The sequence below is a fragment of the Oryza brachyantha genome, chromosome 4 (genome assembly GCF_000231095.2).
Source record: "Oryza brachyantha chromosome 4, ObraRS2, whole genome shotgun sequence".
NCBI lineage: Eukaryota > Viridiplantae > Streptophyta > Magnoliopsida > Poales > Poaceae > Oryza > Oryza brachyantha.
In genome coordinates, this window is record NC_023166.2 from 10,482,972 (window position 1) to 10,604,867 (window position 121,896).

The 121,896-nt window shown below is 39.2% G+C and overlaps 11 protein-coding genes and 1 long non-coding RNA gene across 14 annotated transcripts; 6 read left to right on the top strand and 6 right to left on the bottom strand.

Moving 5' to 3' along the window:
* Positions 1-28,778: 28,778 nt before the first annotated feature.
* On the bottom strand, positions 28,779-32,284 carry LOC102709918 (COP9 signalosome complex subunit 8). The gene is made up of 5 exons (XM_006652227.3): positions 32,069-32,284; positions 31,893-31,969; positions 31,606-31,787; positions 30,675-30,782; positions 28,779-29,500 (listed from the first exon to the last, which is right to left on the bottom strand). Exons 1-5 carry the CDS (start codon positions 32,150-32,152, stop codon positions 29,361-29,363), a joined length of 591 nt encoding a protein of 196 aa, XP_006652290.1. The 5' UTR covers positions 32,153-32,284; the 3' UTR covers positions 28,779-29,360.
* A 1,543-nt stretch (positions 32,285-33,827) lies between these two features.
* Positions 33,828-36,846, bottom strand: LOC102710198 (ribonuclease P protein subunit p25-like protein). Its single transcript, XM_006652228.3, has 7 exons — positions 36,636-36,846; positions 35,645-35,725; positions 35,464-35,552; positions 35,304-35,378; positions 34,853-34,974; positions 34,563-34,742; positions 33,828-34,246 (listed from the first exon to the last, which is right to left on the bottom strand). The coding sequence occupies exons 1-7, from the start codon at positions 36,756-36,758 to the stop codon at positions 34,158-34,160; spliced, it is 759 nt and encodes a 252-aa protein (XP_006652291.1). The 5' UTR covers positions 36,759-36,846; the 3' UTR covers positions 33,828-34,157.
* Positions 36,847-40,434: 3,588 nt separating this feature from the next.
* On the bottom strand, positions 40,435-41,437 carry LOC121054311 (ethylene-responsive transcription factor ERF115-like). The gene has a single exon (XM_040523765.1). The coding sequence runs from the start codon at positions 41,378-41,380 to the stop codon at positions 40,574-40,576; it is 807 nt and encodes a 268-aa protein (XP_040379699.1). The 5' UTR covers positions 41,381-41,437; the 3' UTR covers positions 40,435-40,573.
* Positions 41,438-44,228: 2,791 nt separating this feature from the next.
* Positions 44,229-48,672, top strand: LOC102710485 (histone-lysine N-methyltransferase ASHH1). The gene is made up of 10 exons (XM_006652229.3): positions 44,229-44,407; positions 44,502-44,566; positions 44,692-44,848; positions 45,296-45,382; positions 46,007-46,091; positions 46,175-46,268; positions 46,342-46,540; positions 46,837-46,871; positions 47,587-48,145; positions 48,238-48,672. Exons 1-10 carry the CDS (start codon positions 44,405-44,407, stop codon positions 48,502-48,504), a joined length of 1,551 nt encoding a protein of 516 aa, XP_006652292.1. The 5' UTR covers positions 44,229-44,404; the 3' UTR covers positions 48,505-48,672.
* A 990-nt stretch (positions 48,673-49,662) lies between these two features.
* On the top strand, positions 49,663-53,699 carry LOC102716314 (ubiquitin carboxyl-terminal hydrolase 27). The gene is made up of 11 exons (XM_006653334.3): positions 49,663-49,871; positions 50,020-50,397; positions 50,510-50,633; positions 51,201-51,301; positions 51,390-51,617; positions 51,964-52,032; positions 52,154-52,285; positions 52,421-52,555; positions 52,640-52,702; positions 52,789-53,034; positions 53,160-53,699. The coding sequence occupies exons 2-11, from the start codon at positions 50,155-50,157 to the stop codon at positions 53,436-53,438; spliced, it is 1,620 nt and encodes a 539-aa protein (XP_006653397.2). The 5' UTR covers positions 49,663-49,871; positions 50,020-50,154; the 3' UTR covers positions 53,439-53,699.
* Positions 53,700-60,974: 7,275 nt separating this feature from the next.
* Positions 60,975-63,096, top strand: LOC102716591 (transcription factor bHLH95-like). Its single transcript, XM_040523199.1, has 3 exons — positions 60,975-61,064; positions 61,983-62,465; positions 63,004-63,096. Exons 1-3 carry the CDS (start codon positions 60,975-60,977, stop codon positions 63,094-63,096), a joined length of 666 nt encoding a protein of 221 aa, XP_040379133.1.
* A 2,677-nt stretch (positions 63,097-65,773) lies between these two features.
* Positions 65,774-71,317, top strand: LOC102716866 (transcription factor bHLH95-like). Its single transcript, XM_040523200.1, has 3 exons — positions 65,774-66,199; positions 70,617-71,075; positions 71,222-71,317. Exons 1-3 carry the CDS (start codon positions 65,774-65,776, stop codon positions 71,315-71,317), a joined length of 981 nt encoding a protein of 326 aa, XP_040379134.1.
* Positions 71,318-71,416: 99 nt separating this feature from the next.
* LOC102717149 (cellulose synthase-like protein H2) lies at positions 71,417-78,337 on the bottom strand. The gene is made up of 8 exons (XM_006653337.3): positions 77,947-78,337; positions 76,970-77,300; positions 76,735-76,863; positions 76,524-76,643; positions 74,963-75,175; positions 74,093-74,392; positions 73,312-73,662; positions 71,417-72,273 (listed from the first exon to the last, which is right to left on the bottom strand). The coding sequence occupies exons 1-8, from the start codon at positions 78,243-78,245 to the stop codon at positions 71,683-71,685; spliced, it is 2,334 nt and encodes a 777-aa protein (XP_006653400.1). The 5' UTR covers positions 78,246-78,337; the 3' UTR covers positions 71,417-71,682.
* A 9,770-nt stretch (positions 78,338-88,107) lies between these two features.
* LOC102717428 (cellulose synthase-like protein H1) lies at positions 88,108-93,244 on the top strand. 2 transcript variants are annotated; one of them, XM_040523652.1, is made up of 9 exons: positions 88,108-88,517; positions 88,631-88,961; positions 89,436-89,564; positions 90,171-90,290; positions 90,400-90,612; positions 90,941-91,070; positions 91,198-91,382; positions 91,786-92,136; positions 92,466-93,244. In XM_040523652.1, exons 1-9 carry the CDS (start codon positions 88,249-88,251, stop codon positions 93,039-93,041), a joined length of 2,304 nt encoding a protein of 767 aa, XP_040379586.1. In that variant the 5' UTR covers positions 88,108-88,248; the 3' UTR covers positions 93,042-93,244. The 2 variants fall into 2 exon arrangements, with proteins under 2 accessions (XP_040379586.1, XP_040379587.1); XM_040523653.1 differs by lacking the exon at positions 91,198-91,382 and having other exon boundaries at positions 91,814-92,136.
* Positions 93,245-96,022: 2,778 nt separating this feature from the next.
* On the bottom strand, positions 96,023-97,884 carry LOC107304045. The gene is made up of 3 exons (XR_001550033.2): positions 97,262-97,884; positions 97,083-97,168; positions 96,023-96,438 (listed from the first exon to the last, which is right to left on the bottom strand). It is a non-coding gene; the product is annotated as an uncharacterized LOC107304045 (long non-coding RNA).
* Positions 97,885-101,306: 3,422 nt separating this feature from the next.
* Positions 101,307-102,142, top strand: LOC102708402. The gene is made up of 3 exons (XM_040523201.1): positions 101,307-101,327; positions 101,410-101,520; positions 101,674-102,142. Exons 1-3 carry the CDS (start codon positions 101,307-101,309, stop codon positions 101,911-101,913), a joined length of 372 nt encoding a protein of 123 aa, XP_040379135.1. The 3' UTR covers positions 101,914-102,142.
* Positions 102,143-102,903: 761 nt separating this feature from the next.
* Positions 102,904-113,616, bottom strand: LOC102717704. 2 transcript variants are annotated; one of them, XM_015836308.2, is made up of 4 exons: positions 113,477-113,616; positions 113,134-113,228; positions 103,683-106,834; positions 102,904-103,526 (listed from the first exon to the last, which is right to left on the bottom strand). In XM_015836308.2, the coding sequence occupies exons 2-4, from the start codon at positions 113,143-113,145 to the stop codon at positions 103,523-103,525; spliced, it is 3,168 nt and encodes a 1,055-aa protein (XP_015691794.2). In that variant the 5' UTR covers positions 113,146-113,228; positions 113,477-113,616; the 3' UTR covers positions 102,904-103,522. The 2 variants fall into 2 exon arrangements, with proteins under 2 accessions (XP_015691794.2, XP_040379342.1); XM_040523408.1 differs by having other exon boundaries at positions 113,134-113,232.
* Between the last annotated feature and the right edge of the window lie 8,280 nt (positions 113,617-121,896).

The window sequence follows — 121,896 nt, forward strand, 5'->3', positions numbered from 1 at the left end:
AATAACCCGATTTACACAGCCTCAAGTTACACCGGTAGAAAAAGGGCCAACTGGAAATATGTTGTTTCATATGATAAGTTTCTATGACATATTTCTAGCGTTCATAATTTGTTCTAAAATATACTAAAGTCTTCGCCTACTCTAGGGTCTCAAGACATATGGTGCGGCACTCCTGCTTGCATCAGGGATATAAATGCAAGTAGGAAGCAGTTATGCTTATGCCTATACCAAACGATCACATGAGGATTTGTGCCACAAGCGTAGATGCGCAGGCTGAAGTGTTCCCATGTTAAAGCTGGGAATACTTTTTTAAGATGATTAAATGTTTATTAAACTCAGCCAGTTAGACAAATTGATAGAATTGTACTGCAAACACTTCTAACCTTTGTACATAGCCAAACACACACTCACTCTTAGGTGGTGTTTAGATTGAGAAAATTTTTTGAAGAAGTGTCACGTCAAATGTTTGACCGTATGTCGGAAGGGGTTTTCGGACACAAATAAAAAAAAGAATTTCACGGCTAGCCTAGAAACCGCGAGATGAATCTTTTGAGCCTAGTTAATTCATCATTAGCACATGTTGCTTACTGTAGCACTTATGGCTAATCATAGGCTAATTAGGCTCAAAAGATTCGTCTCAAGATTTCTTCCATAACTATGCAATTAGTTTTTTGGTTATCTATGTTTAATGCTTTATTTAGGTGTCCAAAAATTCAATGTGATGTTTTTGGAAAAAAAATTTGGGAACTAAACAAGGCCTTACATTTATAAAAGAAAAGGAGTATAACAAAAATTTTGACAATCACTCCTAAGACTAGATGCTAGCTTGAAACATACATATAACTAGAGATAAATAGTTGGGAACTGGAGGCGTCTGGAAATCTTAGCTCTACTAGGCTGGATGATAGTTGTGAGTGCCATGTGACAAATTAGAAAACACAAGAGAAAAAGGTACAATGGGAATTCTCCCTTTCCCATTCATATATGTCTACGACACTATCTCGTTCTCACTATATAAGTCTTAGATCTCTCCTGCCCTTTTCTCCATCTTAGAATTAACACCATCATCTGCGTATTTATAAGGATAGACAGGGAAAACATTTTCCCACCTATCCCCATTTATCTGTGACCCAAGGTCACAACGGTCATCATGAGTAACATGATACAAAGTACTTTCTCCGTCCAACTTTATAGAACCCTTTGAAGCCTTTGGGATTCATTAAGATTGAGATATTTAAAGGACGTGATTGATGGAGATGGGTAAGGATGTGAAAAAATTAAATGGTTGATGTTTGTTATTGATTCAGATGAGATGGAGATGGATTTTATATAACTCGTGTGGACGATTTAGATCAACAGTAATATATGGGGTGGCTAACGAGGTACAATGGTTAGATGGAGACATTGGGTTATCTAAGTTCAGGCTCTCGGTATGCGAGATAATACCCTTCCACTACTTGGCAATTGTATTCGGTGGTGTATATGTGTGTACAGATTAACTAGGAAATACCTTATCTGAATATGATGTGCCTCTTGTGGGGTGCTCCTGTCCCCTTTATATAGAGAGGGACAAGGGTTACAGATAGAGACCTAATTTGACAAGATCTAGGTCTACCTAGTACAAATATGGTAGAGTTCAGTGATCTCGGCATGCAATCTCAGATGTAACAAAACTCTAACCTACCCAGTACTAGATAATGTTGCTTCCTTTTCCGGAACCTCTAACCTATACGTATATGTACATGATACGAATACCCCTAGCACGAATATCCTACAACTCGTATAATTTATTATATGTATAACTACATCAACTAATCTATATGTACCAAACTAATCTGGACACACCATGATCTAGCGGTTAAGATAATTTTTTTCTTGAATTAATGTGGTATTTTTCAGCCATAAGATCGAATGTGGCGCCTTTTTTAAAACTATCTTCATTTGCAATAGACAGATAGACAAATATCTTTAACTCTAGATGTTACTATACTTTTGGACAGATAGAGTATACCTGTCTAGTGCTAGACCATAAAAGGAAGTTCAATCGATACGAATATAATTGTTTCTTGTGCTAAAGCTGGGAATGTGCAACGTGAGATGAGAATGGTTTGTGTTGGCTCGGAATTGGAGGTGTCTGGAAGCGTTAGCACAACTGGATTGGATGACAATGGAAAGTGCACTATCACGCAATAGAGAGTAGATGGCTGAGAGTTTTCGACGGTGTTGCGCTGCACACACTTCTCAGAAGACATCCTACGGTCCATTTTGTTAGCATGAGGATCTTTACTGGCATGCTTGCTGCCCTCTACGCATTCATTATCGGTTGTTTGGCATGGTAGCTGGATCGATTAGCTTGTTCTGTCAATGAGAGAGTAATATAGCTTAGTTCATTCTCTTTTTGTTGCAAGTTACTCTCTCTCTCTGTTCTAAAATAATATAATTTTTTCTAGTTAATTTAATAATTATAAATTAAATGTTGACGAGATATAGTACTTTGTCGACTCTCAATAATCGAGAAATGGATAAGTGTCAAAGGTTGAGTGGGGGTGCAAATAAAATTGAAACATAAGTGACTGGTGAGATACGTAATATTGTGAATAATGTTATAAATTCTAAGATTTTAGAATGGAGGGAGTAATTTGTTGCACAAATCGAGTGTAACTCAATTAGTTTGACTGATATGGTTCCTAACTTCCTATTTAATCCACACGGTTTTAATGATTGATCCTGAGTAGTTGATTTATAATCGTCCTGGTATACTTTTTCTCCGTTATTGATTATGGATTATCACTATTTTTTTTCGAAACTTCTAACCAATACATTTCATACAAAAAGTCCTTATTTAAAATTTTCTCATCTAATCGTTTTAACACCAAGTCTTAACTATATATATATATATATATAAACGTAAAAGGAGTAGGTACATCTGTTAGTAGGATCTAATTTTCATATATATACATATATGTATATATGTATATATATATATATATGTATATATGTATATATATATATATATATTACTTAAATTAGTCATTTATACCTTCAAACAGCTATTACAAGACCAGACAACTCTGGAATTTAAAAAATCTCGTGTAAAGAAAAACACACGGCACGCTAGTCAACAAGTTTTCTTGAGAGACACCAACGTACGTAGTATATGATCGAGCTTGTATTGCATTTCCACGTCGATATATAGCCAGCTAGCCATTGTGCCGCATGGCTTAAGTGAAGAGACCAAACAGGCGTCATGTCATACAACAAAATGTGAGACAAAAGACAAGTCTAGTGCGTCGAGGAGGCATGTTCTCAAAACGGGCTATAGCCTATAGCATGTGTTGTCTGCTAAAAAAAAAATGACTGGGGCATCGACAATGTCACGGCCTCATCGGCCTGTACACTCTCGAAGGTGAGACGTTACCCACGCGGCTGCAAGAGTACATATAGTTGTCCATGTATCAAACGAAGTTGCTTCAACGAAAAAAACCTTTGTGAGGAACACAAGCACCAGTCACGTAAGGGAAAAGGAGTATAACGCCGTGGATTCCCCGAGCAACTAAGCAAGCCATGTTCGAGGGTTTCTGCCACACCCACCAGCTTTGCTACTGTTTAGATGGTAATGAGGTGGGAATGCCATAGAGAAAAACACGGTGAATCAGTTCCCTACGGAACCGCTACTTAGGTACCACTCCTAGGATCATGATATTGGTACCAGCGCGCGGTAACATGATGAATCAATTCGCAAGATTAAATACAATGTAGATATAATATACCTTCACGTTGCAACTAAAAAAAAAAACCATGGGCTGCAACTAGCGGTGGTAACGGGCCCAACCATTTTGCCTAAAAAATTTAAGGGCCAGATTCAAAACGGGTTAAAAAGAAAATTATATAGAGTTTTGAACTAAAAAATTTTTAAGAACTAAATAGGATTGTGAAAGAACCCACTGGCCTTGGCCCATTCCCACCCCTAGCTGCAACCTTTAATCAGAGAAAACAACAACGGGACTCAATGAAGCTAGGACACCAACTCCATGGGCACAGTTTGGGTCTAAGGACGAAACTCCAACCTTAGATCTTGCACCTAAACTTAAACACAAGGAGGGAAAACAAATAAGTGGATTGGTGAGTACTTGCAAGCTACTGGAAATATGTATCTGCAAGCTCCAAAGAAAAGCTCGGGTTAATTTTTGAAAACCATTTATTTTCAAACCATTTTTGCAAAACACTAAGTGAACATTTTAAAATAATTCTCTCATTGGAAAAAAGCATCTCACCTCAATCCATCTACGAGTTGCTTTTCAACAACTCAAGTAGATAAAACTAGGTTTACATAATTGTAAACAACATTTTCTTAATTAATTTCTCCTCACTTTACAAAAACATAAACCCACACTTTTTCTCAAAAATAAAATGTTAACCAACTCTCATGGTTAACTAACCATGTATGTTGTGGGTCTGACCATCTCAGTTTGCCAACCCAACACCCCGCCATCATGGCCACACAACTGGCCATCATGGTCCACTTGGTGTTGTATGACACCCTCACTTAGGCTGTGTTCGGTGTGGAGGTTGTTTAATAGAACGGAAAACACGGTAATAGAGTAGCACATGATTAATTAATTATTAATTATAAAAATAGAAAATTGATTAATATGAATTTTTAAAGCAACTTTCACATATATATATATATATTGCAAAAAATACACCGTTTAACACTTTAGGATGCGTGAGCGTGAAAAATGAGGGAATTTGGGTTATAATCTGTGGGGAACGAATGGGCCTTAGACATGTTCCCAACTACGAAGGTTTGTTGTCCATTACGAAGAAGGACTATGGTAACAAAAACCATTTTTTTATAAAAATATATTTTTAAAACAAAAGCAACGCTAAGGAGAACACCTCACATCCACCCTTAACCGTGAGCACGGTTGTTTGAACAGTTCAACTAAACTTTGTAGAGGTTGCACGCTTTATCCACACATCGTGAACATCTCACTTTATCGAGCACATGTGCGCCAGTACATGGTGGAGAAAGGAGCATCCACTATAAGGTCTTTCCATAATCAAACCATAGGCATCTTCGGTCACACAGTTGGGCCAATCTTAAAACTAAGTATCAGGTAAGTATCATGCTCTCGTTTACTCAGGCCATGCCATATAGCGCCAGCAGTATCTCATGGCCTAGGCCAGACTCCCATTTTAGGAGAATGTGTTGGTCTTCCTATCCTGACGTGTCTTAACTGTCAACCTGCTAGACACCCATGTTTTAGCTATTTATCTGGCCAGGGGCATCCCATCCTACCTGTGTAACGGTGAACGAGGCTTGCTATGGTGGTACTGATGTTTGCTCTATTCTTGGACTAATCCGATGGATTCTTCCATGAGGAATCTTTCGTGTCCATCAGAGCAGAGGGATAACATAGAGCTAGCCATCGGAGAGAATAAGCCATATCTAGACATGTGTATATTTGGGATCTTTTAATGTTTCAACTAATGTATTTTAATGTTTCATTAGTTAGTTCAAAATGTTACAACAGATTTTTGATGATGTTTTATTTTTCTTTACTTCAAATTTATTCAAATGTGCTGATGTTTCAACAGCTCAAAATCATTGTTTCATTTATTGTAGAAAAATATTTCAAGAGTCATTCGATTGACATTTACCATCTCAATAGTTCAAACATTTTTCTTTCAGTGCTGACATATTTTTGTGTATTGGGTGAAACAGCATACGATTTTTTGGCAAAAATCGGGTGCCCGATTCATAGTCACGTCTGAGCTGGACAACATGCACAAAAGGACTAATACATTTGTCTTTTGTGCACATTAGTGACTTGGCAAATTCTGAGCGTAATATTGCACGTACAATAAAGTTTTTTTTTCTTTTTACTATAAATATGGTGAACCATGCTCTTGTCTATCTTTTAAGGGTTTTCTTGGAAAGGAAACTCCAACCAAATAATTGATCTTAGTGCTACGAGTTTAGGGTATTGGGGACCTACCCATATCAAAGAGGAGTGACTCAAAGTCCCCGTTGCCGATAGCCCAAGATCCAACCTTACACATGTTAAGACATATGGGTTTGGGAGGTCTTAGGAACTTACCTATGCCATAATTTCTTTGATATCGTAGAGCAACCAACCAGTCGTGCTCAGTGTCCTTTTATCTTTCTCCGTGTTTTCCTTGTATCTCTCTTGTGACAAAACTTTATATGGTACCATTCACATGCAATATCACAAGATTAATTGTTACTCCAAATACCTAGGGATGTTTAAGTGAGATGTGTTGTACCGTCAGTTGGGATACCAGAGAGCTAAGGTTAATCGCGAGCTTCTTTATCATGGCATGGAGAGTTGAAGTTACTAACTTCACTCATGCTTCATTAGCTCATAATGCATTTTCCTTAATATAAGAAACTTTGTAGCTAATACTATTAGTATTCTAGAATTAAACATGACAAAAAAAGTTTACCATCCAAAGGAGATGAATTGTAGCCGAGTAAAAAAATAAAGCTATGTGAAACAGAAATTCATGTGAAATGAAGTCAGGAGTACTTCGCAGTTTATTATCATGGTTTTAAAAAGTAAATCAAACTAAGACAAAAACCCAAACAAAACTAGTCCAAAAGTATGATTACCACCCTTCTCGTGCAAAGATGATATGTATTTCATTAAATTTGGATAAATCCTCCATCTTTCTGTTTATGCTTATACTTCTACATATAAGCCAAAATTAATTTTAAAACTTATATTTGTAGTTGTTTTGGAGTTTTTCATAGCAGTTTATTTTTAGCCTTTGTTTTTAGGTTGCTAAGAACACAAATAAAAGTTTTATCCATCAATTATTTTTTAAAACATTAAAAGTCATTTCACTTATGTTTATAAAAGCAAAAAGATGAGGCTATTTTGTTTCCAAACAACTCCAGTATAGTCTTGCAAAATATACTCTTGATATAATAATTTTGTTCTCCGCAAAGGTGTGTAGCTTACTGTTATTAGTGTCGGTCAAAGTGGTAATAAATGACCACAATAACCACTTACAACACCCTACCATCCAGATTTGATGTTTTTCAGTGCTGTTAGTGTTGGCCACGGTGGTCCTAAGCCACAACTATAACCACTTACACTTTTGTGCACCCCTCATGTAAGAGGTTTAACCCAGTTTTGTAAACAATCGCTTAGTCTTGTTACATAGGCTTAATCCTATAGAAAATTACACTTTAGAACTATGGATTGATGATTTGTAATGTGAATTTCTAAACAATGTTTTTTCTTTAATTTATTAAAAATTGTGTGGGACTCCCATGTAGTATTAGCATCAAAAAGAGGGCTAACCCAATGTATTATGGTTGAAAATCAAAGGCTTGCTGGCCCTAGTGCACCTAGGTGCCAAACCGCTAATACAAGCAATTATATGCCATCCAGGCCTAACTCCACAATGCAAACTGCACATTATAAATGGACTAGGGTGTTACATATATCTAGTAGCCATTAAGCTAAAATTGGACAAATATAGTAGCCCTGATGTTGGTCCAAACAGATCTATTCCTTCCTACACCAAATCTAAAATAAATTTAAATCCTAGTAGACCGAAGATAATAATGTAAAATCAAATGTTGGAAGTCCAAAGATCAATCGACCCAATTTAACTATTCGAGCCAAAGGCCTTAGTGATCAATGTAAGTCCATACTTAGAGTGTAGCGTGACATGTAGAACATAGTTTTATATGGGTCCCATCATCATCATGATGACCTTTCCAACTAGCCATCCAACTCATGAAAAGGGGTGAGGAGCTCTACACATGGGGTGGATCCATTTGTGTTTGTTTGTGTTGTCCGGGCATATCAAACTCCCTCGTAGGTTAGAACATGCTCAAATCTACCTCTCATTGAAGGAATTGTACGCATGCATACAATTTGGACATGATCGAAGGATGCACAAAGTGATGTATCTAGCATCTAGGCACGGAAGGCATCGGGAATTTGATACCCTTATTCAGCAAGCGAGTTACATCTACTATACCATCAATTTTCTTATCAAATTCACAACCAAGATGTTTTTGTTGTGCTTGTTTCATTGTGTCAACCACCATATATACGTGGTGGTCGAAGGTTGATCATGCACAACATCTTCCAATTCCCAGACGACTTCAGTTCTCCTTAATTGGCATAAATATATTTTGGAGCTGAAAGCATTGACAATCAAGTTGAGGATTTGTTTATTTGACCCAGTAGAATAAATGCATGGGCTTGTCCTACTTAAGAACACAAAGTTTTTTAGTTTAATGGACATAGCGTAGTCAATCTAGGGTTTCAGAGGCTCAAAATTTGATTAAGACTTAGGATTTGGGTCCATCAAGACACAAGTGTTGTCTGAATAATATAAATTGTTTTACTTGTATCAAAATTACATTTTTATATCAGTGAAACTGATCAAATCTTTTAAGCTCAAAAGAATAAGAGGCATTGTACAACAGTCTCTACTAACGGTAGAATCAATTTAGGCTAATCTTTTTTTATAATCCAATGGATTGTAGAGAAAAGTCCACATTTGCTTCACCAACTATGTTTTCGGTTCGTTTTTCGTCCCTCATTCAGTTTTGGTATCTCAGCTTTTGAAACCGTTTATTTTTGGTCTCTGTGTATAAACCTAGGTGGTATCTCCCTCTGTTTCCAGTTATAAGAAGTATTAGTTTTCTCTAAATCCATCTATGAACCAATGTATTTACTTTTATTGTAAGATTTTTCAATCTTAGGAATTGATCTATGTATATCGTTTAAGCATGTGTCTAGATTTATTAATATATATATATATATGAATCTAAACAAGGCCATAAAATTGTACATTCTGAAACGGACAGAGTATATATTATAAGCAAAATGTACGGAACCAAAATGTATGTATTTCTAGAATTTGAATCTTATATCAAAATATAAGTATTTCTTATACTATTCATAATACTACTTGTCCCTTGATTATTTTTCCTTTCAAGATTCTTCCTAATCAATGTAGGGAAAGTCAAAACATCCCAATAGAAACAGATCTAATGGAATCATAAAATTGTTTAAAGCACCAATGGAAAATTTAAGAGATTGGACATCTGTATAAAAATCAACATTGAGAAGTCTGCATAATATACTTAGGAGCTTTTCATCCTGAAGTTTATTCGAAATGCGTGCACTGCGAGTTATATTTTCATACATTAATGTTCAGAATTTCATATTGCACAATGCAAAGTGGATTTAAGGAAAAGGAGAAGTTCAGCATGACACACACTTGTTGATGCATAGAAATTTTATTTATAGTTGTTCAAAGGCATGACACAATATTAGCTTAGCCTTTTTAAGGCAGACATGAGGCCCATGAGTCGTCATGGTTATGTATATTACAGTAAGATAAGAAAGCCGAGAGCTCATCTATGGGTGCAGATCGTGCAACAGTACTGGCTATAAAATGGTCACTCGGACTGTTCCTGCTATTGCTCTGCCATTGTAGAACGACCCATAGGGCTAGGAGGTTTCAGGAATTTGCTTCTGCGTCATGCGCATGCAATTTGACTTCAGATATGATCATCACATGATCCTGAAGCCCACTGCGTTTTATTAATGCATTAAGCACTTGCCATTGTAGAAAATTCTGCCACATGGTTTGTGATTGCAAGCGATACGTGGTTATATATACAGCCACAATGAGTGATCTCAGCTTGAAGAGAACTCAACCTTACATAGCTGTAGAGAGTTGACTAGCAGCTGCAAAGTGGTTAGTGGAATATACACGATCAAAGTTTTATTATCGTGGCATGAATTGAGCCTGTGTACTTGGGAGGTTTCAATAGTTTATACATCCAAGCTAGATGAATGAAAATGACCTGTGGGCCTAATCAGCGTGTGTTTTAGAATTTGAAAATACAACGTCACTAGTGTAGATCTGGACTTTTGTGCCGGTTTTTAAGGGTTATTTGTGCATGTGCAAGTACCTAGATTCACTTTTATTTGTGTCGGGTATTGAATCCCCAGCACAAATGGCCCAATGGGTTTACGTGCTTCTATGGTAGTGCATAGCTGAGAACCGTTGGAAGAACCTAATTTCAAGTAAAAAACTTTGTGGTAGTTCGAGGGTTGAGCTCTTATATATACCAACTCTATGAATTATAGGCATAAGTTTTCTCTGCCACCGCAACCTCTATCTAGTGCACAACCCTAATTCATGCAACGGCACAGCCCACAATTTGTCCCCGGTCACCGGTGTCTCACCCAACATAATACCGAAATGGCCGTCCGTCTGGCTGCGCCTCCTCAGGCTCGACGTACGGCTCCACCACCGCACCCATACAGCACAGCATGTCACAGAAAGTGGAACGGTATGCTAGCCAGGGTCACACGACCCTAGGTAGAATTCAAATATTTTTTGTTGTTTTATCATACATTAGTCGCAGTATAGCTGAAAATCAGAATATTACATAGTATGTGTTATGATATAGAGTGAAGTGCACCAGCGGTCCCTAAACTTGTGTGCATGTGTCATCTATGTCTCTGAACTCTCAAAATGTATTTTTGGGTCTCTGAACTTGTCCGGGGGTGTCATATAGGTCCAAACGGGCTCCGACTCGCTCCATCCGCTGACGTGGCATGTCACGGTGGCGCTTACATGTTGGTGGTGCCATATGGGTCCCACATGTCATTATCTCTCTCCTCCTTATTCTGACGTATGGAGCGGGTCGAAGCCCGTTTGGACCTATATGACACCCCCAGACAAGTTCGGGGACCCAAAAATGCATTTTGAGAGTTCAGAGACCTAGATGACACATGCACACAAGTTTAGAGAACGCTGGTGCACTTCACTCTATGATATATATGACCCTCGGGTAATTTTTGCTATGGGCTCCCTACTGGTAGCTCGCATAACAGACAATGTGTGACCCAGGGGGCACAGGCAAATCGGTGATGACCTGATCATAACCAAGGAGGTACATGACCAGGAACATGCACCAGGGGTGCCACGCTTGTGTAATGGACATTTGGCTCGTGTGTGCAAGGGAGATTTGAATTGCATTATTATTTGCAACAAGCTAGAAGAACACTTCTTGCCAAGCCCTGAAGATGTCGAAACCGTACATGCGACGCTGCCTACAATGAGCTTGGTTCTTCGCAGGTCCCAGATGTTGATTACAAGCTTGAGACAATATATCTTATTAAGAGATTTGTTCCAGCCCAACAAAAAGTACCTTGAGATATCAAATCATTTTCTACGATTGAGATCTAGCTGAGTAATATGTGCACTGTTAAATCCAACGGTCAAAAATAATTTGGTACCAGTATCTCAAGATACTTTTTGTTACTTTTTGTTGTTGGACTGAAGCAAATCTGTATGATTAACCTTGCCCGACTGCTACTCCCCCACACCGCCATCGGTACGGCTCCCACTGGAGTATTTATCGCCGGTGGCTGCTCCACCTGTGTGGATAATACCGGTGCTACACCTTCGCCACTATGCGCTTCACGACAAGTGTTTTGGCTGCGTGCATCCTACGGAGAGACCGAAGGTATTTTTAATATGATATTATCATCTTGGTGTACTAATATTTTAACATCAATAAAGCTTGGTTTATCTGGATGGTGATCATTGTTTGGGTGATCGAGGGAGAAAGTGGAACCACATATTTACTAATGAAAATAATTTATAAATAAAATTTTTATATGTGTTCTTAGCGATCTAAATGCAAGGACTGAAAAAATAAATTACTAGAAAATTTTCAAATTTAAATCTAAATTTAGGGTTGATAATTTCAATTTTGGATCATAAGGGAAAAGATGATGATGAAAGAAAATGAAGTAATTCTCTATTTCGTACACATAGTAGCTGGACGTAAGCTAGGCAACAACAACAAAGGAACGGACGTGAGGCGAATCTGCAATATCTGTAGACTATAACTTAATATATGAGCAATTTTACCATTTTTAAAGAAGTACCAAGAGGTACCACTGTTTTTTATGTACCTAAGAGGTATCAAATTTTACATAGAAAGAGTGGTATCTTATAGTACCTCCTCAAGAATAGAAAAAAAATCTTAATATATAGAGCAATTTTATCATTCTTGAAAAGGTACTATGAGGTAACGTTGTTTTCTATGTAAAATTTGGTAATTCTTGGTACCTTAAATACCAGAATGTATCAAATTTTATATAGAAAACAATAGTACCTTCTCAAGGATAGGAAAAATGCTCTAATATATATATGATGCGCCTAGTGCATTTTATACTTCGTCTTGCTTTCATACCTCACCAAATTAAAATGTCATGATGTCATGAGGACCCAGAATACCCGATTAATATACTTTGATGGATGTACCCCCCCCCCCCCCCCATCTCAATTCACTTTTTGGTACAAAATACACGAGCTCTTATATCACCCTCCTTCCTGGATCTACAAAATATAATATTGTAAAAGTATTTTAATAAAAATAACTCAATGTTTATAAATTTTAAGGATAACATCAACCATGTATCTTTTATGCGACAAGTAATTGCGCTACATGCCTATATATACCACATCTGCTAGCCCAGGCCACACGAGTGACCCATTCAAATTAACAACTACTTGCTGTTGATCGAAACCCAGCAATAAAATTAACGCTCTAAATGTCTTCTCAACCATAATAATTCCAAAATCTCTATAGGTATGGGAGTCACTGGGATTTAGCCATGCAAAGGTAGCATTTGGCAACGGAGGGACACAGGGGCTTGTGGACCATGTTGGACTCAACTTAGTATTTCACTGCTATCTAATGTGTTTTTGGCCACGTGTTGTAGCACATTTTAGTCAAGCATGGAGATATCCTCTTCTGCAATATACTGAGTTTTCGGCCATGTTTTGTGGCAAAGATTTAGTCAAGCATGAAGATATCATCTTCTTCAATCAGGATATTAATTTAACTATTTACCACTACTACAGCGATGAGTTTAGTAATTTGTCACTCAGTAATCTATGATATATGGGTCTAGTATCCACATGCACGTTTGTATACATAGGCTAATTGTCACATATAATAGTGGCAAAATATTAAATATCATCCGTTCAACATACTAGGAAAAGAGATGCTAGTTCAGTTCAATTGACAGACACAAGCTAACTATAGTTCATGGTAGTGCCGTTGTAAGAAAAAAGTCATTATGTCAAAGATCTTAAGTATCCCGGGCTTCAAGGCCAAAAGCAACATTTTCCGTGCAGTTAGTGCTAAAAACTTCAAAGCACAAAGCCAGTACAATATGCTTTATCAGTTTATCTAGTGTGTTCGCAATAGAAATAATGGTATTTGCAGATCACATGGTTATTGATTTGTTGCATTTGTTAGTGATCACATGGTTATCTTTTTTTATAGCGAATATTCACCTTAATTTCATTTTATATATAGCCATCTATTTAACTAGATTTAATGGGCAATTTGTAAAATTTATGATGAAGTAGGTGGGAGTGAAAGAGTTACTGACACTAGCACTACCTTCTTTTGAATGGGTATATACATATATGTATGCTCCAATTCCCTTTGATTTGTCTTCCCCTTTAGCCAATGCTTCTTTTTATAAAATCAGTCGATTTTGGATCAAAAAGCACCGATTACAAGCTATGCTTGATCATTCAATTGCCATTTGAATGTTCAGTTATTTCGATCAAAATCTCGATAAATTGCAACTTGGTATGCATTATCAAACAAGAGATCGCTAGCTAAGCATGTGAATAGAAGGTGTCGGGAATTTACGTCGCGCAGCTCCAATTTCTTTCTCAACTAGCTGTAGGAGATGTGGCACGTATCTATCGTATATGGCTTCGCTTGTGCACACACGCATGCAGTATATTTTCTGCTTGTTGCTTTCACGGGACACCACAGTTGTTGGATGAACGGTGTACAACGCCCCGTGTAGAGATTATTTAACTCCTCTACAAAATTGAATTTTGAGTTTATCTCAAGACTCGCTGACAGCAGACTCACTATTGAGAGATGTTCTAGATCTGGGCTCTGATACTACAAGCATCATCACACTGAAACTATCGATACACAAAATATAAATCTAACAAAGGCTTGAGAAAATGTTTTATTTGACAAGGCTTAAGTTACGTGCCAAATTATTTTGTGTGTATAGTATTTTTTGTAAAACTGAACCTCTTAAAATTCAAAACCATGCCCTTTGGGCAAGGTCAGTATCCTAATGTTGGCATGGATGTGCATTCAATCTTTTTTCTATTTCAACCATTTTTTAAACTTATTTATAAACATACATTTATGGAAACCTAGTATACAAACGAATCATTTTCTCGATGCCATGATATTTAGCACCAAAGATTAATGCCTCGATATCAACTGCGTTGGCGTTGACTCCCTCACCCCTCGATGCTGACATTGAAGGGGTTGACATCAAAGAGACTAATAGACCAGTAGAAGGTCAAAAAGTAAATATATTATTTTATAAATAGGTCATTGGTGCCAACTACACTGTGTCAAGGACCTATTTATAAAATTAGTTATTTACAATAGGCCCTCAGCGCCAATCCTTTTTTTTTCACCAATCCCCTTCATATGAGCGGTTGTGAGGATGAGGGTGTTGGTGCCCATGTAATTGGGGCTGAGATGTTGGATCTTGGCACCAATGACCATAGCGTTGAGAAAAAAAAAATGTATAAGTCCTTTGCTAGTATAATTTTAGGGATATGTTTATAAAACAAGTTGTAAAAAAATGCTAAATGTAAAATATCCACTGGATATGTGCTGCTAGCTGGTTCATGTAGTGAGCCCTTGCCACAGCAATGTTATAGGGATTCCAGCACAGAGGTCCATTCAATTACTCCCTCCGTTTCTTTATTTCCCTCTGTTTTTTATTTAACGCCGTTAAGTTTTAGATTTATATGAGTGTTTGTCTTATTCAATTCTTTTTTACAAATATGCAAAGTTATAAGTCATACTTAAAGTGTATTTAGTAACAAATCAAATAATAATAATAACAATATTTTAAATAAGACGAAAATATAGATGTGAAAGTCAACGGCGTCAAATAAAAAAAGTGAAGGGAGTATTTAAAATTTTCTTGTAGAGCGATGTCGTGGCACGAGATTATATATTTACAAGCAATCCGTAAAATAGACCAGTTTACCGACTGTCCATTGCCCTGGAATGAACCAAACCACCAAGCTAGCTAGCGTTTGTCTTTAAAAGAGTAGTGAACAAAATTACAAAAAAAAAAAAGCTACTAGCGAGCTCGCTCCATCACCGAGAGACGCATGCTTGCTATGTCCTGCTCGACAAGAGAACAGGGTTGTGGGGATGAGAGGCATCAGCAACTCGATAAGGCCGAGATTGCACATGCCCTACTCACTGCGTTGGCATGAGATCGGAGTAGCGTTGCAAGAGCAAGCTGTTGTGAACTCTGTTGCCATCACCAGCGACAAATAGCTGCAAGGTCGAGCACATGTATATAAAGCTTCTATCTTAGATCGGTTTTTTCATGGTTACGTGCAACAAATTGGGAGTCGTAATGAAATTAACAGGCCATGTAACTAAATTAATTACACATCTATGTTGCATAGTAAGGTGATCACTCTAGGTAAAAGTGGTGAATGAACTCTTTTGTGGGGTGGATGATAATGGCTGGAAAGTTGTTTTAGTCTAGTTTGTTAGGTGATGGAGCTCTTAGATCGTGTGCTGGGAAGCGGCTGTTTTTCACAAACTGTTATGTTTTCGAGTCATTTCTATCAATGAAAATGGGAGGGGATTTTTTTCTTTTTTTGTAAAAAAATTAAATTACACATATTAAGTCCTATAGCAATTTTATCATTATTGAAAGTATCGGAAGGTAACCCATTTTCTAGTATAAATTTGATATCTCCAGTTACTCTGTACTTCGAGATACTAGAATTTTAGTGTAAGTTTTAGTATTTAGAGATATTTTATTGAAAATAGTAAAATTGACCCAGTCACATCAACGAGGATATATCTAGTTGATAGACTGAATTGGGTATCAGAGAGGATATATAGAGAGATTGACGGTGTGAAATGGTGTAGATAGCGAGAGGTTGCACAAAGAATGTCAGAGAGGATGACATATACAAAGACGCGACTCAGCACAAATCGAGTCTGTAGAGATTGGGGAGCACCAAGCTGGCCTCTGATCCAAACTGCAACTTACATGATGACGAGAAATATTGTCACACTTATCTTTTCATTTTTGCTTATGCTTGTAAATCAAATTTTAAATTTTAAATTTAGAATTGTTTTTTGGGTTTTTTTTCATCGTATAGTTTATTTTTGATCTTAGCTTTTAGATCACCAAGAACATATATATAAAAGTTTTATTCATAAATTATTTTTTATTTACAAATAATACCGTTTACCCTTGCATATATGAACATCTATACTATAATATACTATCAGTACGAACGATCCAACAGTACAAAGACTGATTCGATCTTCCACTTAATTAGATTAAAGTATAGAATTTTAATGATAAATAATTTGAAAATTCACATAATTTAGGCGGTATTCGGCGTTTCCTTCTCCAACTCGATCGAAATTCCGATGGCCCATTCCTGACTTCGTGGTACACTATGTCACTCCAAAATTTATGGATTCTCATGTTAGTGCTATATATTCATATTGCGCATTGAGACATTTACAGAAAAAAAAAAAGGTACCCAGGAACCATTATAAACAATTATACATACATGGTGATCATCCATACAATTTTTGGTGCAAAACTACCCAATGCAAAAGAAAATTTAATTCCTCTTCAGCCAGAAATGATACCACCAGAGGCTTGGCCATCTTGGTCTGCACCTGGAACAAGAGATAGCTTAAGCTTACGAATAGTAGGTCTCGGGAATTTACCTGGCTTCCAGAAGAAAGAAGCAAGCATCATCTGGATGAGCTATATGTGAGCATGCAACTCCCTACCCTCCTCTAAGAAATTTCATGAGTTTACAGGAGACTCGCTTGCTGTAAATTCGTACGTGTGCCTTCCTGCGAGTAGCACTAGAAGCTGTGTCACATTTACACTTGACGTAGTTGTAAAATGTGATAAAAAGATTTATTTGTACCGAATAAATGTTCCATTGTTTCTTTCTTCTGTTAGTTAGCACTAGATAGTCACTCAGACAACAATAGTCAGTTCACCCAAAGAAAGCTCAAATAAATGTTCCATTGTTTCTTTCTTCTGTTAGTTAGCACTAGATAGTCACTCAGACAACAATAGTCAGTTCATCCAAAGAAAGCTCAAGCAAATATTTTGTTCTATAAGAGCAATGGTTAAATGCAAATCCATCTGTGTATTTGGTTTCTTTGCACCCGCATCTTTACGCTTTTACTTATGCTTATAAACCAAAATTTAAATTTTAAATCTTAAATTTAGAGTTGATTTTTTTGGTTTTTTCATTGTAATATATTTTTTATTCTTTACTTTTAAATCCGATGTAAATTATTTTTTACCTAAAAATATAAAAAAGTGACCTCCTGAGGAAATAGCCAAACCTTTTTAATGTGCACATAACCTTTTAGAAACCAACTCTGTAAGAAATATACAAAACCATACGCTTCGGGTTATGGGCACTCCGATAACGTTGGCATGGAGGTGCAGCCTGGTCCAAGGGCAAACGCCTAAATGAGCAAAGATTCGCTGGAATTATATCCGTGTGAATAGTTTGGGTAAGATGTTGCATGCACTAGGTTTCTTTGTTTTCTCCCTTGACTTCGGTACCCCGTGTTAATTCAAATATGTTTCGTAAATTTTCATATATGTGTCGGTTGTAAATATCATGGTCCCCCGTAATTAATGATATGAATATTGAATCAGAGAAAAGAAAAATTTTGATTTTCAATCTCAATATTGAATATGTAGATAAGTAGTTATGATCATGATTAATTCAGTTCAGGACACGTACAATAGTGAGAAAATGGTCGTCTATATACATTCACATCAGATTAATCATTCTATGTGACATCATTAACTTAAGAAAAACTTGGATATCAACTCTTCGTTTGTCTACTTCTCGGGCGTATGCTCCTAAGCTACTTATAACCTTCTTTAGAGAAAAAATTTCATGCATTGATTGCATGCAACAAATATAAAACCTAAAAAATAATATATTAAATATTACATAGACAACTAAGTCAACTCATTGTACAACTTATATACGACTAGTCGTATGTATGTATCAAATAGACAACAATTGTCTACATTGTTATATATGCCCTTACTTAAGGTGGCACATGACGTAAATGTGTGAAACATTCATCAACTATGCCCTAGGTATTCTATAATGCTCTCTACTAGTAGTATAATCAATCTAGATTGCTTTTTCTCCAATAGATCAGATTTATTTCTACTACCACATCAACTACTGATAATAAAATATTTTTTCAACTGATAGAGAAATTAATTATCGAGATTAATCTAGCGATGATAATACTGGTACTAGAATATTACTAGTAGAGAGCATTATATCCAAGTCCGCATTAGAGCCAAAGTCCGGCCTAGAATGCATAGAGCTCACTAACTCATTGGGAGACCACAATGGCCACACTTGCTTACCGGTCAATTTGCGCTGACGTTCATGAGGCAAGCTCGTTATTGTGGGGGATTGGATGCATCAGAAACCCAAAAAGCACGCAGGTGTCACTTACCATGCTCGAATCACTAGCACGAGATATAGGAACAACCTTGCAAGAACAAGTTAAAGTAAATAGTCTGGTGAACAGTCATGGTTGTTGTGGCGTGTGGGTTCCAGTATGCAAGGCACAATTACCTCCCATTCTACAATTTTTTCCAGAACTCATGTTTACATGACCCACCTAGATACTGTATATTATTCGCCAATTTCGAACACCCTAAGGGAAAGAGAAAATTATTAACGAATTGCACCAAGGCACACTTGAATATATTGTTTGTAAACCGCAGTTGCACCCAATGACGCCTGCTTAACATCGACCAGTACACTGGACAGAAGAAATATATGCAGCACAATACCATTTGCTGACTACTTGCGTTTGCTGAAATTTAATAAAGTTCCATACAGTCCACTTCAAAGTTCAAACCAAAATTGAGTAAAATCTAGGATCAGTTCTTAATCTTGGATTGTAAAAAAATCAGTACTGTGGAAATACGAAAGTTTGATCCTAACTGTACAAGCCAAAACTCTAGGTATGTCACCCTTGATAATGGTCAATGAGTAAAGAAAAAATTGCAAGGTCACAACTTAATCTCCAGTACACCATCTTGATTTAATTCGTGCATGTGTTGGATAGAGTCTGGAAACAACTCTTTCTCAAATATTGACAGGTTAGATGAGCAATCGATGACTTGTTGGATAATAGTGGCTATCAATGCACTGGACCAAGGAAGCCAGCTTGTCATCCCATAACATGCATCCCGTGACCGAGTGTGGCAGAGACTTAACTTATAGAGCATATTTCCCATTCTTGAGGAGGTACCGTGAGATACCACTATTTTCTATGTAAAATTTGGTACCTTCTAGTATCTAAAATACTAGAAGATACTAAATTTTGCATAAAAACTGTGATACCTCTTGGTACCTCCTCAAAGATGGTAAAATTGCTCTAACTTATATATCCTAACCTTCTTGAGAGATAAGTATCAAGAACACATCTGGTACCAACTGCTACATAAGTGATCAGAAATGATTCATTTGGTGCAAGTGGCATTGGGCATAGGGATGGGTGACACGGGGAATTTAGTTGAAACTAATGATGAAGACATATCTCATGTGGTTTGGGATCGTTGTCCAAAGCCAACATTCAAGCCGGAGATCATCCCATTGTAAGATGATATCTCCTTTTGCCTGATGCACAAGTGCAAGAGGCTTGTCATGTCAAACTGTTGAAACTAGGTGACAATCTGTTGCTAGTCAGTCCATCAACTGCAGTCCGAAGTGTTGCCTTTGTGTGCTATGGTGCTTGTGGTAGTAACATGGTCAGCCCAGAGGTTACGTCATTCAAAGAAAAAATTGCTCCTAAAGAGGCCCACAAAATTTGGCTCAAATATAACTAGCTAGCCAACTTGATTTTTTTCTCAGGAGTCATTTAGTCATTGAAGGTGCCATTTGGATCAAACAGGTTCGTTTGGAATGGACGAACGGTATTAATTTTGGGGTAATTATTTACGTGTTTCATAAAAAAAGCCAAATGTTATATTTATAAATAAAAAATAATTTATGAATAAAACTTTTTATATGTATTCTTAGCGATCTAAAAGCCTGGACTGGAAAATACACTTCGGTGAAAAAAATCTAAAATCAACTCTAAATGTAAGGTTGAAATTCATTTTTTTATTTATAAGTATAAGCATTAACAAAAAGACGAGTGTTTCTTTTTGACTAGGGTAATTCAGTGGCATGCAGAGATAGGAATTCATTTTTTCCTCGTTACACAATGACGTACATAAAACATGTATATACACCACTACTACCATTTCATATCATAAAATGTTTGGTCCTACGTATACTCATCCATAGAAAATGGGTTTTATATATGTCTCACCTCGTCGTACAATGTAGGATTGAGAGAAATGAGGAATCAAAATATGCCAACCAATTGTAATTCAGCAACAAGGCTGCAACCTATAAGTCTCTTAGAATTTGGTAGTAGATGTCCTTCCAATACACTCCGATTTGGAGGTCTCTTGTGCCACCTCACTGCTCTCCGGCTCCATTGGACAACTGACATGCTGAGAAGACCGGTTTTGCCCCACCTGTATCGCGTCATCGCCGTGTCCTTTGTGATCAACAAAATGAGTCCATCAATCACATTAATCTAGTAGCTTGCCATGAATCCCTGTAACTCTGATAGATGATTCTAAGTGTGATCAGGCATCGACTTTGCTTGCCACTCAACAATACCTACACCAAATTTGGTTATGGGACAACCAGATGAGAATGGCCAAACAACGAAGAAGAGGACAAGCTTCTTGGTAATTATGAATAGACTCCTTGTTTAAAACATGTAAATAATTTTCATTTGTCTAAGTTTCAACCTCTTGCAAATATCTTTTTTTAAAAGTAATTTTATCATATTTGAGAAAGTATCTCTAGATGCCAAAATTTATCTTTAAAACTTTGGTACCTCAAGAATAAAGTATAAAATAATTAGATCCGTTCAGGACTTTCTCAAATATGATAAAATTGCTTATCCTTTTAATAAAGTGCAGTAGCAGCCTCTTTGGCTCTTTCGTTGTCAAAAAAATGGAGAGGACTTGACAATATTGTCCCACTTGGGGAACGTCGTCGTCACTTATGTTGCAAGATTAGGCCTTGCTTAACATGTTTTTCTTTATATTCTTTGTTCTTTCTTTTGGGCTACCTCTGTGGATTTGTGAACTTTACTTCTCTTAATACAAATATACGCAAGTCTTTGTGTATACCAACCAAATTGACAATAAATTCCAGACAGGAAGCTTTGGGATAACACTTTGCTAGGTTTATCATCTGTTGGGTTCCACCAATTTATACCAACAGGTTTAAGGTTTTATTTTCATTGTGAGTTTGAAGTATGGTTCACTGCTCCTGTTCAAAACAAGCGAGTTTCTCGTTGTATCATCTGTTATACGAGTAATAGATTTTCTGCCTTTCCATCGTTACCACCGGACTGCTGATTGTGGGTGGCAAGCTATTTCATTACCATGATTGGTTGTTCACTAATGTATTGTTCGCCAATATCCATCATTTGAATGCTAAACATATTCGAGCGTCATGCTTTATGTATACGGTGAGTCCATTAGTTTCACTGGCACACCATCAATTGGCAAGATTGTTTACCCACAATATGCCTTTTCATATGCGTCTGTACACATGATTTGATAGTGAGATTTCAAAAACCTAACTAGATAGCTTAAATTGAAATCAAACTTTAAAAACTTTTATTTGTAAACGAAAAATAATCTACAAATAAAAGTTTTATATATGTATTTTTAGCGATCTAAAAGTCAATGGTAGAAAATAAACTTCCGTGAAAAAACATAAAATCAACTTCAAATTTAAGGATAAAAAATTCAAATTTTGTCTTATAAATATAACCAAAAGCGAAAAGATGAAGTTGTATGCACATTTGTGGGTTGAGTCTTTAGTTTTTGATTAAGCTTGATAATGCATGCGTGGTCGAGTGGGCATGGTACAATTCAGTACCACAGAAAATACGAAGGGTAAAATGATTCATGTGAGCTAAGTCCTAAGTCCTAACTATATATCAAAGATCAAGTACGCTAAAACTACAATCTAGAGTTGACCTTGATAACGTTTCTTGACTAAAGAAAAATTGCAAGATCCCAACTTAATCTCCAGCAATACTGAGGAAAGTCATTCCATGCCCATATATATGCATGTTTGTTTTGCAAAGTATAAAATGTCGTATATATGCACCTTCCATTGCATGCATGATCAAACTTAGAAAGGATAATTATAGGCATTAATTATTTCTTTTATTTTTATGATTTATTAATTAAGAGGTGGAATTATATTTAGCTATAGATAATCAATAAAATAAATTAATGGTTATGATTCACCGTTAACTCTTACCACCCCAAAGGTAAGATGGAGCACCTTAGTATGGCCACACACATGTCGTTGTGTTGTATATAAAGAAATACTTGGTAACAAAAGCAAAGCCACTATGCGGCTTCTTTAGACTTTCAGAGCAATTTAGAGCACATTGGTCGAATCTTAGCATAGGGATCGGAGGGATGGGGAATTCAGCCTACCATAACATTGTTGAGAAGAAGATAGATCAAGACACTATATTTTAGTATAAAAATCTAGCACTTCGAGGTATTTCTATAAGTACCATATCTATAATTTATCGTCCATGTGATATTATTTTCTATTTGATTTTCTGATGATAAGTAGTATCATAATTAGTTGTGGCATCCAAGCTCCAACCATTTTGCACACACCATATGCGTTGATAGTGAATGAGAAGGAGCTGATCACTCTCAATCTGTCAACAACATCTGAAGCAGGGAAATATCAAGCAAAAGGCCCAAGGTCACAGGTTTGGCAGAACGATCTTGTGTTCCCAAAACCACCCTCGTTTTCATAGCTAGCTAGCAAACTAGTCATGTCGTGTCCTATTGTTTACAAGCGAGCTGCTCTTTTGGTTTTTGCCATCACTGCCAACTGACCGTCTTTTTGTTTTGGCTTATAAGTTGAGTTTGGAAAGGACATAAGTTTAAATAAGAGTATGTTTTTTAAACTAATAAGTTGCTCTTGTCATGCCAAAAGCTAAATTTGAGATTTTTTTTCAGCTTGATCAGAAAAGAGGTAGCACCCCATCATGAATTTAATGCTTTAATAAGCCACCGGTTTACAAACCATACTAGCCAAAAAAAATCAGCTTAATAAAAATTTAAGCTAACATGCGTAAGCCCAAATAACCTGAGACCACCCACCCGGTGGTGCCGCCATCCCCATTTCTTCCGCATCCCCCCACCCGCCCACGCACACAAAACGGAAAGAAACTATCCTTCTTGAAAATTCATTTTTTGAATTTGATTTAAATTTATCTAAATCTAGTCGAATTTTGTTCCAATTTCATTTTTTTTCCTTTCCGGAATTCAGAAATTTTGGCCCTCGTAGGTAACGAAATTGCAAGCAGCTGCTCCTATAGTCCTATTCCATCTACACGACGCTTGCCCTCTATCCACTCTGATGCAACCAGTAAAATCCTCACACTGATCCACTGATATTTTTATTGTAACACTTCTGCCTGCTCATGTAGCTGTCTAGTCTGTGTGCTGGTAAGTTGCGTCTGAACGGTAGAGATATTAAGTTCAGAAAAATGAATTAGCATAATATTTCAGTTATATATGCACGCGTGTTATTGCTGGTTTCAATTTCAGCTGTTTTTATCCTGAAGACATCTACATTGTACGATCGATTAGCTTCTACGATGTGCTCTCAGCATGAATTTGTCATATTTCCGTAAGAAATTTGATTTGGCGTCAGCGTATATAGTACATTACCTTGTATTGGATAAAATATATCGAGTCTTTTTTGGGTCTTTCTGCCAGAGTTGACTGGGTGGTTTTTCAAGAAAAAAGTCACATGACATATTTGTAAACAGAAATAATATATGAATAAAACTTTTATATACGATCTAGAAGTTAAGGCTGAAAAATAAACGACGATTAAAAACTCTAAAATTAGTTTCAAATTTAAGATTAAAATTTTAATTTTATTTGTTTATAAGTATAAACAGCTAGCTGTCTCAGTTGCATCATTATTGTACGGGAAAAAAGAGCATAGTCACAACTACATATGACCTCGAAAGGGCTTCAAGAGGGTAAGGTTATCTTCCATGATGTTGATAGCTAGAAAATGCCATGTCAGATAGGCATGCTAGTCGGTCGTAGTGTGATACACTTAGAACTAGGAGGCATCGAGAATTCCATGAAATCGAGGAGCTAAATGCAGTGCTGCAGATGTGATTCATGTTGCAATCGCATCTATCTCTATGTGGCACACGCAACTAGGGGATAATCACGGACGGCAGTAACCGGTAGCTAGCCTATGAACTAGCAAGGAGATCAAAGACGACGAAGAATACTAAACCATAAAGTTGGGTAAGAGATTTAGTTAATTCTAATTAGTTTCTAACACATTCATTTTGTGGTATGGTATTGGTTTCTCTGCCCTTGTCTATTAGTCAAATTAGACAGAAAGTGTGAACTACGCAAGAAGAAGATGCAGACAAGCATGCAGCATTAGGTCACAGCCCACAAGTACACTCCATGATCAACAACAACGGCCATTAGCACTTTAATATTGACTCTTTGTTCAACAGAAACCAATTTTCAAACAGTACTTCAAACAGGAATGTAATTAAACTTATGAGTTAGAAATACAATTTGCGTCACTGTAACTCTGTCAATTAGAACCACCGTATCAACAAGAATAGTAGCTGCAACTTTAACACTGAACTAACTCTCCTTCCCACTCAAAACGCTTCCTAGAATTGGTACCATGCGCCATATAATAATAAAAGGCTCTATGAAGAATCATGGAGGTGCACACGTAATAAAGCAATACAGGAGATCAGTGATCCAGTAGGTCCATTCTCAGCTATACATTGCATTTTGGTCGCATTTTTGTTGCTATGACATTTGCCTTTCTGACAGTAAGGAACTAAGGGTCTTAATTGTCGTATCAAAGCTCTAACTCCAAGTTTTTTTTATTTAACGTCGTTAACTTTTGGACGCAAGTTTGACCGTTCGTCTTATTTAAAAAAAATTAATTGTACAACTATGCAAAATTACAATTCATCCTTAAAGTTTATTTAGTAATATATCAAATCATAACAAAATAATTAATAATTATATTTTTTTATATAAAATAAATGGTTAAACGTAGATCCAAAAGTCAACGATATTAAATAAAATGAGGCGGAAGGAGTATATGTGATCGTGGCTGGGGCTTTAAGAGGGCAAGGTCATATTGTATGGTTTCGCTGCTGCTGGCGGAGAGCATAGCAATGCAACGTGATATACCATATATGGGTATTCTTGGGACTATGAGGCATCATAAATTCAGCACTGTTGAAACGTTAGGCCGGAGCCATGAAAAAGAAGCGGAAAATGTCATCCTTTTGCAGAATCACAAGGCATCCTCCTTCTGCCCGCGTGCCTGAGTTCTTCTCCTTCACCACTTGCTGCAAAACGGTGATGGATTGGATTGGTCCTTCCCACTCTACAAAACGGGTGCAACCAGTCTTGGAGGGTAGGATGGATCATTTTATCGTCATTGAAAATATATCTCAAGGTTTCATATTTTCTAAGTATAAAATTTTTGTAACTCTAGATACTAATTACTTAGGATGTACCAAAATTTACACTAATTTGATACATTAAAGACCGTAAAATTTTCCGTACATAATATTGCCTATGTTAGTACACTTTGTTCTGACTAACTTAAGAAAGACTCTTTTGATCAATTCAATAAACTTAAGAAGGAGCTGGTTGCTGTCATCAGCATCTAAAGCAGTCAAACATCATTCAAAAGGTCAAACAATGGCATAAATAAGATTTTTCAGAACTAACAGTGCTTCAACTACAGAACATGGTCCCCGTTATAGCATAAGTATGATTGACTCAACCAAAAATGTGTATCACGCATAAGCGAGCCTGCAACCTAAGTTAAGATGGATTATGCTGGGTCAGCTGAAAAACCAGCCAAAATTCAGTAATGCTGAATCCAGGGAACATACGAAAAACATTTATTTCAGAGTCAAATAAAGGAAAGTTGCTAACTTTTACTTTCGGAAGGAAGCTTTATAATATCCAACGAGAAAACCCAAATAGAATAATAAAAGTGCATAGTGCAACCCAAGTGTTTAGGAAACTTCATCCTCTCCTGACATAAGAAATAGCAGCTCAAAATTGCATTCCATTTCAGGACCTTTGCAATTATGAAGCATAACGTAGCTCAGAAATTAATCTGCAAGGGACAAAATGCAGGCAGGGAAATGGCCCGTGTCAGGTCTTGTCGCCACAGCTTCCATAGAGCCCTGGATATGCCATTTAACATGCTGGTGCTGAGCTATATGTAGCTACTTCTCCTCCAGCACAAACCACCACAGCCCTACGTATCGTTGATGTTCATGATAGGCATGAAATGGAGTAGTGGTATGCTGGGGACTAGGAGGCATAGGAAATTGAGCTGTGCCCATCAGCAATCTCCCTGTCATGAAACATGATAGCAAAAGGCCATGTGATGTGTAATCATCGTAGGCCAAATGCAGCTAAGGATGTTATTTCTCATCACAATGCTAAATTGGGAGGCATTCGAGAGCTGTGTCCTACGTATCTTGAAGCAGATGATTTTGGTATTGCGGGAAGGTGTAGATATCAGTTAGGGCTGTTAACAAAACTCGGCGCTTACAAATTGCTAAAGATAGATTCGTCTTGGGCTTAATTCAAGCTCGGCTCGAACTCTAAACAAGTCCAACCCAAACCTCGGTCGGGACTCGTGAGCTTCATCGAGCTGAGCTCAAATAGTCATATCTTTCCTACTCTGAAAGTATAGTCGTCTTCCTTCATTATCCTCCCTTGGCCCGCTCACATATGCCTCGTCGCACGATTCTCCAGCAGCGAATAGTTCAGACCTCAAGGACAGGATGGTGCTTTCCCCCAGAGCAGCAACTTCCATTGACCATAGGCCTGCTCAATGGTAGTCACTGCCTGCCAATAACAATGTATAGAGCAGTTGCAAGCAAATACTGACTTAGTGGCGAGTGATGAAGGCTTGGTGCCAATAAAAATATCAGTTTTATAGAATTTCATTGCTACGAACAATTTCAAAGATAGGCAGTTAAGGTCTTTATTGCTACGAACAAGCAACCCAGGTCAGATTTATAGAATTTCATTGCTTTGTGTTGTTTCCAGAAAGCTGGCTTGGTTGGTTCTCTGGTGTACTGTGTATTTTAAGAGTGCAGAATCTTTATTTGTTCCCGCTTGTTCATCAGTAGAAGTACAAGGTGGCAATGCATGATCAAAGTAACCTCAGTTCAGCATCTCTCTTTCTTGTTTTGTAATATAAGGGTAGCATTTCTTTTTCTGAATATGTATCTCTGAAAATATAACTATTTCTTTCTCTAACTACCTCCCGTCTTCATTGCCACGAACAGACAATAAGATCAGTTTGACATAATTTCATTGCTTTGTTTTGTTTCACTTCGATAGGCAGTCTTTTACCTGATTTGTCTTGGGAGTGTTGTTGTTTCTTGGAAATTATTGAAATTTCAAAAGATTAAGCTCCCCATTATTTTGACCACTTCGATATTACAAGAGTGGGTACAATACAATGTAACAGTTCTGAAAAAACGAAATTCTTCCTTGCAAGATAGAAACGAACCGTACACAAAGGCAACCAGTATGATCCATATATAATGAAGAACAACATTAACGGTGACTTTCCGTCGAACAGAAACAATTTTCAACTCGTACTTCAAAATATGGATGTTAACTTATGAATTGAAACTAAGCGCCATGTCTACCAATTAATCATCACATGCCCATTAAACAGTTGGTGTAAATGGCACTCACATGATCCAATCGGCAGTGCTTGTTGTGCAGGATACAAATTTCCAAGATGGAGAACATAACATTTAGGAGTCGGTACATGAAATTTTACTCTTATTTCTTCAGGGGTTTTTTTATTGAGTGAAATGCACCAGCGATCGCTAAACTTGTGTGCATGTGTCATCTAAGTCCTTAAACTCTCAAAATGTATTTTTGAGTCCCCGAATTTATCTAGTGTGTCATATAGGTCCAAACGGGTTCCAAATGTGGCATAACACGGTGGCGCCTACGTGTTGATGGGGCTGTATGGGTTCCACAGTGGAGGAATCGAGAAAGGGGAGACCAGAATAAGGAGGAGAGAGATACTGATATGTAATCTCACATGACCCCATCAACACATAGACGCCACCATGGCATGCCACGTCAGCGAATGGAGTGGATCAAAACCCATTTGGACCTATATAACACACCAGACAAGTTCGAGGACCCAAAAATATATTTTGAGAGTTCATAAATCTAGATGATACATGCACTCCATGCACATAAATTTAGGGACGGCCAAGAACTTGTGGTTAAGAAGATCCTCTGTTATGTCTAAAAGTAGAGAAAGCAATAGCCAGAGTTATATAAGCAAGAAGAGCTTTTCCACATCTTGCACTGTTCAACGGGAAAAAAAAAAAGGGAGTAGCTCCTTCCAAATAAGCCGAAATGAACACTGCCTTAGAAAAGTTGCTAGTGTAAGGAGGCCTCCCTCAGCATAACTTCACAGAATAATACTAGCCAAAGAAAATCCATTACATACCAACAATGATACTAAGCATACGGTATGCTGCTGCAATGTACGCATTACAACTACAGGTATTGTTCACGCGTGTAACCAAGTTATTGACCATTCGTCTAGGATAAAAATCTCATTAAAATCCCGACAATACATACGCAAAATTGGCAGCTGTTCTACGAACATGAGCATAAACGCCAGAAGTAGGCTCCTCAAGGACTCTTTCGAACAGAAACAATTTTCAACTCATACTTCAAAATCAGAATGTTAACTTATGAGTTGAAGAAACTAAGCACATTGTCATTTACCTCAGTGCAAGTCTGGCAAGGACCACCAACATATCAACAAGCAACCAGTAAAAAAAGGGCAAAGATCGCTAACCAGAAATCACTTGCAGATGCAAATTCAACACTGAACTAACTCTAATTTCCGGCCAAAATGTAACCTGAGGTTTGGCATCATGCTATCATGTGATAACTAGGCTGCTTAAGAGTCACAGGGGATGCCTGTAATACAGGACATTAGTGCTCCAGGTGGAAGACACACTCAGTTAATCGCTGCAGTTTGCTTGCATCAAGCTTCTGGTTAGTCTTAACCTTTGGTTTTACGACAGTAAGCATCTTAGCTGATGCATCCAAGCTCCAACCGTTTTGCATGGCATCTGCATTGATTATCAAGACAATTATTTGTCAACAGCTTCAGAAGAAGGTAAATATCACGCAGAAGGCCAAACGCAATAGCATATGTAAAATTTGAAGAATAATGCTTCAAGTAGAGGGTAGCTTGCCCCCAATATATCAAGTAAGTTATACAGTTATATCCATAAAAAAAGGATACACAAGCACTGATGCATACTGACCACCAAACATGACTGTCAATATGTCGAATAAATCACTAATGGAAAATTTTACTAATTAGAAAGGAAAAAGAATGCATTCGCTAGATGGACATAGTAAAATGTGGACATAAGTTAGTAGTTGGTTGTGTCCAAAAGTAGCACTGACTTTATGTTCCACGACAGTACACAACCAGTATAGGGGTAACCAAGTAGATGCGGATATAACCATACAGACCATTATTGTAACAAAGATCAAAACAAACTAAAATTCATGCACACTATAGTATGTTTCATTTTGACACAATCGAGTCTTGAACACAACAGAAACATTGACACATTATATGGGCTAGTTACAAAAAATCAATGTAAAATGCTCAATCCAGATTGAAGTGAACAACACAGATGGCATGTTGTATGAAGGAAATGTTCCTAGACTCTACTTTGGGAAACTAATGCTTAAACAGAAGATGGATTGATACAGGAATAGTAGTCCTGCTACCTACTCCCTCTACCCCAAAATATAGCTTTTAACCATGATCGGGACAAGTTCTCGTAGCTAGAAATGCTCATATTTTGGGACAGTTATAGTATCATGTAAAATAATATTTTGATGAAGTAGCATGACATATGAAAAAAATCGTTTGGTCCAAAACATGCATATCTCTATAGTATTTATCGCAAAAGAGGAAAGTATGGCTCTTTGAGGACACATGATTGGTGGCATTTCCCCAATGCTCAGTACTGAATGCAACAATGTAATTTATGAATAAGAAATGCTATGCGAAGCTGAAAAGAATGCAGTCTACCCTAAAAGTGGAACTTACAGAATACAGACAAATAAACAACAAATTAACCATGTCAGAATTTTCTGTAGTCTATACTGCAGCTTAAAGCAAAGACATGTCATTTTGCCTCAAAAAGAAACAAAGAGATGTCATGACATCTTAGAACATTAAATAAACTCACTACTATAACAAGATAGCTTCAGAATACATACAGTTAGTAGCATCCTCCTCATTCATCCCCATGAAGTGAGCCACATCTGCAACGCTGATTGTGGAATATGCAGAAGTCAACAGCTGGAATATCCTCTTTCTGTAGCTTTCTGTGGCATCAGAAAACAATATTGAATATCCAAGTTAACCAATTAAAGAATAAACTTGCAAGTTCTATACTATTTCCTAATACTAAAATTATACTACAAGACCAATTGATTAAACAATCAAAAGGGAAATAATCATCATGCTGTTACGCTGCATGCCACATTTTTATGGAAAATGGCACAGTAAGCACTTCATAAAAAGAACTGAACTTCTCTAAGTCTAATTCCACTTTTGTGTCACATCAATGACTGCTGACATAAATTTTAGCAATCGTTTATCTAAAAAGAGCAAATGCATCATATGGATATTACATTAATACATTCTGCAGTTTCACTGAAATAAATGATAAGTACAAAGTGCTTATTTTGATTGAAGCCTGGGTTAAAGCACATCCTCTGTGCATCTACCATTGTATCTTCATGTTGTATTGTTTTCAATAAGTAAATAGGAACAAAAGTGAAACTTTTAGGGAATCAAACAATCTATTATGAGAAGTCCCAAAAGTTAAAATCACTATCCTCGCTACGGAAACAGCATAAACCCATTGAACAAATCAATCTTTAGGAAGCACCTGTTCCAATATAAAATATCTTAACCACACAGCACAAAATTGTACTAACAGCATTCCACCAATGATAACTTCAGCTCAACTGTACAGATAAATTGTTTTCACGGTAAACTCAGTGAACTACATATGCACATCTTCGCCTCCCAATCCAAATTGTAGTACAGAATTTTCACAACTCCACCAAAGCATGTGCAATCCATTCTAGTAACCAAAATTACTTTAGTATTCCACATTTCCATCATAAACACGAGCAATACCTAGGAAGGCAGACACGAAATCAGCGATTTGAGGGCCCCACTCGAACCCCTGCGCAGCCGTGTAGACGCCCGCGTAATCGCGGTTCCACAGGCACTGCCCGATCCTCCAGACGGCGGCAAGCTCCGGCCGCGCGTCCTTGGCCTCCTGCGGCGTCGACTTCCACAGAAACCTCGCGCTGTTCCTGCTCGCGCGCGCGTAACACAAACCAAATTAACCACCGCGCAAGCCCTAGCCCCAAACCGGGTAAAAGCGACGAAGGAGAGGGAGAGGGAGCAGATCGCGTTACAGGTCGCTGAGGTAGAGGTGGGCGAGGAGGTGCACGGCGTAGGGCCAGTCGTCGGTGGCGGCGCCCCGGGACGCGGCCTGCGCGCAGCACGCGGGGGGAAAGGGACCCCAAGAGTTGTCAGATGAGCGGCCTCGCGTCAGGGGGACATGGGAGGGAACCGCGGGATCGGGTTTTACCTCGAGGAAGAGGTCGTCGCAGAGCAGGGCGACGGCGGCGTACGACCCGTCGGAGAGGGCGGCGTGCACGGCGGAGAGATCCATCGCCGTAGCCGTCGGAGGAGGAGGAGGTGGCCGACCGCCGGTGTGGTGGGGATGAGGCCGGGAAGGGGAAGGGGAAGGGGAAGGGTTTTTCGGATTCGAGTAAATTCGGCGGATTTGTGGTGGGGGGAGTTTTTGCGGCACCAAATTTGGAGAAGTTTACCGAAAGTGGAAAGAAAAGAAAAAAAAAAGAACGACGTGTATCTCTAGCCCATCTGACATGCCCGGCCCAGTATGGTCCGTGTTACATATTTGGATCCAATTTGATTCGAAGCTACTGCCTCCGTCTCAAATTAATTGCATTTTGTAGATTCCGGTGTCCATCGTTCGAATGTTCATCTTACTTAAAAGATTTATAGAAAAATTAATCAATGGTCACACATGAAGCAATATTCATCTTTTATCATCAAATGACAATAAAATATTAATATAATCTGTTTAAAATAAGATGGACCGTCGAACGTCGAACAACCGTAAATACAAGAGCTAAACCCATGTTATGAATGGAATGTGTTTTTGGAGAAGCTAAACTATAGCATGTGAAAACACAGTAATTTTAAATCACACTGACGGTACACTGTAGGTGCAATCTGTTGAGCAGTTTGAGGAAAAAAAATCTAGTTCCGTGGTGCATACTACCCAAGGCTAAACTGGTACACACGCTTCTTTTGATGAGTTAATGTGTTTATCGGTGTACTCCTCGTGTGTCTAAGTAGCATCCTATCCTTATCGGTGTCCTCATGTGTGTTCCTAAGATATGTTTAGATAAAAGTATAGGATTAAGTATTAGCTATAAAAACATTTAAAATATATTAATATGAGTTTTAAAGCAATTTTTTTATATATTTTTTTAAAAATATATACACCATTTAGCTATTTGAAAAACATACATGTGGAGAACGACAGGTCTTGTTTCATCGTAGGTTCACATACGCCACACAAGTTCATACATGCAATTTACTCAATTTATGTGTTTCCAACTCTATTCGACTAATTCATTGGCACGATAGGTCTTGTTTCATCATAGGTTCACACGCGCCGCATAGGTTCATAAGTATAATTTGCTCCGTTTATGTGTTTCCAACTATTTAACAAATTCATTGGCAGTCTGGGATTTACGTTTCGTAACGTAAGTCTTTCTAGTATTGTCTAAATTTATTAGTATCTATATGAATTTAGATAAAGCCAGAAAGACTTATAATATAAAACGGATACGAGTGAGTTGCAGTTTGGATCGCCTTTTATTGCCTTTACTTTGCATCACATTTTGGACCAGGTAATTTTACTCTTTTCCTTTAAGCTTGAACCAAATCCTTTTTTTAGTTTGGACCACCAACTCAACTTCTTTTTTAGGCCCTTTTTTTTAGAATATTTAGAGAATATATGGCCTGCAATTAAAAAGTTATTTGAGATGATCATACTAACCATGACGAAATTGATTGGCATTGAGGCAGTACAGAGTAAAACGATGTAAATAAAAAAGTTGCCTAAACTACAAATCACTCAATAACTATCATAACATGAAACTAGCAGAACAGAAGTACGTCGTTTGACAATCTCAAAGATTATGTGATAAACAGTCGGAATCAACTAAGAAACATGCCACATGCCTGCCCATTTCGAACTAGGCGAACGCACGAGAATTTTGAGTAAAAAGGAGCAACACCGTCTCCATATTCGATTCAAAAGGTAGCTCAATACGATTTGCACATTCATAGAAAAAAAGCTGTGCCATCTTCCAACATCATAATAAATGAATCTTCTGAGCTAGGTTTGAGGACAAACACACTAAAAGGATGCTACAATGCACAATTGGAATGGTAACAGCACTGAGAAAAAAGCAAATGGAAGAATAACCTAGCTACAAAATCATAACTAGCCGCATCCCCCACACTGGAGTCACTATGTCAACTTTTGAATATAAACCTAAACAGATTAAGTTACAGCGGAAGATAACATTAATCTAATAAGAGCAGTCATTGCATTTGATAGTCAACAAGCCATCAATCTACTCTTGAGGAGGAGGAGGTCCACGTCCACGGCCTCCACCACGGCCACGTCCACGGCCTCGGCCACGACCCCTTCCTCTGCCACCTTCTGCAGTCAAGGAATATACAGAGCAATATAAGAACAATGAACTGCAAAACATAATACGTGCAAATTTTTAATGTTACTTCTTCAAAAGCCTAAGCAGGACAGTTGTGTGAGTCATAAATTCAAGGTGATATTACTACTGATCACTGATTCTACATCTGACAAACAACCTTGAATTCATATATCACCTTAGAGAGTTAGACAAAATTAAGTCTTTGAACCAATGTTATCAGTCAACCACTCAAAAATCCACTAACTGTGGGACTAAGATCAACAATATATTTTATAATGTACTATTTGCTAGGTAAAGTTAACATACCATGTCCTTGTGCAGGAGGCGCATTAGGCTCCCCATCTTCATATCCACCAGCCTCTTCCATTGCATAACCCCTGCCAGGTCCAAAGGATCCACGCCTACCCCTTCCTCGTCCTCTGCCACGATATCCCTGTGGGGCTTCTGATTCTCCATGTTCATCATCATACTCTTCATTGCTGAACCCTGAATCGCATTCATCCAAAATGGAAAGAGGTAGCATAAATCAACACCAAGACCACTCATAATTTGCAGGGATATAAATTTTACAATCATGTGCATAAGCAGTTATTTACCTCTTCCCCTGCCCCTTCCACGGCGCCCACGTCCTCTTCCACGACCACTTGGCACGGCCTCTGCCTCCTGATCAAAATCAGTTGGTGGCCTTACCTGATCAGCTGGTATCGGTGGCTGGTAACTACACAAAACAGTCATGTCACAGATATATTTCATGAAGAGATAAATATAGCATGAGCATATAGAAAAGAAACAGACTGGGGTTTATGTTTGAATTTGTTAGCATGTAGTTGCTTAAACAATTAGTACAAGCAGTAAAATGAGGCAATCTAGTCAAGATAAAAAGATATGTAATTCAATGAATTTTAAATGAGCAGTTCCTGGCAAGAATTCTACCTATCCCATATTATAAGATAATTGAGCTACCAATAGTAGTCATATCAAACTACAACCCTTCTGCATTTTTTTAGATAAGTCGAAGGGGGAAAGAAAGTGCAGAATCCAACTAACCCTGGAGATGATGTATCCAGCTCCTTCTTCGACAATGTAATAGTAATCAATGAAACATGGCGGGTAGTCTCAAGACTGTCGTAACAACAAAGAATCATGTCAAACACATCAAACCTTTCCAAAATATAAGTTTGTGGGAAAAAGATTATGCGCTCCTTACGTATTGAGCCCTTCTTCTAATGGTTCCCAAGTGTCAGTTATGTCAATTGATTCAATAGATGTATTCTGATGAAGGCCGACAATCCTTCTCTGTTTAGTGAGAGCATGGATTAGCAAACAATAGTTTAACAGCAATGGGATATCCAATATTATCTGGTCATATTACCGAATTGTAATTTTACCTTAAGAAGCTCCACAATGGCAACCGTTTTGTTGATTGCCCTTCCCATAGCTTTGATAACAATTTCATCCGTTGCATTGTCCTGTAACAGATGAGGAACTAGAAAGTTATCATGACTAATTCGAAAACATGGTTATTTTCGAAATTGTCGTTCCAAATTCAAAGAGAATGACATATATAGGGGGTGATTGTTTGGCTTTTTCAGAAAAAAGGTCAAACGGCATATTTACAAACAAGAAATAATTTGTGAATAAAAACTTTGATATACTTGTTCTTAGTGATCTGAAAGCCAAGGCCGAAAAATAAACTACGATAAAAAAACTCCAAAATCTACTCCAAATTTAAGGTTGAAAAATTCAAATTTTGGCTTATAAGCATAACCAAAAGTGAGAAGATGGGGCTGATAAAAACAAACTGCTACAGTCAGATCTCCTATGATTACTGTGTCATATTGAACAGTGGATAACTAACATATTCACATATGTAAAAAACAGTAATAATTAGTGCAAAATAATATCATATAACTACCTTTAGTCCTTTAGCCCTTTAGCCCCCAGAAACCTACTTTAAGTAGGCAGCAGTACAGGCAATTGTAATATTCTAGGCACAAGCCCCACTCATCAATCATCATCAACAACGATAAACCGCAAAAATCTTAACAGCAAAAGCTTAGTACTTCCTAAAACAATCACATCGTAGATAGCAACTAAACAGTAACCCAACCAACGCCTAAAGCTTAAAGCTAGTATAGTTAGCAGTAGCATCCACCAACGCAGCGCGACAGAGCCTAATTGCACCCAAAACAAAAGGTCAATCTGCATCCTAGAGGCCCCAGCCACACCGGAGAGCAACGACGCGTCCAAGATTCTTCGCCCGCCCGCCAGCACGCACGCACGCGGCGAGAGTACTGAACCCGGTACTAAACCCTAGCTATCCCGGCGTCGAGAAGAAGGAGAAGAAGAAGAAGGAAGAGGGCGGAGCGGGGCGGCGACCTGGAGCAGCGCGAGTGCGTAGGTGATGTAGTTGCGGGTGCGGCCCTGCGCGGTGATGCGGATCTCGTTGGCGCCGATGGCCGCCTCCTCCCGCGGCTTCTCCACCCTCTGGTACCGATCCATCGCCCTCGAAAACTGCCTTCCGCTTCCGCTCTCGCTTCCGGTGTGTCGTCGAGATGAGCTCGCTCTCGCCGTCGATGGGAGGGGGAGGGGAGGGGAGGGGGGGTGGGTGGTGATATAGGTGGGGGGAGGGGGAGGCGGAGGTGGATAGGGTTTGTTTGGGGCCGGGGTGGAGGCGGCGGCCGTGGTGGTGGTTGAGAAGACCGGAGCCGAGCCCGACAGGGGCCCGGTTTGGGAGTCCGGGCCCGGCACGTTCGCCCGGTCCGGTCGTGTCCTGTCCGCCTCGGTCGGGGGAATCTGGTCCGGTCCGGCCGGGTCGGAATCGCCGAGCGCGCATCCCGCGCGGGGGGGGGGGGGGGGGGGGGGGGGGGGGGGGGGTTGATCTGGGCCGTCCGTTCCAGATCGGGTCAACGCCCTTCGCAGGAGATTAGGTTGCTGTTCGGATATGATTAGAATTTAGAAACAGGAGTTGTTATCCGCTGTCGATGGAAGCTACTGTGTTTAGCGTTGCTACGAATCAGAATAAATCAAACATGTACGCCTCCAATTTTTGTTCGATCGCGTTCATGATTTATTAGAAAAGCAATTTTACCGTTACCGAGAAAATTATCTAAATATTTTTTACCTCTTGATACCTACTATTCCAGGACTGTAAAATTCTCTTTTTTAAAATAACGTTTGGTTTGTTACTACGAATCTGAGACACCTACTACGTACAGCCAGCCATCGATGATAGGTGTAGATAAGAAAACATCAACATTGGCACAGCCTCAGCATCCTCCCCTGTGCCTAGGAGTGGGAGTGGTAATGGGCAAGGTTTTTTAAGTTTTTTCATAATCTTATTTAATTCTTAAAATTTTATATAATTTTATTTTTAATTTATTTTAAATTCAATCCTTAAATTTTAAGACCAAAAGTTTAGAATCATTACCACCCTACCTGTGACTGAACCAAACCAGACAGATTAACATAAGTTAAACAGCCTAGTCCTGAGGCAAAAAGATTGCACGAGAGTGCCTGTCCTATCATATTATCCGCATATATACATGTGTGTATATGTGGTGCGTGAATATATCTACAGAAAAAATACCTAACGAAATCCCGATGAACCTGATATTTAATGAAGACATACATAAATAGATAATTAACTATTCTATTGTTTGAACGGTATTTCGCAGTGTAATCATACTCTATATTTAACTTAACGGTCCCTAAAATGGTGCACGATAGTACTACTGCTCCCTTGTTTAAAATATAATCACTTTGGAATCTTGTAGTAAAATAAAAGCTTGTATGACATTATTTAAAAAAACTTTTTATCACGTTAATCATTTCTTATTTGAGATTTTTCTATTTTACCTCGCCTACTATTCGCCTCCATGTATTTTTCATTTATTTTGAGGTATCATAGTATTTTTCTAGCCTTAATATCTATTTAAAGAACTTGAAATCTTATATTTTAGATGGAGACAGAATTACTAATACTGAATAGAAACAGGCCCTACAGAAAATCTTGAACGTGCGTACCTGGTCGAAATCAATACCGCTAGATCGGGCAACATGTACTGCTACTAGTAGCTATATGAAGTACCATCCGTGGTACTTCCACAGCTTTGATTACTGATGACTAAGGATGTCCGTAATCGATTTACAGATAATTTAGGTTAACTTTTAATAAAATAAACTAAGTTTTACTTTAAAATTAAAACTAATTTATTTAGTTAAATTATAATTGACGCACGAGCATCCCTATCGATGACATTATCCAAGCTGCTATAGCTATTAATAGAGTACTTTATATTAGTGACCAGGATTCCAACCAAAGATGACAGTAGAGTTCGTGAAGTCATGACAAGGGAGGACGAAACAAGAAGAGTGTTCATGGTGGTCACTGGAGTCTGAAAGCTGAACCAGCTCGTTGTAGATGACAATTAGGCCAATCAAGAGGCACATCATTATTTGTCTTTTTTTCATGAAAAAAAGGCAAACGGCGTATTTACACATGAAAAATTATTTAGGGAATAAAAGTTGTATATGTGTTATTATAGATCTAAAAATAAAGATTGAAAAAATCAAATAGGATAAGAAAAACCCTAAAAACAGCTCTAAATCTAAACATGGAAATTTTAAATTTTGACTCAAGAAGAAGAAGACAAAAAGATAACTCTCGCTATACACGGACAACTTATTATAAATTCCAAATTGGTTATTTGGTTTGCTGCACAGCACAGTCCAGCAGAGGAGGGTCAGGGATGAATGGGCCATTGGCCATTCAGTAGTTCGCTGGTGCGGTTTAGGGGGGGTTTGGTTTCTCTCACCTTTTTTTTAAGCCTCTATCGTATCGAATGTTTGACATTAATTAAAAGTATTAAATATAGACTATTAATAAAACCCATCTCATATTCTGGACTATTTTGCGAGATGATCTATTGAGCCTAATTAGTCCATGATTAGCGAATGTGATGCTATAGTAAACATTTGCTAATCATGGCTTAATTAGGCTTAAAAAATTTGTCTAATGAAATAGCATTTATTTATGTAATTAGTTTTGTTATCGGTCTATATTTAATATTTCTAATTAACGTCCAAACATCCGATGTGACGAGTGACTAAAAAAGTCTCTGGATCCAAACAGCCACTTAGTCCCATACCAGGGAGCAAAGCCGGTGCGCTGCCAACTCAGCCCCTTTGATTCAAAGGAAATTCATAGGAATTTTAAGGGATTTCATTCCTATAGAAATTTTTTCTACCAAGCCCTTTGAACCAAAGGAATGAACCCTATAAAATCTTATGAAATTTCTATGGAATGCCTCTTCCTACATAAGTTTTAGAGGAAATTTAATAAGAGGTTGAACCTCATGGAAAATATCCTTTGAGTCTTTATTTCTTCTCAAATTTCTGTGTTTTTCTCATGGTCCAATCAAACGGTCATTTCTACGTTTTTCCTATGTTCTGTAATCCTCTGTTTTACGCTTATATTCCTGTCAGAATGCTATATTCTTCGTTTTTTTATTCCTGTGATTTAAAAGGGGCCTCAAATGGTATCTACGGCTGGCGTGCCGAAATGGAGGCACACGCCGAGCCCAAGGAAGCTCGTGTGCACTTGTATAGATTCATCCCCACTAGACCAGTTCTTTTTTATGTTCCATTGTTTGGTATGGCCTACGAGAGTACGAGCCAAGCGCATGACAGATGCATTGGGCAATATTTTTTCTTTTTATTCTTCACATTTTTTTTCAATTTTCTTCTTTGTATTTTTAAAAAGACAAGAAAGTGTTACTTATTTGGAGATCTAACACCATCCTCCCTCCCCTACTTCCAGCTCTAGTTGCACCACCCTCCCCATCGGGCACGACCTAGATTTAGAGAAGATGGTATTAACATTGTTATTGCTACTGTGCTCACCCAACTTCTTCTCGATAGCAATGGTCTTATCATAGTATAATTTTGAGACATATAGTGTTGGTTTTAACATGACTTATCTGACAAGATTATTCTTTTAATTTACTACTCAGCTGGTCATAAAAATATAATATAGCTATTTTTGGGGTTTTCGAGGATTAAGGATTATGATGAATGGTCTAGAATGCCCTCATTAAAGTCAGTGAAGGGCCTGTTTTTGGTTGGGGTAACGTGGACTAGGGTAATAAGATACTAAGATATAAACACTAGTGCAGAAATTTGCTTTTACACATACTATATAATTATATTTAGAATAGGTATTTATATCCTAGAAAGGAGAAACGAATTACTCTAAAAAAGAATATGCTAAGTCTTGAATCCTTCGCTTCCTTCTTCAAATGTTGCTAATGAATCCTTCAGTCTAGAAAGCCGTTATACGTACTGTCACTGCCCTGCTCCCACCAGTTCCCGCCAAGAAACAGAGGACCAGGGGTGGCGCCACCACCGGCGGCGATCGATCCGCCGCCCGAGCACGACGACGACGGCGACGTCCCAATGCTCCACGAGCGCAGGAAGCGGCCGTTCCCGTCGCCGCCCAGGAACCCGTCCGCGACGACGGAGCCCGGCGGCGGCGGCGGCTCCGGCGCAGCCAGGATCCTGGAGTACTCGAGGTAGTCCGCGGCGTCGCCCGGCTGCGACTGCGACTCCAGCAGCGCGGCGGGCGCCGACGACGCCGCCACCGCCGCGATCGCGGCGTCCGTGGCGCGCCGCGCGGCCGCCGCCGCGGCGTCCTCGGGGAAGTTGAGCTTGGCGCGGCCGCCGCGGAACCGGAGCGCCGCGGCGTCGTAGGCGCGCGCCGCGTCCTCGGCGGTGGCGAAGGTGCCAAGCCACACCCGCGCCGCCCTGTGCGGGTCCCTGATCTCCGCCGCCCACTTCCCCCACGGCCGCCGCCTGACTCCCCTGTACTTCCTCGCCGGCGCTGCCGCAGCCGCAATCCCCCTCCGCGCCGTCACCGCCTCCCTGGCGTCTACCCGCCACGGCACCGTCCCCGTCCCCGTCCTCGTCACCCCGGCTGATTGCTCCTCCCCCAGCGGCGGTCCACCTCCGTACGCGACGACGTGGGTGAGCGCCGACACGATCGCCTCCGTCTCCGCCGCGAGCTCCGGCTCCGACAACGCCATCGCCACCACACTAGCTCGCTTTCTGCAGCAGTCTGACCCCATGCACGCATGCACACCCCCAATTTATACTCTTCTTCCTCGACCTCGAAACCCAAGAAAGCCAACCAACATACCAAACACCCTCCCCCCCCACCATGATCAGCAAGACAACAAAGCACGAAGCTCCAGCTCGGCACACGGTCGAAGAAGCCAAATTCGAGTAAGCAACAGCAAATCATTTCTTGATTGCTTAATCGCTTTTGCTTACAGCGAGCGAGGACGAAGCGAAACCGGCTTACGACAAGACGGAGGAGGGCACCTGGGCACTCATCTCCCCCGCCGATCGATCGCTTGGCCACGAAGGATCTGGGGATGGATGAAGGATGATCAGCGGTGACTCCGAGAAGACCACGCGCCCGAGCAAAAGCAAATCTTGTCCGCGCGTGTCCATGGCGATTGCTGTTGGATTGTTCTGAAGCAGGAGACAAAAAGCAGAGACATTTGCTACTGATGTGGTTACTCCTGCGGTTTGACCGTCTAGAAAGAAGTCAGGAGGAGGAAATAAAGGCAAGTCGGCCCAGAGAAGAGTCGCGATCGCAAGAAGTTGATGACGCAAAAGCAGTACTCTTCGCTTTATACAAGTGATAGGAAAAAGTCACGGCAGTAGCATGAATTTAATTTGAAAAAATTACGGTGACACTTATCCGAATACGTAAATTATAGTAGCATTTTTTCGAATAGCTATATTTACAGTGATATGAAACGAAATAATCCTTTTTTTTTTGGCTTTTGGGTCTGCTGCTCTGAGGCAGTGTTCTTTTACACTATTATTCTTTGCTTTTCTTAACCTTTTGCTCACATATTCTTTGAACTATTTTATGTAAAAATTTTATTATCTTATATTTTAAAATATATGTTTATCTTAATAGTAGCTAATTTATCATTTTGTATCATTAAATAATTATAGAAACTCATGTAATCTTTGTTCTCTGCTTAGAGCATTTCAAACAAAATGGTTAAAATTTAACTATGTAAATCTTAACTTGGCCATTCTTGCAAAAAGAAATTATATTTTTAAATTGATGTGCACTCCAATAAACTTTTCAAATCCTAACAGCCGGGAGGATAGTTTGTGACCCAACCATGTGAGACCCATAAATAACAATCTTGTTGTGTGAGAGGATGATTTGCCAGATTTGATAAGATATGTTTAGTCATTGATACGACAAGTCCAATATACACTCTTTTGGAGAAAGTTTTATATAATAGTTAAATTTTAGTATAACAAGTCAATAGATAGTGTTTTGAAAAATGCCCGGAACACAGCCTGAGTGGGAGTGACCATACATGCGGGTGCAGTGGAATGAATGATGACGCGCTACTTGACGCGAAAACACGTGACGGATACAGTGCCCGTACTGGCATGTCGAGCTCCTGCATGGCCGAGATTGTTTTCGTCATGCTCCCCGCAGAAACAACAACGCTACATCATGCTAACGTTTCATAAAATTACGTGCTAGTACATTTTAATTAAATTATTGTAAAAATATAACGGTGTACTTAAGAAAGTGTACCATGGTTTAATATTAAAAGAAAAACACTATATATGTACAATCTTTTCATCCGATCTTTCACCGTGATGGCGCGAAGGACATAAGAGAAATATAATGGAGCTCATGTACCCTAAGGCCCAATTAAGAAAGAAATATTTCATAGTACAAAAATTGTCATACGTATAGCAGTAGTGCTGAATGATAGTTTATTACAAAGATATTATTTAAGATCATATATAAAAGTAATATATTTAATAACAATATTATCATCAAACAGATCTAACTTAATTGCAAAATCACCACGTGTATATCTCCAATATAAGAGTATTGATATAGATTTAAACTATAAAAACTACTCCATTCAATTTCATAATACTTATTGTATTAGATAAGTCTAAAATTGAAATTTTAGAACACTGGCTATAAATAATTTTTAAAATATTTTACATCAATATATATATGATTAATATTGAACTATATGTTTGTTGATATATATGGGTTATTTTTTAAAGTATGTGTTTTGTCCAAAATAATAAGTATTATACAATAAGAGGGACAGTAGTTTTGTGATAATTTTCATACTATTTTTTAGTTTTGTGATATTTAGGTTTAGATAAGTAACTTTTATTTTGATAAATTTAGTATTAAACCTATGGCTTGATGATACAGCACTTTAAAGCTGTATAGTTTCACGACAGTTTGATCAAAATACATGTATTTTCTGAAATTTACTATTTGTAAGAGCATCCCTAACAGCTCATCTGAATTTGGTTATATCTTAATTTGGATGGTCATCTAAAATAGTTTCACCTCTATATATTTGTGTGCTCCAACAGATCATCCATATTAGAGCATAGTCTATTATATTTTATTGATACATGTAACTACCATGCATTTGTTTTATATTTTATAGTAGTCAAAGTGAGGACAATTGAGTTTTAGATGATAGAGTTCTCTCTCCTGATATACATGACATCTAAAAATAGAGAATGAAATAGATGTTCTGTTGGAGCACTATTTTTACTCTTTATCATCTACTTTTAGGATAGATGATGGGATAAAAGAGCTCTTGAGGATGCTGACACATGCCGTAAAATAAACACCGTTTTTAAGAAAAAAAATGGAGATTAAATAGACGCTGCCAAGTGGGGCCCTACAGCCCGAAATCAGCTCATGCCGTCCATCCAGGTTACTCCCGGCCTGGCCCAACACGGAGACCCCGCCGATCTCTCTCATCCTGGCCGTCCGATCCTGACCATCCGGCGGAGCGCGGCCGTCCACGTGCACCCAGGCTTTTCGCCAACGCGCGATCCGATCCGACCCGACCCGACCCGACTCCGTCTCTCGTTTCCGCTCCTCCTCCGGCTGGGCCGGCCGACGACTCAGCTCCGCCGCGGGAGCCAGGCCTCCTCCGGCCGGCGACCACGCCCTCCTCCCTCGGTGGTGGCGGGGGTGAGACCCTTCCCTTTAGCCGCCGCCGCCGCCGCCGCGCCCTCCCTCCCTCCCTCCCAGGCTCAAGAGCGGGGCGTTGTTAATGGTTATCCTTCTGCTGCTTTTTTTCACTACGCGTTTCGTGAGCTCCTGAAATTCCGTGTGCTGAGCTTCGCCTCGGGGCTCTTCCCCTTCCGCAGGAGGAAGAGAGCATGGAGCCACCGCTGTACATCCACATCGAGACCAACGATTTCTTGCACAGGAGGTGAGTCGTCTGCCAGTTTTGGGGTTTTTTTTTTTTTTCACGGGCTGACATGAAAAAACGATGGGGGTGGTGCAAATCTTTCTTACTTTTTTTTTTCTGTTTACCCTGCACCTGCTGTTTTGGAGGCACAAGAGGCAGAAAGAGGAGGACATCGCTGTTTGTGAGTGCCAGTATAACCTGCTGGATCCGGACAGCGCGTGTGGAGATGGGTGCTTGAATGTCTTGACCAGCACAGAGTGCACGCCTGGATATTGCCGCTGTGGTGTGTATTGCAAAAACCAGGTTGGTTGGTTAAAGTTGTTTGTGAGTATTTAGTGCAGCCGTTGCAAATCTGATCGAGTATCGGTACATTTGTTGTTATGATTACTCTAGTTGTCGCGAGCTTAGTTGCTAGACAAGAAGGGGAGAAAAAGGATATGCACATGATTCTGCTTTCTGGATTGAATGTAATCCTGTTTATTATATATGTACCACAACTTCAATATGGCGTGCTGGTTCTTAGTTGTAAGATTTTATTTTATGGGGAGACTGAATATAAACCGGTTTCTTATACATGATGTACCATATTTTCTAGTATATGGTTTTACAAAATTTATAGGCTGATCGAATACCATAATTTTAAATATATAGCTTTACTAATTTGCTAGGGAGACTGAATAGCATCTGGAGTGCTTTACAGTTCAATGATACTAGTTATTTTTGAATTGAATAAATTTTTTATGTTGTCAGCGGTTTCAAAAATGTCAATATGCTAGGACAAGGCTGGTAAAAACTGAAGGGCGTGGATGGGGCCTTTTGGCTGATGACAATATCATGGTGACAAAATTTATCTTGATGTTTGTTCTGCTAGTATTGTTAAAAATATTCAAACGAGTATGCTTTGGAAAAAGTCTACTTCACCCCCCGAACTATTAGGGTTGGTCTACTTAATCCCCTAATATATGAAACTGGATATTCCATCTTCTGAGTAGGAAACCAGTTCAAATACCCCCTAGAGTGGTTTTATAGGTGGTTTTGTTGAGTACATGATGACATCAAGGTGGTTTTGGGCATGTGGAGTATGGAGGGGGCAGTGACATGGTGGTAGCCAATTCAGTATTTTTTTTCCACAAGTGAACTAGCTTGAGAATGATAAACATTAGTGATAATATGTGACTTTTATGATTGTTGATTAATGAGTGAAAAGAAACATTTGGTTGAACTTAGGTTTAATGGGTCAATCTTTGTGCCATGCAAGCAATAGCGTTACCACGTCAGCATCTACATGGCAAAAGCATCTACAAAACCACTTCAGGGGGTTATTTGATCTGGTTTTTGTACTTCGAGGGGTGGAATATCCAATTTCATACATTAGGGAGTTAAGTAGACTAACCCTGATAGTTCAGGGGGTGAAGTAGATTTTTTCCGTATGCTCTAGTAATTTTTTTGAATGGTGTTTAGGCTGGACAATTTGTTATTGAATATTGTGGAGAAGTAATATCATGGAAGGAAGCCAAGCGGAGATCTCAAGCATATGAAACTCAGGGTCTGTTGATGCTTTCTTCCCCTGATGTTTGCACGATGTTACATTTTGGCTAGCAGTAACATTTGGTTGTTGTGCCCTGTTAGGTTTAACGGATGCCTATATTATCTACCTCAATGCTGATGAATCTATTGATGCAACAAAGAAGGGGAGTTTGGCAAGATTCATCAACCATTCGTGGTAAGTCTTGTGGCAAATATTTGTCTTTCCCATATTGTGGTTAAATCTGATAGCGTGTTATCGAAGCATGCAGCCAACCAAACTGTGAGACAAGGAAATGGAATGTTCTTGGGGAAGTAAGAGTTGGCATTTTTGCGAAACAAGACATTCCAATTGGAACAGAACTATCCTATGACTACAACTTTGAGTGGTTTGGTGGTGCAATGGTGCGGTGCCTTTGTGGAGCTAGCAGCTGTTCTGGATTTCTTGGGGCTAAATCACGTGGCTTCCAGGTAAAAGTTACAGTTTGAATGTGTTATATGTCTTGTAACCTGAAAACAACCCTACTATAACTACAAACATGGGCTGGCATAATTCTTTTGTATTGTCTTTTTATTTCTTGGGATATCCTATTCTAGCTATGAGTGCTGCAGGCTACATGTTGCAGCCGCTTCGTCATGATTATTTACACAGTTACAAATTGGTTACCTTTCCAGTGTTTATTGTCATTTTTGCCTTCCTTTCTATGTTAATATCTGGAATTTCCATCACTTATCTAATGCATGCTACATTGTTTGTCATGTTTTAGGAGGCTACATACCTGTGGGAAGATGATGATGACAGGTAGGATTGTGTTCGTACATGCCCAGCCAATTTGCTTACTAATCTTGTTTATATGTGGTTACTTCTGCTAGTTGTTTCTCAGTTTCATATTATAAGATGTTTTGGCTATACCTAGATTCGTCAACGAATCAATGTATATATTTCATATGTGTTTATATTCAATTATTCATTAGCATTCATATGAATCTAGGGAGGGCTAAAAAAATTTATGACGTAGAAACTTTCTAATAAGGTAAATAGGAAAAAAAAACCATGACTCAGCATGTTAGCATATTAATACTCCTGCCATTTTCTTGCTTCATAGAAGAAGATACTAGTTGGTTAAAAATAGTTATATTTTTGTTGTCCAGGTCCTTATCCTTTCAAATAAAACTTATACTTCCTCCGGGCTCCGGTCAAATATTTATTGTTTCAGACAAGATTTGGTCAAACATTTAAAATTCCAACAACCAATTTTATGTTGGAATCAATTTCTAAAATCTAATAAGTTTATCATATTATGATTGTACTTTTTGAGGAAAATTTGTGTATACCATTTGCTTTCTATTTAAACTAAGCATTTAAGAAATTATTGACGGTTGGAATTTAAATTTTTTGACCAAATCTTGTCCTAAACGACAAATATTTTTGAACGGGGGGAGTATTTATTAAAACGATGGATGCAATGAATCTGAGCACCAGTTAAGCAGCAAATGCTTTTCATCTTAAATGTCAGGTTTTCTGTTGAGAATGTTCCCCTTTATGATTCTGCTGATGATGAACCTACCAGCATTCCAAAAGACATCCTCTTAATAAAAGGTGAGCCAAATACACAGGGCAGCAATAGCAACACAGTTCTGAGTACCGAGAATCTCACGGTTGCAAGTTCAAATGAATTCACACCAATGATTGTTGAACCATCGATTGCGAGTTCAAATGAATTCACACCAATGATTGTCGAACCATTGGCTGCAAGCTCAAATGAATTCACACCCATGACTATTGAACCACTCAATGCTATTCCAATGGGAGTTGATTTTACTCAGAATGGGTCAACTGAATATGGTGCACAATATTCTGAAGATGCTCCGCAAAACTCAACGCATGAGATTGCAAACCTTCAGAATCAAAGTGCTCCTCAGGACAACCACCATACAAAGTTGGTTGTGGTGAAACGTAGACCCGCACTTCGTGGTGGAAAAGCTAAACGTGGTATGCCCAAGCAACTGAATGTTGCAGATATCTGTGATCGGTTAGCATCAGATGTGGCACGGGAAGAAATATTGTTTTGCGAGGTAAAGAACTACATTAACTCCATGCGCTTGAGTACTGCTCCAAGAAGCTTATGCTTTACAATGTTTATGACCTTTTCCAAACCAAATGTCAGGAAATGAAGAAGCAGGCTGCTGCTGAAATCGATGGTCTGTATGATGAGATAAGGCCAGCAATCGAAGAGCATGAGAGGGACAGCCAAGACAGCGTGGCCACAAGCCTCGCTGAGAAGTGGATCGAGGCTAGCTGCTGCAAGTACAAAGCTGATTTTGATCTTTATGCTTCCATAATCAAGAACCTTGCTTCCACACCTCTCAGATCAAAAGAAGACGTGCCCCCTAAAGAGCAAAATGGAGTGATGTACCTGGAAAACGGTCCATAACGAGTTAAAAAGTTCAACTTTGTAAAATCTGACAAGTGGCTAGAGAAGTAGATATTACTAGTTCTCTGACATAGGTGAAAATTTTCCTTGATACAGTTTGGTTAAAAAAATATTGCGAGGTCGTATTTTTCTTATTGCAAATACCATTTGATGCGAGGATGTTACTTATGTAAACCTTGAAATCCATTGTCAGTGTTCTTATATTACATTTAGCTAGCTTCGGATTTGGCTTGTGGGATTCCAAGTTAACTCAATATCTGTGTTTGTACACCTATGCGGCTATGTGGTGCAGATGGAACTGACGTAGAAGTTAGAGGAACTATGTAACTGATATGCGGATCATATAGACAGTGGAGTCTATATGTCAATGACCATGTTCCTCAAACTAAGTCCGGTGCATATGCCATCCTTTGGAAGTGGAGTACTACCACTTGAACCTTTTTAGATCAACCTTTATCTGTGCACTATTTGTATGATTTTTGGAGATCAACCATCAAACCAGCATAAGCACCACATAGTAACAATTAAAATAATTAATGAGTAAAACTTATATATATGTTATTAGTTATTTAAAAACAAATACTTAAAAATAAATTAAGATGAGAAAACCTCAAAATCAATTTAAAATTTAAGTTTTAAAATACAAAATTTAACTTATAACTTATAAGTATATAACTTATAAGTATAAAAGAAAAGATGACGGACAATTAATGAAGGGCAATTGTTTTTTTTTCCATTCTAACATGTTTATTTTTATCAACAAGTATTCGTTACTCGCTCTGTCCTAAATACAGTGGCTTCTAGTAATCAAAATAAGATCATATGCTCTCTCATCTTAACTAATCATATCTATTTATGAGTTGATCTAAGATGTAAAGTTTTAGTGGGCTAGTTTTTTTTTTCTCCAATCCCTCTCTTTTTCTTTCCTTCCTCTCCGCTCTCCCTTACAGGGATCCAATGTATAGGGGGGCTGGAGCCCTGCACAGCCTTCACGCTGGATCTGTTCATGTACCCATTCTCATTTAATATCTTCACCTACTTTCTCATTTAAACCCATGAGAGCTATTTTCATCAACTTTTACCCAATTTTTGATGGTTGTGTAATCGTTTAAAAGTTTTTATATTTTAGAACAAGTATTATTAGCAGATAGATTCGTATGCGTCCATCCCTAGTTAGTTGTGCCGAAGTCAAACAAGTCCAAGCGAGAATCACCGTGCCTGCCTCGACTAGATTTCCCGGTCTCCTCGGCGTCTCGTCTCGTCTCGTCCCGCGCGAATTCGCCCGCCGCGCCGATCTCTCCCCGGCGAGTAGCCCCCCCCGCCCCCCCGCCGCCGCCGACATGCTGTTTCCGCTGCATCGTCGCCCGGTGAGCATCCATCCATCCGTTGCGCAGCCACATCCTCTTTCCCACCTAATGGAATCTGCATTAACCCTAGCTTCTCTTCTAGATCTCTAAGTTTACTTTTAGTATAAGTTGCTGCATCAGTCCTGAATAATAATTACATCCAATGCAGATTATTTGTAGTGATTCAGGAGGCAAAGGTAAAGGTACCTGGTGCAGACAATTTTAGGTGTCCCAGTACTGATTCTGTTTCATGCAAAACGGACAGTGTGGGGGGATCAGGATAATTTTAGGATAAGTTTGAGCCATGGGGAAATTTGAGCGTGGCAATCTACTGGTGTCGCTTGGTGAAGGGTGGTATCATTATAGCCTTGCAGCAGCAGCAGCTGGCCTGGCAATAGGAGTTGCTGGGTTGTGCAAAGCTGTGCAGAGCGGTTTGGTGATGCCATGGGTTTCCCAGAAGAGGTTGTCTCCGGACTCGGAGAGGCTATATTACACTGGAGGCCTGAAAAATCTTGGGAACAATTGCTTTCTTAATGTTGTACTTCAGGTATCTCTTGTTGTCTATTGAGTGATCCGTAATACTACGGCGGTGTTCTTTATGTGTAAGAGTGTTGCCATCTGGAGTTAAAATGCTAAGCTGGAGAATGTTTGTTTGACAGGCACTTGCTAGCTGTGATGGTTTTGTTTCCTCTCTAGATAATTTGCTCGAAAGCAGCGATGTGCTACCTGAGGAAAGGTCCGAAGGAATGCCTCTTATTTTTGCTCTATGTTCTCTTATAAAAGGTAACACCGTTTGCTCTTTCTAAGATGCACCTTTGGAAGAAGATGGTCTGCAATCAATGCTTAGCAAACATCTAAGCTTTTTCTTTATTTGTCTGTAATTGTCTGTATAGTAAATGGCTTGAACAAAAAATAAATTGTTGGCTCCTGTGACCCTACTGGTCTCAGGAATTACCCAGCAGTGGTGGCATCTTTACATAATGTAATATTGACCTCAGTTCTTTTTTACAGTGTAAACTCTAATGCAGTTTTGACATTTATGGATCTATTTACATTAATTGCTGAACATTGTGTCATGTCATTGCAATGGTTGGTAAATGAATTGATGATTAAAAAAAAATGGTTGGTAAATGAATTGGATGTTCTTGCTCCACATCACACTTCTCAGTTTCTTCCTTCAATATGAAATATAAAACAAAGTCTTTTGAACTTCTGTGTTATTTTTCTTAAGAAAGCAGACACAATGCTCCCAATTTTCAAGTTTCTCGCTATATACTTGTAAAACCTCTTTTAGTTGGTTACTCATAAAATTTCTACTACTACTTTATAAACTTTGGTTATATGCTGTAGACTTGAGCATAGTTCGAGATGGAAGGACTGAATTGAGTCCACACAAAGTAATGGATGCTTTGAGTTTCTATGTCAGCCACTTCAATTTGACAAGACAGCAGGCATGATGTTTACTTCTGTATATTTCCTCTTTAAAATTTAGATTGAATTATATGTCCATACATAATGAGATCTATTTAACCATCATAGGATGCTTCGGAGGCCTTTCATCATCTTTTGACCTCACTGAGGGATGAATTTTCCCATTGTTATGTACCATATAGGAGTTCTCTGGCAGACATCACCCTGTTTCATTCCAAAGTATACAAGCAAAGGGAAGGTAACCAGCCTGAATGCAAGCGCTGGAAACAAAACCTATTTGGTCCCTTTGATGGGACTATTGGCAGCATATTATCTTGCAGAAATTGTTCATCTGTGGTAGACACCTACGCCCCTAATTTTGTAGCTGTTAACTATGCTCCTAATGTTTTAATGATTAATATATCCTCTCCTCTACTTTTACTAAAGGCGTGTTGCTTTGGACACTGACAACCTCCAAAACACAACCTTGACAATTATTTTATCTATCTATACATTACTATATATGCCATTATAGGTATGGTATTATGGAAGATGTTATGATGATAAATCTGCATATTGATGTGACCAATCTAAACATGTTTTGGTTGTGTGTTGCATGCTCTCTGCAGTTTGTTGAAAGCGTGCATAGTTCTTTTTATCACAGCTGTTGATTTTCCATTCTCATTGTTATTGTTTTTCACAGCTGTCATTGGACTTTGAAAATTTCTGCTGCTTACCTCTCTCACCTGTGGCTGATATAAATGGAGATATTGTATGTGCAAGTGAACCTTCCTAAGTTTCATTAATTCAGGATTCAGTAATGGCTAGTTTTGGTTCCTGCACTATTCTTAATGTTTGTTTCCCTTATGCCTGTCTTATGGTGTGGCATTTAGATCAATGGATGTAGTTTGGTGGATTGCCTAGAGCACTTTACGATGTTGGAGCATCTTGACAACTATCGTTGTGATCGGTGTTGGCACAATGTTGCTGCCAAATATCTGTCTTGTAAATCCGAAGTTGATGAGGTACTTATTTATCTTTGATGTTTTTTTGTTCCATCATTGCACTGAAAATTTGGTACTACTATATATTGTTATGAAGCTATACACATATACCTGTTTCACTGTTCAACCTGATACCCTATATTCAATCTCTGCCAGGAAAAAATTAGCAAACTGCGCACCTGCGTCAACTATGACACATGTAGTTGCAGGCATATATTTAGCCCAGAGGAAATGCCATGTTCGATATCTTCTCAAGCAACAAAGCAGTTGGCTATCACTCATTTCCCAAAGGTACAACTGTTTTTTTCCCTTTTGTAACAGAATTGGAATCATGTATCACTATGTTATGAAACCTGATTTAATGCCATCTTCCAGATCTTGTGTATTCATTTGCTACGCGCTTCTGTTGGTCTAAACGGTGAATTAGTTAAGCGAGGAGTAAGCACACATAACATTTGCAACATTGTTGCTTTATCACTCCATATAATAAACTATATTCCAGATGACCTGTACTTTAATTGCAGGGACATATTTTCTTTCCTTTACTTCTTGATCTTTCCCCATTTGCTGGAGGTGCATTAACCCCTGGACAGGGGCCTAGGCCTTCAGCAATGAACATGCAAAGACATGGCCAGCATGCTCTCCATCTGTGGCGACAGCTGAATTTGGAGATGCCTGTGAATATGTTATCTTCTGCCACTGATGGGGACTCATCAAGTCATCCTCCTGAGGATGAATCAATAAACAGACCTGGACACTCATATTACGTGGTATGTAAATCTACTTTCAACGATATATTTCGTAGTTTTTGTTTGGATGATGATGGGATTCCTGATCAACTTTTTATACAATTAAGATCATGTGATCACTTCATATGCCCCCTTGTCCTTTTTAGGGGAATAGAGATACAGATAGTAGGTTCTTGCCTTCATCATCATTGACAGACAAGCTATATGGTCTCAAATCTGTTGTGGAACACTACGGTATATGTGGAGGCGGGCATTATGCAGCTTACCGGAGTGTAAAACCAAATTCTTATTCTAATGAATCAGTGCAATCTCTTGCAAGTTCTAGCAAGCAGTGGCTTTATGTCTCAGATGATCATGTGTCACATGTTTCGGAGGATGAAGTTTTGGCAGCGGAAGCTACACTTCTTTTCTACGAAAGGCTTTAGCAATCTGTTGAGTAGTAATTTTTAACTAGGAACACCACACAGTTTTTTTAGGGGATTGGCCCTAGTAGCTTATCGAGATTCGAGAATCGATACTCCTTTGTTTGAGAACTCAAATCTTGGATAATGAATCATCAAGTCTTGTTTTCTGACCTTATGGGGTTTGTTCAAATAGATATGAAACGAGAATCAATCGATTCAATTTTGTTCCAGCCGTAACGTTGTTGTGTTCTGGTGAAAGGATACGATGTATAGCATGTGACTTCCAAGCCTGACTTTGTTTTTCCCCCTTTGGCAACATAAACGATTAACATAATAGATCAATCACAGGAGACACGAGATTTTACGTGGAAAATTCTCCTAAATCAGAAGAGAAAAAATCATGGGCATCAGCGAACAAAATATCTTCAGTATTTCGGAATGATATTACAATGCCATACGTCGGCTTACAAGAGGTATATATATATACTAGCAAAATGCCCGTGCGTTGCAACGGACTTAAAAACAAAAGTTGAAAATTTGTAAAAATGCTCGATTGACTCATGCTTGTTTAAAGATTATAGCGGGCATGTAATCTCTTTTTGATTTTGTATTCGAGTTTGAATTATTTTAACACAGAAATTTGACAGTTCCAAATATAGAGATGAAAATGGACAGAAGCACTCTCAATTAGTTTGTCTATGTCACTGTCATCCCCGGTATGTGGCATGCATATATCATGTATGTCTCCAATATCATTGACATCTTCAGTGCCATTACTGATCCGTAGTAGGTATTCCGCGAACCACGGATCGCTTTGTGCCCTTATATTGTGCACCAGATGCACATGGACTTTCAGGTTAAACCTGTGCAATGAAACGCCTACTATTTGACCCCTTGACCCCTTTGGAACAACCGAAAGAACTTGCCTGAAATCACCTCCGAACACAACTGTTTCTCCACCAAAAGGAAGATTTGGTTTGTTCATTATATCACGTATACTGCTGTCTAGTGCCTCCACCGATTGCCTCTTAGCCCTTACCTCTCTCGTTTTCCACACGCACGCTTCCCGAACTGCTAAACGGTGTATTTTTTGCAAAAAATTTCTATAGGAAAGTTGTTTTAAAAAATCATATTAATCTATTTTATATTTTTTAATAATTAATTAATGGGTTAATTAGATTTATGCCATTATAAATTTGCTAGTTTTGAAATATACCATTACAATTCGACTAATTGTAAGGATGCCATTATAATTTCAGAACAATTAGAAATATGCCACTCCGTACCCTTTCGGTGTATTTTTTAAAAAAATTTGGACCATATTTGCCCATATGCTGTTTACTGCACCCTTGACATGTGGAAAGGGCAATTTGGTCCAAAAATGACATCTGAAATAGTTCCAAAATTATAGTGGCATCTTTATAATTAGTCGAATTATAATGATATATTTCAAAACTGACAAATTTATAATGGCATGGATTTAATTAACTCTTAATTAATTATGTACGTTTTCTATACCAGGATAAGTTAACTTATCAGGGTTGAAACGACCGCGGCCTTAGTCACAAAGGCTTCATCCTAAATGATCAACGATGCCATCTGTAAAAGTTTGGTCGTTCCACTTTGTTTTGTAAAGCTACAAATGACACCTTCATCAATTCTCAGTGGTATCTTGAATCGAGAGTGTGCATTTAGCTAGGTCAATCTTGATAAGTTCAAACTTCATATTAGTCAACAAAAATATTTGCTCAACTGGTCATATGACGAGGCAAGAAAAATTCCGTATACACTAACGCACTCGGTGCAGTTAGCTATGATATATATATATATATATATATATATATATATATATATATATATATATATATATATATATATATATATATATATATATATATATGATTGGCTTTTAAATCGCTAAGAAGACGTATATAAAATTTTTATTTATAAATTATTTTCCGTTTAAAAATATATTGTTTGGCATTTTTATGAAACACCCAAACAATCACTCTTGGTCTTTTCATTTGCTTCCGACGTGATTGCTCGTCGGCATTGCTAGAATTGGAAGCTTACGAGAGGCGGTTGAAATTGAATGAGGGGATGTTGTATTTAAATATCAATAAAGGGAAAATTGTAAGGATATCAGTATAATTTTGTAAAATTAGAGATATGCCATTATGACCCACATGCTCATTCGGGTCCCATATGTCATTGAGATACCAATGACGTATTTCTAACTTTGTAAAATTATAATAGCAGGTTTGTAAATTTCTCTTAAATAAACAATGATAAACAAATCCTAAAATCAACTATAAATCTAAGATTAAAAAAATTAAATTTTGGCTTATATATACTATTATAAGAAGCAGAAACAAAGGAGAAGACGACGACTTAAATGTCAGGAACTAAAACACTATTAACAATTTGCACTGGTTTTTTTTAAGATGTTGCATATTTGAAGGGAGATTACTTCAAAATGGACTTGTTAGATGATTATCTGCGCCTGTATGTCTTGTTCAGTCAATCATATATTAATTTCAGTTTAGTGTATCTCTCGTACTACCTTTGTCCCATAATAATTTTATTTTTGATTTATTTGTCTAATGTTTTGACCATTCGTCTTATTTGAAGAATTTGTAAAAAAAACTTTAAAAAATAGTCACGCATAAAGTATTATTCATGTTTTAAAAATATTAATCGTAAAAATATTTCAAATAAGACGAAGAGTCAAAACATTATATCTAACAACTAAAAAATAAATTTAATATGGGACGGAGGTAGCAGGAGTATAACGTAATCCGAAAGAATTCAAGTTGGGATGTAGCCTTATCATCAAGTTGGAGACGTTGTACCGTAGCTTAGATGGTTTAGCGCCTGCTTAGCATACGAGGGTTCGATACCCCACATCTACGGCTTTTTGATATTTTTTTTAAACAAGCGTGGCCCATATCACGGAACGGAGAAAGGGCTGAGTTGCTGGAGCTGCGGGCCACGCGCGGCTGGTCGGCCCAGGTGGACGCGGACGACGGTGGCCTGGTCAACGCAGGTGGACGCACTCTCGGGGGAAGCAGCTCAGCCACGCGCGGCGGGTCGGCCCAGGTGACGTACCAAAAATCCAGACAGAATCGTTACCGCTTTTTATAATAGTATAGATAAAATATTCAACTATTTAGTGTCAAATTCTAAAGTAGATAAAATACATCATAAAAGCAGAAACAGAAGAGAAGACGACGACTTACCTGTCACGAACCAAAGTTAAGAAAGACATGATCGGCATCGTCGTTTCATCAAGATATTGTAGCTAAACTGTAATACCCCGCCGTTCAAATATGATTTTTTTACAACAATTAATAGGAGGTGTAAAAAAATTAACTTTTATACCATCTCTCAAATCGACGATCGGAGACCGTGGACACATAGGGTTCATCGAGTAATGTAAAATAGAGTTTAAGTTTGTATTAATCGGAGTCTGAATGAATTGATAGCGATCGAATAAATTTGGACCATTGGAATTTTATTAATATCCTCTATTTAAGAAATAAAAAAAGAAAAACAAACAGAGAAATAGAGACCGATCGGATCGATCTATCCAGCCTCCTTTCCCACGTTATTTATCAGAGAGACGACAGACATGGACTAAAATCGTACGTGAATGAAGTGAGAAAAAAAAAGGAAATGCCTCGCTAATTTTCAGCTGCAGAGATGACGTTGGATTCTTGGTGGAGCTGATTTTTTTCCTATGGATCGTAAGGAGATCAGACTTCTGCAAGCTACGTGTTGCGTGTGAAAGAAGCCTAGTGGGCTCTTTGCTTGTTTGGGCCGCACCGGAGGATAAAGCCCACGAGGCACGGGCGCGCCCGACCTGGCGAGGGTGGTCGTGGGCGATGCGGGAACGTCGGATGGGGATCAGAGTCGCGGCCCACGTGCGCGATCCGATCGGACTGCTGCTGCTGCTGACGTCATCCTGACATCATATGACATCCGACGAAAATTTTTGGTAGAATCGTTACCGCTTTATATATATATATATATATATATATATATATATATATATAAAAGGTGAAACCCTAAAATCCGTAAAATTCTCCGCTTCGCTCCATCAAAGTCGACCTTTCAATTAGGGATTTGAATCATAAATCAACACAACATGGCCAAAGTGCCAAACTGCAATTTCACTGTAAAGAGCCTTTGCAAAAGCAGCATGAAATGCCAAATTCTGTTCCACTGCTGCAAAGGATGTTTTAGCTGAATGGACACTTGGCAAAGCACATACAGGAGTTGTTGTGTGTGTTTCTTGGCTTGGCCCTTCTAATCTTTGCTTTTGCTTGGCAAAGACAACTTCTATGCTTACAGCCAAAGTTGGTTCCATTTAAATTTTACATTTTTAGCTGGTACCTGCACAAGAAAATTCCTTATATGCCATCGAATGTTCGCATTCACGATATTTTTACCATTGAAGGTTTTGGGTGAAGGGCCTCCTGTAGATTTATTTTGTTTAAGAAATTCCTATGAGAAACCTTCTTTATTACCCTTTTGAAGGACACCACATATGAGCTTAAATCTCATGTTAAAATTCCACTCCTTCTATATCTCAATAATATTTAATTAAATATCAGCCTTAAAGATTCCTAAAGTACATCCATGTCACATATGTTGTCCAAACACTGTATATTTTAATAGCAATTTTACCATTCTTGAGAAGGTGGTATCAGAAGGTACCACTGTATCAAATTTTACATAGAAAACAGTGGTACCTCATGCTACCTTCTTCAGGATTGGAAAAATACTCATATTTTAAAGATTTTCCTTGGCTCTCAACTCTTGTGCTTGACCTAAGAGCATTCACAGTGTGGTTTTTGGAGGGGGTATTAGAGGAGAGAGCACACACTAATAACGTCCCTATACATTGTAGGTTTTTTTTTACATCCAATTCTAGCAAAGTAAAAGGCATCAAGCACAGCAATCAATTCTCGAGGAGAGAATATATAGGGATTACTTGTTAATCTAAACTGAAGAAATAGAAAGGGGCATGTCTATATTGGAATGAAGTGATAGAGGAGTGAGATAAGCTGTTTTGTGTTTCTAATCAAACAGTGGCCCCACAAGGTGCCTACATATTGCAGCACTATTTTAAAGGCACTCGTTGCCAAATGATATATTTAAACAAAAAATAATGTGTATAAAACTTTTATATACGTGTTTTCAACTATCTAAAAGCACTTGTTGAAAAAAACTACGTTGAAAAACTCTAAAATTAACTCCAAATTTAAAATAAAAATTTAAATTTTGGCTTATAAGTAGAAGCATAAGCGAAAATATAAGGGTGTTTATATTTATAACACTTATTGACTAAGTTATCAGTTTTAGTGTCAAAGTTCAAAACAAATAAAAATGAGCATAATTGGACAATGCTGCTATTTATATCTGTCGAAAGTTTGAACTGTATTTTACAAACATCCTTCTTGCTAGAAGCCTTGAGGAAATGGGAATCATGAATACAATTTAGGAACAAATATTTTTGTTCTTTTGTTATACACATCTAAAATTGTAAACAACATTATACATCGAATCTTGTATGAGAAATGTAAATACATAATAGTTGGCATAGAAGCTAAACTTATAGGTTATACTAGCACAAAAATATATATCACGCTAGATGCAGGATCTATAGTTGTAAACGACATTGCACGCTGAACAGTGTCACCTTTATCTTTTCGCTTATGCTTGCTTAGAAGCTAATATTTGAATTTTTTAAGTTAATTTTATGGGTTTTTTAATCGTATTTTATTTTTTAGCCTTGGCTTTTTGATCGCTGATAACACGTATAAAAGTTTTATTTATAAATATAATTCTAAAATAAGCCAAAAGATAGGCACCTGTGTATGGAATAGAAGTACATAATACTTGTCCCAAAAGTAACGTAAAATTAAAACGTGTCAGTATTAGCAGATCCTACCAATAATAACATAGTACATATTTGTCATATAGGTAACGCAAAATTAAAGTGTGCCAGTACTGGCATATACTGCCAATAACAAAAATTAAATAATACGCTGCTGGACACAGCATTGTAAACATCATTGTACACTGAACGTTGTGTACGAAATGGAAATACATAATACGTATCCCATAAGTAACGTAAAATTAAAAGTGTGTCAGTACTGGTGGATACTGCCAATAAAAATTCACACGAGTTGCTGGACACAGGGATTATTACCTGGCATTGTACTCTGAACGCTGTGTATCAAATCAAAATACATAATACATATCCCATAAGTAACGTCAAATTCAAGTGTGTCAGTATTGGCGAATCCTGCCAAAATTTGAATTTTTCACTTCTCCTAAAAGCAATGTAAAAATTAAAGGTGGATCCTGCTAATAATAATAAAAATTAAAGCATGCAAGATGTTGGAGCCAGAATTATAAGAGAGTATAATAGCAGGCTGTAAGCCAATTAAATGCTAAGATAGAGGAGAGAGGGGAGGAGAGAGAGGAAAAATATGATGTAAGTTTATAGTCGGCTTGGACACAAGAAACTGTACGAGAGAGACAAATAGATCTTATATTAATGATGAAGAGCTAATTACTATCTAGGTAGACTGAGAGAAGACTATAAATATTTTTATAGACGGCTTGCTGGCTATATTATAACATTGGACATTGAACTTTGTTTGAAAGTGAAATATACCATACTTGTCAAGAAATAATGTAAAATCAATGTGCGGCAGTACCGTGAGTGTTCCCAATAACCCCCGCCCCCTACACCCCACACACACAGACACAAAAGACTATGCTAGACATGGGACTGGCATATCTCGAGCAAATGCAAAGTACTATTGTATACGTCTTAAGGAAATGAGACCATGCCCAACTTTGTGTTTTTTTCCAAATGTTCACTATGTGTTCCAAAACAAACATTGCATATGAAATAGAAATATATAATAATATTTATTTCAAAAGTAACGTAAAATTAAAGACGTAATACTAGCGAATACTACTATTAATAAATACCAGTGAATCTACTAAACAACAAAAATGTATATCATGTGAGATCTGGGACCAGTGAATAACCATTGAACCAATCCTAAAGAAATCTTTTATATAGCACAGTAGCTATCTTCTTCCCTTCAGCTATCCCCTTTTCATTGTGCTCCCCCATACACCCCTTGTGCCATGTCTCAAGAAGGTACCGACCTTTCTCAAGAAACTCATGATCACACTTTCATCATGGTCTCGAAAACACCACTAGGCTTGACAAAGAAGGACCACTCTAAATCTAATAAGTTTGACGAGAACAATACCTCTTCGAACCCAACAATCTCGGTGGTGTCGGGTGACGATATCAAAGGAAGGAGGCAGGATTTATTCATCACCAATAAAAAGGGGGAGGGTGATGGTGGTGGTGGAATCACTATTGGCGTTAGCGAACCCAAGTGCAAGAGCTCATCTGATGAAGGTGACTGTGAGCTCATGGGTGTTGTGACCGGCACAAGTGAAGGATGCATCGGAGGAAATGGCAACAACGAAGTGAAAAGCTCTGCTGATGTGAACCACATGATGCATGCTTGGACAGAGAGGGGGAGAAGGAAGGAGATGAATAATAAGTTTGATCTTCTACATGCCCTCGTCCCCAACCTCTCAGAAAAGGTCAGGTTTACAATCTTGTGCTTTTGCATGTAATTAAATAATTACAAGTATGTGTGAAATACTTACGATTTTGTTCTTTTATTTCTTGATTAGAAATTATAGAGATGCAAATAGGATCATGTGTGAAATACTTGCATTTTTTTCTTATTACTTGATCAAACATTCTGGAGATGCATATAGAAGTAACTAGGGGCTGTATTAGGAGCAGTGCAGCTTAGGCTATAGACCTACTCCTAGGCCTAAATATCCATTCTAATTGCAATTCAAAGTTTAAAGAAAATAGAAGATAATTGATACATTTATATAAATTATACTAATTTAGCCATACACTTGAGCAAATTTTTATTGTTTTTCTCCCTTATTTGTTCTGCAAAAGGAATGAGATGTTTGAGTGGGTATAATTAGGATGAAATTAATGCATGTGTGCAGCTTACTGGCAACAGTTGGAACTTGGAATTTACATTTGGATCTGTACCTTGATCCATCGTGTGGTGTTTCCGTGATTGAACGTTTTCTCCTTACACAAACTAAAGTACTTCAATGTTTCAAAATCTTTTAGTAATATTTGAATTTGACAAAATTCTACTTGCAATCCAAATCAAAACCAATATATATTTCTTTTTCTCTTCACAAAACATGCTTTGCTTGTTCATTTGTATTTGTTAATGGAGTGCGGATTTATGGATACACATATATTATTTTCTAATTTGGTCATCAAAATATTTATTGGGATTTATTCACCCATGGACAAATTGAACGTCCGAAGGCTGAGGGCTGGTTAACTTCTTCTTTTTCCTCCTCCTGCCCTATTTTCATTGGAATCCAGTGTGTAGAGTGACTAGAGCCCCTACAGCACCTACGCTGGATCCGTTCGTGTAATCACCTATACTAAACTAGCTGTATATGGCTGTGTTATAGGCTGACAAGGCGACCATAGTGGAGGCGACGATAAACTACATCAAGAATCTCCAAAACGAGGTCTATAAGCTCGAGACACTCAAGATGCAGCAGCGCAAGCGCATCGCCGCCGCCAATGCCGACGGCGAGGGATCCGCCACTCCTGTACCAGCGCCGCCGGTGCCGGAGGAGGAGGAGGCGGTGGCACCGACGAGGGAGACGGCGCTGGCTGACATGGTGCACGTCTGGGAGGAGGAGGAGGTGGCCGGCGGTGGCGCTCGCCATGGCTGGCGTGGCTCCCCCGCGCCGCTGCAGACATGGACGGGGTCCAACATGACGGTGAGCCTCGCCGGCGACGACGCCTTCATCACGCTGTCGCTGCCGCGCGGCCTGAGCGTCGTGACGGGGGCGGTGTGGATCCTGGAGAGGCACCACATCGACGTCCGGACGGCCACGCTCTCCACGCCTGACCAGGACAGCAGCCTGCTCAGCCTGCACTGCCACGTAAGCGACCTAGCTTGTAAATACTTTGCACCCTTATTTTTTTTCGTTTATGCTTATCTTGTAAGTCCAAATTTAAATTTTAATTTTAAGTAATTTAGAGTTGGTTTTGTCTTTTTCCGTCGAAGTTTCTTTTTCAGCCTTGCTTTTAAATTGTTAAGAATACGTATATAAAAGTTTTATTTACAAATTGATTTTTACTCATAAATATATCGTTTGACTTTTTCGTAAAAGAAGGAAAACAGTCACCCCTTGTCATTTTGGACGAGGACACATTTTTCCGAAAACAACTATGACTTCTATTTTCTGTTACAATATATATCAAAATATAAACAAATATATGATTTTATTGAAATTCTTTTGAAGAGTAATCTTCACGTATTGTCTCCCTGTTTCTAAAAGTAAATGTGTAACATTTATTTGACATGTTTAGAATGACGAGTATTTGTAAACTGGAGTTCTATATAATTTACCCAAAAGTTTAAGTGATCACAAGCTAATCTACGATCTAATCAAAATTCTTGGTTTTCTGATCAAGCAGCTCAGTCCAGCGTGCTCGAGCTCCCAGAACCTAACGCCCGTGGACAAGTACAAGCTGGCAGTGTCAGAGCTGATGCTTTGGATCGCCTCCTGAGAAGAACGCCTACTACATGAGGCCATGAATCAAAACCAAACCTTTTCTGCTGCTTCTGTCGTCGACAGAATGAACCAGAGTCTTTGATTTGCTTCATGTTTTGTTTGAGTTTTCAGACAAAATAAGTTATGTGTGTGAGGTGGAACCTCCTGTTGTCGTTTAATCAATGGAGTTGCAGACAATGCTGTTCTGAATAATTTGCAGTGATTGTGGGTTTGTTCGTTTGATTAATTTGAGAAAGTGTGGATTGTCTGAATGTTGGTACTGTGGTATTGTAGCTTGTATGCGTCGAAATATTTATGTGCAGGTAGTAATGCCCCTTCAGCTTGACAGTCCAAGGGGAATAGTGACATGCATGGCTTCTCTTTTCCATAAGCAACCTGCAGCATACAAATTCGCCGTGATTACATTTCGCCCTTATCTTTTGGCTTTTACTTATGCTTATAAGATAAAATTTAATTTTTCAACCTTAAATTTGAAGTTGATTTCTGGATTTTTTTCATCATAGTTTATTTTCAACTTTGGCTTTTAGATCACTATGAATATGTATATAAAAGTTTTATTCGTCAATTATTTTCCGTTTGAAGAATTAGAAAATTATGGATGGTGTGTGCAGATTTATGTCTAATTTCATATTTTCTGAAGTAGATTAGAACCAGATATCAGAGAATAAACAGTCTGTTACATCAAGTTCAGATTGCATTCAGAAAAATAAATTAAAGTATAATAGAAACCAATCACTTATTATTTTCAGTTACAGCAGTGAATCTGGAGGAAAAGAGACCGACCAAAGTACCAAGTCCCAGTTCCTGTGGCCGATTTTACTGAAAAACGTAAAGCAGCTGCCAGATGGTTAGGTTCTCCATTATATCTGAACTAGCTGAATTTCATGCGCAATTGCTGAGCTAGACTATACTTTATTCGATGTTTTACTTGATATAAAACTATTGCTTATATTTCTATAAATACAATTTGATTTATAGTGGTCAAAATCAATCTACATAGTATCATCGGGACTCATCATGGTTAACAATGTAGATCTTTCTATTATTCTTCAATTAACATGGCAATTCATACTGTTTTTTTTCCCATTTCAGTAAGAAATCTCAAGAGAGGATGCACCTGCTGTACTTATCTACTTTAAAGTCCAGTCTCAACTTTTTAACTACCTTACACAGTTTTAACTTAGTAGATGTTCACTAAACTAGAATTAGCTGGATTACAATGCCATATATATCCAGGTATTAGACAGCTTATTGAATTTGGAAGCTTCTTCGTCATTAATAGTACTTAAATAATAGCATAGCACATTGAATGTGTGGTACAGCAGGGAATCGGTAGTAAAGCCATTGCAGTCACTAACACGTGGACCAGGAGCTATTCTACATGACAGTAGTTATTGCTGCTGCATAGACAACTGTAGTCTGTAGAGGATCCATGTTCTATGTGATGATCTGGAAATGCCCAGTGCTTGTCCTGTGAGAAAAGGAACGTTACAAGTATTCGACTGCTAGTTAATCCTGCCAATAAAGAAACACATCGTGCCAAGACAGGCTATACACGCCAATATCATGAATTCATCGTCACAACCTAGTATGTTTGGAAAAATTTATTGACTAAAATTTACAGCCTTTCAATTCTTTTTAAAGTATATCATGAACCTAAATCAAGGCTGAAATGTTTGATTATTGCATACTCTCTCCTATAAAAATTATCTTTTACATACATATGAACACATGATTAATGAATCATCTACATAACTAAATGATATAGTTCAAGATTCAAAACAAATGAAAAGATATAGACACACGCTCCATTTTGTCATAATTTTTTTTGGAGAAATGCACCATTTGACACTAAATTAATAATTCATTTTGATTATATCGTTGTTCTGTGGCTCCGATGTGAGAGAGAGTTTGCATGAGACATTCAGGTATTCACATATTAAAGCTTAAACTTTTTCACAAGAAGATAAAAAATATGAGCTGGATTAGATATCTATCAGCAAGAATGCAGGATAGATAGCTGATAGTATCTCACAAGCTTCTTTGATGCCAAGAATTCTGAGCAAAGGGGAAAATCCTATACTTTAACAAATAAAATTTTTCTTTATTTGTGTCCATAAAACAAAGTATCTGTTCCAAAAAGTAATATAACGTAAAGCGCTAATGCTGGCTAATACGGCCAAATAGAAAGATGTATATCGTGCCAAATATGTAGGCCCACCAACTCTTGAGCAAGCCTTCAGTTTTCCCATGTACTTCTATGCACTTGTCTCGTGATCTTGTGTTATTTATGAAAGACCCACTTGGTAAATTCTAGTTCCTTGGGTATAAAATGTATGTACCCTCAAACACAATCTATATGTAGATTGAAATAATGGTTGATTATTGCATATCATTATCTCAAACTACAAACTTTTATTCCAAAGTATATATCCCTTCACTCCAAAACTTCCTTGAGGTTATACATACAAGTGTTGATTAAAACATAGACAATAACCAAGTAAGAAAGTTTTAATGACAACTGTAAATGCATTAAATCCTCCCCTAAAAGAAGATCTTATATAAAGCCCCCTAGCTTACCCTCCTCCCCCACTCTCAACTCCTATTCCCTCTCTTATCGCCCTCTTCCTCCTCGAGCCCCTACGCGTTCATCGACCTCCTCCTTGCACCCCATGTCTCGAGAAGAAGGAGCCAACCTCCTCCCTCGAGAGGCCGATGAAAGCCCAGGTCACGCCGACGCCTTCACCGCTGGCGTTAGTCCGGTGAGGTCGATAAAAACGGAAAAGTCTAACTCCAGCTCTAGCTCTGGCGATCCCGGTGAGATAAACAGCGGCTTGGAGGTGGCAAGCCCTCCGGTGATTGGGGTCAGCACAAGGATCAAGGGAGCAGGGAAGAACAGTGCCGCCGTCAAGAGAGAGGAAGGTGGTGGTTGTGCTGGCGTCCGTAATGGCGTCGGCAGACGAGGCAGCAACGGGAAAGGCAAGAGCGCTCTGGACATGGAACACGCGCTGCATATTTGGACGGAGAGGGAGCGGAGGAAGAAGATGAAGAACATGTTCAGCACCCTGCATGCTCTCCTCCCCAAGATCCCAGGCAAGGTTAGCATGCATGACCGTTGCTGTTTTTCTTTTTGGCTATTAGATCATGACAGGAATGTGAATACTTAGAGGTTTTTTTCCTTTGGTTTTTTAATGCTTGGTGGTTAATCATTTCATATAGATGTGATTTGTCAATTGTTTTGATAGTATTAATGGATAGATCTTTCATTGTTTTGTGTCATGGATAAAGATCCCTAATCTTTATGTGAAGGGAAGGAGCAGTTGTGTTTGTCCATGTTTGGGTCTGAATTAAAATCATTGCACTGCACTTGGAAGAATGTTGTACATCTAGCTTTATCTTAGACGGAGTTTTTCTTTTTTGAGTAGTTTAGTGTATAGCAATAATGTCATGAATGCCTTTGTAGTTCATATTCAGATTTTTTAGGTACATTTATGATAGAATTTGCTCTTGTTTTTAGCAACATATTAATAAATACCAGAAAAAGTTCAATGCCAGCTGTCACTTGAGCTCCAATAAGGATTTTTTAATACCACACATTATCTTTTCACTTTTATTGAATTTGAACCTACACACTAGCTTGTAATTTAAATAAACTCGAGGCCTTTTACATCTCATGAACCTTTGCACAAATTCACTTAGATTTGGTCATTATTGTGTCTAATTGGTTGAAGCTACATCCGATAAGCCATAGGAAAATAACATAATTGAAAGGACCATGATGTCGTTTAGAAGGGAGAATAGACGTTTCTGAAAAAAACTAGTTGTGAAATTAAACTTTATATCGGAACTACTGATCTGAATTATTAGAACTTGATCTCTTTGTTGAATCCCTAAAAGGAGATACAACCAGGAACAACGCCCACAACATAAATGTGAACTATGGTACAAGACAAGAGAAAATATGCAAGACATAACTAGGATAGATTAAACAAGAGAGAGCGAGAGGTATGACTTTTCACGGAAGTGTGATGCCAACGACCCTGCGTCTATGTTGAGAGACTCCAAGGATTTAGGTCTCTCTTGATCTCAAGCCTCAGCAAGCAAGTACCAAGGATGAACTTTTGGTTTCCAAGTAACCACCAAGGCAAATAATCATTACTAAACAACCATCATGGTCTAAACTTGGACAATGAGCAACTACATTCGATGAAGCTTGACTCTCACTCAATTACCTCTTTCCTTGAGGAGGTGAGGGAAAATATTCACAAACATTTTCTGGGCTATTCACAAAGATCGGATACTTATGAGTGACACCTAGCCAACTATGAGGATGACATTCAAGAGTAATAATCTCAATGAGGAAGCCCTGGTGCTGATCTCCAAGTGATCGATAAGAATTCTAACATCACAAGCTATCCAAATCTCAAATTTGTAACTCAAACTCACAAGAGAGCTCTAGATCCAAGGTGGAGAGGCGTAGAAACTCTAGAAAGCCTAGGGGAGTATGTATAAAAGATGTGACAGCCAACCCCTCGAATTGGGGATGAGATAAGTTAAATACTCATACCCACTATAAACTAGTCATTGCTCATAGAATTTGAACACACTTAGTAACTCCAGTCTCTAGGAGAAAGCTAAGTAAAACTTCCGATCAGGCATCTCTACCAACCCAAAAACCACGATCTAAACCATCAGAACTTCTGATCAAGTTTCTTGGCCATTTAGAGAGCTCTGATTGGAACCTTTGGTCACAACCACTAGAAACCCCTATAAATAATGAACCACAAAGACCATTTTCCAACGCAAGTGTGTGCGTAGGCCTTCTTGTTTTTGAATCATAGAGATGTGATTTGTTCTCTCCTGTAAGGATCAAAGGCAACTTTTATAGCACTTGGACACAAACTCGGTGTACCTTAGCATGTACCCCACTTAACAATACAACTTTCCTATTGCTCAAAATTGACATAAAAGTTAAATTAAATCGTCTTGGGTCACTTAGCCTGCTCTATATTTTTAAAGGTCACAACCCACTAATAGAATCACCGAAGGGACTAAAACCTGCAGTTATTCTCAATAAGATTATTAATCCGCTATTTGTTTTGTCATTTATCATCCAAAATCCACTATAGATAAGGCTATCATACAAGTTGAAGGTTCGTGAGCTGCTCAAGCTTGGTTTGTCCTAAGTTCGATTTGACCTTTGCTCGAGCTCCAAAAGATCCAGACCCAAGCTTGTGTCTAAGCTTGTGAGCATTGTTGATCAGAGCTCGAGCTTCAATGAGCCTATCAATATATGATTTTTATTGTTTATTGAATAAACTAGTTGATCAGATGTGCCATTTTTATATATCCACACGATAAATATCATATGTTGACATCATATATTTAGGCCTTGTTTAGTTCCCAAAAAGTTTTTCCAAAAACATCATATTGAATTTTTGGACATTTAAATGGAGCATTAAACATAGATGAATCAAAAAACTAATTTCACAGTTGTGAAAGAAATCTTGAGATGAACCTTTTGAGCCTAATTAGTCCATGATTAGCCATAAGTGCTACAGTACCAACATATGCTAATGATGGCTTAATTAGGCTCAAAAAATTCGTCTCGTGGTTTTCAGCCGAGCTGTGAAATTCGTTTTTTTATTCATGTCCGAAAACTCCTTCCGACATACAGTCAAATGTTCGATGTGACCTCTTCCCTAAAAAATTTTGCCATCTAAACACCCCCTTATCTTATCCCTTTTACTCATCTTCTATTAATATTATCTAAAAATTAATTATTTTTATCAAGAGACCGTCCTTTAAAATATATGTTATACCACTTATAAACTAAACTCAGTAGTCGATCTTAAGCTAAGTTTGCTAAAAAAAACTCAAAGGTTACGTAGGCTCAACTCGAGATCGGTTTGAGATTCTGTCAAGCTCGAGCCTAGGCAGACAAGCTCGCTCAAGCTTGGCTCGTGGACAACACTAATTAGCAGTTTAGATGGACTTTTAGGGCATCCAAAATAACTTATGTGTAAAAATTTTATACCTCTACTCTTAGTAGTCCAAAAGCCAAGGTAGAAAAATACACTTTAATGAAAATACCTTAAAAAACTCTAAAATTAAATTTCGAAATTCAAGTTCAGATTACGTTGATAGGACAACAAGCAAATTACGAGAGTGCTAGTTGTCTACAAAGTTTAATGATTCGATTTGATTAAGGGCAATTGTGTTCTTGCCCCTGCTTTGAATTGCAATTGTCATTTTGCCCTTGCTATTTAGGTCTGTGATTTTGCCCGTTCCTTTTATTGGGGTCAAAATGAAGCTCAAAGCTTAGGTTTACCCATAGTCTGTTAATCCATCTTAACGTTTTTAACTTTCAGATAAAATATATGTATACCCTTGCATATTCCCCCTTGGCTTTACATCAATTGCATATTTTTGTTTTGCTCCAAGAGAACTTGAGTTGAAATGAAAAGCAAAGAGAAATCTGCCTTATTTTTCAAACAAATAAATTAGCTCTTACTTGTGCAGAATAATTTGGTTTAATACGACCAATGTATTAGCAGTCCAATATGTACAAGTGGATAAGTATCAGAACACTAATGACTCCCCATTGATCGTGTATTTCTGTGGGAAATTTAACTTTTTGCTACTCCTACGAGTGGTCAAAACATATTTATCACTCGCTGTCTATAACATGTGGGTCCTCATAAATCTCTGACAGCTGGGTCCAGTACCAAATCTGTTATGAACATTCGTAACAGTGGTAGAAAGTTAAATGCCCCGTGTTTCTGTAGGCACAAATATGATCTCGGTGTGGATTCATTAATGTTTTCAAAGTAAAAGAGCACGTATCTTAGTGGTTGCAGAGACTTAAGTAGCACCCAAGTTCATAGAGCTTAGGTAAATACTCTTATCTAAAAGAAATTAATGTTTTCAATGCTTTGCCAACATGTACATGTTTGACTGCTAAATGAAGTGACTTCTTTGCAAGTAGAAACATGTTCATTCGTTTGGCTTTATGTCATCCTCTTAGTCGCCACAATTCCAGTAGTCACTATTCGGAAAAAAACCCCATGCATTCACAATAATTGACTTGTAGTTTAATTGATTTATCATGGAAATTCTCCTTTACTGTAATTCCGCATGTGTTGCTAGTAGCCAACCAAATGCAGCAAGTCTGTTAAAACTATCGACTTAATTACAAGATGTTATGATTCTTTCTAGATTTATATCTATGGTAAAATATAAAATATATGAAATATATTTATTGATTATGGATGAATCTTGATATAACTAAAACATCTTATAGTATGAAATGGATGTAGCTAGTATGAACTGTATAATGGAGAGCAAACGACCTATGGAGATGATACATTCAACCAATTATAAGCAACCGAATCAAAGGCAAATAATCTGCATTACAGCATATATAACACATTACACATCCAAAGTACAAGGGCTTTATTTTACATAATCCAGATAGAACATGGATGCAACTAAACCAGCTGATCGATGTTGCAGGCTGACAAGGCCACCATCGTCGGGGAGGCGATCGGCTACATCAGGACTCTGGAGGACGTCGTCCTCAAGCTGGAGGGCCTGAAGATGGAGCGCATGCGCGCGCAGCACTGGGCATCATCGGCAGCGGCAGCTGCCGCCGCCACCGTCGCCGGCGAGGGGTCCTCTCAGGCGCCGCGCCACGCCGCCGCCACCGCCACCGCGCCGGCGGTGAACACGCAGCAGCAGCAGGCCGCGGTGACGGTGGCGGCGGCGGGCCCGGCGCCGGCGCTGCAGACGTGGTCGGCGCCGAACATCACGCTGACCATGGCCGGCGTGGACGCGTTCATCAACATGTGCCTCCCGCGGCAGAAGGCGTCCTTCACCACGGTGGCGTTCGTGCTGGAGAAGCACCAGATCGACGTGGTGACGTCCACCATGTCCGCCGACCAGGACAAGAGCTTGTTCAGCGTCCATGTCCGTGTAAGTTCACTGGCTACCTACTACTGTCTACTCTACCAGCATCAGTTTACGCAAAATGAAAGTTTTTTTTCGTTGATCCTTCTAACCAAATCACAATGACAAGCTCGATCATCACATGGAATTAATGTTCATTCTGGTGTACTCAGCTGAACGAAGCCTCTCTTCAAAGCCCCGAGGGTCTGACGCCTGAAGCCAAGTACAAGCTAGCCGTGTCCGAGCTGATGGTCAGGCTCGCCGAATGAGATGAACAAATGATCCTGCATCACAGCCAAGCCTCCTGAATTTGCACCCCCCCTGCTACTACATATCGTCGAGGATTCGTACTCCCGCTGTTTGGAACAAGGAATTAAACCAGTCTCTGCTTTGAATTTAGTTCGTCTGAATTTTGCAGAATTCAGTTAAAGTTTTTGGACAAAACAAGTACACCACCGGGGAGGTGAAAGTGAAACCCGTTTCCTTCGTCGTTGCAGTTACAGACATGTTGCTTACAATAATAGGCAGAACTGTTGCTTCATAGCATGATCGATACATGGTCCATCAATTCCTATACCTCTGAGCTGTGCTTAGATCAAGCTAGCTGCCTGTCTGTGCTTGTGTGCATCAAAATTTAATTTCTTCTGCAGAAGACAAGAAACATAGACACAACCAAGCTGGCCTTCAGCTGGACACTCCAAGGGATGCCATGGCTTCCCTTGCCCACTAGCCCTCTCACAAACGGGGAGAAGCACAGCACCAGCCATCCACAGCACACGAACTCACCGACGCCCGGCGCACCACCGGGCACGGGCACGGCCGGATCATCCGCTCCCCGGAAAGCCACCCTCCATGCTCCGACACCGATCGCGACGACGTTTAGCATCGCCAGCGCCGTCACGGGGATGAACACCGGCGACGAGTCGAAGGTGAACCTCCCGGGGCGGGTAGCGCCGTCGATGCCGCCGCCGTCGTCGCCATTACTCGGCGTGCCGGCCTTGTCCTCCTTGCTGGTGACCTCGAAGACGGTCTCGGAGAGGCCCAGGGTCTTGAGGAGCACGGTGAGAACCGCTAGCAGCCAGGCGGAGACGGAGACGATGCGTTGCATCCTGTGGTTGTTCCACCAGGCACGGGCGGAGAGCCCACACGCCTTGTACTCCATGAAGCTGTATGCGTTGTAGGACAAGAAGAGGGCAAACGGGATGCTGAAACCATCTTCTGATGCCTACAGGACAGCAGAAGTGCAGTAGTTCATTTCTCACACTCTCTAGAATCTAGAATCTAGACAACCCATTGTCAACCAGTGAAAAAGGAAAGGTTTTTTTTTTATCATAGATTTGCTTGGATCTAACAAAAAGTATCTCTTAACGGTATCTCACGGTACCAAATCGTTTTTAATCATTGGATCTAAAAATGCTCATCTTGCTCAGCTAGATCCAATAGTGAAAAATAATTAGTAACGTAAGGTACAAGTACCTCGAGGTATTTTTTTGAGCAATTTTTCCTTTCTTGAGGAGGTACCAAGAGGTACCACTGTTTTTTATATAAAATTTGATATCTCTTGGTACCTTAGACAGTAGAAGGTATTAAATTTTATATAGAAAACAGTGGTATCTCCTCAATGATGAAAAAATGCTCATTTTTTTTAGACCGGAGCCAACCTTTTTTTTATCAAGATTTGCTTCAATCCAACAAAAAATATCTCGAGGTGCCGATACTTCATAGTATCAAATCGTTTCTGACCGTTGGATCTAGTCAATCCTACTTAGCCAGATCCAATGGTGAAAAACGATTTAGTACCGTGAGGTACTGGTACGTCGAGGTAATTTTTGTTAGACCGGAGCAAATATCATTTTTATCATCATTGAGAAGTATCTTGAGATATCAAAAATTTTAGTGCAAAATTCTGGTACCTCAAGGTATATTATATCACAAGATATTGAACTTTTGATATTTTTAAATATTCTTAAAAAGGTATCTTAAGGTACCATATTTTTTAGTGTAAAAATTTAGTATATCTTGAGTACCAAAATTTTGCAAATTTGTGATTTCTCAAAATACTTTTTAAGGACGATAAAAAAAATCGTTGCACCAAAACTTTTAGTATCTCAAGGTACTTTTAAAGAATGGTAAAAAACTAAACTTTTACACTAAAAAATACGATAATTTGAAATATTTTTTCGTGGATGGTAAAAAAGCTCAAAATGAAAAACTTATAAGCAAGATGTACTGACGGCGAGTGGTATACAAAAGAAAAGTTTACCTTTGGCAAGAAGGATTGGTTTGTTAGTAAGCAGTAAGGTCCCAACAATCCGTAGCACAGCTCGAAAGGCGCCCTGACGGGCCACCCATAGACGATCAGGTAGCCGAGGCATTGCCGGAGTTGGAGGCGCTCGAACATGGCTGAGAATACTGGGTTGTTCCGGCTGACGATGATCTCAAACAGACCTGTCGCCCATCTCTTGAACTGGGTCAGGCTGGCCGGCCCTCCTACCGGCGCCGATCCCATGAACGCCGGTGGCTCGGTTTCCATCAGCGTGGATCTCCAACCCTTGGTGTGGATCCGCTGCCCGGTCAGTATGTCTTCTGTTAGCGATCCATAGACCCAACCGACCTGACAAGAATATATACGATGAACTTATGGAAAGAGCAATTTTAGCATCCTTGAGAAGGTACTAGGAGGTATCACTATTTTTATGTAAAATTTGGTATATTTTAGTACCAAATTTTAAGATTTGCTTCAGTCCAACAAAAAGTACCTCGAGATACCGGTATCTCGCGGTACCAAATCATTTCTGATCGTTGGATCTAATAATACACATCCTACTCAACTAGATCCAATGGTGGAAAACGATTTAGTAACTCGAGGTACTGGTACCTTAAAGTACTTTTTGTTGTACTGAAGCAAATCTCCCAAATTTACATAGAAAACAGTGGCACCTCATACCTTCTCAAAGATTGAAAAAATCCTCGCATGAAAATATACAGAAAAGTGTACCGTACCATAACCTACAAAAGTTATGGCAGTGGAAATTCTCTTTTACCTCCTGACCCCAGCATGTTCCAACCTCATAGTTGCAAGCTGAGACTTCCTTTGCCGCATCAACACGGCCTGATACATCTGCCATTGGCTTGGTAGACGACAGGTCCCCAGAGATTATGGGTTTCGTTGATTCTTTCAGCTCCTCTGAATTTCCAAACTTGGTCTGAACCTCCTTGTGACACGATGAACCTGAAGAATTGTTGCAGTTTGGCGGCACGCCGTAAATGGCTTTCCTACGGTGAAAGCAGCCTGTTCCAGCATAAAAAGGGCCCTGAAGTCCTTGAATCCCTCGGACAAGTCTCTAAACATGACACACATGATCAGTCTTGTTTATTTGGAATGTATATCACTGGCGTTACGCAATGTTGGATTTCGGTGTAGATTAACAAAACATTTTCACCATAGTAAGTTCAGATTTGATCACATATGAGACTTCGCATAACCAAATTAAAGGTTTTTCTCTACCCATTTTTATCTAAAAGTACAACTGAGCACGGCAAGCCAACGAGATCTGACTCAAAAACCTCAAATAGTTATCTAGATGTAACTGTCCCAGATCAATAAAGCTTACATCATCTAAAGAAAAAACCAAGAGATTTGCTCCGGTTCAACAAAAAGTACCTCGAGGTAACAAATCGTTTTTCACCATTGGATCTAGCTGAGTAGGATGTGCACTGTTAGATCCAACGATCAGAAACGATTACGATTTGGTACCGCGAGATACTGGTACCTCGAGGTATTTTTTGTTGGACTGAAGCGAACCTCAAAAACCGAACAATCAGACATGCAGATGAAGGCAGAAATACTAGCATCGATCGCTACACTGATCTGATTCATGTGAAAGAGTTAGAACAACTTGCAATTGGCGTACCTTGAAGAAACACTCCAGGTGGTTTCCGAAGGGATCATCCTTGAGGGCGTCGTAGAATCGCTGAGGCACCTGGACGAACCCGCTGTTGATCTCGTCGTGGAACCCCAGCAACAGGCACATGGCGTGGAGCAACGCCTTGGGGTTGTTCGCGAACATGTCGCAGTCCGTGTTCAGCACGATCGGCGCGTTGGTCATCACCGCTGATACCCTCATCTACACAAGCACACGCACAGAGACGAAGAAATGCTTGGCGGTGGTCAGCGCAGCTAAGTTAAAATCTCGAGCAATTTTATAGCACTTTTGCTATTAATCAAACGTTTGATTTTTTTTGTTCTTCTGTCAAATACGTGCGTAATGCATAGAGGCTTGGGGGAGGGGGCGTGTATAAAATTTTTAACTTGCGTGTATGCCTTTAAATTATCATCGAATGACAATGACCAGATTTGATCGATGGAATTGAAATTTTCAAACGTTTCATCAAGGATTTTATTACCGTACCTTTGGATGCGTATGAGCCCTCCATAGAGTTAGATTCAACGAATAAGATTTAATCTTACTACATGTGCTAATGGGTGTAGTATGAGCAGTAGAAGGGTAATTTTGGAAAAAAAATAATATATGGTATTATTATAAATTTGTGTTGTTGCAAAGTTTTGTTCGTAACCCCTCACGGGCCAATAAGCCTGGCCCACAATTGGTTTAGAGCTAAACATATATCATGTTCTTCGTCGACGTTGGTGTGATCGATGATCCTAAATGGTAATCGTGTCTTGACGAGATATCTGTGATGTTTGGATTTGTTCTTCTCTGTGACTTAATTAAGGATGGATGATATGCTTATTTGTGTACTTGGTGAATTAAATAGCAGAGCTTTTTTTTTCTAAAAAAATTGAACATTGAGATCAAAGCGGCACCCACACTCAACATATTCCATTGCTGTTGGAATTATTCAGGGGTTGGCATGTTCGGAACTGGAGGTGGTTGTGTCTATTGAGTTGGGCCGAGTGAACCTGCCCGCTTTGCCTCAGTGAGATTAGGAGCACAAGACTAGACTAAAATACCCTTCCATATTACTGAGAAAAGTCTAAAATATCCATCACAATTAACGGTTAGATTTGATCATACTACACTACTTACCATCCCATCCCAGTGGAAGGTACCATAAAAGGACCCTTCATCAATAGACGGATCCATTTTACAATATTTGAGAAGGTACCAGGACGTACCACTTTTTCTATATAAATTTTGATACTATACCTCTTGGTACCTTAGACATTAGAAGGTACTAAATTTTACACTAAAATTTTAGTATCTCTTGATACCTACTCAAGGACTGTAAAATTGCTCTAAAATCTCTAAACTTGATTTATATGTTCAGCCTCGTCTTTTCGCTTCTGATTATGCTTGTAAGTTAAAATTTAAATTTAAAACCTTAAATTCAGAGTAAATTTTGGGTTGTTTCATCGTACTTTATTTTTTAGCTTTGACTCTCGGATCGATTAGAATACGTATATAAAAGTTTTATTTATAAATTAATTTTTATTTACAAATATGCACTCACAAGGACATTCATGGCGCCCGCCTTGTAGTGATGGCGGTGCATGGGCCTCTTCTCCCTCGAGACGTATACGAGATGCGGGAACCCTTCTCCTATCCTGCTCTTGCTGTTATCCCAAAGAACCTGAATCATCAGCAGAGAATCAAATCAAAACGAGGAAGAAGCCTCAGAGGAGAGGAGCTACAGTACAGTTCTGAGTTCTGACTGCCACGACCTTGATGATGGTAGGGTGGTTCGTCCTCTCGACGTTCAAGAACTCGGCGAACTCGCCGCCGCCGTGCTGCAGCAGGAGGGAGCGCTCGTCCGTCTCCTTGATGCGGCGGGCTAACTTCTCGTATTCATCCTGAAGTCTCGATCAAACAACAACAAGAAGAAGATGGCCATGAGCGAAGCCGTGGCAGTGAATGATCGATCGATGCGCAACAACAACTCTCTGAATTGTAGTTAACCTTCATGAGCGTCCAGTCTTCCAAGAACTTGTGATCGAGCGGTCCGAGCTCCGGCGGCGTGGAGGAGAAGTAGAGGAAGGGGGCCCTGACGGCGACGCCGTACCGGCGGCAGAAGGGCACCCACGCCGTGGCGAAGCTGGCGGCTTCCCGCAGCGCGTAGCACGTCGCCGGCGAGCACCCGTCGTCGGAGACGTAGCACGCCAGCCTCTCGCCGGCGGCCGGGTAGTCGAGGGCGAGCAGCGAGAGCACCGTGTTCACGGTGACCAGCGGCGGCTCCAGCACCGGGTCCGCCGTCGTCACAAGCATGTCCACTGCCGGGAGCTCATCCATTCTATGCATGCGCACGGACAAACGGGAAACTCTTAATCACTCCACTCATGAAAATGTCCCTGGTTTGTTCAAGATCTATTCAAATAATTATAAAAGTTCTTTCAAAATTAACAACATTCATATAATATATGAGTTATTTTGCTATTGTTAAGAAAGTACTGGAAAGTATCACCCCTATATTGTAAAATTTGGTATTTACATTTATATCACGAGGTATCAAAATTAGATAAGTTTACTAAATAAAAAGTTTGCAACTCTACAAATTAGAGCTTTACTCATATTATTCCTTTTATACTGCGAGATACTAAAATTCTCACTCTTGCTATCCACCTTACGGTTAAATTGGTATTAAAATTCTGACTATTGATGATGATAGATCGAACGATCAAGGGAATAGGAGTAAAACTCTACGAAATAAGTTGAGCTACAAAATTTTAGAAAATATAGCAGGTCTCGGTACTTTTTATATGATATGAAAATTGATCGTAATACATACTTACGATTACACACAATGTTAAGTACTCTATAAGCTAAATTTTACATTTTCACAAACAAATCAAAAGTTCTGTTTTTCTTTTTCCATCTCCACAGAGCTGGACGATTAAACTGAAGGACGAACTGAGACTACACGTACTATATATTCGTACCTGTCGTCGAGGTTGTCCGGGTAGGTGACGAAGCGGACGGGGCTCCACTTGGCGTTCAGGTTGAGCAGGCACAGCACCGTGAACCACGCCTCGCAGACGAACGCCACGCGCCACACGGCTCCACCGCCGCCGCCGCCGGCGCGGCGGGCTAGGAGGGCGAGGAGGAGGAGGAGGACGGCGACGCCGGCCACCCTCCACGCCGCGCGCCGCCCGAGGCCGAGGGCCACCCTCTCCTGCGGCATCCTCCTCGTCTTCTTCCCGCCGCCGCCGCCTCCTCCTCTGGTGCTACAGGCCGCCATTGCCGGATCGCGAACACGAAGCCGCGCGCGACCGATCGAGTCACGACGACGACAACCGCCCGCGCGCGCAAACGCAACGCAACCCGGCCCGATCGACCACCGCGGCGCGTGCGGATCCAACCACGTATGGGGGGGTACGGTACGTGTATATATGGACGCCTCGATCGGTCTCCGGCCGGTACATTTGTGGCCTATGTAGACGCAGTTACGTCCAGGCGACAACTTGTTCCCGTTGTTACCACTAGCCAAGGGGCACTAGTGGCTGCACGTGCGGACGCAAGAGCGTCTCCAAGACCATGCTACTACTTTCGTCGCTAAATGTTTAATACGTCGTTAATTTTTTTTTATACGTTTAACTATTTATCTTATTTAAATTTTTTTTACAAAATATATAAAGCTATATATATGCATAAAAATATACTTAATAATAAATGAAATGATATAAAAATAATTAATAATTATATAATTTTTTAATAGGACGAATGGTCAAACCTGTATAGAAAAATCAACGGCATCAGTAATATTTTAGCATCTACAAATTAACTTGTATTGGGTTCATTTCAAAAAATATTAAACATAAAGATTACATACTACTCCAACAGAAATCTAAAAATGAATAACTTGTATTATGAACTCATATTTTTGTCAAAAATTAGGATACAATTGAGATAATTTTAGGCATGAGTGAATATTAGGAATGAATTTGGTAACCTGTTGGAGATATATTTTCTAATCCAATTCCTAAAATTTAGTTTTAGAAATTAATTTTAGACATTTCTTAGAGATGCTCCAAGGATACCAAGTAATTTCATAGTTGTTGTGTAGATACCAAGAGATACCAAAATTTTACTGTAAAATTTAGTACCTACTAATATATAAGATACTAAGAGATATCAACTTTTATACTAAAATTTTAGTATCTCCTAATAACTTCTCTAGTACCATAAAATTGCTCAAGGATATAACACCATAAACGATGGGTACTTTTTTGACCCAACCTCATATGTAGAAAAAATTAACCTCGTATATAAATTTTTTAATCCGCTCTTTTTGTTATGGGACAAAAAAGTAACTAGCTTTGGATTTTATAGGACAAAAAAGTCAAGAGTATTACAGTCATGTATATCCTTATCTTTATTTTTTTTGTTATAAAAATTTACGGTGTTTCTGTCGTACTCGTACGTCTCACCTGCAAATGATTCGGAGTGATGTCATCCGTGCCATCCACTTGTCCCATGTAATTAGTGGCTTTTTGATCCAATGACTTTTTTTATCCTTTGTCATATCGGATGGTTGGATGTTAATTAGAAGTATTAAATATAGACTGATAATAAAACTAATTGCATAAATAAAGTCTTTTTCATTAGACAAGATTTTTAAGTCTAATTAATCTATAGTTAGCAAATATTTACTATAGCATCACATTCACTAATCATGGACTGATTAGGCTCAATAGTTTTGTCTCGTGAAATAATCTAAAGTATATGGTAGGTTTTATTAATAGTCTATATTTAATACTTTTAATTAATGTGTAAACATTTGATATGATATGTATTAAAAAAAAGTTGGAGGGAAATTATCCGATTACTCGTGCAGCCTGCGTTGCTGCATGTGGCACGCCTAGGTCCGCTTCACGCTGATATCAGCCCAAGTCCATCTTATCCGACTAAGGCAGCTAATTCACCTAGAGCGAAAAACGAAATAATATATTAGTATATAATTAATTAATTATTAATTATAAAAAAATATAAAATAAATTAATATGATTTTTTAAAACAAGTTAACTTATCTGCGTCGGCGAACGCGGCCTAAAACTAAAACCAAACGGCCGTGCATGTTCCCCGGTTAATCTAATAATCTATATATGTAATTAAATTGCACGACTCGATATATAGAACCTAACCAGAGGCTGGACTGGTCTTGTAGCCAACTCTGCGAGACGTGGAGTGATCATCAATGAACTCGATCGCCTAAAGAACGAGATATATTTGTCAGCTGCAGCAGCGATGATGGAGATGGAAGACCGATCGATGCCCTCCTAGTCGTCACCCGTGCGGTCACCAATTGCGTGTGCATGTTTATTTTAAGCGCTTTTTTATTATCCGTAAAAAGTAAATAATAGATAGGAGTTAGCCAGAAAGTAGTCAGCGGACACAGGGAATCAATTCTTCACCAGTGTAAACATTATGTACCCTATTTTTTCGCTTTTGTTTACACATATAAACATATTTAAAATTTTAATTTTAAATTGGAGTTGATTTTAGGGGAATTTTTTACTAAATTTTATTTTTCAGACTTATTTTTTAGCTTGCTAGCTAAAAATACGTATATAAAATTTTATTTATAATTTTTTTTGCAAATAACCTCATGCTTTGCCTGCAAAGCTATCAGTTTGGATTCTCTTCTCGGGTACAATTAATGTGAAAAAATTTCTTTCCTTTTAAATTTTTTCTCGTGTTTATTTTTTTTCTCTTGCTTCAAACATAACTGCTAGCGATAAGGCTGCGATTAAATGCAATGACAACACATATGAAGTGAAGGGGAGCTGCCTAGCTACTGATGCTGCTGCCCTGTTGTAGGTAAGATGCATGCGTCCCGCGTCCTGGATTTGATTTTTCTCTTCAGTCTGAACTAATTAAACTAGCCAACTAATGGGTTGAGCTCTCGATGGATTTAATTAAGAGCTTTTTATCATTCTTAAAATATATCTTAAGGTACCAATAATTTTAGTACAAATTTTTGATACCTTAAGGTACCATACTTTTTGCACTGATACCTTAAGATATTTTTTCAAGTATGGTAAAAAAGCCCTTTAATTAAAGCTGGATTTATTCTTGGAATTAGTCGATGTGGATATGAAGCTAATAATAAGGCATATCTCAACCAGCTTCATTGCTGAGCCCCAAGCATGGTGGTAGTTCCCTCTGCCTGCAATCCACTATGGATAATTTGATGATTCTAAATTCGAGAGAGAAGAGGCAAGTTGCAAGCTCAGTAAAAAAAAAAGGAATCCTACAATTGATCATTTGTTTATACACCATGCAAGCTGCACGAGTCTGAGATTAAGAAAAATACCAACAATAAGAACACACATTCGTTAGACATAAGAATAATATGTAATACATATGGATTATAGGATAATTCGGTTACAAAGCACGAGCATCAACCTAGTAGGATTTAATTTTTCTATACATATAGTTTATTACTACAGTTCAACAAAAAGTATCTCGAGGTATCGGTATCTTGAGGTACCAAATTATTTTCCACCGTTGGATCGAGCTGAGTACAATGTACATGGTTAGATCCAACGATCAGAAATGATTTAGTACCGCGAGGTACCAGTACCTCAAGGTACTTTTTGTTAGAAAGTACCGGTACGTTTTAGATCGTTGGATCTAACATCGCGCATCCTACTCAGTTAGATCCAATGGTAAGAAATGATTTGGTACCTCGAGGTATTTTTTATTAGGTCGGGGCAAATCTCTTTTATTGGACTGGAATAAATCTCTAATTACTATGTATAACTACTCTTTTTATATCTAAGATAGATAAACACCTCCGTATATATTTCTTCTCGTCGGTCACCCGGGAGAAAAACACACGTGTCGCGCGTCGGCGCAACGGCCTGTTCGACAAAACGCAGGCATGCATCGCCCCCTCCCGGCCGCGACGATGATCTGCCCCGCCTTGCCTCCCTTAATTGGCCCGACAACGTTACCATCAGTGCTACTGGTCCGCATTTGCTACGATCACAACCCTGATTAGGACCGCTGCCTGCTGTCGGGATCGAAGATCAAGCAAGAGTTAGGATGGACGGACGGACGGACGGATCACGGACGTACGTACGCGCCCCCCCGCACGCACGCGTTCCGCGCGCCGGCCACAGCATTGACACATGGACGAACCCGTCGCCGGCAAGCTTCGACGATCGATCCGCTAGCGTATGTGGTGATGTCCGCAGCGGCGTCGGTCGATCGGGCCGTCGCCATCCGGTCGAAGGTCTTGGCAGCCATGAATGGCCACACGCGACTAGCGATCGAGGGAGATAGCGGAGACATACTTTGGCACCACCAACCCCGGCTCCGGCCTGCTGAGCTTGCTTGCATGCAGCTTCTTCGTCCGTCCATAACGAAGCCGCATCTGCTAGCTCGATCCCCGTAGTCGTGCGCATGAACATGCGTGATGCGTGTTTTCGGAGCCTGCGATTTGGAAATACAAGTTTGTTGGTACGGGACCCCTTTATCTTTTCGTCCGAATATGTCCTGAGGGCGTGTCGAAATATTGTGCCTTGGTAGCACGTTTTGACAAATTACCTTGGTGGCATGTTGAAGCAATGTACCGTGAGAGTGCTTTAGGGCCATGGGTCTTAGGTGTGTGTCAGAGTGCCTCACAGGTGTGTTTGAGTCAAGATAGCAAGATCCCTTAAAGAAAGACTCAAACAAGACATGAGGAATTAAGCTTGTCGAATAAGATATGAAGAAGCTTGTTAGTGATGACTCCCGAGCATATTTTACTAGATGTCTGGGAACTAGCACTCAGGTACCGAGGACAGCTGGCAAAGTGGTGCAAGAGAGCCGAAGACATTACGTTTGTACCTTTACGCTCTATGAGTAACCACCCATGGGTATTACGGTAATTATACAAGGAAAGTCCGGAACTATAAAAATTCGTACCCTTATCCTGTAAAAAGCAAGGGTAATGTAATGTACAACGCCGAGGTATCTAAACAAAGTTCTAATGACATTAACAAATTACGGCCTCAAGTTAAGTTCGGATCGATGCGATCAATTAGAGGACGAATAAATGGGTAAGCCGGGCGGCTACTGTCGTCTATCGGTATATGTGATCCTTCCACGTCGTGTACAAACCCATATTATAAAGGGAAAATTGCAAGTATGTCATTATAATTTTATAAAATTGAAGATATATTATCTTGACCCACATGTCATTAATTATGCAGGCCCTACATGTTATTGAGATATCAATGACGTATCTCTAACTTTGCAAAATTATAAAGGCACGTTTGTAAATTTTCCTATTATAAATTACTTTGCGTTTGTATTAAGACAAACATTATAGTGTTTGATTAAGCGTATATAAAAACATTACCATTCACAACACCGAATTGGTTCCATTAAATCTATAATTAAATATATTTATACACTATATTTATTTTGTGTTTGGAATATTGTTATATATATTTTTATAAATTTGGTTAAACCCGTAGAGTTCTAACTCAAAATAAACAGAAATTAACTTATAACATGAAGCAGAGAATATCTAGCCAGCTATATATACTAACCATACTTCTTATAAGCTTCCACCTTAACTAGAAGATCTGAAAGTGTTGCAACCTGACTATATAGCTCCTACCAGTTTTAGTGTGTTTGTCCTTAGATTTAATGTATGATTACTTTAAAGTTAATTTGTGGGCTCTATTTAGAGTCCATTGAAAGCCCATCTACCATCTTTGATTGCAACTATTATTTTTAGAAGCAGAGAAGCCATCTATACTAGTTCGATAATTCTTGTCATTTCTTTTTACAAAAACATGGTGTTCTAAATCTATTTTTGACTATGAGTTTCTATTAAAATATATACAATAAATAAATAAATGCTTATTTTTATTACAGTATTCTTTATGACTCGTCAACACATGTTGTATTAGTGTTTCTAAATTAAATATTTTGAAAATTATTAGTAGTTAAAATTTTAAGAGTTTGACTACATCCTTGTCCAAAATGATAAGAAATATGAAACTGGAGATAGTAAGTATTATTTTCAACTGCACTTATTAAGGAAAAGGCAATAACTTTGAGGACTGCAATGTAGGTCACGGTACATAGCTTCAACATATTAGCATTAATTGGATGTTAGTAGGGCAATGTAGCTGCGACGAAAGCAGACATGTCGCAATAGGAGAAAGTCTGGCCCCAGGACTTTCTAGGCCAGCAACGGTGATACTTTCAACTGTTGTGCTTCCTCTAGAATGTGTTGTCGAGGCACCTCAGTCTCCCCCTCTTGGAACCATTTAGGTGAAAACCATGTCCATAATCTCTGGACATGTGCCTAGAACACTTTGGCATCATGTCCTTCTTGAAGTGTCACATGCAGATTCACGTTTTTTCACCTTTAGGCAGTTGGAATGGTTCTCTTGGATAGTGGTAGGTCTATTCGAGCGATGATTGGATCTTCTTCTTTGTCACATTCTCCTTCTGCAACCCTTTTGTTGGTATTGTCTTGGAGACCATACTTCTCTCAACTGTTTGGAGGCTTTGTTGGGTACTTTGGTGGCGGCTTTGTTGTAGGTTCGGCGGTGTCGAGTAATACAGAGCGACGCAAGGTGCAGTGCTTTGTAAAACCTTTTTAAAATTTTAAAAAAAATATTGTTTTGCTAGTAATAAAAGAAGGAGAAAACAATAATATTTTGTGTTCCTGCCTTTGCATGCCGTCTGATTTTGGGAGTTCAAGGAGGTTGGAAGGATTGACTTGATAGATAAGTCAAGCATGCCAGTTAGGTGCTTTCCCTGCATGTTTTTCTTCGAATGATATAGTGCCCCTAGAATGTCAAGGACAACAACGCCCTCTAAGGTGGAAGCTTGTAGCTAACTGATGTGGATTCTGTTTGTTAATTATCACAAGGTTTGCTTATTACAATGTTGGGGGTGAGCGCCGATGAGGGTAGGGATGAGGATATTTCAGTCCAAGGGTTTGATAGTGTTTTGATACTATTGATACAATATACCTTTACAATGATCGTAACAAATGTAATGTTATTTCCGCCTTCTTATCTATTTGCAAGCTTGTTAGGTCTATTGGGACTCTTAGCATGTAGAGGTCGGTAGAAATGGGCGGAGCCAATCTTGAGTCACTTTGGCTTTTAAAGGCTGCAATAACATAAGTTTGGCTCGGCTCATTTCTACCTTTTTTTATAAATCGGTCCTTTTAGAAAACTTATTTCAAAACTAGTCCCTACCAAAAACTTTAACAAAAATAGGCTATAGGCTTAGCGGCATACTCTTTGGCGCTAAGGTTCTATATGAAAACGTCACCTGTATTGGTGCTGGACCCTTGCCAGCGTGGAGACCGAGCCAATCCCGCTGTCGACGTGGCCGAGATCTCAGCGCCAAATTGCTTGGCGCTGACCTGTCGCAGCTCCACGCCAAAAGCATTAGCGCTAAGATCTCCAAAGCTAAGCGCGCGTGCGGCTTGGTTGGCTTTCTCCTGCTCTGCTCCTCCCCTGTTCACCTGTGCGCCTCGTACCGCCCGTCCAAGGATTAGTGTTGTTTTGTAGCAATAGTGTTGCTTTTGTTTTCTCCTAATTGTTGAGCCGGCATGGTAACCTCCGGCGGCCAGCGTGGTTGAGCCGGTGACCGCGCTACCACACGGCTGGTAACCCGGCGCCGTGTCTGCGGCGCTAACCGGGGTGAACATGGGGGTGTCGTCCGAGGTGTATGCCATGCGTACGCTCTGCATTGCTCCCGACGAGTTTCAGACCTAACAATTGCAGCCAAGGTAGGTAGTGAAGAAAGAGGGGAAAAAATATCTGAAAAATAATTTATTTCTTTCTTCAAAATGGAAAACAAGAAGCACACTTTCACACTCTGCCCTATAAACGAAGCTCAGGAGCAGGAAAACATCTCATAAACTCACTCCAGGAGCACACAGAAGAGAAGAACAGCTTCAGAGATTTTGGATACATACCTGCTAGCCCTCACAGATTCTACTTGTTTATATCCTTTTCTCCCCTCTTTGCTGGAGCAGTGGCCTAATTATTTTTGTGGGTTTATAGTTAGTCTTTGTTAGCTTAATTATTTGCAAAGTTGTCAAAACTCGATTCTTTCATACGGTTTTACAACTTTGCGGTCCAATTATAAAGAGTTGCATTGTAGTTTCTATATAGAAACGATTTAACAATTTTTACGCGTATGATTCTATTAAAAAATCTAACATAAATTCGGATTCTGATTTAATATCATGATTTTAACAAGCTTGACTATTTGTAAGAGAACAATCTTGAACTAACATGCAGCGCCTAAAAGTCCATATCAGACTCTATCATTGAACATTCACTTTTGTTGACCATTGGATAGTTGGCCATGTTTAGTTCACCAAAAGAAAATCTTTGGGCGTCATGTTGGACTTCTGATCGGATGTCGGAAGGGGATTTCGGACATGTATGAAAAAACGAATTTCATAGCTCGTCTGAAAACCGCGAGACGAATCTTTTGAGCCTAATTAATTCATCATTAGAATATATAGGTTATCATAGCACTTATGACTAATCATGGATTAATTAGTCTTAATAGATTCGTATCACGTTTTTTCTTCTAATTATGCAATTAGTTTTTTCATCTATGTTTAATGTTCTATTTAGGTGTCCAAACATATTATACGATGTTTTTGGGAAAATTATTTTAGAACCAAATGGGCCCTTAATCAATGGACATCACCGTTTTCTCTCCAATTTCACCTTCTTCCATATCATAAAATCCTAAGTGGAATCTTCTCCTAGACGGTAACGTGAGAGACTACGAAATTGATCATCACATTGACTCGAGAAACTCAGTAAAGAAACAACTCCTTGGATGTAACCTAGCTATTATTCATCTTCCTCAAATCACCCAAATTTTGGTTTACTAAATGTAACTCAACAAAGCTATATATGTTCTTTCTCCATATTATTCTAAATTTTTCTCGCCTTTTGCGAGCATACTTGTCAAACGGCTAAATTACGCTATACTTGAGAAGTACCTTGAATTACCAAAAATTTGCAAATTTTTGGTATCTCAAGATAAGATACTAAATTTTTTATATTAGAAAATATTGTACATCTATATATATATATATATAATTCATCATCCTATATTTCTAAAGTAAAATATCAAAGTAGTTAATTACACCATTTAAAACTATTAAATAGCATGACAAAGATCAAATAATCATTCGTATTTCATCTCCCGAAATTAAAGGGCACAACCAATTGTGTGCCGAGACTAGTACAGTTGATGTGATGGGGAGGTAGTTCCATCGTATCTTTCTTCTTTCATCACAATAGCCCCTGGATGAAGCTACCGTCTCCATCAGATCGAGCACCACATGTCAGATGGACCACAACAGCCCGAGATCTCCTTGCTTTGTTTCCGCATTATTACCGCTCAGTAATTAATAACCGCTCGTCCTCCAGAACCAGGCTAATAATATAGGCCCAGGTGACTAATTAATCTATTAGCTATCTCTCTACTTTAGTATCATTTAGTCCCTAAAAAATAAATAGAAGGAACTAAAAACGAGATAATTATTGGGACTAAAACTTGCTTTCTCCTAACCAAAATTTATACACGTGATACATTTTTAGTTTCTTTTAGTCGCTCCAACCATACAGTAGGGACTAAAGATTTTAGTCTATGACTATTTTTTTTTCCTAGAACTAAATAACCAAACATCATCATAGTCAACAAGCCAATCATAAAACTTTTTACGATCTTTTTATTCAGTCCACTAGTTAGTTTTTCGTAATTAATAGAAGACCTAGTTATCTTTATACTTACTCTTGACACCTCGATGCCATCGATCGAATACGCCAAAAGTCTTGCTCCGTACTACGCGCGTCGATCGATGGGGAGAAACACCACGACGACGCCATACACACGAGGACGGCGAGATAGTCATGCATCACCCAAATGTTAATTACCCTATCGACGATACTGCACCGTCCGTCCTGATGATCTCGACCGATCTACCACGCGCGCGGCCAGCATACAGTTCATCAATAATGGGAGACACGACACGCCACCGGCCGGCCGGCGACCGACCATAAATTCCATGGCTGTCGCGCGCTGCGCGTGGATGCTGACATTGATGGAGGTTTCAAGCTTTTGACGACTCGGTCCGATCGATCTTCTGCAACCTCCTGGCCGCCGGTGTATATGACAGTATAAGCTACGGAGAGAGTGGCGTGCGTGAGCGATCGAGCTGATCGAGGAGAGGCAAATCGGCAATAATGGCGGCCGCGGTGGTCGGCGGCGGGATGAGGAGGAAGCTGCAGGAGAGAGTGCCGCTCCGGCGCACGGCGCTGCTGGCGGACTTCGTCGTCCTCTTCCTCTTCGTCGCGCTCCTGGCCCGCCGCGTCGCCGGGCTCGACGGCGGCGGCGCGGCGTGGCGGGTGGCGCTCGCCTGCGAGGCGTGGTTCGCGTTCGTGTGGCTGCTCAACATGAACGCCAAGTGGAACCCCGTCCGGTTCGACACGTACCCGGAGAACCTCGCCGAAAGGTGATCGTCGCCGTCGCCGTCGATCGCCATCGCAAGCTCAGGCCGTCCTAGAAATTCGTCAAGATCGAAGGCTGTGGTTTTGACGACGTGCGCTTGGTGTTGATTAATATTAGGATCGACGAGCTGCTGGCGGTGGACATGTTCGTAACGACGGCGGACCCGGTGCTGGAGCCGCCGATGGTCACGGTCAACACGGTGCTCTCGCTGCTCGCCGTCGACTACCCGGCCGCCGACGAGAAGCTGGCGTGCTACGTCCACGACGACGCGTGCTCGCCGCTGACGTGCTACGCGCTGAGGGAGGCCGCCAGCTTCGCCAGGCTGTGGGTACCCTTCTGCCGGCGGCACGGCGTCGCCGTCAGGGCCCCCTTCCGGTACTTCTCCTCCACGCCGGAGCTCGGCACGGCCGGTGGCAACGAGTTCCTGGACGATTGGGCATTCATCAAGGTTAGCTAGCATCCATTAATGGACGAATGCTAATCGCTAAAGACGAAAATATTCTAAACTTTCCAGAAGACTTTCTCCCATCTATTATCTATTGTATTTTATCTAAATAGTTATAAAAAAATTGAACCAATTTATAAAGATAGATTAATACTACTAAATATATAACTCCACATATACAAGTTCAAATATTACTTCTATAATCTATAACAAAAATAACAAATATGACCGTGAGCATATACTATTCATTGAATAGTTTAATTTGTTATTTTCGTTACTGATGGTAGAAGTTATATTTGGTCGTTACTGATGGTAGAAGTTATATTTGAACTTGCATGTACAGTGATATATATTATATTGATATATTTTCATAAGTTTTTTTTAAAAAATTTCCATGACCATCTAGATAGCACGTATCCCTGAGAGTTTAGCTAATCTTTCGGTACACCTCACTTGCTTGTGTTGAATTCCTTCCAGCGTGAGTACGAGAAGTTAGTCCGCCGCGTCGAGGACGCCGACGAGAGCACCCTTCTCCGGCAAGGCGACGGCGAGTTCTTCGCCGAGTTCATGGACGTCGAGAGGACGAACCACCCTGCCATCGTCAAGGTCGCGATCCCCTAGCGATATATATACGCATTGCTTCGAAACCAGGGCTTTAGTATTTCGAAATGCATGCCTGAAAGAAAAATATTGTTGTGTGCACCCTTAGTTGTGATAGAGGTATAACTTCATTAATTTCTCCAAGAGAAAAATCTATTAAGTACCAAAATTCCAAAAAAATATATTTCTAAAATGAGGGCTTTTGGATGAAAATGTGAACGCTTTTTCTTTGGTTGCAAATTCACTATAGGGATGATTGTTTGGCCACCAATTTACAAAGAAAAATTAATTTGTCAATAGAACTTTCGTATATGTATTCTTAGCGATCTGGGCAAAAAAAAATTGGTGAAGAAAAATCACAAAATCAATTCCAAATTTAAAGTTAAAAATTTAAATTTTAGCTTATAAGTATTAGCATAAGCAAAGAGATGGGAGTGTATAACTTCATATTTTGGCCGATATATTATATCCTACCGATGAATCCGAAATTTTGTGAATTGTGGAAATTTAGGTCCGAGATATATTCTAAACCACACCCAAAACTATACGTGTTTTAGAAAAAAAATAACATATATAATTTTACCTCTTCTTGACTCTCTACTGGGTTTCCAGATTCTATGGGATAACAGCAAGAGCAGGGCAGGAGAAAGGTTCCCTCATCTCATATACGTCTCAAGGGAGAAGAGCCCTAGCCACCACCATTACTACAAGGCCGGCGCCATGAACGTCCTCGTCAGTAATACTAACATTGATATATATAGCTCCACCACTCATAAGTTTTTCGATAAGTACACTAATTAACCATGCGATCGATTAATTCTCCCATTCCATGCATGTGCAGGCTAGGGTGTCAGCTGTGATGACCAATGCGCCCATCACGCTAAATGTGGACTGCGACATGTTTGCAAACAATCCCCAGGTTGTCCTGCATGCCATGTGTGTGCTGCTAGGGTTCGACGACGAGATCTACAGTGGGTTTGTTCAGGCACCGCGGAAACTCTATGGCACCCTCAAGGATGATCCTTTTGGAACCCAACAGGAGGTCATTTACAAGGTACGTACATGCATATGGATAGTTCTCGCTTATACATCTACCAATGTATCACTTCTGTTTCACGATATAAGATTTTTACACTGAAAAAAAATAGTAACTTGAGATAATTTTTTAAAAGATATTAAAAAAAATTCAGTATATAAGCAATATATATTAATTAATAGATGAATCTAAGCACAAACAAAATGTCTTACGACGTAGGACATAGGGACTACTTATCATGATATAAATTCCATATCTCGATTCTTGTAGTGAATGCTTGAAGATTGTGTAATCTGGTCCATATTGGTAGTCAGCTAAAAGTATACCGATATCTTACGTTGTTCAGACACTTGGAAGTGGGATGGCAGGGATTTGGTGCACTTTTTATAATGGATCGGGATGTTTTCACCGTAGGAAAGCCATTTACGGCGCGACACCGAACTCCAGTATTGGGGCAAGGAGAGAAGGCACCACAGGTGAATTTGGGCATACATTTTTTTTACAAAACAATTTTCATATAAATTGACGTGATTCTTAGGAGAGCATTAATTAGTTTTGTCGCCCCATACAATTTAGTCGTTCAAATTATACACGATTCTTCAGATTCACTGCCTCCAAAGGAGTTTGAAAACAAGTTTGGAAGTTCAGAGGAGTTGAAAGAATCGATTACCAGCATCCTTTCTGGGAACCTGCCCGTTGAGCCGATAGTAGATATATCATGTCGAGTTGAGGCTGCAAAGGAGGTTGCTACCTGCAAGTATGAGAGTGGCACACGTTGGGGTCGGGAGGTATAGACAACTTCCCATTGCCATATTTTTTTTAGGGCTTTTTTAACGTATTTAAAAAAAATATCTTAAGATACTACATTTTTTATATAAAAATCAATATTTTAAGGTACAATGTATCTTGAGGTATCAGAATTTTACGCTAAAATTTTATTAGCTTAAAATACTTTTTAAATATAGTAAAAAAATCTCCTTTTAAATGTGTTTTTACCATCTTTAAGAATTACATTGAGATATCAAAAATTTTAGTGCATATCATACAAAGCTACTAAACTTCACACTATATACCTTGAGTTTTTCTTTTAAGGATAGTAAAAAAAAAACTCTTCTTTTTCTCCTGCCTGACGTAAAGCATGATTCTTAACAAGTTCCATTGTAATTTGCATATATATATATATATGATCAGGTTGGTTGGGTGTATGGATCAATGACAGAGGACATACTGACCGGGCAACGGATCCACGCGGCGGGTTGGCGATCCGTACTGTTGGAAACCGAGCCACCGGCATTCATGTGTGCTGCACCGATCGGAGGGCCAGCCTGCCTAACCCAGTTCAAGAGATGGGCGACGGGTTTGTTTGAGATCATCATCAGCCGGAATAACCCAATCCTCATGACAGTATTCAGGCGCCTTCGGTTACGGCAGTGCCTTTCTTACTTGAGCATTTACGCGTGGCCTGTAAGGGGATTTATTGAGCTATGCTATGCACTGCTGCCACCTTACTGCATACTTACGAATCAATCCTTCTTGCCAAAGGTAATATATTTCTCTACTTGCGTTAATAATTGACAATGCTAATTTTAATTATTTTGCCTTCTTAGTACAAAGATTTGCAAAACTGCTTGTGTGTATTTATGAACATCTTTCCAGTACTTCGATTGGGAGTGGAGAAGTGTTTTGTACATATGAAGATTAATTTTACCGTTCTTGAATAGGTACCAAGAGGTATTAAAATTTTAGTGTAAAAATTAGCACCTCCTAATACCTAAGGTACAAAATTTACATAGAAAAAAGTGCTACCTTCCGTTAACTTCTCAAAGACCGTAAAATTGCTCATATATTAATTAACTACTACACTTTTGTAGGCACCACAGGATGTTTTCGGCATCCCATTAGCATTATTCTTGACCTACAACACATACAGCTACATGGAGTACAAGAAATGCGGGCTCTCTGTGCATGCCTGGTGGAATAACCACAAAATGCAACGCATCACCTCTGCCTCCGCCTGGCTACTAGGGTTTCTCACGGTGCTCCTCAAGACGGTTGGCCTCTCCGAGGCCGTGTTCGAGGTCACCCCCAAGGAGAAGATCACATCCGATGGCAATGGCGGCGGCAACGACGATGATGACGATGACAAGGTTGATCTTGATCTAGGGAGATTCACCTTTGACGCATCACCGGTGTTCATCCCGGTGACAGCACTGGCGATGCTAAACATCCTTGCAGTCGCTGCTGGAGCATGGAGGGCATGTTTTGGGACAGCACAGGATGACCTCCCTGGTGTTAGTGAATTCATGGCTTGTGGGTGGATGCTACTGTGCTTCTTGCCGTTTGTGAGGGGGCTAGTGGGCAAGGGAAGGTATGGGATCCCCTGGAGTGTCAAGCTGAAGGCTAGCTTACTGGTTGCTATGTTTGTGCTCTTGTGCAGAGGAAAATAATTTCAGCATCCAAACCATCCTCTTGGCTCATTGGTACCATGGAACATTTGATATGTATGGGATCAACCGTAGACCCACGTTAGGGGGTAATTGTTTGGCTTAGTCACGGAAAAAAGCCAAACGAGATATTTGTAAATAAAAAATTCATAAACATGTACTTAACGATTTGAAAGGTAAGGCTAGAAAATAAACTACGATGAAAATACCTCAAAGTCTACTGTGAATTTAAGATTGAAAATTTAAATTTTGACTTATAAACATAAGCAGAAATGAAAATATGTGACTCTTATTTAACAAACCCTGTATGTAACTCCATTCAGCAGACAACGATGCGTGATAAAGACAACAGGTTTCACCACTCAGTGGTGTACTTCACAAACTTTAACGAAATTCTATAAATGATAATAGTTCAACGGTAAATTAAAAGCTTAAGTCTTAGCTTGTCATAATACTTTTGATAGAAGATGCAGTTTATTAGAAAATGATATTTTTTACCCAGTCTCTATATCCAACCGGATATATGCAATATTTTTATATTAGGAACTTAGCTCGTTATAGAAGATGCATGAAAGAACAATTTGGATTATCAGTAAACTAATTACTCGTAAAGGATCAAGTACTTATTGTTCTCACTCTAACTTCAACAGAACATAGTTCAAAGCCAACAATTGAAGGAAAGATTGATTCCTTGTTCCAATTTTTTGCACGCTTCAGTCTTTGATGTGTGGCATTTCTAAACAATTGAGAATTCATACATGAGCATGCACTCGTTGTTGAGCAAGGGGCTCTATACTTGATGAAACAGACTGTGACTCAAAATATTCTCACAAAAATGCCATCTTGATTTTGAGGATGTTTTCATTAGTAGACTGGTCACTCGGTCTTTCTAGATTTGCAGGAGCGAGTGATTCGTTTGATTTGTAATGAGGCACACCATGCACATAACTGCTTATGGTGTTTGCCCAATTTCCTTGATGTTTTTTATGTGAGATTTTTTTATCATTCTTGAAAAGTACTCTAAGATATTAAAAATATGTAGTATCTTAGTGTATTTTTTGAAAGATGATAAAAAAGCTCTTCTTACGTTGTTTCAAGAATCTGCAACAAAATTGCTTGACAGGTGTACTGTGCCATCATTTATTGGGAAATTTCCCATATATGCAATACTTGTGAGAGTTAAATTAGCAAGCTATAGATTTGTGTATAGTCCATTGGGATTGAGATCCAGCGCAGACCTAATGCCAGCTACATGTTAAGGACTACACGCAATCTCAACCGTTTATTTTTTCAATGAAAGGCTACTATCAGATGCTACAGTTCCCCCGCAACAGTACCAGGATCAATCGCAGTTGGAACCACCGGAAAGTGGGGCAAAAAACATATAGTATAAGTAGTCCATCAAAAATCAACCCAACATAGTAGAGATGGAGCCTGGTGGAGCCGGGCTCGGTGGGGCGTCGTCCCAGCCTCAGAGGAGTCTGTGTGGCGTGGGGAACGCCGCTAGAGGAAGGCCAGAGGTGCTGATGCCGGTCCCGGAGGAAGACGCCGGGGTGGATTTGTTGAAGAACGACGCTGTGTTGCGCCTCGCCGCCATGGTGAAGGCCGGCGCCGGCAGCCTGTTGAGGTCGAAGACCTCACCGGCGGGGGGGGGGGGGGGGGGGTCTCCTCTGTGGTGAAAGCGGAAGACGATGCGGCGTCGCGGTGGTTCCTCGGTGGTTGGCGTTGGCGTCGGGAGACGCTCGGAGGAAGTGGCTTCGCCGTGATCTGCCGTGGGCAGTGGTGCAGAAGGACGCCACACCTGATTGCTGCTGTGGACAAGGCCATTCATGTACGGTGGGGTGGCCGTTGCCGTGGAGCCCGATGAAGTGTCGTCGTCAGCAATAGGTGGTGGGGGGTGTTCCAAGGTGGCGGAAGACGCTGAGGCGTCTGTTCTGTTGGTTTCACGCCGGCACGTCGAAGCTGTTCTGATGATTTCCGTGGGTGACACCAAGACGACGGCCTCTGCGACGACCACAGCGAGGGCCATGACGATGTCCAGGGCATCCAACAGGATGACATCTAGGGCGTCTAAATCGGCGAAGACCACGGCGGCCAAACTGGCGACGACTGAAGTTGCGGTGGATGTCGCGAAGGGGACGGAGTCACCGTCCATTCTGTGCAACAAGACTGAAGAACAAGACTAATTGTGAGTTTTCCATGCTTACCGATGAAAAACGTTTCTCTATGTGCCTTCTATTGCTCTCTGTGTGTAGAGATCGTGCTGATAACGTGTTTTGAAGTGTGTTGTGAAGTGGATGGTGAAAGTGAAAAATGAGAACGAACAGTGTTTTATTGATGGTGACAGTATAACTTATAGGGGACCAAAGGGTGGGACCCATGCCCGTACGGACGCGCCCCCTGAATGGTTGGTTACTGTCTAACAAATAATCTACTAATTATAATTGTTAATTTAATTGATCACTAATCTTCAGTTTGTAACAAAATCCAATCCAATAGCAAGCAAAACTCAGCCCATATATATATCCTGACTTTTGGTAGCGGCCAACCCCTTTTTTCTTGTCTTTTGCGTATGCTTTGCGTGGATTACACAATTCTAGTGGGAATTGTGTGATGGAGGGATTTCTTGGGAGTGAGTGGGTGGATGTACAGCATTCATACATCTTCGGTTCTTGTTTGGCTCATGCGTAGAATCTTCCCCAGGGAAAACACCACCAGGAAGGGATGGGAGTGGATCCCCTCCCTCCACCCTTCTGCCCACGGACGGGCGGTGTGCGTAGGCCGGCGGGAGACAAGCGTATCCTTGCATGTTCATGGCTCATATTTAAATTATAGCTCCCAAACACTTCCTTAAACACATCCTAAAAATTATAAAATAATATAAAAGACTGCAAATAGCTGCAAACTCAAAAAAAAAATCCAGATTTTCCTTTTAAAATAAAAATAAGAAAATGACCAAAAAAATTTGCAAAATTAATGAGGTAAACTGGTAATCATTAAAATAGTCTAGAAAATATTTGCAACTAACATTAGAAGTTTACAACTAACCATAAATATTACAAAATAGAATTACATTAACTGAATCCAAATTACTAATATTTGAGCTTGATTGACTCAAGAGTGCTCTCTACTAAGGCTAGTCTCAATGAATGTTTCATAATGGTGTCATGCACATTAAATAGGGTCACATCAATAAAATTGCTGACTTGCAGGGTCATTAAATGAGAGAGTTTCATGAGATGAGAGAGGAATTTCATCCCTATAAAACTCATTTAGCTCGGTTAGCTAGTTTACAGTCTTGATAACTATACCATAAGACCGACCTAACAAAAAAATGTGTTGGTCCAAAGCAACACATTCCTGGTATAGCAAATAAAAGGGCGTGTGTACACCATACAAACTGCACCATCAAAGAAATGGCAGTCAGAATAATCATTTTAGTTTTCTAGTAAAAATGTATGTCCTACAATAATATAATCCATATGCATTGTCATAAATGTACATACAATGCCTGATTGACAGGAAAAATATCTATTCCAAGTGCAACCATGTGAAATATAAATGTACAGGATTAATGATCTTAAGTAAAATTCAAAATAAAGGAATGGCATAAAGCTCTCTGTCAATAAGGTGACACTTAAATTGCCTATTATGATTTTCTTAGAAAGAAAAGGAAAATAGCAGCCTATTAGCTAAGAATTTTATCATGTAATAATTTACCAACTCCTATCAGATATTGATTTACAGTTTACACACGTAATGAAACTTGCCCGCTGAACCTAGGCAACTTGTGTACTAGAAACTGCTCCAAAGAATCGTGTTAATTCTCCAACTAGTCAACAAGATTAGAGTAATAGTACACTTGTACGTCTTTGATGTAATACATGTTCCTAGTTTCGCACAATTTACACAAGATATCAGTGCATCTGCAATCATCCTACGCTTCCCTAGACTGATGCCAGAACATGCCAATCAAGAAACGAGGGTTTTACTTTGATGGAGCAAGAACACAGGAAGGGGAATTCCCAAATTGAGGAACCTTACCCAACGCAGTGCAGCCCTAAATTATCAAACCGTGGACCAAGCTCTCGAATCAACACCTCTCCTCATGGCAGAAAAGCATAAAGAAGCTAGGATTCGATGGCCAAGAACGTCATATAAGCCACTATACGCCATTTGCGCACGGGGATCGAATTGAGAGGGAAGAGTTGGGCGGACCGTACCTGGAGCTGCACGATCGGAAAGGTCCCGTGCTCCACACCTACCTCCTCCCCCACTGCCGCCGCCGCCACCACACCCGTCGATGTACCTAGCCCGCTGCTCGACCGATGGATGTGGAAGGAGAGGCGGCACGGCCGGCGGACATGGAGGGAGGTCAGGCGGCGCCGACGAGCATAGAAGGGGGTGACGACATCGACGGAGGTCGAGGGGGTGGCGGCGCTGGTCGAAGATTTTTTCTCGCGGCATCCTCGTGCTTTTTTCTCGCGGCGTCGATGGTGGAATTCCACCGGACAAAGCAGTGGCGTGATTTCTAGGGTTGGCAACGGGGTGAGACGGGGACGGGGAGTGCTAGAACGCCCCCGGCCCCGCCGGATCCCCGCCCCCGAACGGGGCCCCGATGCCCCCCGAGAGAGAATTGCAGAGACAGAGGGAGGCACGCACCGTCGCCGTTCGTCGGAGGGAGTGAAGACGTCAGCCGACTCGCCGCCCCGCGGCCGCAGCCCTGCCGCCGTGCCACCCCGTGGCCACCGCCTTCTGGCCACCGCCGACGCGCCGACTCCTGGCCACCGCCGACGCGCCACCGCAACTCCTCCGCGTTACTGCTCCCGGTGGTGAGGTCGTGAGGGAGAGAGAGGGGGGAGAGTGAAATGGATACCTAGGGTTACTTTTGGGCTTTAGATATTGGGCTGGACCTTTACATTTTAAAGTTTATTAGACATCCTCGGGTCCCCGCGGGGATCCCCGTGCGTCTAAACCATTCCCTGCCTCGCCAAAACCGGGGCCCCGGCCCCGGATCCCTGCAGGGCTGAAACATCCCCCGCCCCCGCCCCCACCGAGCGTGGCCCCGGGCCCGCGGCGGAAATTGCTAACCCTAGTGATTTCTCTATGGTTTAAGGTGTAATACTTCCTGGGCCTTGAGAAATGGATTTTTTTGTGATCCAAGGATTTGTCCCTCTCGTGGTGGGCTTCCCCTTCTGAGCCGAGAAATAGGTAGGTATACTGGCCTTTTACACACGTGCCAAACAAGGCCTCATGGGGTTTTGATTTGGATGTTATTTAATTGGTGGAAAAAGTCTACCATAGGTCCATAAACTTAAAGTCGAGTTTTTTTTCATCCCTTAACCGTAATACTAGAAATATGTACCCCTAAACTCATAAAATTCATCCAAAAAATGTCCCTCAGCAGTATTGACCTATTTTTTTTGACCGATTTTGCTGACGTGGCGGCCGATGGGTTCCACACGTCAGCAAAACCGGTCAAAAAGTAAGTCAATACTGCTGAGGGACCTTTTTAAACGGATTTTATGAGTTTAGGGGTACACATTTATGTTATTGCGGTTAAGAGAAAAAACTCACATTTAAGTTTAGAGACCTCCAGTGGACTTATTCCTTAATTGGTTGCATCTTCGTGGGCTTTTATATTGCAAGCGTGACTCGTGTAGGAGAAGCATCAGGACTCGAACATTGGACAGGCGACGTACGCAAATTAGAGGTTTAGTAGAGATCTCTATGTATATCTCTACTATTTGAAATATAAATATGATATATCCATATAAGCAAGTTACAGGAAACAGTCCAGTGAGCAGAAGCAGAGCGATCACTCGGCAAAATAAGAAAAGGCAGAGTAATCTCTCTAATTAGGAACACAGAAGATATTCCTTCCATCGAATCCATCACACGGTTCAGATAGAACAAGAGACCAAGTAGTAGCAAACCTGCCATGTAATTATAGAAAGGTGAGGTTAACAGAAAGGGGTATGAGATGGTTAACTTTTTTTCCCTGGAAAAAAGAATCCAGCGAATGAGCAGAAGCAGAGCAATCACTCGGCAAAAAAAAACAGAGTAATCTCATGGTTTGCTGACAAAAACAGTTACAAAATTATTTGAATATTTAAATTTAAATTTGTGTGGTTTGTCAACAATAATCGCGATAATCAGCGTTAACGTTCCTCCACCCAGGAGCGGTTTCATGCACCTCCACGGTAAATGAAACCCTGGTTCAGATACAACGAGAGACCAAGTAGTAGCAAGCCTGCCATGTAACTATGGAAAGGTGAGGTTAGCAGAAAGGGGTATGAGATGGTTAAATTCTTTTTCCTGGAAAAAAGAATCCAACAAATGAGCAGAAGCAGAGTAATCTCTCTAGTTAGGAACATAGAACATATCTCCTAGGTTTATAGGAAACAAACCTTCAAGGGAAAAGAAATAACCATATTCAGACATCAGATTCTACTAAAAACCGTTGCGAGGGTTGCAGTTAGTTTCTTCCTCCAGCATGAGAAGCTTCACTTGTTACTGGATATATTCAAGCGAAATATGCAGTGCAAACGAAAATTTTCCTTACTGGAAGGAACAAGCTGCATGGGCTCAAATATTTCCTAATTGATGCACCTGTGCAATTAAGTACATAATAACACCCACATAAACTTGGAATCGATGCATGTAGCTCAACGATAACGATTCACAGATTTAGCAGATTAAATGCAACAGCCGGTGAGGCACACATCCATATTACATACAGCTGCTGCTTGTCTCAAACGCATACCACACACAACCAAGGTGGACGCATGCAAGCTAAGCTAGCACACACAACCATCTGCTCCATCCAGAGTTTGTTCAGAATCTTGACATACACACAGCAAAGCAAGCGATCTCACACACTGTCGCAGCCATGTAGATGCTCGCAGGAACACATGACTGCTTCTTCTTTATTATTGTTTCAAACATACATCAAATCATCATCAAGCCACACACACGAGCATCCGAGTATCCACACCCAGACTAAAACTCGGTCATCAAGACACACACTCAAACTCACAAACTCAATCATCCATCGGCCGTCAGCTGGTCTGTGCATCCACGCACAAACACAGGACGCTTATTATTTATTCGAGAGGGTAAGGTTTTTCCTTTCCTCTCCAACCATCCCACGGCCGATTTTTTTCCTGGAGGGCTTATTACTATATTCCATGAAAATGATTCAAAATTGCAATTTTGACAACCCAAACAGCGCCGTTTCTCTCCATTGAATTGAGATGAATTGTGTTATGTTATGTGATTTCTCATGGATGACTTAGTATATTCCATGCTAAAGTGTGAAGAGTGAGGCACTCAGGCTGAATCTTCTAATTAGGGTTGCCCGCTAACAATGTAGTTATCTTGTTTTCAGTAGAGTACGTTGCTAGGATGGACACCTCGGTGTTAGAATTGAAGTTTGAATCTTATCTTTTAACTGATTGGCAATTGGGTGTGGCATGGATAGAAGCTTGATGGTGTTGTGTCTAATTGAGAAATGTGCTCTTTTCATATGCCACGGTAGATATCCATGCCGGTTTTGTTGATTGTGAAAAATATCAGCTACATCCTGCTCTGCCTTTTTATTTAGACACCCCACTTAATGTAGGCTTTATTTGATTTCTACTGCCATGAATAACTTTTTTTTCACATTGTATTTGGAATGATTATTTACTTCCATGTCTTTTGTACATGATAGCCTTGCTTATCCACCAGTTTTACGGCTGCACATAGTTATGCCGCCAGATACCCTGTTTTGTTTAGCTTCACAACACAGATAAGTAGGATTTAGTTGTTGGAGAAGAAGTGAAGATAGTTGTGGTAAAATTGTGGAAGGCTTACCTTACCTTTTACATGCTCAACTTTGAAATAATGCTGGTTATTTAAATAGGGATTTATTAGCAACACGATCCAAGGATAATTCCTAATAGATAACACAATAAAACTAGCAAACATGATAACTAATAGCTGGCCAGTCGGTGTGGTTGTTGACTTGCTTCCTATACATACTTCTGGTGGGCCATAATGCATTTCCTTGTAGAAGACAATCTGGGGTAAGCAAATAAAAGGGTTTAGATGGATTTTTCATAGGAACAGAAGACCACATTTTCCATAGTTTTAGTGCCGGTAAGGGCTAAGCTCACTGACCCTAATTCCATCATAGAGATTGTTAAGTCCTCTTAGTACTAAGCTCCTCAAATGTCTGTAAATGTTGTGAAAGCAATGCTTTCCAGGTAGCCTTTTGGGTTATCCATGGTGATAACATTGACCATTGTCATTCATGCATTCATTAGTTGAACAATGATCATACTGTATTCATCTACACAAATACTTACATATTAATTATTTTTTTCAGGTTAAAGGTAAGAAGGAAAAGCTTCAGAAGCAGCCAGAACAAATCATTCTATCAGAGGTTCGTCAAATGGTTCAGCAGATGGAAGCCCTCAATCAGCAGCTTGAAGAAACTGTAAGATATCCAACCAGAAAATAAAATTACCCAGTCAATGTCTCAATGCCTTCCTAAGAATGTGTACTGTGGTTTTGAAGAACAACCCCTTCCCTTTCCTTTTTGGTTTATGATCCTATAACATGCTAACTTGTTCTCCATCCTAAATCGCAGGAAACTGCCATAGATGAATATTTCAAACCAATTGATAAGAGCGCTCAGATTATAATGGACATGCAACTGGACAAAGAAGAGACACAAGCGAAGGAGATGGCAAAAATAATGAAAGAGCAAATAGCAATGCAAAGAGAAATTGCAAGCAAGAGAGCTCAAGCCACTTTCATAAGGTCTAAAGATGCCCAACAGAGTGAAAAGGTGGCTGAATGTTCTCCAAAGGAAGATGCCATAAAATAATCACCGGTCATTTTTCCCTTGTCTTTTCTGTAAACAAGTATTGCAAGTGGATTTTTTACAAAGACTTGCTGGGCTAGGCAATAAGTATGGACCCCATGGTAGTACAGTTTCCATATTTTGTCACTAACAAGAGGCTATCCTTTTCCCGGGCAGAGCTCGGAATAGTGCGCTTTATTAACCAAGACTGAAATCATGGAAAAATTGCCCAATGTGATTTTTGCCTATGAAATCCAAATAAATAAATAAATCCAGTATGCATATCCAGAGTCTTAATGTTTGCTAGAATGTGCCATTTTTACTCTGGACTTGCTCTTTGTATATTCTTAGGGGTTGCTGTATTAGCGTGAATGGCGTATGAGATATGGTCTTGAATGGGCAGATCAGTTTTGGTACTTCTGTAGTCAGCATGTTCTAATCTGGTGTTTTGTTATGGAGCAAGAAGGGTAGGAAAAATTATTGTGACGGAGCAAGTATTTGAAGGCCTTTTGTTTCAAACTTCAATCCATCTGTCTGAACAATCGATGAACATTCTGCATGTTTGAGCAAACCTGCCATGTAATTACGAAAAGGTGAAGTTAACAGAAAGGGGTATGAGATGAATCCAACAAATATCCCAACTTACATTAATGTGTAGGGTCATTAATGTGTAGGGTCTCCTAGGTTTATAGGGAACCAATCTTCCAGGCAAAAGGAACAACCATGTTCAGACATCAGAAACTATGGTTCACAGATTATGTACTACATAACACTCACATAAACCTGGGATGCATGTAGCTCAACGATAACGATTCACATATTGAGCTGGTTAAATGCAACAACCGGTGAGGCACACATGTACATTACATACAGCTGCTGCTTGTCTCAAAACGCATACCGGCACACATACAGACCCCGGAAGCAAGGTGGACGCATGCAAGCTAAGCTAGCATCGATGCATGTAGCTCAACGATAACACCCACATAAACTTGGAATCGATGCATGTAGCTCAACGATAACGATTCACAGATTTAGTAGATTAAATGCAACAGCCGGCGAGGCACACATCCATATTACATACAGCTGCTGCTTGTCTCAAACGCATACCACACACATACAGACGCCGGAAGCAAGGTGGACGCATGCAAGCTAAGCTAGCACACACAACCATCTGCTCCATCCAGAGTTTGTTCAGAATCTTGACATACACACAGCAAAGCAAGCGATCTCACACACTGTCGCAGCCATGTAGATGCTCGCAGGAACACATGACTGCTTCTTCTTTATTATGTTTCAAACATACATCAAATCATCATCAAGCCACACACACGAGCATCCGAGTATCCACACCCAGACTAAAACTCGGTCATCAAGACACACACTCAAACTCACAAACTCAATCATCCATCGGCCGTCAGCTGGTCTGTGCATCCACGCACAAACACAGGACGCTTATTATTTCAGAGACATGGTCTCTGGCCAACTCGGCCACATACCAAGCCACTGTCACAGCCCACACAGCACAAGCTGGCTGGCTGCAACAGGAGCGGACACAAATAGGAAGAGCAGCAGCATCACAATTTCACCACCATTCGTCGCCAGTTCGCAGAGCATCCTCCCAAGCAAGGATTGATCACCTAGGGGACGTGACAGTAAGACACAGAAACAACAACAAAAGAAAATCAACCTGAGATTCAGTTCATTTGGAGGATGCAGTAGTTCATGATGCAGAGAACGAATGCTTCACAAGTAGGATCAGTAAGCAAGCAAATAATGAAGGCGCACGAATTAACCTGATGGCGGAGCCCCTAGGCAGCTTCTTCTTGTAGTAGCGCGAGTGCAGCGGCGCCTGGAAGAGGGAAGGGTGGTGGCCGGCCTCCACGCCGTCCCACTCCAGTGCGCTCCACACGTCCTCCTCGATCTCTATGGCCGGCTTCGGTCCATCTTCACCGACGGCCGGCAGCCGGCGCAGGCTCCAGCATCCCCTGATCTTGATGGTCTCCAGCGCGGGCGCCACCATCTTGAACCCGACATCGCAAATCTGCTGAAGCATCGGGAGGTCGTGCAGGTGGATGGTGCTTAGCCTTGGGAATGCTACGCCGTCGACGGTTATTCTCCATGGGTAATGTCCATCGAGCACGAAGATGTTGCAGAGGTGGGTGCAGAGCCTCGGGAAGGAGGGGACCCACACCGGGAGCACGAACTTGAGCCTGGGGCAGTCGCGCAGGTGCATGTGCCGTAGTTTCTCGAAGGACCCGTTCGAGAAAAGACGAACACCTATACTCCAGATGCAACGGGCCATTGGGAGATCAGCCATCCATATGGTCTCTAGGCGGAAGAAACCAACTGCGTCTGTAGGGAAGATTGTTTCCATCTTGGGGCACCTCTCCATACGGCACCACCTGAGGTAGTCCCAGTACCAATCCCCTCCAGGCATACTTGCGGTGGTCAGGACGTCATGCACATGCAGTGACTCGGACACCCGACCCATCAAGTATGCTAAATTACGATGAAACTGCCAGTTCCCATCCAGTTCACTCTCCAAGTTGTGGCTCCCTCGAGCAATCTCGATATGGCGGCTCAAGCTTGTGGTTGGAGGATGTGGAAAAGATTGCATGGGGGCATCCCCAACCTTGCTAAGTACATCATGATACTGGCCGACTGAAAAAGGTTGTTGTTGTTGCAGATTCACTTGATCATTTATTTGTCCAATCTTATCCTTACATGCCCCTTCGTCTTGAACAAATCCATCATACAATGTTGAAGTATGGATACTGAGGGAAACATCACTGTACCACCCTTCATGGTAGGAGTATATTGGATCACACAAGGACCGAGCAAGTCTCGCGTCCTCTATAACAGCATGGATTTGTAACTTGAAGTTATTATTGCTCTTGTCAAAAGATGGCCGAGGACGTTCAATTCCAGGTCTTGTGTCTATGCATAGCAATTCTAGGTCTGGCTCTATCTTGGAACCACTATTTCCCCATTTTATCGAACGGAGTTTCTCACAGCCTATTAGAAATAGTCGCTTAAGACTTGAGACTTCCAGCACCATAGTTGTAAAGTCAAGTATCTTAATTGCAGTTCCAGAAAGGTCTAGCTCCACAAGGTTGGGTAGTTCACGTATGAATAAACTTCCCAATCCTTTGCAGCCTTTTAGGGAGATGGTGGAGGTTTTTATATGCTTCTTAATATTTACAGAAGATGGACGTAAATCTCTTGTGGGTAACTCAACTATTGATGTCCAATTGGTTGCTGGTCCATAGCCATCGAAGCTTAAGGACGTGAGTGAGTGAGGAAGCCCATCAGACACAATGTTTCCTAGTCCATCGCAACCATCAAGAATAAGAACCTGAAGGCTTCTCGCCTTTGACAAATTGGTTGGCAGACGTGCCATGTTTCTGGTCCCAGACATGTCAAGTAATTCCAGCTTCGTCTTGTCCATTAGGTAGTTGTCTATGTATGCTGATGCATTTGGTTGATCCATAGATTTAACTATTCGGAGCATCTGAACATCCGGTAGCTGTTCATGTAGTGCAGCTATGTATTTCCAGCACTCAGGTCCAACTATATTTAGCTCCCTAAGGTTAATAATAAGATGTGCAATCTCTTTGGAGAAAACTTGATACCAGCCTGTGTAAATGAGATCCAAAACCCATAAGCTATGTAGAAACTGCCACTTCCTTGGGTCAATTTGTTTTGTTGTTTCATTGTCTTTACAATGGTGTAGCCCAAGAAATCTTAGGTTCTGGCAGGCAATGAATGGTGGTGATGCAAAGCTAAAGGAACAATGTGACAGCTGTAGCACACGGAGGTTAGTCGATTGGTCAAACAAGCCATCAGCTAACACTAGTAGGGCATCATTGGATATCTCATCAGGTGCCAAGAAATAAGACGACATATCTGCACTTACAGTTTGGATGTCATGTGGTGTTAATGGAACCTTTGAGTTTGAGGTAGTGATTGCCATTGGTGGGTATGATATTTCATTTTCATCAAAGTATGTGCCATTCAATCTCTTACAACAAGTAGAATTTTCTGAAGATGATTCTATGAGTATTCCACGCACCTCATCAAGTACCGAAGGGCACAAATCCCACTTTATTTCTTTAGAAAGTGCACTGCTTATCTCCCATGCCTGATCACCTTGTATGATGCCATCACACATCCAGTAGGCTGATGCTCGGGCTGCCCATTCATTCTCCAAATGTTCGGGCAAACAAAGATATAGAAATAATCCATATACACAACAATCCACGATCTTCTCCGGGTTGATCTCTCGCATGCATGGATACTTAGCAGCTATGGCAACGGCCTCGTTCTGCAATACTGGGAAGAGAATTCTCTTTCCTAATATATCATATCTTGTTTCATATGCAAAAAAATGGGTGTTCTGCACCTTGTTTTCCATCTCAGGGTAACCTTCACTTCCTTGAAACCTCCTCCGGAAGGTCCACAACATGAAGTATCCACGAAATATTGTGAATGACGGAAAACCAAAACTGTTGAGATCAATGTAGTCACCACTTCCGTTATGGAAAACAACCATAAATCTATGATCTTTAAAAGCCCGATCAATCTCTTCTGCAACCCTCATTATCTCACCTCTAGAACCTTGATCGACCCCATCAAAATCATCCTCCTCATCTGCCTTATCAATAATTGCAATTACGGAAGCATCAAGGTTTAGCTCCACCGCAATTGCCCTCTGCATTGCCCTTCTGCTTTTCCATGTGGAGCAATCAATATGGATTACTTTATCAAGCCTTAGTTCTGGACAAGCCCCTCGAGATTTAAGCTCATCTGCTACGGCTCTAAGAACCGCGGATGCCCCAAAACCGCGCCAGCCATCGAAGTATATGACTCTTGTATCCCTCTGCTTCTCAACAAAATATTCAAGTATCTCTTGCACGGCCCCATCCAAATTCCACCAAGAAACATCCTGCCATAATAACAGAAATCAGACGGTGTTAGGATACCTTTACAGTACTAACAGCTATCTAGCTCTGCAACAGCCCCCTCCACATAAGTTTTGGCCGAAGTAGACATGATAGACCAACTGTACGAACACAAAACTACTGATATTAGTGTGCACCCCTTAGAATAAACTATTCTATGTCTCCCTTCCTCATAAGGCACAAAACCTCTCTCGCCCCCTTCCAAAGGCCCAAAACCCCTCTTTTAGCCTGGTCAAAGCACTCTTCCACCGGTCAAACTTGTCATTTGACCTTTCTCCACACTCTACATTTGCCAACTCCTGTATATCTGAAAAGTGCAGTAACACGAAGCTAAAAATACAGTAACATATCTTATAAAATGCAGTCATATTTTTTAAATATAGTCATGACGGATCTATTTTTTAAATCACATTTTTTTAACCAATATGGTGAAAACGGTTTTGAAAAATAATATAAAACACATGAGATATTGCTCTCTAAAGATTGAGAATACAATATTTTTAGCTCCCTCACATGTATTAGTTATACTGTAACAGCAATATAAAGTCATGATGTTATTATACTTCTATCGTGATGTTACTGTATTTGTGTCACAACGTTACTGCAACTGTGCAACACATGTGTTACTGCACGTATATCGTGATGTTACTGCACATCTATCACGACGTTACTGAAATTGTGCAGTAACAATACATATATTTTATAGCAACATAACGTTATTACTATATATAGTAGACGCATCATTACTGTACATATAGATACTTCTTAAGATTTTAAACTTTAAACAACTTTATCTCCCACCTCATATATTATTTTTTAGAACTTTTGTATCATATTGTTTGAAAAAAATTCTTCTAAAAAAGTAGATCCCTCATGGGTATGTTTCGACGTTGTTACTGCAAATTAGTCATCGTGTTATTGCACAATTCCTGTGAGACGAGAGGTGAGCTTAGATAGACATGAGAGGAAGCCTATAAAAGGGTTGACCCACGGGATTAACTCTTTGACCAGCCTTTAAACAAGGTGGGGGTGGTTTTTGGGCCTTAGGAGGAGGGTGAGGAGGTATAAAATAGCTTATACTAAGAGGTGCGCGCACGCGCGCACATATATATATATATATACACACACACACTAGAAAATAGCCCGTGTGTTGCTATGGGTAAAAAAATCAAATATACACAAGTACCAAGGGGAACACAGTCCTGACATATGCAAACAACAATAATAGAAACAGAACAAGATATAAGCCAATTGGTTAGATTTCAGAAAAAATATCCATCAAGTTTAAATCCTAGATTTGACGTAGATTATTATATTTATAACTAATTATCTTTTCTATAGTTAACGATGTATCATTAAAAAGAGAGAGACACCATGAAAATTTTGTCAAACTCACCAAACGAAGTTTTCCGTGGCCTCTTATAATACAGTAGGAAATATCAATTTGTCAGCCCTACCATATGACTAATGATCCAGAAACAGCCACATGCATAATCTTTGTTAGATGATTGATAAACTCTTTCAGGTTATCGATGAATCGTATGTCAAGTTTAACCTCAATATTTATCCGAGATGATTTAATATCAAAGGCAGACAAATATCAAGAACAACATGGACGATTAAGCAAATGCCGTCAAACAAATCCCAGTTTTTATATTGCGCACATATGAATTTAAAATTGGAAGTCAAATCCTAGTTTGATTCAAAGTGAAGTCAAATATGTAAAATTCATATGTATAAAGGCCAGCACAAATCGATCTAGAAAAAAGAGCATGATGGTAAGTTGTTTCCCCTTCCATGCATGCATTGTCGCTTGATCATCTCTTCGTGCATTCCCTTTTTAATCATCTTTTGATCGATCCCAAGTCCCAAGCCTGGCGAGTGGCGAGGCGCATGACTCGGGCAGTGGGCCGTCCGCATGGCACGTGGAGACTCGGGCGAGGCGGACTAGGCCGTCCTCACGGCACCCGGCCTAGAAACAAGTCTGGCGAGGCGGATGACTCGGCCCTGACGTGACTGGGCTGTGAGCGCGACGCGTGTAGAAGCGGGCCGATGGCCTGGCGAAGAATCGGCCCATGGGATAACGGACAAAAAAAATTGGCAGAATCGTTACCGCTTTTTATAATAGTATAAATATAGATATAGATATATATATTCTTTTTGGCAAAAATTCAGCCTCAACGAAGGCTTAATAATACCACACGAATACATAAGACCCCCGTGAATTTATTTTGTCGACGTCAAAAAGTGAATTAAGTGGCCGTGCTTTTCTATATTGTCACTTGATAGGCATGCTGCCACAACCCTCTTGCATCGTGTGTTTTCTATTCTCTGACATGGCCATCTTTCTTGGTGAACGTCAGGATGCACGACATATGTATGATTTGATTATATATCCACGTCTCCACGATAGTATATGATTACCTTGCACTCAGGTATCTGCTACAAGAACAGTGCATAGATAATTAGCCAATTTATAGATTATTTGTCACCGTACTTTGTTTTTCCTGTTATACTTGTATTCTAAACTGCACCTGTACATAAACTCTTTTCTTCTGTATAATATTTTTTAATTTAAATTTTAGATACTTCTAAATAATATTTATATGTTGATTCATTCTCTTATTTTACTTATTTATAACCAAATTTTAGATGTATTCAAATTGTAGTCATAGATGGATTTTTTTTGTTTTTTCTAAATGTATTTATATCTGGACTTTTTTACCTTTATTTATTTTTAATTCTAGAATTGCATTTCTAATAAAATTATAATTTTTTTGGTTGATATGGGATTTATTTTAAGAAAGAACGTGGTGACCCTGTTTCTCATTACTTTATATGTATAATATATTTAAGGTAATTCTAAATATATGTATATGTCAATTCTTTACCTTAATTTTACTTATTTTAACCAAAATTTTAGGGGTTTTTTCTTTCTAAATTGCACTAATAGATGGAATTTTCACTCAATATTAATTATATTTTATTTTTAAATATGGATTTTGGATGCATCTACAGATAGACTCTTCACTCAATGACAATTATTTTTTTTAATTTTAAATCTATATATTGGGTTTTTGTAAACTGTATTACATGGACTCTTTTCTTTACTTTTCTTTATGGGATAATCCCTTGTATAACCCCTTCAATGCCTCTAAATTTTGCTTACTTTCTTGTATACTCCCTAAATTTTATTTTGATTCCTTCCATACCTCTCCCGTTAGTTGACCGTCTAGTTTATATAAAAGTGACCATTTTACCCTTTGGATGAATATAGAAATTTGTGAATCATATTATTGAAAATATTAAAATTTACCGCATGCAACTATTAATAATTATGAGTTTGTTATGCAATACATTATTTATGAAAAATATTTTTTGATAATATAATAAAAAATATGTATTTATTTTCTTTTCTAAAAGTCATGAAAATGAGGAGCATTCGTACAAAGATAGCACTACCATTGCTCAAGATATTTTTTTAAGAGTGCTTCCAATAAAAAAATCTATTATCCTGTTAAATTTCAACTAAAAATATTTAATTTATTATATTGTTTTATTTTTAAAATTTATGTTAAAATTTTCCACGCTAATTATCTAGTTTCATTAGTTACATAAAATGCACATACTATGCATTCAAACAAAATTTTCAATCGTTTTGTCAAGCTTATTTTCAAACCTAAATCATCAAGAGCATTAAAGACATTTGCCGTAAACTTAATAGTGAAATGATGGAAAATGTAATAACAGGGGTATGGAAGGAATTAAGTTAAAATTTTAAGGGTATAGAAAGGATCGATTAAATTTCAGGGGTATAAAAGGGATTGGGTGTGTTTTCAGGGGTAAAGGGAATTTACCCTTTCTTTTATATTTAATTCTGAAATTGCATTTCTAATTGGATTTTATTTTTTAATTAATATATGATTTTCTAGCACGTGAACGGGAACATAGTGAATCCTTTCGAAATTTCTAATGTGTGAACGAGCGCGCGGATCCGATCCGTGCGAATCAGTCAGATATCAGGTGGTGGGTTGTTTCTTTTTTTGTTATTGTTGTCGCGTGGACATCTTTATTTTTATATTTGTTTTTTTTTGTTGTTTGGGTATTAGACATATTAGGTTTTTTATGGTGTCTAAATATTTATATTTAAATATAAAAAATTATATATGTGATAATTGTGTATTGAATGCTTATATGTATAATGTTTGTATTTATAGATTATATGTATATTTTATAAAAATTTTAAATGTATAATGTTCCATGTATAAAGTCTATACATATAATATTTAGTGTATAAAGTTTATACATGTGATATTTATGTGTAAAGTTTATATGTATATATAAAGTTCGTACTAGTAAGAATTCAGTTCAAATTTATACATATTGTCTAAAATTATGCACTCATGGAATATGTACAGAGTTTTTATATACAATATTTTTTATATGTATAAAGTTTGTACACAATTTTAATTTGTTTCAAATTTATACATAGAATATATATGTATAAGGTTTCTATACATAGAATTAATAGTTATATGAATTGAAGCATCATGTTCAAATTTATATGTGCATTTTTTCTATATATGAACTTTGTATGTATAATTTTTTATCACTTTTTACACCCACCTAAAATAAAGAGGGAGAGAGAGAGAGTGCAATCCTTAATTGGAGTATTAAGGAGACACGGACTCCTAGATAGATAAAAGAAAAAAAAAACTTTGGACTCCGCCTCTAGCATCCATATATAAATGATATTAGGATTTCTAACACATGAAAAGAACTCTACATGAATCTATATATTTAAATTAAATCGATCATAGTCGTTATAATATGAACTCACCATTATCTAAGGGTCAAAAATTTTCAACTTTCTTTAATGTACATGGTAATTTCTAGCCTTAAGAGTGAACGTGGTAGTTCATTTTCAAAACGTATTTAAAATAGATAGATACTAACTCCGTCCTAAAATAACATCATTTTGACCCATTGTACCTTCCCAAAATAAGTCCAATTATGAGTAATCATTTCATTAAAGTTTGTTAAATCAAGGAATAAGTGTATTGAGAAAAGATAAAGTTGAGTATGATTGTATTGTGATCTGATAAAATAGAGGTTATATATTCTAGTTTTTTTTGTTTTTACTGATATGTGTGTGATGAGCGAAAATAAAATTATTTTAGGATGAAGTAAGTAGATAGATAGATAGATAGATAGATGTTAATTTGGAGCATGTGAAGATATTGCTGGAAAAGATTACGAAGTGTGCTATTTTGTTTCTTGAGATAAAAAACGTGTTCTCAAAAAAAAAGAGATAAAAAAGGAAAAATTGATGCATATCCGGTTCCTTTACTCTAGGCCACCGAAAACAAATTTGAACATAAAATTTTTGTACCTCCAGATATTTTATACTTGCAGATATAAAAGTTTTGAGCATAATAAAATTTATCATTACGTATACGGTTGATATAGACGAGGAATATTGTTTCTATGTGCCACTGTATAGCCATCAAAGTCTCGAATCAAATCAAAAAGAATATTCAGGAACAAACGTACTAGTGCTTATATTACACGTCTGAACGTGTAAGTAGGACAAATATATGATAAGTGGATAGATAGATTTGGACTCCAACGAGACTGCTGAAAACCACAAATATATGATATGTGGATTGTTTTCTGAAGTAAAAACGTGGTCGATCGTATTTTTCTGTCAAAAGTTGTATAATCACAGCCTTTTTCTATTATTCCCACACCCGATCTGTACAGCATGACCATCATGATATATATAGGTATAGTGCATTTATAAGTAATCAGTTTACGGTCATAAATGTATGACGTTTCAGACCAGCAAAATAGCTTTGTTTTAACTTCAATGCTTTGTTCTAACGACAAACATTAATGACCGGAGGGAGTAGATCATTTGTCAGCTAACTTTGGTTTTTGTTAAAAATTATAGAAAGGTTGGAGCAGCATCTGTCAGCTAATATATATTGCTCCTGTAAGACGTTACTTTTCCTTTTCTTTTAATATAATATAGGCGACTGAAAACAACAGAGACGTAATTAAAATAGTCTTTTATGCTATGCAGTAAGATATATACTTGCAGGACATATATACTTAATTATAACATGTGTGTGAGGTATGCAGGATCGAGTAATATCGATGATACTGTACTGTGCATATATGTATAACTATGAACGTCTCCAATCAATCAAGTCAAACCAAAGCCAAAAACAAATTAACTGGGCCTTATATTATCAGAAGAGAATGTGAAAGTGCAACGTACCTTGGATATCATGATGATCAGGCAAGAAGATCGAATCGGCAGCAGATTAACCCATCATATATATACCCGGCCAATCAAGTCCGCTCGATCGATCGCTGCCTACACACATATATACACAACAACATATATATATATATATATATATATATATATATATATATATATCAACCATACATATACTACATATTATGCTACTGTATGTACGTACTTCAACAATTGAAGTCATACACATGTAATCAGTAGCACCACATGTTTCAAGAGGATCGACGAACAAATTAAGCAACTAAGAAAGATGCAAAGTAATAAGTTGCATTGTCACCAGTGTTGTGTTACTAGTACGTACCGGTGTACAATTAAGCAGAGAAGAGAAGCAAAACTCCAGATAATAATTTAGCTAAACACAGCAATTAGGCAGCCTCTCTGGTCGAAGCAGCAGAAAAAACTTGATTAGCAGCTGTGGATCATCAGCTTTAGCAGCTTGGTCGTTAGGTTTGGTTTGGTATCTCTCTTGTGTCTTTCCTTCTACTAAAGCAAAGCAAAGCATCGCAGAGGAATTGCTTACCGTGGATCTCTCGTCGGCTGACTTGGAAACTTAGGATGTGTTTGGTTTCAGTGATGGGACGTGGCCATGTTTGGTTGGTGGATAGGTGGGATGGGTTGAACCCAGAAAAGAAATATTCCTCTCAGATCCAAATCCAACTCATCCTACCAAAATGGTGGGACGGATCCGTCCCAGGACGACCATGACGCATAGAGGGGGTGTCCATTTTATTTATTAATTTTATTTAAAATATATTACTTATATAAATATACATTCAGTTACTTTAGATTATTCATATATTAATCCTACTATTTAATATTTTATTTTAGATATGAGAGGTAATATTTATCTCATCTCATCCCTTCAACCAAATAAAAAACAGGCCCAACACATTCCAACTCATCCATTCCACCAAATAAAAAACAAGATCCAACCCATCCATCTAACCAAATAAAAAAATGAAACCAACTCATCCTACAATCCAAGGATGGAGCCAACTGAACCCATCTTGTCCACGAACCAAACGCATCATCCTTAGTTTGCTTCTCGCCTCCATTATTCCCTCCTTTTTCTTTTCCCAAGAACATGAAAAAGAAAAAGACAACCATACTAACTGTTTTGCTTTCTAATCTAAAGATACATGTTTCTTCGGTAATAACGTACCGCTGGTATATCATTCTTTCTTGCTTTCTTTTTTTTTCCTAAAGAAGACGCTAAACCATAATACTATTACATTACTCAGTACAAGAGCAACTAAAAGAATGAAAAAGAGCTGCTAGCTAGCTACTTGTCATTTTAGGTTATTATATGTTTTGGTTTTCTCTAGATTTATGTATGAACCAATGTATATTATTATATGTACGTCCAGATTAGATTTATTACTATCTATATAAATCTAGGAAAAAAGTAAAAATATCTTATAACTGTTTAATATCAGAGAGTGACTATATATATACATGTAAGTTAATTTCTAGACTAGCAAAATATTACTTACTCTATTACTCTCCTTTGTTTAGGTGATGCAGGGACCCCTTGCATTATTCCCTTCTTTTTTACTTTGCCAAAAACATGAAAAGAAAAAAGAAAAAAAAAGCGTGTGTGCACTTTGCTTTCTAATCTAAAGATGCAAGTTTCTTCAGCAATACAACTTCTGATACATCTTTCTTTATTTTGTGTCGAGAGGAAGATTTGGGAGATTAGGGTTGGAGTATGATGGTGTGTATATACTAAGTGCTAAATAAATCTTGGCCATGGAAGGAGCATAAGATGGCTGAATCATTTGCTGGCAGATAATTTATCGGTAGATAATGTATCATATAAAATTATTGGCAGATAGTGTGCCTTCATATATATTATTCATGGTAGATAGAACACCAAATTTATTTCCTGTCACATAGTTTATTTGGGATTGTCAAGTTTTGTTGAGAGACATCTGCCGCTAAATCGGTGTCATGGTGTAGCGAGAAACCTAATCAAATGAGTTCTCACAACGGAAATAGAAGGAATATGCTAACGTTGCTGCAAATATCTTATAAACGAGTATGAACAGATTTTTGACTCCTTGTTGAGTTTAGAAGTACTAATGTTAACTTTATGTAATAGAAGAGATTGAATAAAAAATCCACTTAGGCCGCGTTCGTTGCCCCCTATAAGTTAACTTATCCTGTTCGTTTTTCACGTGCACGCTTACCGAACTAATAAACGGTGTATTTTTTGCAAAAAATTTATATAGAAAAGTTGTTTTAAAAAATCATATTAATATATTTTATATTTTTTTAATAATTAATAATTAATTAATCTGGTACTAATCTATTATTATGTTTTCTGTGCCAGGGTAAGTTAACTTACACTCTCTTAAACGAACACGGCCTTAAAGTGTCTAGACTCCGGAGTCCATTATTATGTTTTTCATGGCAGAGTAAGTTAACTTACACTCTCTCAAACGAACACGGTCTTAGAGAGTCTAGACTCCGAAGTCATAGGTTGGAGACTAGGACCTCTCTACAGGTGGAGTAAATATATGGCATAAATCTAATCTGTATCAAAAGAGTTTATTACCGTCCTTTTTTTCTAAGAAAACACAGTACAACGCAGAAACTCACAACGCACGCACAAGGTACGTATGCAAACCCTACCCCACCCTATGAGCACCTCCGAAGCCTAGTCGGCACATCCTGGAGAGATTGACGAAGTCACCATAGGCACATCATTGTCGACAGGTATGTCCCTACCACTGAAAGCACAAAGCCGTTAGCTTTTGGGTTTCTTTAAGTAACATATTTTTTATGGTAAAAACTTGGTACCCTCGAGATATCAAAATTTCATACTAAAAATTTTTTACCTCTACTCCCTCCGTTTTCTATTATAATATTTTGTATTTTTATTAAATTCATTCATTAATCTGTGTATATATTTTATGTATGTGTAGATTTATTAGCATCTATATGAATCTAGATAATATTAAAATCTAGCCAAATTTTTATATAATTTAATCTAGAAGTCGACTGCCCAACTCTATTTCATGTGGTATTATTATTTAGTACTTTTGTATGCCTTTGGAGAATAATAGACTAAATAGGTCTAACGCAATTAAATTTAGCAATCCCCACCTAACTTTATCACTCGCAAGAAGTATTCTTAGTTTTGTTGTTATTTAATATATTAGTGTTACGGTGAAGACTTTAAGTTAAAATTTCACCTAGAAAAGAGCCTATACTTACCCACAACTAAACAATAGACTAAGCTTTGAATTGTTAGTTTTGTGTGGTTAAGTTTTACCAAATTAGCTGACCGACACTTGACTACCGTCAGCAACCCCTCGGGTTAGAGCATATAAGTCATGCTCCATGCGTTTTCATGATTCTAATCTAGACATTACCCATATCTCTTAGCAGTCAAACTCATATATGTGTTTCTTCTAAGATGTTATATAGGATAACATCTTTGTTTAGAAAGTTACTCGGATCATGTTGAGGTATAAACCAACCTGATGTAAAAAATAAGAAAGATGTGCATTTCCAAAAGGATGATCCATTTTAAGGGACTCTTCTCCCCGTCAAACAATAGCTTGTTTCACCGTCGTAATTTACAGGATCTCTGGACATGTTTTTACTACAGTGTGACTCACATGGGTGACTCTTTACTTTCTCCTTTGTTTAGGTGGATGCAGGAACCCCTTGAATTGCTTCTTGTCAAGCTCTGCATGCATTATTCCCTCCTTTTACTTTCCCAAAAACATGAAAAGAAAAAGAAAAAAGTGTGTGTGCGCTTTGCTTTATTAATGTAAAGATGCATGTTTCTTCAGCAACACAACTGCTGATAAATGTTGCGTATTTTTTTCTTGGATTTTGCATGCACGTTTCTCGAGCTACGTTTTAAAAAATTTTATGTACAAAAGTTTATTCTTTTCATATTTCTAAAATAGATTTTTAGTTTTATGGTAGTTTTTTTAGAGAGGAGTAATTTTTACCCTCAAATAACCCAATCTGAAATTCGCTCTTACAGAGATTTGAACTCAGGACCCTAGGGTGCTATTCAGGTCACTGCAACCACTAGATTTGTAGCAGTTAATTTTATCATTTATACTACTAAACAACTATCAAAAAAATTAGATATTATTTCATCCTTCATCTTTTATCCACAAAAGAATGTACCCATCTTTTTTTGCACCGAGAGGAAGATTTGGGAAATTAGTGTTGGAGGGTGGTGGTGTGTATGTAATATGTGGTAAATTAATCTTGGCCATGGAAGAAGCATCGAATGGTTGAAACATTTGCTGGAAAATAATTAATCGGCAGATACTGTGTCATATACAATTATCGACAAATAGTGCGCCTTCGTACATATTATTTATGATAGATAGAACACTAAAATTATTTTTCGGCACATGGTTTGCTTGGGATTCTCGAGTTTTGTTGAAGACATGGTGCTAAATATGTGTCAAGAAACATATAGGCACGTACAAAGACGATTATTAGCTAACTCTCTTCATCATCGCACACACAAATATGATGGTATGGATAAAAGAGAGAAGAAAAGAAAAAAAAATTGTTGTTATGCATAACAATGACTTAAAGACAACTCTTAGCATTTACCAAAGGAGATTTTGTTGTACAAGGATGGATAAAAAGGAAAAAAGGGTAATAAAAATATTTTATTGTATTAATGAAGAAACGATAACTAACTCTAACTTCATACATGTCCATATAAGCTAGATTCTTGTTGATGATGTGGACTAAAAAAGAGTTAATCATATACTCTATCATTGAACATGCCTTAATTAAACGAGTTCTCATAACGGAAACCTTTGGTTTGGTATCTCGTCGATCCCTGCTCGCATCGTTGGCTGGCTTGGAAACCTTAGTCTGCTTCCGTCCACTATTCCCTCCTTTTTATTTTCTGGAAAACATGAAAAGAAAAAGGGAATGAAAAGAAAAAGGGAAAGGAAAAGAATAAAAAAAACGCATGTGTGATTTGCTTTCTAATATAAAAAATCGAAGAGGCCTTTATTCTTCTGACTGTCTTCGTTGTTGCCTGTGAACCTGCAGGAAACGTACCTCCCTCGCAATCCGGCGTGGAACGAGATTGTTCTCTCACGGACAAAGAACCCAAGCCCAGCAACAGCCCATTGTGAATGATAAATTAATTTAAAATTTAAAACTAAAAATTTAAATTTTAGCTTATAAATATACGCATAAATGAAAAGATTAGCCGCTCCATTTATACGGTCAGCCATGGCCCCAACCAACCGCCTCCGAGATCGAGAGAAAGTGAGCGAGAGGGGAGGGTGGTGAATCATGGGGGATGGATCTGAAAATGGATGGCTGCGTAAGGTCACCTTCAATACAAGGTACTTGCTGAGGTATTTAATAACATAATTAAGCTAAGCACTGTATTTAAGAGCTGTTGTTATTTTGTTAGCCACTTGCTGCTAGGAACCAAGAGCACACTCATCAAATACTCTGTCCAGACATCTATTCTAAAAATAAAGTATACGAGAAAAATATTCCTCCAGTAGATATATATTTTATCATATTATTTAAAAATAGAGAATTATCCCTATTGAAAAGAGATGCTCTTAGATATAAATGTTCTCTCTACACCATTTATATCTCAGCATCAACAGATAGCACTAATAAATAAGATAATATGATTGTAAAATATTAATAAAATATATATGGACTATTTAATATGAATGTTCTATTGAACTAAAATCTAATATGAATAGAGAATCTATTTTGAATTGGTCATCCAAGTATAATATGAATGTTACGATTCAAATGAGTTGTGCGTTGCCGATCAGCCAGCGGCCGGAGGCGCGGCAGATGACCGGCGTTCGTCGACGACGGCCGGCGTACGTAGCCGTTCCGTTCCACCCGGCGATGCATGCACACGCGCGTCGCCGAATTTTTTTATTTTTAATTTTATTTAATAAATAATTTATTTTTTATTTTAAAAATTTATAAATCTAACCTACTCATGCCCTTCCAGAGGGTAGAGCATATAAAACGTTCTCTATAAGGGGGCGGGAGCTGATGTGGCATATGGCGGCGAGGCCACGGGAGACAGTCGTTATCGGCGCGGTGACATTTTTTTGGTTAGCCCCTCGCTGTCCTCTGTAAGGGCGGCAGGGAATGAAAAACTGCCGCACGCGCCCGGGAACGATCAGATTGTGAACCGGACAGTTAAATCGTGGTTTGATACATACATACATATACATGTGTGTGCGCGCGCGTGTGTATATATATATATATATATATATATATATATATATATATAACATATGTAATTGTTTAATTACAAGTTCTTGGATGGCTCAATGGTCATCGTCACTCTCTTATACATCTTGGAGACCAGAGGTCGAACCTCATATTTTTTTTAATTTTTGTTTCCAGGATCTAAGAGAGTGGCGGTGAACACTTAGGGCCTCTTTGGGACCGCTCCGCTCATACTTTTTCTGCTCCGCTACGAAAAGAACTAGCCAAACGGGTCCAGCTCCAGAAACTCTGCTCCAAGAAAAAAGGTGGAGCCAAGGCCAACTCCACTTTTTTTCTAAAGCTTCTGAAGAGGTACTCACCAAACAGAGTTTTGTATCTCCTCATAAAGTTGGGAGGTAATTACCCACTTTTGCCATTACAACAGAAAAACGTTCCGTTCTTTTGTTTTTCACGGTACAAGGGGTTTCCCTACCTTGCACCGTCCCCATCCTATTTTTCTCCCCCATGCCGCAAGTCCCAGCTGCGTCGGTGATGAACCAAGTCGACGATCACACAGCAGCGGGCGGAGGCGCCGTGGGGGTTGGTACGGCGTCGGGTGGTGGAGGTGCGGCGACGGCGGGGCCATCTGCTGCGAGGGCTGGGAGAGCTGGTAAGGCGGCGACCGCCGAGGAGGAGGCGTCCCGGCCGGATCTAGAGTGCCCGTGGGCAGAGGCGCCGTGGGCAAAGGCCTGGCCGACGGAGGCGTCCCAGCCGGCAGAGGAGCTGCCGCCGGCAGGAGAAGGGGCGCTGGGGTGGCGGTCGGCAAGGCTTCTGGACCGGTGGCCGGCAGGGGCGTAGTTCCGGCCGGCAGAACCGATGTGAGTGCAATTGTATGCTGCAACTGATGATGAACTAATACATGCTGCAACCAATGATGAACTAATTCGATTGATTGCTACATGTGTAAGGTTGCAAATCTAACGTATTCATCTAGCATTTGGCATGTTTATTGATTGCTTGTTGAGTCGTTTTCATTACCATTGATAAAAAGATAGAGAGAAAAAATGGCCTGAAAATGGACTAAGCATTTTTGAAGCAAACAACTCGAATTTTTGGGTGAGAGCATGTCTGTTCATGAGCGGTGTTATCGTAATGCCTAATATGAATTAGTCATTCAGAAAACAAGGGGAATATATTATATATAATGCATAGAATGCTTAATAGTATTTTGCATGCTAGAAGGAATAGTCCTATTACCTAGCTTCGTCCTTAGCTTGCCCCAAATCCAAATTAACGAGCTAATACCATTACCTTGTATTTTTTTTTCAAACCAACGGCTGGTAGAGGAGATGGGGCGGCTGCTAGCATCCCTGGGCAAGCTGGTGGCCTCCCAACCGCATCAACTGGTGCACGGAAGCGCACGGCAGCTGCAAAGAACTACAGAACCAAATGCTCCTATGGATCTATTCTGTGATGAGTTGGCCACCGCTTTTTCTCTAGCTTGGAACTAGAATTAATGTATGGGCAAATGGTCTATGTTCGAATGGTGAACTTTGTTCTGTCTATCATTAGTTCTATATGAAAAATTGTTTTTTTTATTTCAAATGCAATCATAATAATGTACATCATATTATAATTCTTATAATATTCTACATCATATTACATCGCTTATCCAAGTTCTGCATACATCAAAACAGACACTGATTGCTAATCACGGGCATACTTGACCTTTATTAGATAAATCTTATGTTTCTGGAGCTAAAGCTATGCTGCGTGCCAAACAGAACCACCAGCTTCACAAGCTTCTCAGCAGAGCTGCTCCTGGGTGAAGCTAGTGGAGCAGAGCAGAAAAAACTAGAGCAGAGCAGTACCAAACAGGCCCTTTAGCCATCCAAGAACTTGTAACTAAATAACTACATATGTTATACATTGCCCGTGTGTTACAAGGGGATTTAATTTAAAAAATATCATAACATGATATTAACATTATTTTTTTTGGTATGTGTCATATTTTGTTACATATGTTTGTTATTGACATATGGGTCTATTCTTTTCATAATAAGTTGAGTTAGTGAGAGCGGTTAATACGTAGAATACACCGTTATTTTTTAAAAAAAATAGAGTATAGGTAAAAAACAATGTTTATAGTAGTAAAATAGAGTATAGATAAAAAAAGGAGTTGATGGTCACCGCCACCACCACTAGCAATGTTTATAGCAGTATAAATATATATCAAACCACAGTTCAACCGTTCGATTCACGTGAGTTTTTCATCTTTTTTCCCTTGAATTTTTCATTCTTCCCCCTTACCGCGCCCTAATAGCGAGGGGCTAAACCGCAAACATGTCATCATGCCGTCAACGCCTGCCGCCCCTCGTACGCCGTGTCAGCTCCTACATCCTTTCAGAGGGTAGGGCGCGAGAAGGTTAGATTTGTAATTTTTTTAAATGAAAATATAGTTTTGTAAATTATTTATTAAATAAAATTAAGAAATAAAACAGTCCGCGTCGCCGGTCTTGCTTCAGC

Bases quoted from the DNA above. Each gene is read 5' to 3' on its own strand.
- LOC102709918 (XM_006652227.3), bottom strand. From the start codon at position 32,152: ATGGATCTCTCCGCCGTGCACGCCGCCCTCTCCGACGGGTCGTACGCC. The intron at 30,783-31,605 runs GTATTGCTCGTG...CTGATGCCACAG, and splicing joins TTTCGTGTCTGCCTTCCTAG to AAAGCTACAGAAAGAGGATA. The intron at 29,501-30,674 runs GTATGTATTCTG...TAATCAATGCAG, and splicing joins TGAGGAGGATGCTACTAACT to ATGCCATGCAAAACGGTTGG.
- LOC102710198 (XM_006652228.3), bottom strand. From the start codon at position 36,758: ATGGATCGGTACCAGAGGGTGGAGAAGCCGCGGGAGGAGGCGGCCATC. The intron at 34,975-35,303 runs GTTAGTTGGATT...TGTTTTGTGTAG, and splicing joins CTGGATACATCATCTCCAGG to TTACCAGCCACCGATACCAG. The intron at 34,247-34,562 runs GTATGTTAACTT...CCTTGACTGCAG, and splicing joins GCCTCCTGCACAAGGACATG to AAGGTGGCAGAGGAAGGGGT.
- LOC121054311 (XM_040523765.1), bottom strand. From the start codon at position 41,380: ATGGGGTCAGACTGCTGCAGAAAGCGAGCTAGTGTGGTGGCGATGGCG.
- LOC102710485 (XM_006652229.3), top strand. The intron at 44,567-44,691 runs GTGAGTCGTCTG...GCTGTTTTGGAG, and splicing joins AACGATTTCTTGCACAGGAG to GCACAAGAGGCAGAAAGAGG. The intron at 44,849-45,295 runs GTTGGTTGGTTA...TTATGTTGTCAG, and splicing joins GTGTGTATTGCAAAAACCAG to CGGTTTCAAAAATGTCAATA.
- LOC102716314 (XM_006653334.3), top strand. From the start codon at position 50,155: ATGGGGAAATTTGAGCGTGGCAATCTACTGGTGTCGCTTGGTGAAGGG. The intron at 50,398-50,509 runs GTATCTCTTGTT...TTTGTTTGACAG, and splicing joins TTCTTAATGTTGTACTTCAG to GCACTTGCTAGCTGTGATGG. The intron at 52,033-52,153 runs GTATGTGCAAGT...TGTGGCATTTAG, and splicing joins CTGATATAAATGGAGATATT to ATCAATGGATGTAGTTTGGT.
- LOC102716591 (XM_040523199.1), top strand. From the start codon at position 60,975: ATGCATGCTTGGACAGAGAGGGGGAGAAGGAAGGAGATGAATAATAAG. The intron at 61,065-61,982 runs GTCAGGTTTACA...GCTGTGTTATAG, and splicing joins TCCCCAACCTCTCAGAAAAG to GCTGACAAGGCGACCATAGT. The intron at 62,466-63,003 runs GTAAGCGACCTA...CTGATCAAGCAG, and splicing joins TGCTCAGCCTGCACTGCCAC to CTCAGTCCAGCGTGCTCGAG.
- LOC102716866 (XM_040523200.1), top strand. From the start codon at position 65,774: ATGTCTCGAGAAGAAGGAGCCAACCTCCTCCCTCGAGAGGCCGATGAA. The intron at 66,200-70,616 runs GTTAGCATGCAT...TCGATGTTGCAG, and splicing joins TCCCCAAGATCCCAGGCAAG to GCTGACAAGGCCACCATCGT. The intron at 71,076-71,221 runs GTAAGTTCACTG...TGGTGTACTCAG, and splicing joins TGTTCAGCGTCCATGTCCGT to CTGAACGAAGCCTCTCTTCA.
- LOC102717149 (XM_006653337.3), bottom strand. From the start codon at position 78,245: ATGGCGGCCTGTAGCACCAGAGGAGGAGGCGGCGGCGGCGGGAAGAAG. The intron at 76,644-76,734 runs GTCGTGGCAGTC...CTGATGATTCAG, and splicing joins ACCACCCTACCATCATCAAG to GTTCTTTGGGATAACAGCAA. The intron at 74,393-74,962 runs GTACGCCAATTG...TGTCATGTTTAG, and splicing joins ACCTGGAGTGTTTCTTCAAG to AGACTTGTCCGAGGGATTCA.
- LOC102717428 (XM_040523652.1), top strand. From the start codon at position 88,249: ATGGCGGCCGCGGTGGTCGGCGGCGGGATGAGGAGGAAGCTGCAGGAG. The intron at 89,565-90,170 runs GTCGCGATCCCC...CTGGGTTTCCAG, and splicing joins ACCACCCTGCCATCGTCAAG to ATTCTATGGGATAACAGCAA. The intron at 92,137-92,465 runs GTAATATATTTC...ACACTTTTGTAG, and splicing joins ATCAATCCTTCTTGCCAAAG to GCACCACAGGATGTTTTCGG.
- LOC102708402 (XM_040523201.1), top strand. From the start codon at position 101,307: ATGGTGATAACATTGACCATT. The intron at 101,328-101,409 runs GTCATTCATGCA...TATTTTTTTCAG, and splicing joins TGGTGATAACATTGACCATT to GTTAAAGGTAAGAAGGAAAA. The intron at 101,521-101,673 runs GTAAGATATCCA...CCTAAATCGCAG, and splicing joins ATCAGCAGCTTGAAGAAACT to GAAACTGCCATAGATGAATA.